Below are 144,179 nucleotides of genomic sequence, written 5' to 3' on the forward strand. Positions count from 1 at the left end.
CAGCTACCCACCTGCGCAGCTCGGCGTCTTTCAACCCGAACTCTTTCCTTAACTCAGTTAACTCTTCTAGCGTGCTTATCGTTTCCTTATACCCATATCAAACGGGCATTTCAAAGGCCCTCGAACCGATAGTCTATGGACTGAAAGGCGATCGAGCGCTTCTACACGGGCAGTTTCAATGGCCATCGAGTAAGTAGTCTATCGATTCAACGGAGCAGTGCGGAACTACAGTGGACTAGAATATTGGTTAGTGTGCTCATTGCGCCGCGTCGCCATAGGCCGTGGTGAAGCCGCCGGTGTCGACATTTTTTACTTTCCTGCTTGTCCGCTAGGTGCCGCCGCCGTTCCGAACACTGTAGTCGCCGTGGCACAAGTAGGTGCGGTCATGTGCTGGAGAGTCTTTTTTTTAGTTGTTTGTTGTGCTCATTTTGTGCTTGCTTTGGAGGATTCAGTGGCGTCCTTAGAAAATTATTTGGTTTTCCAGAAACCTGCAACGCAAGGTTTTATTTGGTTTGGTTTATGAGGGTTTAACGTCCCAAAGCGACTCAAGCGATGAGCGACGCCGTAGTGAAGGGCTCCAGAAATTTCGACCACCTGGGGTTCTTTAACGTGTACTGATATCGCATAGTATACGGGCTTCTAGAACTTCGCCTCCATCGAAATTCGACAGCCGCAGCCGGGATCGAACCCGCGTCTTTCGGGTCAGCAGCCGAGCGCCATAACCACTGAGCCACCGCGGCGGTGGCGGTGGTAATGCAAGAATGAAGCATCCTGGATAGATTGACAGAGTGTTCCGTAAAAGGAAAAAAATGCCGGGTCGCCTGCAGAACCATTGCTTCGCGCCGGGTTTCGACACCGGCTATGCCTACAGGAAAGATGGCCCGAAGGTAGCCCTCACAGCGTGCTGAGTTTCTAATTATAGTTTTTATAATCGTAATCACAGTTTTGAATCATAGTAAACTGCTTTTCATTTTTGGCTTGGTGAAATGCATTTCTCAGGGAAACTGCATGCGGAGATTTGGCCTCCTTGCTTGATGCGGAAGATAAAGACGCTGCTGAGATATCTGAACGTCGCATGCCAACAGGAATAATAGTTAAGTTGCCGGTTGATCAGGCTGGAGCGTGTCGTGATCATAGTTAGCATGTAGCCAAAAGTGACTCACGACTAGACTTTCACATCACAGGCTATGTAGCACAAAAATGTGTCGTAAAGGCAAAGTGTGAAAGCGGCATTGCCCTCCTAACTATGCCAGCCACTGATGACAGTTTTCAACTTCCAAGGCATGCAAAATACTGCGAGAAGGTATACGCCTCATCTACCCTTCCGCACTGCTCTATGATTCTGTGCTGAAGCTTGACAACCTTTGTACAGAATTATTCACCCAAAGCCAACTCCATTCAGAGAGCATATCTGATGTGCTGGATGTGGTCAGGGCAAGGCTGTGTAAAGAGGTTGGTTGCCATCTTCACGCAGAATTAAATTCTTTCCAAAGTAGTTTTAAAATTTTACATCGTAGCCAGGCTTCTCTTTTTTGTGAAAGGAGTGGACAATGAGAGGCCTGGCGGAGGTAAACGGGCCAAGCACTTGAAGTTGAGCCGTAGCTGAACCACTGCGACACTTTTGTTCTCTGTGCGCTGATCTCAAAAAACATAAATAAATTTGTCTTTGCACCATTTGAAGATGAAGTGCTTCGTGTAATGTTTAATTTCGAAATTTCAAAAAAAACGCGGGTTCGATTCTGGCCGTGGCGGTCGAATTTCGATAGAGGCGAAATTATAGAGGCCCGTGTGCTGTGCGATGTCAGTGCACGTTAGAACCCCAGGTGGTCGAAATTTCCGGAGCCCTTCACTAAGGCGCCCCTCATAGCCTGAGTCGCTGTGGGACGTTAAACCCCGATAAACCATAAACCATCATTTGAAATCTGCTGAGCAACTGCTGATGCTATGGCAGATGAGTTACAGCATGCAAGTTCAAAGGGATGGGTGGGTACAGGCAATTCGAAAAGAGCGAACGAGTCGCGAAATGAACTCCATGGTAATGGAACGCCAGAGTGAAATCGGCGAGCATGTGTGAAGTTTCACAGTCGTCATTAGCATTGATCAGAAGCGATATTTGTAAGTTGGGAATAAAGCTACACGCCGTGGCAGAACTGGTGCGCTCAAAGCATATGCTTTTAAGTCGCGTACGTCGGACGGTGCGGAGCGTCGAGTCCGCAATTTCAGCTGATGAGTTCTTGGAATCGCAAAGTGGCGGCTGCTGTACGCCTGCGCTCCACGCGCTTGACTCTGCCCTGCCTTCGCACGAATGAAGATATTATTAAACCTTCCTCCGCTAATGTCGAACAACACACATGATGCAAACTAGTTTAGTCCGCACAGGAACGATCTTTTGGCAGTAACCCGGCATTTTATCCCGTATACGCTTTGACCGTTTTCCCTGCCTTCCTACATTGAACACGACAGCAGCGCCGCCACGGCACCTCCGCCGTTTTGCGACAGCGGTGGCTTCACTCCAGCCCGGCCAGTGAGCACACTACCCCCCTTCTAGTTCACTGTAGCGGAACTTCATCTTGAAGGGTGCGTTCCAACACCATCAAGTTGACGGCTACTTAGACCATAGAGTTCCTTACTATTAAATAGAGGGAAAGCTGGCGCACCGCCTATGGGAGTTTGCATGGAGCTTTGTCGAGACCACCTGTACCACCATGGGCGCTCTAAGCATCATGGGGCGGAGAGCTACCGACTGCAGAACTACAACTTTTGGCCAATAATGAAAAAACAAACATTGTTCGATAATCAAGAATGTCCTATAATTCAATATTCTGTCTATAAATCGCAACAAACGACCAGAAAGACATGTAACTGCAAAGTTTGCTCAAAAATAAGCGATGGCTTGCTCTCCTACTGGCTAAGCATTGCAGACCACAAAAGCCAATATTTCGTGCTTAACAGGCGCACTTTTAAAAAGAGATACGTTTTTGAAAAAAAAATGTCGTATCAACATTTTAAAAAGTTTTTCCACAGCATTTCGGAAAACAAAAACTTTTTATTGGCGTCGTGTGCTGTTGCGTATTCGCTACTATGGCTTTTGCACACTACTTTTAAGTCGAAGTCTGCGCGCGAGTCTGCGCGCGGAGCGGGCCGTGGATACGGAATGCGACATCTCTGTAAAGCCACTCTGTGCTCCTGAAAAAAACCTACATTCCCGCACCAAGTAGCTCATCACCCCATGATGCTTTGCGCGCCCATGGAGCTTCAGGTGCAGTGCCGTCAGCTTTCCCTCTAGTTAATAGTAAGAAACTCTGCGACTTAGACGTCTAGCCGGACAGCCGCCATCTTTGGACGTGTTCCATTTCTCACGAAGCAGTCCAAGAAGAAGACTGCTTCGCGGACGTCGGACTGCAGTCGGAGTATGGATAGGCACCGTCCTTCAAGTGTGAGTCATTCCTTTAAGTTAATTGGTACGCAAACTAGTGGCTAATTAAACATTCTTCGTGGACGTGCGGTTCCTAGCGGTGATTCACGCAGGAGAGAATCGTGTGGTTGAAAGATTCGCTACAGCAGCTTACGCTGTAGGTCTGTTTACATGGTCTTGTTAAAATCGGACTATGCCGGCTCTCAGCGCCTTGATTTTTTTAATTAAAACTCGTCGCTGTCGTTGGGTTCTTCTCCGGCGTTAAGACGGCTGGCGTAACGGATTACAAATGTGTTGTTCTGTTGCTATATATATTAGCTGCATCAACACTTTCGTGCACATTCTTTTTATCTGTACAGTCTAAGACCAAACACACCGGCATGTTGCGAATTGATTTTAGTCTGTGCAAGATTAAAGCTCGCTGCTGTATTTAGGTTTTTGGCCGCCGCCGAGTACCACGTACGGCAGACCGCAGACTTAATGGCACGCATGTGTTTTTCTGTTGCAGTATCACCTTTCGCGCATATTAATATTGTGTTTACACTCTTTTGTATTCTTTTTTATGTGTACAGGGTCGTCTGGACTAGCACGTTCGAGGAGCATTATGCTCTAGAGGACAACAACAACAATAGTGTCAAAAATAAAAGAATAATGACACATGTCTTTAGCGTCGTCTTCAGAGAGCGGGCACTACCGTCTGCTACATGTAGATTGACCGATAGAAGCTGCCACCAGTCTTATTCACGCGTAAAATGATTGCAGAAGAATGATCGTCATTGCGAAGTTTAAGAAAAATCAGTATAACTGTCCATAAGCTTTAGTTACATTTTTATGCCGCGAGGCAGCATGAGCAGTTGACAAGTTCCAATATGTGGACATGTAGACGGTTTCCTAGACGTCACACTAGACGCCTTGTCGGACGTCTACAGAACTGGAACGCACCCTCACCAGGTACTGAGCGTCCCAGGTGAAGCGGGGATGTCTTGCAGACAGGGCGGACGCGGATGGTTGTAGTGCGACGCGCCGCTAGTATTGCGTCGAAGAAAGCGGCAGAAGGGAGCCAGGTGGTGGTAGCAGCGGAGATGAACACAGAGAGACGCCAGTGGACTCTTGTCGGCAGCCTGAAGAACTTAGCAGCAGCAGAAAGAACAAGCGTAGCCGAGACCCGTCGACGGCGGCCCGAAACGCCAGAGGCTGAAAGCAGGCTATCCAAGGGTGCCTTTAGGCAGCATGGACCCTCAATCCATCGGCTGCCACCTCGACGCTGGCAAGGAAAGCTGGAGGCTTGCGTCGGTGATCCAAGGGATGTCCACGGCAGCACGGACCAAACATCCTACGGCTGCCACCTCCACGCTTGAATGACACGACCTCCGCAGCCCTATCTCCCTTTACACCTCGGTTTTCTGACACGTCAGCTCTCCGCTCCTCGTGCTCGCCACGCTCCTTGTCGCCGTCGCCTCGCACACACCATTCGCGCGTGCACACGCGCAACGCAAGGCTAGCACGCGCAGCGCTCCGCTGTCCGACGCACCACTGTCGCCGCACCCAAAAATCCCCTGAAAATTGGTTGTGCACCTCACAGGGATAGAGTTAATGGAGAATACCTAAATAATCTGCCATTTGGTGATGACGTTGCCTTGTTGAGTCACTCAGGAGATGAACTGAAAATCTTGGTCAATGAGTTAGACAGACAGAGCAGAACGGTGGGTCTAAAAATTAACATGCAGAAAACCAAAATAATGTTCAACACTCTAGCAAGGGAACAGCAGTTCACAATTGGCAGCGACGTGCTGGAAGTAGTAATGAGATACGTCTGTTTAGGGCAGGTAGTGACAGCTGATCCGAATCATGAGAGAGAAATAACTAGAGGGATAACAATGGGGTGGAGCGCATATGACAGGTTCTTTCAGATCATATATAGCAGGTTACCAATATTCCTCAAGAGAAAAGTGTACAACAGCTGTATCTAATTACCGGTGCTCACCTAGAGGACACACCTGTCCATCGGTTTACTCCTTTTTCTTGTTTTATTTTTGTTGTGATTATAATCCCACATTTTCATGGGGCATTTCTCTATTTCTTCCTCCATGCCGACCGCTATTAGCGCTATTTGTTCGTCATTTAATTTTGCGTTTTCTTTTTGACTTCACTACATTTCTCTTTTGATCAGGGCTCCCAACTGTAGATTAATACGCTTATGATCACTTCCCAAGCTATGTTTCCCTCTTCCTCTATTTCTATTATTGTGAGCTTGCTATAATCCCCTGCAACATTAAGCAGTAGTGAATGGACGTCTGCATGATACAGGATTCCCACGTGATTTGTCCCTCACACTTAGTTCCTTTATTTACATTAAGTATATTGTGTCGCTCACAGAAGTCTAGCATTAACTTCCCGTTACAATCTGTGTATCCATCCAGATCCTCGATGTGGCCATTCATGTCACCCAGCAGAATAATATCGGCACTGTCTCCAAACTGCTTTATATCGTCATTGAGACAGTTAACTAGGTCCTTGTTTTCTTGCCTGCATTTGCCCCCTGTCCCTAAATAAACTACCCCTACCCATGTCCTTTTATCGGCAATTGTACCTGATACCCAGGCATGTCCTTTGCAAGTTGACTTTATTCATTGCCATTTTGTTCCTTGGTGTATCAGGGGCGCGATTACGGATCAGTCTCAATCGAAACTATCTCAAAAAGTGTCTCATATTGCCTCTCTCCTATTGGTCGGCGGCCATTTTGATTTTTTTCGTCACTGACTGACGTCGTAAATGGCGCAGAAGTGGTGACGTTGGCCATCTAATTATGCGGGCAGATTGAGATTTTGATTTTTTTCGTCACTGACTGACGTCGTAAATGGCGCAGAAGTGGTGACGTTGGCCATCTAATTATGCGGGCAGATTGAGACGATTTTTTGAGACTGGAAAAAGTAGTATCAACACGTTTGAGACAGAAAATGGCGGCTGTTTACATCGTCGTATACGCGGGTGACCGCGCGAGCAACGGTGTCGGAGGGTGCATGAAGACGACTTTGACGCGCGGGAGAGTTATTTCGAGGAGACTGCGCAGTGTCTGTGCGACGAACTCGCCGTTGAACTGGGAAGTGCGCGGGTGAGTGCGCTGTCAGTGGAGCGGCAGGTGCTGTGCGCGATGCGCTTCTTCGCCTCCGGTGGGTTTCAAGGCGTCGTTGGAAATGAAGAAAACGTCGGCGCAGCCCAACCGACTGTGAACAAGCCTTTGCGGCGGGCAGCGGAGACCAATGTCAACGTTGGGTAACAGAAGGGGGGTGTTCGCTTTCCGAGGAGACCCGAGGAGAAGGCGGCGGCGAAGGAGGGCGTCCTTTGCCTAAACGTTCGCCGCGGCAGCATCTCCGGCGTCGTCGGGTGTGTCGATTGGGCACTCATCACTATCAAGGAGTCTGGGGGCAGTGCTGCGAAGGAGCCGCAAGCGGTTCTACGCTGCGGACGTAATAGTGAGTATACCTCGGCCACTGTTTTTGACCGCATGAGTTCAAGTGCTACAAGTGCATGAGCTACAAGTGCGGGCCTCGGCAGCGAGAGTGAGTACGGGCTGTGCTTGTTTTTTCTCAGATCTGTGGCGCGAACATGTGCATCCTGGCCGTGGACTCGCGCTGACCCGGATCCTTCCGCGACGCGTTTGTCTGGCGGCATTCCGAGGCGGAGGAAGGCCTGCTGGACGACGGTGATTTTTTTTCTGGGTAAGCAGTAAAATAGCCGTGTCACCCGTCGGGCGAACTCAGTCACATCTATTGAGCTCCAGCACTATGCATTTGGCCGGATCTGCTAAAGCTACAAGAATCAGTCTGGACAGTTACACAAATGCAGACACTTTACAGTATGATACAGTGTATTGCCACCCTTTCCTTTTGTTAAATATAATTGTAGCAGAAACACAGGACACATATTACATTGTTGAAATGCATAGCCTTTCCTGTTGAAGAAACCAAAGCAAAATGCACCTGACAGCGCTTGTGTTTTGTAGGCAATCATAGCGCATCATTTATATGAATATGGTGGTAAAAGACTGACCTTACAGTAGTGCTCACTTATACATCTAAATCCTGCATGTATGTATGCTCTTGAATGTCATATTCAGCAAAGCCTGGATGTGGGCTACTTGGCGTGAGTTTTCTACTGTATAGCAGAGTGTCCTGTAATGCTGTTGAGATCACTGAGAAAGGACATGCTTAGCTGCATCATTTTTTGTTATGCAGGAGACTATGTCTACCCACTGGAGCCATGGCTGCCTGCACCAGTTGCATGACATTACAGACCTGACTCAGCAGAAGGCCTGTACAACACGCCACATGCTTTCACACAATTTGTTGCTGAGCGCTGTATTGGTGTGCCGAAGAGCTGCTTCCGTTGCTTTCAAGGGCACCGGATGCACCAGTGCCAGTGGAAGTGGACAGTGCGCATCATCACCGCACGTGCTGCACTTCACAGCCTCTGTTTGGATGTGCCCATATCAGCAGAGGGTGCAGGCGACACTACCTCTGACCCAGATAACAACGGGCCACCTCTAAATGGTGGCTGCCTCGTACAGACAGGATCCCTCCTCACCTGCCTCCTGAGAAGAGCATGCGGTGCTGTACTTTTGGCCTCTCTAGGACGACCCGTCTCCAGAGGAAGGCGTACCGAGGGATGGTGCAGCGGCAGTTGCGATGGAAAATCTAGCGTCCAGAGACGACTCACCATGCTGGCATAAAGAATCATATCAGGCACTCTTCCCCTGTTGCCACTGTCATTTCCTTGTGTCATTGCACAACACACATTTGCAAGTGTGTGAGCAATTGTGTGATGTGGTTGTGCCCTTGGCTAACCTGTGTGCAGCGAGAAGCCAGCAGTGACAAACAAGTGCCCCCCACCGGCTGCCACTTCATTTTCAGTGTGTTTGCTAGCATATCTTCCAGTCCCTCAGCAGCGTGTTGCACAGTCTCTTCCTGAAGACGGAAAAGGTGTTGAAGCAGCTCGCCCAATTTCTGAAAAGCATCATTTTGAACTCTCTTTTGTCAATGCTTATGTCAGCCCACCTGCCCCTTCTCTGCTGTCTCCTTCCAGCTTGGTGGAGTGCCTGTGGTCATTACCTGTGTGACGAACATGCATGAACCAAACGTGTAGTGCTGGAATAAGGCATGAAATATTTGTGATGCTTGTTGGAATCAAAAAGCTGTTTTTTATTGCAACATACATTCAGTAAGCGCGTTTATTTTTTTAGGCACAGCATTTGACACGAGTGTTTCTATTGCAGAAAAGGCAGTGTACATACAAGCATACTTTACCTTGATGTACAATTACCGTATGGCATTTCTGAGTGCAGTTAAGAAAAAAAATCTGAAAAATTGAGTTCAAAGTGCATGTTTTCTTTCATACAGAGGCTACCTCTACAATAAATATGGCATAGTACAGTGTACATGATGCATTTTCCGGACTACAAAACATTTTGGCACATAAGTAGTGTAAATACCAAAGCTAAGCTTTTAGCGTAATGGTGTGTGGCTAGGGGTTTCGCTCTGTGCTAAAAGCTGTACCTACTGCAAGGAAACCGCTGTACAACAATGCATAATAAAGATTGTAAGGTGCAGTGGCTACAATGACTGCTGAATGACTAGAACATCTTCACTGATAGACAAAGATGTGTAAACATCACAGACACATCATCAAGGAGATGGTGTGTGATTAGAGGTTAGTTTACAATCACAAATCATGCAACACCGTTACTGGAAATGCTCTACAGCTCTAAGAATATACAGGCAGCTCCATTGTGGGAAATTTTGAGCACTCGGTTATTGCCCTATAACTGACACCTAGCTTGGTTTGCGTAACGCAGGGCTATGAAGTCTTGTCCATGATGACACGAGACGGTGACAATGCCGAATGGCCGGACAAGCTCCTTGTGCTATCATATAATATGTGTGATAAGTGCAACTGCTGTCAAGCTACTTTTCGCCTAGGTATTTAATGTCCTAGTCATTTTCAACTGGCTGTTCCCTTTCAAACTGGAGTGGCCTGTATACAGGGTGTCTCAGATATGATGGACCATAATTTAAAAAAAAAAACAAGTGGTCTTCCGACCTGAAAGGAAGTGCATGTTAGAAGCTATGCAAAGTATTTAAAGCCCTTCAAACACTGCCCTCACCAAACCCAGTTATACCAACATCACTCCGCCTGCTGAGCAAAATACAATATTACACATCACTGCCCTGTCCTACCTACCTCACTGCCCTGGATCATATGCAATTCAAGCGCTGTGTACCAGCAAACATGAACAAACTTGCTCAACTTTCTGCCCAGTTGCAATTAGCCTCTATACAAGCAAACTACTTCTTTCCAGGTTGGCCCTGGATCTACTACATGATCAGTAAATAACGTTAATGGAACAAGCTCGTTCTCTCCTCGGTGACAATAGCAAAGTTATCAAGTCAAGTGCTTCCTTTCTCTCTAAACAAAGTGGAGCATAAACATCACAATTTCTGCATCTTGCACAGGAAAAAAAAGTAACTACGGCAACAACTGAACATAAACCGAACGGAGCTACAAAAATACAAACGGAACATCAAGTGCTTAGCCCGATGTGGGCGGCAACACTTGGTTACGAGGCAGAAGAGTGCTGCCACAGAGGCAGGCCGTGTCGGCTCTCATTTCCCGCACCGAGATTGCAAGCTATCAGCAGCTGCACCTGTCTGTCGGCAGTTGCTTCTATGTGATGATTCATGGTTTTCTGGTATTTTCTAAAGAAAATAAACAGAACCACACGTCACTCGGCGATCGATAGGCGCCGACCGAGAACACAGACTAAAGTTGTCTTCGTCGATTTTCGAGCCGAGCGCTGCTTGTAAGTTGATCTCGGCAGGCCCGTAGCATTCACTGCCTTCAATCAGATTTTTCTGCGCACCTAAGACATCCGCAAAGTACCTTGATTTTAGACGACACGCGAAAAAACAGGAACTAGCCATGGAATCAGCTGTTTTCTTGCAGGCCGCCATGTTCACGTTATGCCACTGCCAGCGCGTCCTCATGGCAAGAGAAGTTAGCCTGCAGCAAATTTAATTGCAAAACTGAGAATGCTTCTAATTTTCCCTCGTGTTGTTGAGATTGCAACACAGTTTACTACCAAAATAAAACATTACTTGTTTTCATTGCGTTTTTGATCATTTTCAGACTAACATGTTCACGCTATACCGCTGACAGCACACCTTCGCGGCAAAAAAAGTGACTGAACAGCAAACTTAATTGCAAAAATGAAAACACTGCTTCGTTTGCTTGGTGCTGTTGGGTTTTAAATACAGTTTCTTAGCAAAATAAAACATTACTCGTTTTTATTCACTGCGTCTTTACTGCAAAACATTAGTCTACGGTCCCTTGTCGTGCGAATAGTGGTTTCGGGGCGGAGCCCACCGCCTCCTTGCTCCGCATTGGCCGATTCGGCGGTCGGCATTACTCGGTGTCGTCATTTTGACGTCACTGTCTCAATATTGAGACAGGTTTTTGAGACCGATCCGTAATCGCGGACCCAGCATACCTACCCTCCTCGCTTCCTCTCCGTTGTTGTTCTGTTGCTTCCTTCTCAGACGTAGCCATCAATAAACGGTGGATATTCTAGATCCCTGAGGTGTGTCTCGCATAGTGCGTATACACCCACTTCTTCATCCTTTAACTGCTGCTCTATGTCTAACCATTTCACTGGGATGGTGTCGCCATCTGTAGATAGCCTGTGAAAAACACAAGAGCATCACCCACAAGGAACATAAGCTCAATACATATCCGCAGAACGCACTTTTGCTTCCACTTAAATACTTCATTAATGGGACCCTCCTGCTGGAGCCAGTGACGCTTGTCCGTTGAGCAAAAATATTTCATTTACTCACGCCCGCGGTGGTGGTGGAAATGATGAAAAGAATTCAGCAGGTAATGCTGCTAATATCTTTTTAACCGAAACCTCTTCAGTTCACTGCCCTCTGTCCTCTTTCTCAATAATTAGAAATAAGTAGCTTAGACACCGACCACCTAAAACCTTTGTAACCCATTGCAATGTCCAATTAGAATCGAAAGAAGCAATCCAGTTGGACAAGCTGCAGCTAATTGGAACCCAGTGACTCCAACTGGTTCCAGTTAACATCATTGGGCAACACCAGCAGGACAATCTGCTGCCAATTCGAACCCAGTAACTCCGATTGGTTCCAGTTAATGCCATTTGGCAATATCATGGAGTTGGACAAGCTGCTGCCAATTATAACCCAGTAACTCCATCTGGTTACTTAATACCAGTTGGAATTCGAATTGAAACCAACTGACTTTTTTAGCTTGGAGGCCTTTCACCCTGGCAGTTACATTAATGGTTGATCGCGAGAGGTTGGTCACCCAATGAACGCTGCAGCCTGCCGCGTGTCTGCCCCAACGTTGTCAGCGCTAATGCATTTAATCTCTCTCTCACCACCACCACGCATATCAAAACGCGAATAAGGCGTCCACTGACCAAGGCAGCAGTTATGCGCTCTTCCCTTCCTTAAAATCATTATAGAATGTTGTCAACACCAGCGCCAATTAACGAACACAATGAACGCCAATGGCCTATAGCTTCAATGGCGCGTTTCTGCCACAACGTTGCCAATAAAATGCCAACGCATGCAGATCGCGTGTCACTCGTAGCCTAAAGAAACTGTGGGGCAGATTACACTCCCGTATAAGACTGATGACACAGCGACGCTGTTTTAGTTTGGTTCGACAGCGTTAATCGTGATTATACGCGTCATTTCTGTCTGTTGTCCTCTATAGCACGCCCTGGGCCACTGCGCGGTCAGCTGGGTCTAAAACTCACTTGCTCAATAAAGTTTTTTCTGTCTGTCTGTCTGTCTGTATAGCACGCCCCCATCCCTTAAGATTACGACATCCTGATGTCGACGCATCTAGTTGCGTACACGGCGCGTTTTCTCGACGCGTCTGGTTGCGCACAGGACCGTGCTCGAGCTCATAACTCGAGATCTTCTGCAACTCGATGACGTTTTGACGCGCTTCACTTGCAAGACATTCGGGATGTGACCGAAGTCGTCGCATCTGTTCTTGAGTAGCGGCGCGCCGGCTTTCGCGCCGGGCTTCCTCTTGTTCGGGAGCGGTCGGGCCCGGATCGTTTGTCGACGCATCTGCATGGTTGCACACACGCTTCGCTCGGTAACACGGGCTCGGAACTCGGCCCCATCTATCTTCGTCGGAGACACGGTCGCTTTGTCGTCGGACGCCGGAGCGCAGCTCCTTTCATTATAACCTCCCCCCCCCCCCCCCAACGCCCCAGAGGGCGTCTGGGTTTAAAGAGACACTGAGGAGAACTCTATCGAATTTTTTTAGTTAGCAAAATGTGATAGTTCGGCATTTCATGGCTTTGTTGCCGCTTGTCCGGGAGCGAATTAAAGATGCATTTATTTGAAAGAAATTTGGATTGGAAGTTCGAAAAGTTTTTCCCGCCGTTCCGATTCAAACTCGATAACTCTTATGACGTCACGGAGAACTCTATGACGTCATGGGACCGAGTGACGTGGAACGTGACTTAAACGCAGACTCCGTGATTTCTGTTACCTAGCGGTGCGGCCTAGCAGCTGCCGAAATGAAGGCTACCTTCGCCGCACATTGAAAGCACCTATCGGGGGTCGCTACCGTCGCTTCGTTTACGTTTGCACCGGCGTCTTGCCAGCGTTACGATGGATCCCGTTCGCGAACCTGACGACGTAGTCCTCGCAAAAACTCCGGCTTGCATTTCAGCGACCTCGGCCCCACAGCGCGTGCGATGCTTTTGAAGGAGCAAGGTTAGGTTAGGCGCCGGCGGGTCGTTTCCCCCTTCCGCCGTGAGCAGCCGTTGCAAACAAAATATCATAACCCCAGTGCGGGGAGTCGCGAGCGGACAGGACAAGGTCGGCGCGTTGCACCCATCGGAGGTTGGCCGGGGCTTTGGGGCCAACGGATTGGGATTCCTTGAACAGCGCGGTTGCACGGTGCAGCAGACGGAGTCGAGGTCTTCCACGGTTGCAAGGGCTAAGTTATTTATTTATTTTTTCTGCCACAAAAAATGGATGGGTTCTCAAGGGCGATCGGGTTAAAATTGGCGGCTTGAAACTAAAGCCGACGCACGACGCTTCAACGGCTTCCGCAAGATCCAACGGGTCCACTGGATCGGGCTCTCTCGCCCGCTTGCATGTACCCTCATATTTGTACTGTGAATGGATTAAATTAGCCGAGAGCTCGAAAAGAACAACTCCGTCCAACTGCCAAAGCTATTGAATTACGTCACAACACGCACCTCGCCGCGGAGCCGAATCAGTCTGGCGGGCTGTCGACGGCTGGCGCACTCGGCGCGAAATAGAGACATGCTCCAAGTCTCCGCCAGTGCGGTCAGAGTGCGCCGAAGCCGCCGAACGCGTCGGCGGTCAAGCGCAGTTGGTGTATAGAGGGTCTCGCTTTGGCCGACGTGACGTCGCCGTGCAGCGCGGCGCGCGTTACGCCGTTGCAAACTCGTGCGCGCGTTACGCCGGAGCATAAACGCGCCTTAACAAAGCCTGCGCTTAACCGCTAACCAACGTATTCGGTGGCGGCATCTATGGGAGCCACTGAAAGCTCCCGCCCTTTCACTGAATAAAAAAAAAATTCTGTGTCGAGGCTCGGAAACGAACCAGGGCGTTTGGAGCTTGAGGCGGCTTTTCTTTTCTTTATTGCCAGTTTTTACAACAGTCACATCCCTCCACTAAGACACGCTGACCGCACTCAGATCAACGAAGCAATTTAAAACTTCTTCAGAGCAGCAAGTTCATCCAACACGGGCAGCCACTCAGGTGGCTCAGTTGGGCACGCTAAGCTTCCCGCACGTACATAACACTTTCTATAAAATTTTCTCTCACTGGCCGAACATTTACATCAGCATTTATAAATGCCATCCTTGTTGTCCATAAACTATATGCAGGCCGAGTAGCATGATGAAGTCATAAGGAAAACCCCCCTCGTCACCTACAGGCAAAAACCGGATCCCATACGGTGTGATTGGCAGGTCTTTCTTTAACGTTCTTTGAAGAATGTCCCAATAAAATACAGGGTCCCAACAGTCGATGAATGAATGTTCGATCGTTTCTGGCTTTTTGCACAGGAAACAATTTACTGTCCATGGCACAAAAATTCCCTTATTATCTAGCCATGTTTTGACTGGAAGTGTGTTGCCATGGAGTTGAAAGAAAAAGCTTTTAACGCAGGGTTTTACTGGCATTCTTTTCACCCTTTTGAAAACATCCTTCCCTGAGCCTGCAAAGCTTAGCTGTCGGTACATTGGTATGGGTAGACTCCGCCACGATGGCTCAAGGTATAGCCATCAATAAAGGCGAATGCACTCTTCCGATGCAGAAATCTCCGCGCTTTCGCAACGTATATCCTGGCCTTACAGAGCTAGGTCATCAGCAATTTTTCTTAACTGCCTTGTACCTTGTCTCCCGTCCCTAATAAACGATTTCCGTTGAGTAGTTTGAAGTTGACTGGTACAGCCGGGAACGTTTCGCTGGGCGAGCGTGCGAACACACAAGTGCTCTTTATACTGCGAACTGCCTTGTACGATCATCTACCATCGTGCCATCAGTTTTTCATCGACCGTGGCGATCATCTGACCAGCCTAAACAGGCTCCTTCGAAGGTTAACTGGCACTTGAAGCGGCACTTGGAGTTCCTCTGCTGTTCGGCGCTTGTATATGGAGGCACGTCAAAAACGAAACCACGGGGCACGCAATGCTCATAGGTGTGAAGCGCGATAAAAAATCGAAACTCTCCTGGCCGACTGTGGCGCCGCCAAGCATCGGTTTTCTTTGCTTCCAACATGCAGGTTGTCTTTTGTCTGCCTTTCTTCTGTGATAAAAGTGCACTATCGGTTTTAAAACAAAACTTACTACAATATTGAACTGCGCAACCTTCCTTTGTCAGCCTCAGAGATTCGCTATAGATTGTAGGAAGCAAAATTCCTCCAAGGTGGCGTCTCTTGTCCTATGATGTCAAAACGCATGTACTTGCGAGATTGGCTGGTGGCGGCGATACCTGTATTTTAGTTCTTGCTATTTTCTATTTTAAAGAGCTTTGTTTTCAGAAAGAGCGGCGATTTTGTAATCAGGAGCTGGTATTCTATCGATACAAGCCAACTTCAGTTTCTCCTCAGTGTCCCTTTAAAGCGAAAGCTTTATTAGCCGCAAACTCGCGATTTCGCCGTGGCGGTACTCCATCGAGGCACGTGACGTCACAACGCGCGCCTCGCCGCGGAAGGTTACTGTGCTTCGCGCATAGAGTTCCTTATGGTGTCTTCGACTGGTCGCTTTAGATCGCTCTAGAGCGCTCTGAGAGGCGACCGCACATTCAGCTGGTCGAAACCGGGCGCTCTGACTACATTCGGCTGGTTCTTTCCGAGCGCTCGCCTCCAGCTCAGAGCGCTCCGAGAAAAAAGTCGGAGCTGCTCCGATATGAGTCCACGTGACAGAGCCACTTCCGCCATTTCGCGAAAGCGATGCGAGGCCTCGGCGTCCCCTACGCGTGGACAGAAGCAAGTGTAGGCTTTTGACGCAGTCACGCTTGCTGCGTTGTGTTTTGCGGGTGCCGCGCTGTGTGAGGCAAAATGTTCAAGACACGCCGGATAAGCATATACGCTAGGAACGCGGTCTGTGTTGCTGTCGCATGTCAACAGCGATTGCAGCAGCAGCTCAGGCGAGGACGACAGTGCTATCCACAAGGCGATGTTCGAAAAATGAGCGTCCCGTGGGACGGAAAGCCGGGGCAGCGATCGATACAGGCTAAGCGGTGACCGCGATGCAAACCGTGTGCGACCACGTGCGGCTAAAGGTAATCAAGGGACCTTACGTCCGGCTACTGTTGACGTATCAGCAGCGATGCCGCGTCATTGTTCCGGAAGTTACGTCCCCCTTCTGCCTCCTGCGCTTCCGTCCTAAATGCTCGCTGACCATTCGGCTTGACTCGTCTCGCTATGCGCTCAGAGCAAGAGCGGCTCCCACTCTGGCCGATCCTAACCGGATCGCGGGAGCGACCAGTCGAAGACACCATTAGTATTAACTAGAGGGAAAGCTAGTGCCCCGCCTATGGAACTTTGCATAGAGCTTTCTCGAGACCACCTGTACCACCATGGGCGCTCTAAGCATCATGGGGCGGAGACCTACCGTGTGCAGAACTACAACTTTTGCCCAAAAAATAATGAAAAACAAACGTTGTTCGATAATCAAGAATTCCTATCATTAAATCCTATCATTAAATCGATAATCCTATTATTAAATATTCTGTCTATAAATTGTAACAAACGAGCCGAAAAGCATGTAAATGCAAAATTCGCTAAAAATAAGCGATGGCTTGCTCTCCTATTGGCCATGCGTTGCAGTCCACAAAAGCCAATATTTCGTGCTTAACAGATGCACTTAAAAAAAGGTTTTTGAAACCAATTTTGTCGCTTCAACATTTTAAAAGGTTTTTCCACAGCATTTCGCGGAACAAAAACCTTTTATTCGCGTCGAGCGCTGTTGCGTTTTCGCTACTATGGTTTTTGCACACTACTTTTACGCCGAAGTCGTCTGCGCGGAGCGCGCCGTGGATACGGAATGGGACATCTAGTTAACGCCACTCTGCGTTCCTGAAAAAACACCTGTTCCGCACCAAGTAGCTCATCGCCCCATGATGCTTTGCGCGCCCATGGAGGTACAGGTGCAGCGCCGCCAGCTTTCCCTTTAGTTAATAGTAAGAAACTCTACGGCTTCGCGCGCTCGCCGCGCCTTCTGGCATGACGTCACACCGCGCCGCTCGCCGCCGCCGCCGTTTGGTAGGGCGCATGTAGGACGTGACACCGCGTTCTTCATCGTTGCGCTCGCCTCCGCTCGCTTCGACAGCTGCGTCGCATGCGTTATAAGATGTCTTAGGATTGAAAAGGAGAGCTGGCGTGCGCCGCAACCACAGTTGAGGCGACAGTATGGACGGCGACAATTCTGATAAGCTGGAGGAGGCCTGGAATCGACAGCGGAACGAGATGAAAATGAAACGAATCGCCCATGAAACAGACGAACAGCGCGCCGAACGACTAGCTAAACGCCGCCGTGAATATGGCGCCGCGAGACAGGAACGTGTAACGTCCGGTGTCTCGACCGCTAGAAGCAGCGACAGCAGCCGGAGGAGAGACCTGAGTCCTGCTTCACTGAAGACGGCCCGTGATGAACGATGGAATGCGACCAAGAGACTTCAGCGGAGGGCTGAAGAAACCGAAGAACAACGTGCCGTTAGTCTGGAGAATAGAAGTAAGAATGACGCGACCCCTTCAGTCCTTGGATAGCCTCGGTGCTGAAATCAAACATGGGCCTACAGGTCATACTGGACGTTTATGCCTGGGCTTCATACGTTGTGGAGTATGTGAACAAGGCCAACCGGGGAGTTTCACACTTGCTTTTGCTACATATATCGTGGCATAGCCGAGCTAAGCCACTGCCATTTTTTGTATTAGTTGCCGTCCTCTCCGACAGGGGTCGTCAGGCGTCTGGAGCTAGAGCTAGCTAAGCTAAGAAGGGACGATGGAACCATAGGAGAAGAAATAGACACACGCGCCAGGGCCAAGTTAATTCAGATCAGGTTTCATTAACATGCAAGGTGGCAGGAATAGACTGAAATGGGAGGAAATAGAAGGACAGTTAAGGCAGGAGGAATCAATGATGTATGGTTTAATGGAAACGCATCTTAGAGACATGGTGCAACCACCCTGTAACCCAGACTACGCATGGGAATATTCCAATAGAACAGAGGGCAGCAGAAAGGGGGGTTGAATTGGGGCATTCATTCATAAAAGTATGAATTTTCAAAGGGTTAAACTGGGATGCAAGGAACATTTATGACTAAAAGGAAGAGTGGCAGGCAAGCAACCACTTCTTGGCTTTGTATACCTGTGGACAGGAGCTAATGCCAAAGATGAAAACAGGAAAATGTTAGAATGTATTGCACGCGACTTTGATGAGCTAGGAGGACAGGGCGAAATAATTATATTAGGCGACATGAACGCACATACAGAAGACCTGGATGGGTACACGGATTCGACAGGAAGCATGCTGCAGGACATGTGTGCCAGGCACGATTTAGTTGTATGCAACAGTACCGAGAGGTGTTAAGGGCTCATAACATGGGAGGCAGGGAGTCTGCACTCGGCGATAAAATATGCACTAATATCACAGAGGATGTATAATAGATTAGGGGTAATGAGCACAGATGAACATAGTTCCAGAAGTCTAGGTAGTGACCACAAGAGTATCAAGTTGAGTTTCAGAAGAGAAACCAATGTAGGACTGAAACGGGATGAACAATCAGAGGGGAATTTTTACTCAGAAAAGCAACTGGAAGCAGCAGCCAAACAAATTGAGAAAGTAATTTTTGAGGATAGTGAAACAGAATGGACTTATACCAAATTAACTCGATTACTGGGGCTAGAGCTAGCTAAGGTGCGAGTAATGCTAAAAGGGAAAAGACGCAAACCCAAGAGTTGGTGAGATGAGGAGGTCAAGAGGGCGATAGAGAAACGTCAGGAAGCGTCCAGGGAATACAGATATTCCAAGAAGAGAGGGGAACCAAAATTTGAAGTAGACAGAAAATGGGATACCTTCGGAAGGAAAGCATCCTATTTGATTAATGAGAAAATTAGAAGAAATGGTGCCCAATGAATGTCAAAAGTAAATAAAAAGGATAAAAAAGCAGCTCAAAAATTCTGGAAACATCTAAATGCAATGAGTAATAAGTCTAGGCTAGAACAAAGGTTTATTGTTACAGATGAGGGTATTCAAGTAGAAGGGGATGAAGCAATAAAACACATAGGAACAAAGATGACAGAAAATTTTAAAGAAAGGAAAGTTGTACATAATTTATCGAAGGAGGATAGACCGGTTACTGCAGTAGCTTCACTTGAGCAAGGAGAGTGGGAAAGGGCAGAGAAGAAGGTTCCTAGTGGCACATCAACAGGACCAGATGGTATCCCGATTATATTGATAAAGAAGCTAGGACCAAAATCCAAGCAAACATTAATACAGGTAGTAAAACAAAATAATAGTGGGTGAGAAAGTCCCTGATGAATGGCGATTAAGTAGAATGAACATGATATATAAGGGAAAGGGGGACAAAGCAGACGTAAGTAACTATCGTCCCATAACAGTGACATCTGTGGTTCACAGGGTGGTGATGCAGGTTATAAATGATAGACTGCAGGATTGGGTGGAGAACGAGGGGGTGTTAGGGGAACTACAAAATGGGTTCCGGAAACAAAGGAGGTTGGAGGACAATCTATTTTCATTGACGCACTGTATATAGATTGCTGAAAAGGAACACAGGCCCCTATGGCTAGCATTTCTGGATATTAGGGGAGCCTATGACAACGTTATTCAGGAGTATTTGTGGGACATACTGGGCACATTGGATGTGGAAGATGGAGTAATTAATTTAATATATATATATATATATATATATATATATATATATATATATATATATATATATATATATATATATATATTTATGAAGGGAGCCAACAGTCACCGAAACCAAGGTGCATAGGGGAACGTTAATTAAATTTTTTTTTAATGTGTTATGCTTATCAGTGGGATAATAATACTTAGTTTAATAAATCGATTAAAGAAAATTACTTATAAAGCAGCAGAAAAAACAACCATGCCGCCGGTGGGATCCGAACCCACGACCTCCGAATATCGCGTCCGGTGCTCTTACCAACTGAGCTACGGCGACGGCTGTCCAATCTGCTGCTCTCGTGGGTATTTATGTTTACTGATGGCATAGGTAGCATAAGAGGGCTCTCGCACAGTTTCCGCCCTCACCGTTAGATGACGTTCTACGTCACGCTCGCGGTATTACAGGACGTGCTACGTCCGCCGCTATGGTCGAGGGTGGCGCTGGTGAACACTCTCAAGGCTTGCGTACACCCAGTAAACATAAATACCCACGAGAGCAGCAGATTGGACAGCCGTCGCCGTAGCTCAGTTGGTAAGAGCACCGGACGCGATATTCGGAGGTCGTGGGTTCGGATCCCACCGGCGGCATGGTTGTTTTTTCTGCTGCTTTATAAGTAATTTTCTTTAATCGATTTATTAAACTAAGTATTATTATCCCACTGATAACCATAACACATTAAAAAAAAAATTTAATTAACGTTCCCCTATGCACCTTGGTTTCGGTGACTGTTGGCTCCCTTCATAAATTTGTCAAACGGGCCCCTCATTTCCTTTAACTTGTCTGCTAATAGCTTAAAGAGGGTCTCGGTTCTGGCAGTCTTGATGCCATAGGTAGCATAAGAGGGCTCTCGCACAGTTTCCGCCCTCACCGTTAGATGACGTTCTACGTCACGCTCGCGGTATTACAGGACGTGCTACGTCCGCCGCTATGGTCGAGGGTGGCGCTGGTGAACACTCTCAAGGCTTGCGTACACCCAGTAAACATAAATACCCATGAGAGCAGCAGATTGGACAGCCGTCGCCGTAGCTCAGTTGGTAAGAGCACCGGACGCGATATTCGGAGGTCGTGGGTTCGGATCCCACCGGCGGCATGGTTGTTTTTTCTGCTGCTTTATAAGTAATTTTCTTTAATCGATTTATTAAACTAAGTATTATTATCCCGCTGATAAGCATAACACATTAAAAAAAAATTTAATTAACGTTCCCCTATGCACCTTGGTTTCGGTGACTGTTGGCTCCCTTCATAAATTTGTCAAACGGGCCCCTCATTTCCTTTAACTTGTCTGCTAATAGCTTAAAGAGGGTCTCGGTTCTGGCAGTCTTGATGCCATAGGTAGCATAAGAGGGCTCTCGCACAGTTTCCGCCCTCACCGTTAGATGACGTTCTACGTCACGCTCGCGGTATTAAAGGACGTGCTACGTCCGCCGCTATGGTCGAGGGTGGCGCTGGTGAACACTCTCAAGGCTTGCGTACACCCAGTAAACATAAATACCCACGAGAGCAGCAGATTGGACAGCCGTCGCCGTAGCTCAGTTGGTAAGAGCACCGGACGCGATATTCGGAGGTCGTGGGTTCGGATCCCACCGGCGGCATGGTTGTTTTTTCTGCTGCTTTATAAGTAATTTTCTTTAATCGATTTATTAAACTAAGTATTATTATCCCACTGATAAGCATAACACATTAAAAAAAAAATTTAATTAACGTTCCCCTATGCACCTTGGTTTCGGTGACTGTTGGCTCCCTTCATAAATTTGTCAAACGGGCCCCTCATTTCCTTTAACTTGTCTGCTAATAGCTTAAAGAGGGTCTCGGTTCTGGCAGTCTTGATGCCATAGGTAGCATAAGAGGGCTCTCGCACAGTTTCCGCCCTCACCGTTAGATGACGTTCTACGTCACGCTCGCGGTATTACAGGACGTGCTACGTCCGCCGCTATGGTCGAGGGTGGCGCTGGTGAACACTCTCAAGGCTTGCGTACACCCAGTAAACATAAATACCCACGAGAGCAGCAGATTGGACAGCCGTCGCCGTAGCTCAGTTGGTAAGAGCACCGGACGCGATATTCGGAGGTCGTGGGTTCGGATCCCACCGGCGGCATGGTTGTTTTTTCTGCTGCTTTATAAGTAATTTTCTTTAATCGATTTATTAAACTAAGTATTATTATCCCACTGATAAGCATAACACATTAAAAAAAAAATTAATTAACGTTCCCCTATGCACCTTGGTTTCGGTGACTGTTGGCTCCCTTCATAAATTTGTCAAACGGGCTCCTCATTTCCTTTAACTTGTCTGCTAATATATATATATATATATATATATATATATATATATATATATATATATATATATATATATATATATATATATATATATATATATAAGGTAACAGAGTGCTCATAAAATGGGAAAAAATGTATCAGGGCCTGTAGAGATACAGCGGGGGCTTAGGCAAGGATGCCCTCTGTCCCATTTGTTGTTCGTGTTGTACCTGCAAGGGTTGGAGACCAAGCTAGAGGGGAGCGGGCTAGGCTTCAACCTTTCTTTCTTCAAGCAAGGGGAATGGATTAAACAGTCATTATCGGGACTAATATACGCGGATGATATAGTGCTAATGGCTGACAACAAGGAAGACTTGCAGAAGTTGACAGACATATGTGGTACAGAGGAAGATAGATTAGGTTTCAAGTATAATATGGAAAAATCTGCAGTCATGATATTTAATGAAGAGGGCGGCGAGCATAGAATACAGGAGTTCATGCTAGAAGTAGTGGTTGAGTACAAGTATCTTGTAGTGTGGATAAATAACAGTGCTAAATATCTTACAGAGCATGAAAAATGTGTAATGAATAAAGCCAGTAGGAATGCAGCTGTCATGAAAAACAGAGCACTGTGGAATTACAATAGGTATGAAATGGTAAGAGGGATCTGGAAAGGGGTGATGGTCCCTAGCCTGACTTTCGGTGATACGGTCCTGTGCATGAGACCAGATGTTCAAGCAAGGTTAGAAATTAAACAACGGGGAGTAGGAAGGTTAGCTATGGGAGCGCAAGGCAATACACCAAATCAGGGGGTACAGGGTGAGATGGGATGGGCGTCTTTCGAGAGCAGAGAGGCTAGCAGTAAGATAGCATTTTAGGAACGATTGAGAAAAATGGGGGAAAAGCAGTGGGCTAGGAAAGTTTTCAGATACCTGTATATAAAGAATGTTGACACGAAATGGAGAAAGCGAACTAGAAAATTGACAAGCAAATATCCGGACAGCAGTAAGGGGGCAAATCAGCAATTGTCGGTTAAGAAAAAGGTTAAAGAAACAGAGAGGGCTCTGTGGAAACAGGGATGCTGACGAAATCCGCACTGGGAACATACCGGAACTTTAAACAGGAAATTGCCAAAGAAAATATCTATGATAATTGTAGGGGAAGCTCTTTGTTGTTTGAGGCCAGGACTGGAGCTTTGCGGACTAAGACGTACAGAGTCACGCATGTGCCACAGGAATCGGAATTGCATGTCCGGGGCAATAAAATATTCCTGCCATATGCAGTCATGCATGCGTGTGCGTGTTGGCAAGATGTTAATTGAACTGTTTTCTGTTGTCATGTTTCTGATGGCCACGTGTCTCTCTAGGTGTTTCCTATTTAAACGTAAATATTGCACTGAAGCTATATATAAGCCAGGCCGTAAAACGCCTTGTGAGGAAGCCTCCAGGCTTCTGAAGCAGAATGCCTTGAAGACAACTTGCTTAAAGGGGCTCTGAAGCGCCTTCCGAGGAGAACACTTTGTCTGCACTGTGTTGCCATGAGAACCAGAGCCAAATACGCAGCTCTTCTACACGCAGCAGACGACCCACAATCACACGTCAAAGTTGGCGAGCCCTTCCCGGCGACTTTTTCATGCTCGCGCCCTCCTCCGTACCCCGCATCTGCGTAGACAAAGGTGAGAGGTGGCCATTGGTTAGATTCTTGCAGACGTCAGGCAGCTACCTTGTCTGCGGCCAATAAGCCGCTTCGGATCGGGAAGCTCCGCTCCCAGACGGGGGTCGGCGAAGGAGCGCCTACCTTCCAGCGTGCAAAAAGTGACGAGAGGAGAGGGAAAGGCGCGAAGACGCTGAAATTCAAATTTTAACTACAGGTAACTCAGCTTCTACAAAGCGCATTTAAAAAAATCCTTGCTGGATACTATTCGTCAAGCGGCATGCTTCAATATCCCAGCATGCCGCAACTTTATTAGAGCCCCCTTCACAGCCCCTTTAAGCGGATTAGTAAGCGTCTTGCGTAGCTGCTGAAGGGTAAAAACACTTCCTAAGACAGCTTCTCGACATCTTGGCTAAATATCTTCTAGAAAAGTATCAAACAGCGTCTTGTAGATATCTTTTGTAGTCCAAGATGTATATGACAATTACAGACATTTCAGGACATCTATAAGATATTCTGTGTTCTGTGGGCTGCAGCTGGTCATTTGGAGAAATCCGGTCAGTCAAGCCGGCTGTGTTGCTCCCAAAGTCACTGTTTGCGTGTGCATCACACAGGAAACCTATAGTTAGCTGTGTTTCTTGTGAAAAGAATAGAGAAGAGGGGCATGGTGGGCATGGGTTTATTTGAAATTTGTCAACGTTATTCAGGGAGGTACCGTTCGGCGAAGCTCGTCGGAAAGATGACCAGAAACAGCGCAGGCTGCTGGGCCTTCCAAGATCTACTTCACCTGATCGAAACATCTCTCGCAATGCTCCGCAGCAAGATTGTAACAGGCGCGCTGCGCAAAGTTCTAAGAACATTAGATATGAGGGATGTGCCCCCTGCGGGCTAACGACTGCCCAGGCAGGTTACCGCGGCGTCTCCGGCTTCCATCCATTGAGCGACATGCAGTCGGGTCACCTGGCTACGGTTGAGAACGCAGGTTATTCCGGACTTCCTCCTGTCCTTATTCAAGTTCATGGATTATATTCGCTTTTTGCTTGTCTGAAGTAGTTGATTTCTTGCCATTGGCAACAGTACAATACAACCATGCATCATGCAGTGTAAATACTATTTTGCGGCAGTTCTAGCAACTTCAAGCACTTGTTGCAATATGGATGCTTCGAACATGTTCATTTTGTTGTAAACTGTCCAAAAGTTACTGGTTATGCAGCAGACAAAAGGTCCTAACGGCATGATAGAACGGCTTGCACAGCACGCTTTTAGATTTCGAAATCGAAACTGATGATCCGCTTTCAATATTATGTGGAAGTCAGCTTAAACTTTTTAACCATTTGCTGCACTCTGAGACATACAAAAACATGTTTTTTGTCATTAAAAAAATAAAAGTTGTTGCTCAAAGCCCGAAAAAAGGATGAAACTGCATGATCGGGAGTCGCGCATGACAGTTTCCCAGCCATTGAAACCAAAATTGAGGGTCATCTTTTAGCGGCTCCTCGCGGCCAGTCTGCGCAACATTGTGACGATCTCGGGGCCCATTAAAATCGAGGAGACGCTGACGCTTCAGGCATGTTCTTCAGTCAGGAGGCATTGGTTTCGCCTCCATCGAAACGCGGTTCGCGTGCCCACCGAGATGTGTGTGACAGTTACTGCGCCATTGCCCTCAAAAACCAGTTTTCAATTTTACACGGCGCGAAAAAAAAACCCAAGTGAATCGTGATTGATACGCAATAGGGTCGCACCTCACACGGGCGCCTTTGCGTTGCGCGTCCATCAGAGGTTTTGGTTTTGGGACGGAAGTGGCTCGCGCTCCAACATTTGTGCGGAAAAAAGAACCTGGGTTCTTGCGTCTCGTACCTCCTGTTGCACGCTTACCTTAATTTATTTTTCTTTCCTTTTGCATAAAAAAAGCATTAGGCAAAACTAAACCGCAAAGTGGCGCTGCTTTCCGAACCACTCCCAAGAGAAAGAGAGGAATTGCATGGCTGCAAGTTGCGAACTGACAGGCATTTGGATTCGTAAGGGCCCTCAAAATGGCGCGGACCACAAATCTCGCTGGCATGCTCGCAGGTCTCGACGTGCCTACCCGAATATTGCTTGTTGCAGTTGAAGACATCCCGCGTCAGTTAACAAACTCTACCATATTTGAATGTGCTTTGTTCGACTGATCAGTATCGTCCTTCGAGGGAGCTGCCCCATGCTTACTTCGCACTAGCGGATCAACATAGTCCGCGGTTAGTGCGTAGAAGACCCGGCAAAGACCCCACCACAGACGCTACTGAAAAAATTAAGGTCGCCGTTGTAAAGACGCATCTACTGGCACGCTTCGAGATGGCTTCTTCGCAGAAGTGAAAATGTGTCTCATCTCCTGCGGGGTTTCTCCGAAAGCTAGGTGAATGTCGCCAACAGGTATGCTGTTCGTCCTTTGTTTGCCGCTGACATGAAGCTGGCGGTGTCGCATTCGCAGCCCTCATTTTTTTTTTTTTTGTCTGATGTCCACGGTGATCGTGTTAGGAGCTAAGCGAAATTGCTTAGCCTCTGATCATTCATTCGTGCAGGATACTTGGTTTGCTTATAGGTCTTTTCGATTTGGCTGCACTCGTTGCACTAGTTCCGTGAAGTTCCGTGGCGGTGACGCCAGCGTATAAATGCACTGTGCCTGTACAAAAGCGTTTTTCTTTTCCATTTTTAAGCCTTGTTTATTGCTAAAGCCTAGACATAGTTTTTCCTTTCGTCAGTAGTAATCACTACTGCACTCTTAATGGGTTGGTATTCAATAATTAAGCATCAGTTTTCATTAGTGGTGAGAAGTCTGTTTGGCAGCAAGTAATAGAAAAAGTCAATAATTTCATTATCTCATTGTTAGCCGTGCACAGCGTCTCATCTTTCTAGTAGTTTTTTTTTTCTTTTCAAAAAGGAATGAATGGTGAAAAGGGGGAGGTCATTTCATCTAATTTAAGCAAACACAGGGGTACCAGAACAAGGGGTACAGGTTATCCGACTTGATAAGGTTAGCAGACTTGATAAAGAAACCAAAGGCTTTTGATTGGTTTCAAAAGTCGCAGCAGGTCTGCATCAAATCAGTTGGCATCCTCAGTTGATGCTAATGACTGGTCTGATCTGGGAGTAGTGCTGCATATCCTGAATGAGTGCCACTGACGCAGTGGCAGTTCATAATTGCTCCCTATCCTGTGTTTCGAAAAAAAAAAAAATTCCGTTCCAGCCAGATGAGGATGTTTCTGTGCAAAGAATTTTTTTCCATTTCAGTCGTGTGTTGCTGTGTACCATGTGGAGCAGACAAGTGTTTTCAATTTTTGGAAAGTATTTTCTTTATCATACACCCAAGGTCATTTGTCTTCCTTTCTCAAAAAGGTATGCAGTGATGTGGTATTCTGAGCCAAATGGTTAGCGATGCCTAGTAAATGTCTGTGTTCAGCCAAATTGCTTGCTGCCTTTAGACGCTTTGCAGGTATTCCGAGTGTGGGGCTAAGTCTCGCTTCTGACACTGCTCCTTGTTTGTGCCACCATTCAGGCACCATTCACATGACGCAGCACACTGTCCTCAGCCTTGCTGCTACCACCTGCGTCGCTGGATAATGTTCATGCTGGAGGTGAGCGGATCCTGGTTCAGCAACAGAACGGAGTGATAGCCTGGTGACCTGAAACTGTGCTGCTCTTGGATTATTTTCTTCAGGTGGGCTTTCACTAAAGCTGTTGACTAGTTAAGTGTTAATCCTTTTGCAGAGCTTTAAATAACTTGGCATATTGGAGCCCAACAAGGAAATCTGTGCCATATCAGCGAAATTGCAGCCATCTGCCATCATGTGCAGCACAGTCATGAACTAGTCAGCTGTCTTTTCCAGCTTCTGTTGCTCTTGTGAAAGCATGTGCTTTTGTAGCCAATATATTGTTGCTTGGTGAAATGCACATCACACTTCTCGAATTTTGAATCATCTTTTATGAGGTCAAATGTTGTGGAGAGATTGTGAGCTTGTCGCTCTACAGTGTAATCCACTTAAAAGCGATACCAGATATAACGATATATCACTTATAACGATCAAATTCTTTACATTTATCAATTCTCCCATTGCCCCTATGTAAAAGTAAACCGTATACAACTATACAATTATCGGCGAAATAATGGATATAACTATAGTATTCTGGCTGCCCGGATGGTGTTTACCACGAAAATTTGTCTGAAAGGTTGATAGAAAATAAAATACTTTGACCTGAATGACGTAAAAACTCTGGGAATGAACCGGCGTGGCGAAATCCTTGAGGGAGCACTGCCTATGGCCTTGGGAACCAAGCACTATCATCGTCACAATCTCTGGAGGGAGGAGCTTGCTTGGCTGCTGCAGCGCAACACTGTCTCACAAAAAGGAAGTTTTTGCCCGAGGTGGTTGAGAATTTACTTTTTTTTAAAGCATTGATCCGTTTGGTGCTGTCTCCGGAGGGGGTGAGGGGTCTCCCTCTGCGAACTTGGCAGAGCGCCAAGATGCTGTGCGCCCTTGACAGGAGGAATGGTGGCAGTGGCTACATGCATGGAGCAATACGTGGGTGTGTTCTTTTTTTCTTTTATTTGCCGGCCCAGATCTAAGGGTACTTGGTTAAGGATCGGCTTTTCCCATTTTCTCAATATCGTTATAAGTGGGCTGCACTGTATGAAGTTTCTTGTGGAAGCTGTATAGGTTTCCTCTGTAGCCATACGGACGAGCTTGGGAGGATGCGAATCATTAATTTCTTCCGTTATTACAAATTAACTTCAACTCGGGAGATTCCCTAAACATTTCACCAACACTTCTTATGTCGAGTTATCGATCATTTCGATTTCGCTCTAACATATTTTAGCCGTACCGGTAACCTCAGCTGGTAGAGCTACTGCTCCGGTGAAAGAGTGATCGTGGGTTCGAAGCCCGGACAGGGAGAATATTTCTTCAACTACGAAGTTCCACTAGAAGCTGTGTACGTTTCTTTTGTAGCGTTGTGGCTGCACTTGGATGGATGTCAATCACAGGTTTCCTCCTTTATTATAGATGACATTACATTGACGTTCTTATTAAGGACGACACATCTCCAACACATTTCAGTTTTGTATTAAGGGGAGATGTGGGTCTTAAACTATTTTTGTTACTTTTGGGACGAACTAAATGAAACTTACCAGTCTTATTCAGATTTTTGTGCTGATTCCAAATATGTAATTAGATTTTGGGTAGCTGTGTTAGGTCACAACGCATAAAATCTTGAAAATCCTTATTTAGCTTAATTTTTACGGGGTTTTTCGATAGCTTTCCTTTGTCAAAAGCCACAACGAAGTGCATGGCTGGAACGTCGGAGAGTTGCTCTAGCCAATCATGCTATTTTTATTGTACTCAAAATGTTTCACATGCAAAAGAAATGAATACGAACATGACTGCAACATTTTTACTGACTTTTTAAAATATTAAATGGCAATTATAATTTGGCATAAGACGCTAGAGCAAAATGAATAGCATCACCGGCTAGATCTAGTCAATACGAGTACAGTGATACCAGTTTTGTGGTTGTGACTAAAAAAACATCCAAAAAGGCTCCTAAGGCCATGTGATACGTCTGAAAAAGTGAAACTGAGAAAAACGAATCTGAAGTTTTCAGTTTACCGTAACTTTTATTAGCACTGCACTATAGCAATATAAATAGCATCACTATGTAGCCCTATTCTTCAGCAACAAGATCATTTCATAAAGGTGGTCACTATAAAAATAGAAAAATGAGAAATTTGCTGTAACATTATGCATATTCATGAAAATGGTGTAAGAAAGCTACTACCACCCTCTTCAAATTGTTCTTTCAGCTTGTAGATGAATAGAAGTCACACAAGTGGCGTCTCCATGGTTTGTTCCCCTCCAGAAGTAAGGTTGCACAGAATACCTTACAACACATCCTCTGAATCTTTGCATTGCTGAGTTCTGACCTCACATCACACCTAAACCTATACCAGACCAGGGCTGTAGGCAGAGTCCGTTGCTGACCTATGTCGCTTTGTGAGCTTGCTCTTCACAGCGCTCCTGTCTGCGTGGTCTTTGCTTGACATGCGAAGCCTTTGGCGATCCTTTTCACGTCTTCGACGTACCAGGCAGCTGCCTACACTGTAGCCGAGTCTCTCGGCTATTGCTCTGTTGGTTTTTGTCATGCCCTGGTTGAATCAGCTGATGGCTTCAGCCACTGCCCTCTGGACGCTGTGCAGTGAGGCATGCTTATTTTTTTTAGACTTGATCCCGGATCATGGAATGTTGGCTCTCACTGGCATTTTGAGTCATGCCGTCACTGCACCGCTCCAAGAGGGCTTCAACACTTAGTCACTTGAAGACTGGCTCCAAAGCTCTGCAGACAGTCTGGCAAGCTGTTTTTGTGGGGCGCGAGCTCCTCACCTTTTGCCATAGCACGGTTGTAAGTGCACCAGGATTCTGGCCCTTCAAGGCACAGGGCATGCTTGGGGTCATTGTCAGTTGACGACATGTGTTGCAGTTTAGCTTCAACTGCTCTCTTCATGCCTGGTACATCATTCTGGTGACTCCTCAGGCTGTAGCCATAGTAATTTGTTATTTTTGTTATTCTGTCCTGCATCAGCCAGCCCTTTCCTTCCACTGGTTTACCTTGGGCCTTCTTTTTGTCAACCAGCCCATGCAAGGCTGCTCTCATGCGCTTATGCACATGATTTGTGCAGTCTTTTTTCTACACCTTCATAAAGCCATACACAGATCCTTCTGTCAAGGCGTCCCCTGCCATCCCCATCGGACAGCATCGTCGGTTATCGCAGCTTATGCTTGTCAAGTGACCCCTGGAACAAGCAGAGTGCAGCTTGAACCTCCATTTCCCCGGACTTGCAGTCAACATTCTTCTGACATTCAGGAGCATGTTCTGCATGCCAGGCTGCGTACCCCTGCTCAGCAGGTTTGGGACCTTTTGTACATACTAGGCAGAAATTGGATAACACGATGTGGTGTATGACGAGCCCGGTGAACATCTGAATAGTGCATCCAACCGTGACATGCAAACTGTGGCCACGCGTTTGCCAGGTTCCGTCAAAAATCCCATCAATGTTCCAAGGTGGGTTACCCAAGTCCTTGTAAAGCTCCTTGACCCGGGCCACACTTGCGACTGCGCTATCTGTTGCAGCAGCGCTGCATGCTTGTACCAGCCTGGTCATATGGCCGTGGTAGGTTTTGTGGTGAAGACCACGGTAAGAAATATTCATTGTCGAGAAGAAATCAGATAAGGTTGTCGCTCCCTTTCCAATGCTCTGAATTGCCTTCATTGCTCGAACGCTCACTTGAAATGGAGTTATTGAGGCGTCACTGGCCACCTTGGACGAAGAAAATCTTCGCGCATGCCGCACGTTGAGCACGCGAGCACAAGCTTGACACTGCGTCCATACTCCTTGCCTTGGTCCTTCGTCAGGGTCACCGATTTCTCGCCGCACTCGGGGCAGGGCATAATTCCTACAAACTGATTGATGACGTTTAAACACCCCACTTAGAGCTTTTTCCCTTATTTATGGGTGGATCTGGTTGAAAATTGCACCATTTGTGTAGTTTTGCATGCTGATTTCAAATATCTCGTTAGTTTTCTTGTAGGTGAAATAGTGTTCAAAATTTTACTCAATTCATGTTCTTTGTTTGGAGGTGAGCTAATTACTAAACACTCTATGGCATGATGAGTTGAGTTGAGTGGTTGTAAACTACCGGTGGGATTAGCCTTGCAGTTGCTGCCGGCAATTGCTCCACCGTAGCGACACTTAAATAGAAATCACAGAAACACTGTCCGCAAAAACCCAAATAGACACTCCTGAGGTCACCATGTGGAGGCCAAATCCGTGTCCTGCAGGTAAAGTAGAAGAAGGCGAGAAGCATCCCTTCTACTCGACTGGCTCCCGCGCGGGAAAACAATGTCTTGAGGAGAACTGTGAGGAACTCCTGCCTTCTTGAGGGATCCGAATAACACAGCCCGTTCCGCGTTGTACAAAGTACAGCACAAGAGGTAATGTTCTATGTCACCACACACACCACACGTTGAACACAATGGTGACAGCCAGTCTTATACATCCACGCCGGCGTACGAGCAGAATCCGTGCGAACGCGGTGCAGCAAAGTGGCTTGGTACCTTTTGAGACCCTTGGTCACACATGGCTGATGAGGAGAGCTCCACAAAGAACTGAAGTGGCACAACACCACATCTCTGAACATTTGCTTGACTTCATGAGGGACTCCATGTACTGGAATCCCGGAGAGAGCTGTATGGGCGAGGTTGTCTGCTATCTCGTTGCCTAAGACACCTATGTGCGAGGGCACCCATTGAAAACGTATAGAGAAGCCTTTGCTATGTAGATTCTGCACCAAACGTAGGGATCTAAGACTCAAGGCATCAGTGGGGAACCCGTACTCTAACCTTTGAAGGGCAGATTTTGAATCCGTAATTATGACAGTAGGTTGAGGCGTACAACACCGTAGCTTCTTTAGAGCTGCCTCAATGGCAACGCTTTCGGCCATTGTGGAGGACACGACTTTAGTAAAACGAACAGACGAATCATACTTCAAAGACGGAATATGAAAAGCAGCTGCACTAGATCCTCTGACCTTGTCCACAGAGCCGTCTGTAAAAATTTGAAGATGACTGGCATATTCGGTCTCAAGATGTTCCAGTACGAGCGAACGCATTGCCGCTAAAGGAGAATTCCGCTTAGTGCGAACGTGGGGAATTGTCAAGGAACAATCGAGGCTCGGAAAGGACCAAGGTGGCTTCAACGTCTTAGGTTGATCTCGAAGGTCGAGACCCAGAGAACGAAGAGTATTTAAAGCCAAGTACGCCCGGGACTCAGATCTCTTTCGAAGGCGCTGTAGAAGCGCTCTCCCGGCAACAGTCTCTCTGAGGCGGCCAATTTGCAGCAAAAGTCTTTGTGAAGCGGCTAGCCGAAGAGGTTTCGATTGAGACTCATACAGTACTGCATTGTTTGGAGCAGCCTGCGGAACGCCGAGAGCCCTCCTTAGTCCCATTCTGTGCAAAACCTCAAGGCGTTCCAGCTGCGATACCGAGGGGGAAATTAAAGGGAGCTGATACATTATGCGACTTGTCACCAGGGCATCGTGAAGCCTGATCATTGAAGCAGGATGGTTTCCCCATTGCTCACTAGCAACTCTACGAAGCACATTGAGACGCGAAGATAGTGAAGCCACAATCGAGTCCACAGCTCGTCGCCACTATAGACGTGAGTCAATAGTGACGCCCAAAAAACGTATGTGGTTAACCTGACGAAGGCAAGACTGATCAAGGTCTATGCTCAGCCGCGCATACCGTCGTCCCCTACCTGGAAACAGGACGAAGCCAGATTTTTCCACCGAGAGAGTCAACCCAACACCTTGAAGGTAACTTTTAACTGAAAGCACGGCCTGTCGCGCTAATAGAGCTAAGCGTTTGTGTTGATATCCGGTTAACCAAAGACAAATGTCGTCTGCATATATCGACATATGGACATGCCTGCAATGTTTTTGCACTTTTGCGGGAAGACCAGCCATGACAACATTAAAGAGCGTTGGGGACAGGACACTACCCTGAGGTACCCCTCGCGATACCGCCCTTTCGGAGCTCATTGTACTGTCTAACCGCACTCGAAATTTACGATCACTGAGAAATGAGTGAATGAATCGCAGAAGATAGCCCTGTACGCCTATGACCTGCAGACTATTCAGTATTGAGCTCTGGAGGACGCTATCATAAGCCTTTGATACGTCTAGGAAAATAGCTAGTGTTGAAAGTCCAAAAGCACTCTGATGTTCAATGTGGCTAATCAAGTCCAGGACACTATCTTGCGCGCTTAAACCTATGCGGAATCCAGTCATGCATGTTGGTAGTGCCCTTCTGTCCTCAAGCCACCAAGACAAACGCTTACTTGCCATCTTCTCCATGAGCTTAGCCACACACGACGTCAGCGATACAGGACGATACGAGGCCGCGTCTGTCATCTCTTTGCTGGCCTTCAGCACTGGGACTACACAAGCCACCTTCCATGAAGGGGGAACGTCACCAGACTCCCACACCCGATTGAGATAGGTTAGGAGCATCTTCCGGTGTTCCAGAGGCAGGTTCTGTAACATTTGATTGGTAATGCCGTCAGGACCTGGTGCACAGCGACGCCGCAGGCTGCGGAGCGCTGTCTGTAGTTCTCGAAGTGTGAACGGGGCGTCCATAACAGACGGAGACGTAGCAGGCAGAGCGCAGGGATGAATGCCTGGTCTGGAATTTACAAATGCATCCGCAAATTCCTCTGCCAAGCACACGAGATGTTTCTGCGTGCGCAATGCAAGCGCCTCGAAAGGTTTACTCGGACGAGAGCCACCAGCAAGACTGCCAACGACACGCCAAATTTTCGTAATCGGTGAGAAAACAGTCAAACTAGCGCAAAACGATGCCCACTGGGACTTACAGAGCTTGTTCGCATGACGTCTAATGGCAGAGTTGAGCCTGTTGAAAGTTGTCTTCAAGGCTCTGTCGTCCTTCTTCCGCAACAGTTGTCGCTCCGCCCTTCTGCGCGCTGTGCAGAGGTTCCTGAGTTTTAAATCCGGAGTCGGAAAATCATCAGGTAGCTTGAGCGCCGTGGTAGCAGCCATCTTAGCATAAATCATTTTGTCTGTCACATCACCGGAAACACAGGCTAAGTGCTCCCTGTATTTGTCCCAATTAACAACATGGCAAATTTTAGGACCACGCAGATGGAAGTCGGCAGTAAACACAAATATCGGGTAGTGATCACTTCCCATTCGGTCAGCTCTAGTTGACCACTGCACACGGACGTCAGGTGAATGTAAGGTGAGGTCTATAGATGTGGGTGAGGTTGGAGGCCGAAAGAAAGTGGGACTTCCGTCATTGGCCACGCACAGGTCCAAACTGTCGATGACTTCTACAAGTTGGCGTCCACGAGGATCTGTGTTCCTGTCACCCCAGGCAGGGTGGTGGGCGTTGAAGTCACCGCAGATGATTCTGGGTGCTGGGCAGCGGTCACAAAGTTGCTGGAGGAACAAAGCCATATCGACCTTCTTCCGCGGGGACACGTATACTGATGCAATGGACAGAGTTCGGAAGGCGAGCCGAATCCTCACAGCCACTACCTCAATACTGTTGGTGCAAAGATCGGTGACGTTCAAAGCCACATGAGGAATCTCCCTTCGTATGTAAAGGGCGGCACTTCCTGCGGGAAAAGACTTTATGCTACAATTCTTGTGGGCGACGTATCCCTGCAAAGACCTCCCGCTTGGCAAGCCAGCCTCCGAGAGAGCCAGTACTGGAACACAGTTCTCTTTCAAGAACAATTTTAGTTCTGCTAATCGACTTATAATCCCAGCGCAGTTCCATTGCATGATAAACGGCACTTTTCCAGGGTTTTTAGTTGCAACAGGTTGAAGAAAACTAGCCGTCTAGGAGTTGTTCTCTGCGAACGCGGTGATCAAGGTCTCGAAAGAAAGCACCAGCTGTATAAAGTTCTTCAAAGTGCCAGGCTGCATCGCTTGGCTGTATGAACGCAGGACATCAAACAAAACGCGTAGAAGGTCGGAGAGATTCCGGCTTTTGAGCTCCTTATTTTGCTGCACGCACTGGCGCACCACTTCGACAAAAGACGGGGACTGGGACCCACTCTTGGCCACGGTAGCTGGTGTCTGCATCTCTTTTAAGGCAAGGGGATGTCCTCCATGTTGTCGAGTCTTGCTGTGATCTGGTTGCTGAGGAACATGGACACTTTTTGCAGAAGCAGATCGAACAGCCAGCTCACCCTCGGAGGCCGTTGCCGACTTGCTCGGATCAGGTCGTGTAGCGACGTCGCTTGCTACCACGTCCCGAGCTTCCGACTCGAGCGCAGGGAACTCATCACTTCCATGTATCGGCTTCTCAGTAGGTTGTGGTCTGGGTCCACTAATGAAGGACTTGCGACGGTGTAAGGCGCTTACACGGAATGTGCAGCCACTGAAACTCGCTGGATGGTCACCTCTACAATTAGCGCAAGCAAAATCTGCCTTGCACTTTTTGTAGTCATGGTCACCACCACACCGCTTGCAACGTTGATCTTTGTTGCAAACTCTCGCTACATGTCCAAAGCGTTGGCACCTGAAGCACCGGGGAGGAGTTTCAACGAACTCGTGGACTGCATGTTTGGTGAAACCAAGGTCAATTATTCCAGGGCGCTCGGTGTTGGGAGCAAACGTTAGCACAATAGAGTTTGTAGGCTTCGCTGCCCATTGTTGTTCTCTGGGCTCCACCCGGCGCATTAACCGTCGCACGTGCAGAACTCCTTGCGGTTTCAAGTAGTCAAGAAGGGCACTTTCCGAATACCACACTGGTACTCCCCTTATAACACATGTAATAGTCATGTAGGAGTGTGGCAACCGGGCTTGAACTCGTATGCCACCGATCTGAGAGCACCGCAGAAGAATGTCTACTTGCTCTTCCGTTGAGATATCTAGATGAAGAGCCCCTTGCATTGTGAAGCGACTGCGAATCGGAGCAGATCCCAGTAGTACTTTAATATCATCGAACAGCCTGATAGGGTTCCACTCTCTGAAGTCAACACCTTTCTCTTTTGGCTGAACTATCACTGGGATGCCGACTGTCCGGTGCTTCCGATGACTCACCACTTTGAAGCCATCGTTGTCCATTTCCGCCATGTCAGCCACTTCCTCGTCAGAGGCGACGATAGTTGAGTCGTCCCCACTGAGCGATGATGACGCACTGCACTGCTGGACGTCCCTGATGACTGGCAGATCCCCGTCATGTGATGCCATGGCCGCCTCCGCCCCACTGGGCTCCTTCGGATGGCGCTGTCCCTTTAAGGATACCGGCGCCGGAGCTGCCGTACCCTTCCCGTAGGGACAGTACCGCCTTAAAGACGCGGCCGTCTTCCAAGGATGGAAATAACCTAGTTAATAACTAGAAAACAAGGCAAAATTACTGAGCTGAGGTGACAACAGATTGAGCAGCGTCGTCTTCCTCTTCTTCCTATGGCATGATGAGAATAGACCTCATTATTATCATTATGGCATGATGAGAATAGACTTGCCAGAGGGATCTAGAAAGATCAGAGTGAAACAAGCCAAGAATTGATGTGCTAGAAGAATTTGAACCAAAGTTACACCAAGTCAGACTTTTGTGACTAAAAACCCAAGTTAGCACCTAAGATTGATAATTAAATCTGTAAATGTTGCCGTGTAATAACTGAACATATTTTATTCTTATTGCACTCTTCGAGAGTATTTCTTTCTATCAAAACACGAATGAGAGCTATACCACAAATAGTTTGAGATATCGCTCTTCCAAAATTACAGAACCTTCAAAATTGCAGTTTTGAGAAAACGAGGAAAAACATCTCACAGTATGTAGGTGTAAATTGTGTCAATGATAAGTCAACATGATCAGAAACGAGTGGAAAGTGAACTAAAGCAAGAATTAATGGCCTATGCCAATTTGAGCTAAAGTTATGCAATAGGAAATGCTTGAAAGGAAAGGTTCATTTGGGTGCCCAAGACGGGTAACCTTCTCAGTTAATTTTCTCTTGTGGTCATTGCATTTACTTTGGTGTCATGAGACTCACAGGGTTCTCTTTCTAGCAAAAAAAAAAAAAGAATTTATGGCAATAGCAAGAACAGGACCCGAGATATTAAGGCGGGGACATGGGTCTTAGAGCTTCTTTTTTTATTTACAGACCAAATTTGATGGAACTGTACAGAGTTATTCAGTTTTTTCCACTGATTTCAAATATGCAATTCGTTTATTTCTAGGCCAATTAGTTCCTGAGATATTAATATATATCATGCCATTGTCTGCTCAAACAATAGAAAAAGGTGGGCCGTCAGAAATTTAATTTTAATACGTGGGTAGATACTACAATGTGTGAGGAATGCAATGCTAGAAGCAGTTTTCAAATTAAGCTAATGATATAGATTTAGCAGCCTAATGAACTTGGTGCTCAAAACATGGTCATTGGAGTGAAAAAAAACAAGAAATAAAAAAAATTGGAAGGTAAAAATTAAAAATCTATTCCCAGCGTTGCATGTCTTATGCTTCCAGCTGCACAATGCAAAAAGAATTGTAGCTCTAGCTGCTCTAAGTGCTGAGATACACCTTGAGCAAACTTCCAACTTGACACAAAACACAGTTTTGAGAAAATGGCAAAAAACAAGCAGAGCAATATTTAATGAGGAAAAGCTAAAAATATTTACATATTTACATTCAAAAAGGGCTAATAGGCACCAGGCATATAGTCTTATTGGCTTTTGCCACCATCATGGCGCTTTCTTAGGGCCCGTTGTATGTTCGCGTTCTCTGCACGCTTGCGTGCTGATGCCTTCCTTCTGCGCAGATCCTTCTCCAGCATGTGCTTTTTACTTTCATTGCTTGGATTCAAGCCCAGCTCGCTGAGGATTGCTCTTGATGCTGTCACATTTCCAACATTGAATTTGAGAACGGCTTCAGCTACAGCAGCCTCCACCGCAAACAGTGAGGCATGGGAGTGCTTTGGAGCAAGTGCCCATACCATAGAATCTAGGCTTTCATTATTCTGCGTTTTGCCACGCAGGCATCGCTCCAGCAGCTTCTTGTCTGAGAGGCGCTGATATATGGGAGGCAGGGCCTCACAAACATGGGGGGGCAGGCTCCTGGGATGCTTTGGGGCTGGCTTACCCCTGGCCTTTGCCGCATTTTGCTTGCACCAGGAGTTCGGCCCCGTTGGGCAAAATGTATGATTGCTTTTTGCATCATTGGATGTGATGTGATGAAATGTGGCCATCACCACCCTCTGCATAGAATCTACATCTTTGTGGGTCTTCAGAGCCCATCCATAATAGGAGCTCATTTTGTTTATCAGATCTCCCGTTAGGTTGCCCCTTCCACTGAGGCTTTTGGAGCCACAGCCTTTGTTCTTCGCTACTGCATTCCGCAAAGCAGTACCCATGTGTTTCTCCACATGGTTGACGCAGTCCTCTTTGTTTATGGGTATATACCCATACACCTTCTCTTCTTCCAACGCAAGGTAGGTCCTGCTGTCACCGTCGCAAAGTTCAGTAGTGTACCGCAGGTTGTAGCGCTCGAGGGACCTCTTGAACAGGATCAGGGCAGCCTCCACTTCCATCTCTCCTGCCTTTTTCGTCGTGTTCTTTTGGCACACATGGCTGGCTGTCCGCGATTCTTATGAGAGGTCATCCTCATTTGGGCCTGACTCGCATCCGGCGCAGAAATTGCTCAGCACGACATAGTCAAGCACCAAGTCATTGAACAGTTCAATTACCGCCCCGACGCCAATGTGGGAAGTGTGCCCGCGCATCATCCATGACCCGTCGTATGAAACGGCGATGTTGCCAGGATTACTCGCATTCAGTTCTGCGTAAAGTTCGCGAACGGACTGCGCGCGCACTTACTGGTCAGATTTCGTGCCGCGCGACTAGCAGCAGGCATCAGCTTGCGTTTCAGATGCGACTGCCACGTTTTTGTGTGCAGACCCCGAGGGCTAATATTCCTTGCCGAAAAAATATCATTTTATGACGTTTGGCGATTGCCAGTGGCCAGCATCGCACGCGTGGCGAGGACGTTCACGTTGAAAGGATTCACTTTTTGCGTACATTCGACGTGCGGCGAACTCCATGTCGACGACGTGTCACCGCAATCTTCGCACACAATGTGCAGCTTGACCGCAAGGCCATATTCACGTTCATCTCTCAATATTTTCAAAACTCCAGGGCAGGATCTGCACTCCGCGAACTCGAGCAGAGCGTTCACTGAATCCAAACGCACAATCGTGAACGAAGTTCCATTGTGCAGTTGAACCGCGACGGTGTCGCCGTCAGCAAGAAGCTCCTTCTTCCGATCTGTTGCTGCCGTTGCTGAAAGGTTCTCTACCAAGTCCGCTGCTTTTTTTTCGTGTTCATCTGCTTCAGAAGCCTGTAAAAATATCGTGTCGTGGCGTACGCGGCCGCTGTTGGTACCGCTTTCGGGTGTCGGGTCCGTTAGGCCTGGCGCGGCAGTGTCGGCGGCCCCGTCACTGGGCGCGTGAAGCTCTTCTCCTTGGGCACACTGCGGTGAGGCGGTGCGCGGTTTGAAGTTATCGCTCAACGAATGCTTCACTTTCTTCCCGAACTGGTGCCTGGCACGAAATTTTACCGACCTGCGATTCATTGCGTACTGCACCGGAGTCAAGGCACAACAAAATGGCACTTGGTCTGCCGCGGCAACAACGGCCGGCGCGTCTTGCAGACGATGGAGACAAATTCAGCCAATCCGCTAGTACACACGTGTCACGTGCCCTGAGTAACGAATGAGGTTGCGCATAGGACCTTATTTTGGCATTTTTTTTTCTGCAACCAATGGGTGGACGGAGACATCGGTGGCGGGAAATTGAAGAGGAAAGGTTGCTCTCTCAAACGAGACCAAGATGGCTCCGATAGCATGCATAGAATAGGAGCTGCGCGCCGCGCAAGAAGTGCCGTTTTGATGTCAATTTTGGATCAGATTCAGTCGAAATCGACGGTATAAATTGGTACTGCGCGAAAACTACTGATCCTAGATGCATGAAACTTCGCAAACTGGTGAAGAATAGGCAACAGATTTCGAAAATAGCATTTTCAAAAAATCGATTTTTTGGCGATTTTTTTATCTCTAAGACCCGTGTCCCCCCTTAATTTAATCTTTCAAAAATGTAACGCAACCGAAATTGGGGGATTGTGAAAAGCACTCAAGCCTCACAGCATATTTAATCGGGAAAGAAAACCCCAAACACTTTCGCATGCTTTCAAAATGCACCAGGAGCGTAGTCGGGGTGCATGCTGTTGTGGTGCTTATTTATTTTTTTTTTGCTGCTTTAGCAAAGCCAAGCAAAGCCGCCCGCTTCTGCGCAGAACGTGTGTTATGGTGCAAGTCCTTTTCTTAAGCTCTCCTGGAGCCAGTTGCTGGCACGTTTGCGTTGCATTCTTGCAGAATTGCTGTTACTGTATGCTGTTGCTATAAGCGCAGCGGGGCTACTGCTGTAGCTGCTTCCACAGCAAACAGTGACGAGTGCCGCTCATTGTGGATCAAGGCCCCGATGATCAAGTGGAAGCTCTCGTTTGAGTTGAGGGTCTTCCCCCGAATGCACCTCTGCAGCATGCTCTTCTCTTATAAGCTACTATAAACAGGCAAAAGAGCTTCAGCTACATCGCTTGGCAGACTGTACTTGTGCTTGGGTTCAGGCTCCTCTTTTGCAGCGTTGTGGAGACACCAAGACTGCGCACGAGTGGGACACAAAGTGTGATTGGGGCAGTCATCAGCAGACGTGATGTAATAATATGTTGCCATCATGGCTCGCTGCATGGCATCCACATCACCTACATTTGAACTCGGCGCTTGGCCATAATGTATAGCCTTCCTCTGCCACCGAGACTTTGTTGTCCTGCACCCTTGTGCGTCTTCAAGAGGCTGCGCAAAGCTGCTCCCATACGCTTGTGCACATGATTTATGCAATCCTCCTTGACTACTTCAATGTAGCCATAGATTTGAGCATCATGAAGGGCATTGAACGTGCGACTGTCCGCATTGCATAATATGGTTGTGTAGCGCATGTTGTGGCGCTGTAGAGACCTCTCAAATAGAATTTTGCCTGCCTCGGCCTCTATTTGGCCAGCCTTGTAGCTGGTGTTTTTTTAGCACTGGTGGAGCGATTTCCAGAGTTCATAGGCGTCAGTGTTCGGCTTTGGGCCAGTTTCGCAGCCCAGACAAAAGTTAGACAGCACCACATAATCGAGCACATAACCAGTGAAGAGTTCCACTACAGCACCAACACCTATATGTGATAAGTGCCCGCGTGTCATCCATTTGCCGTCGTAGCACACGGCAATGTTCCCCCTGTGCCCAAAACACAAGTCATCGTATACCTTTGCCACTGCCTGCGCGGCCTGTGCCATAGCTGCCGCGGCTGCTCGGGTAGCAGCAGGTTGTAGAGTGCCATTGAAACGTCTTGTTAAGCATCCCACGCCGTAACAATCCCATCGCTGAAAAGATATCGTTCATTGTTGTCTGGCCATTGCCGGTCGACAGCATTGCTCGACTAGCGAGAATATTGAGCTCGAAAGGATTGCACTTTTTCTCGCCGTCAACCCTCCATGAATTCCACCCGGCCACAATCTCGCCACAGTTGTCACACAGCACGATCAGTTTCATGGCGAGGCCTTAGCTCTGGTTGCTGGTAATTAACCTCATGCATCCACGACACGTTTTGCACTGCACAGCATCGAGAAGGGCGTTCGCAATGCTGAGGTCAATTACTGCATAGGAGGCTGTTCCATCTGTGTCTGATTCTGCGGACGCACCACTTACATCGGCGAACAGCGTGGTCTTTCGTGCCGGCGCCGGCGTCAATTCCAGTCGATCAATTGTAGCCTGCTCACGGGCACTCACTTGAGTTCATCATCATCATCATCATAATCAGCCTTACTACACCCACTGCAGGGCAAAGGCCTCTCCCATGTCTCTCCAATTAACCCTGTCCTTTGCCAGCTGCATCCACCCTTTGCCTGCAAACTTCTTAAACTCATCCGCCCACCTAACCTTCTGCCGCCCCCTGCTACGCTTACTTTCTTTTGAAATCCACTACGTTACCCTTAAACGGAGACTGAAGCACTTTTTGCAAAAATTGGGCTTGCGGTGGCCCCTTAGAGTTTTTGACGCTGCAAACTCGAATATCGAACTAAAATTGGGCAAAAACAAGCCCCAATTTTCGTTTTTAGCAGAAATACGCAGCCGGCGCCTCGGGGCACATCGCGGGTCGCGCCGCCGCCTCTGATTGGCCAAGAAGACGTGACGACATTTCGAGGACCAGCGAAAATGCCGATACGGCTCCAGTGCTGCGTAGGCTGCGTTGCGTGCTGATTGCAGCTCTTCGCGGTGTTGTAAAAGCGATTATAGGACACTTTTGACACTCACGTGAACATCGGGGTGTCACTGTACCAGTTTCGCACACAAACGACGCAGTATCTCTGTTGCGGGGAGCGAAGAGCAGCCGGGATCGTCTACCGACGTTGGAAACTTGCTCTGGTACGTAGTACGTCATTTTTCGAAATTGCATGTTGTTATTGGCAGAAGCTTGACGACTGTCCGATAACTTTCTCGCGATAAGCCACTTCGCACAATGCCTTTCGGAGTTCGAGGAAGATTCGGAAGATCGTGACGGTGCGCCTATAGTCCACAGAAACGACTAAACCGGAATGTGTTTGCTTTCGCTTGCCCTACAATGTGTTTTTGATCGTGCCGTGGCGTGGTGTGTGAAAAGACCCGCGACCACATTTTTCTCGCCTGGCAATAGCACAACGTACAAAGCGTTGTATGGAGTAGAAAGTATTATGTTGCTGCACAATTAATTGATTGTGTGTGATCTGAGTGTGTTCGTCTACTGCGATGTGATTCGCAATATTGCTTTGGTTACGCTGGAGAGCGGCAGTTATACCCGAAGCTTGATGCAACGGAAAGGCGACTTCGCTAGCTCACATGAACTGTGCCAAGACTTGCTGCCGTCGGTAGGGGCCTCCCTTTCGAAAGGAGCCGTCCACAGTGCTCTCGTAGTTGTGCATGCGCCGGCCGGCACCATTCGCGAAAAAATTTCCGGTACGTGTCTGATGCCGGTATGCGATTTTTTCGCATGTAGGGTGGCACCCATTTGTGCATAACTGTATTTTCGCTGTGGCTGCAATATTACTCGTTCATAACAGGTGTTTGTATGCATGCACAGAATGGAAGATGAGTACTTCTGCTGCATTTATTATCAAGTGCCAGAAATCGCTAGGAGAGACCTGCTCTGTGCGGCTACTGCGAAATTTATGATAGCCTGTGGTTTAACACTACAATTCTTGAAAAAAAAAATGAACAGCAAATGCTTCACTAATGAGTGAGAAATTTGAATCAACCCTGGGGGAAATTTTGGCACTTTTCATTCACAGGTTATAGCGAAATGCAGCGTACTTGCTGTTTGGCTCATCTGAAAACAAATGAGAAACAGTCTACGCTTTCTGCCAAGTTGTCTCCTGGATACAGTCTGAGAAAACCACCTTTTTTATGTGTTCCTGCAGAGAGAGGTTTCTACAGATGTGTGTGTTGTTTTCAGTGCTTGAGGTTATTGCAAAGTGAGAGCAAGAAAAAGTGCTTTTTGGAGTGAGGACTAATTTAAATTAGCTGGGTCTGCTGAGTTCTGGCAGGTTTTCTTGCAATCACTGTGCAGGAACCTTGCACTAGTGTGATTGACATGAAGAAACCACATGGCAAAAACCCAGAATTTTATTCCGCTTTGAAGCCAGGAAAAAGTATTTGTGGTTCTCTAAAAATGTTAATAAGGTGCATTAATTTGTGAAGATTGGCAGAACATCTCTTACTATTCAGCGAGGTCACACAAGATAATTGTGTTCCAATACCAACCTGCAAGATAAGACAGCAGGGATTACACGGGTTGTAACTTCAGTCAATGACCATTGCCATTGAGCAGTCATGTACAAGCTGGCCGAGCGTTGTTCTGCTATAGGTAGGAGGCGACAGCCTCCTGGCATCGAGCATTTCAGTGACTGCTTGTGATGATCCACTACGCCAGCAGCAACAAAACAGTTAGGCACATGTTGAACCAATATCAAGTTGCATTTTACTACACTGAATAGCTGTATTGTGGCATTTATTGCCGCCGGTGCCAAGCAAGTATGTCCGAGTTAGCAAAACTTCATTCCTTTATTGGGAGTTGATGACGCTGCCCTAAAATTCTCGATCATATGAGGCTCTTCAGTATGACAGAAAAAATAAGGCAGTTAGGCTGAACTAACACCAACTTGAAAGATGCAGCTGCAGGGATTAAACAAATCGTAGCTTCTACAGCTGAGTGAGTTTGCAAGTCCACTTCAAATAAGATTTTACGTCAGTTAAATTATTTTTTTAAATCTTGGGTATAAATGCAAATATCAGGGCTCCGTGCAGTAATTATACGCTAGCAGCATATGGATGCATGCACAGTAGACACTTGTTCAGGGAACTGAAATAAGAAAGAAGGTCTGTTTGGCTTATCGAACGCTTAGAAGGGCAAGCTAAAGCAATAAACTCTAGTCATGTCAGAATTGCTACTGCGAGTTATAAAATAAATTAAACACTGTTACAGAAAAAATAAAAACCATGTTGGAAGCCTGTTGGCAATGCAAAACCTACTTGTGTCAAGGACAAAAAATCACCTCTGAAGATCTTTGATTGGGGTGAAACTTTCCTTTGTAGTCTGCCCTGGCATCTAGCTGTCTCCCTAGTGTGGCTTTGGATTGAGGTAGTTGGTCTGTTTGCAGTTCATGCATGGTTAAATGGTTAGACATAGACATCCAACACTTAATACAATGATGGATGCAATATCGTTCAACTAAATTTTGTGAAAAATTGAGCTACGTATATAGTCTGGTGGAAAGTGCCGTAGTCGAGGGCCAACACACTGAACTCCTAGCTATAAATGTGCCTTGTGTCCATTTCTTCACCATCATTGCCCTTCCAATCAATAAGGCCCAAAAAATTGCAACATGTTTACCATAAAAATGCAGAGCAGAAAGGTGGCAAGAAAAAAAAGTTTTTTTTTTCTGCTTACCAAATGACTATTCCATGAAGCACACTAAGTAAAATGATTAAGTCTTCTTTCGTGCTAGCCTGCAAATTGTCGAGAAATGCTGAAGCATAACGCTTTTAAGATCACGCAGATACTGTCGTATAGCGTATGGTGTGTTCACCACAGTCTGTCGCTAGTAATATTTTCTAGAAGACAGCAATGGTTGCTAAATAAGTGGTAGTAGTGCATTGGTTCTTTCGTAATGGCAGATAACAAGTATGGGAGATTTCAATCTTAAAAAAATAAAATGAAGGGAGAGCCTCAGTCTAGTGACCAACGTTCCAACAAGAGGACTTGTCTTTGTCAGGTCAAGTGCGGTCATCATTGGCGGGGGTTATATAGGCCCTTCACTCTAAGGAGGATGGACTGGGGTTATGGTGGGGAGTGGAGTGAGGAGGGTTGGAAGATGGCACACTTGGTCTTCAAACAGCTGTTGTCTGGCCACGGAGGCTGTCACCTACAGGTAGGGGAGAAGCAGGTTAATAGCCATACTGACATGAAAAGAATGCAAAAACAGACCCCCCCTTTTCAAAAAATATGCAACAGAATCAAAATGAACGATGGCAATAAAACAGAAAGAGGTAAAAAAAAGCTAAAGGAAAAAAAATGCCATAAAGGAAAGGATAGAGGCGATAAAGTGGCTATCAAGGTTGAGTTTTTTTCCTTCATAATCTACGCAATCCCCAGCGTATAGTGCACAGTGGTCTACATACTTTCTAGTGGCTGCATGATTTTTCCTACTCTGCCTTCTTATGTTTAGTAATATCTGTTTTTATTTTTTTGACGAACCAAACATTTTGGTAACTAGTTTTCTCTAATTAAAGTATACGGTGCATGTCATCACATCCTTCGCTGTACATTTTTACCTGTCACAATGGCTATCAAGCCACATTCAGATTTGGGACATGCGGTAAACCCCGTACTACTTACCGGTATTTTCTCTGCAGATGGTAAGAAACTGATCATTGTCTGTTGAACCTTGACTTTCTTTTCTCGACCAGGTTCTCTTTTGGGGCCTTTGGAAAACTGCTGCTGAGTGGTGGACGAGATTCTGGAGCAGTTTTCCTCTCCTGAGGCTGCATGCTCTCAGCCATGGCCACAACCTTGTCAAGGAGGCGTTTGACGTAGCCTGTGTGAGCATTTCATCTTGTAGCTTGTGCAATATTCACTTTCTTCGTGACCAAATAAACTAGGTGGTGCAAGCTTACCATGAGTAGGTGACTCCTTTACTGGACAAGCTGTTGGGTCACCACCTGCTGCCTTTGGGTAACGCACACACCATCGAAGTGTGCCATCCTTTGTGCGTGCCTGACCACGTCCACTGTTCTCGTTGTAGTGAAGTACAGCAAGTTGGGTCCTGAAAAAGTTGCACAGGACAGTGTGAAAACGTGTTACCTTGTAACATATGTAAACAGTCCAACTGTAAAGATCATGTGACAAAAGAAGGTCACTGATGGGAGTTGAGCACAACACCATGTTAGCAATTAGTGCATGAAAGCACCATGAGCACGCGTGATGAAAATTCTGAAGGAGCAAAGTACTACTTTTGAAGAGCTATGAGAACAAAGCATCGCCTCAGTTGCCGGGCGGATTGAAAATGAAAATGCAGTGCTTGCATGGTGAACACAGCCGAAACTCTAAATTTCCACAAAGTGTCGGCATGTAAAACCCCTTCTGATTCGGTCGACTGTGTTTTTGATTTCTGTTTATACGACATAAGAAATGATGCAGCTATTGACAATTTCAGTAAGTGTAATTTAAGATGGGCACCTGTTCATATAGTTGCGGCACGTGCCTACATGCCTTTCACTTTTTCTACAGATGCATGTCTAACATTTGTTTTGTTTAACACAATTGTTTTGTGATATGGATGGCTTCTGACTGTAAAAGTAGAGAATAGAAGACAACAGCTTACCTGGCCCTCATTCCCAAATACGAATAATGGTAGGTCTTTGGTGCAAAATGCACTAGAAGGCTATGAAAAGCCTCTAATCCATAGGTTTGATGTCTAGTAGATAGCCGCGGCATGTCTTGCAGAAGGGCCTTAGAATTTGCAATGTCTTGAAGCTTCTGGAAAGCCTTTGATTCTAAAAAGAAATGGCCATTATCATCTCTTTGTAAAGCTCTAAGTGTGCGGCTTGCTGTATGCTCTGCATCAACCAGTTAAAAAGTGTTTCAGTGCACCTGTAAATAAACTTGTGTTCAGTAATGCACATCTTATAAGTTTCGATAGTTTTAATAAACATTGGTATTTGAGGTGCACTGTAATAAATGGTATGAAATAAACTGAAACAGCCATTATTTGCTTAGCTCATGAAGCTTTTCATTGAAATTCTGCTGCACTGCACAGGTAGCTGAAATCTTGGAATCCAGAGGAACCCTCTTGGAAAATCTTGGAACCCTCAACAACCATAGGTTGTCCAGCCTCTCCATTGCATTGCCTGCCATTTCCTCTTGATTTCTACTAAGATATCATTAACTCGTTTGTTCACTTACCCACTCTGCTCTCTTCATATCATAATGTTACACTTTTCACTTTCACAGCTTGCAACATTGTTCAACCTTTTTTGCTAATTCTGTTTCTGCACCATAAGTGAGTACTGGTAAGATACAGCTGTTGTATAATTGCCTCTTGAGCGATACTGGTAAATTACCATTCAGTTTTCAGTATAATTGTTAAATGCACTGGTCCCTATTCTTATTATCCTGTTTCTTTCACTCACATGGTCTGGATCTGCGGTCATTACCTACACTAATTAGACCTCTTCCCTTCCCACTATTAATGCTTCGCTGCCTATCATAAACCACTGCTCGCTTCAGAGACTGTTGGACGTTGCTTAAGTTCTATGCATAAAGTTTTTAGACCCACTGTTCTGCTTTGCCTGTCGAGGTCATCGATAATGCTTTGCAGTTTGTTCCGAGTTCATTCTTCGAAAGCACTAAAACAAAACGGACAAAGAAGGAACAGACATGGACAAGTGCTCATCCCTGTCTGTCCCTTCTTTGTCCGTGTTGTTTCAGCGCTTTCGAAAAATGACAAACATGCACCAACTAGCCCCATTTTCTACTCTTCTGGAGTTCCGAGTTCTTTAGCAAGGCAACGTGATCACCAAATTTCATTAACTCTTATTGCCAGTTCTCATTTGAGGTCTGTGAATACCTCCTGTAAACACGCAGTGAATAGTACTCTAGAGATTATGTCTTCGTACCTGAAACCCTCTCTTATTGGAATTTTGTTACTTTATGTATCATACCTAGATGTGCCTAATTCGCTAGGGCCTTTCACATATTTTCATTACAAAATTTAACATACCTTCTCTGAGCCACTGCTTGGGTTCGATGTCACCGTGCAAGCACGTGGGGAACGATGCCTGGTCGTGTGTGTGGATGTCCCTTATGTGGTTAAGAAGTGACAGCCATTTGGGCACAATGAGTTCTGCTTTGCCTTCGCTAGATGCTGCCGCCCAATACAGATGGTTGCACACAGACTTAATCCAGGGTGCAAGTTCCTTGCAGTTATTTTGTTTTGCAGCTGTGTGCACTTTCTTGGTGATACCTAAAATGCATATTTAAAAAATAGGACTAATGTAATATATTCCATTAATATGCTGAAAATAACACTATCAGCCACCATAAAGCCACAGCTGCTAGATACATTTTGCCATGTGCCACACGTCGAACTCATGGGCGATTGCAGCTTTGTTGTTGCGGAGAAAGCACTTGATCTGTGTATGACGGTCGGTCACCAGCACTGCTACCTTGATGCTCTCACTCTCCAGAAAAGCAAGGCCTTGTTTCAGGCCTTCTAACTCCATGCGACAGCTGCCGCCAGCATCATTGGACTGTGGTATGATAATGGCAAAGGATATTGAGTGATGTGTAGCGTGCCTACCAATTAAAAAAAAGACTGCATGCATTGAGGTCTCTCCTCCCAGCTGTAACTATTTTTAAGAAAATAAATCTTTGTATTTCTAACAATGGTAGTGCTGTGCTGATGCTTCATCTACCAGCACGGGGATTCAAGGCTAAGCCAATGATAATGCATGTGCTGTAGAAAGAAGTCATGATATTTAAATGTTGCGTTACAGTTCATTTGGCGACATTAGTGAGCTATAGAAATTTACAGAACGTTGTTGTTGCAAAGTGGAAACGCACCTGCACGACTTCAAAATGCAAGACTTTATGGCGTTCAACGTCCATCAGAGTATACGTGCCATATTTAGCACTAAATCCTGGTGAATCAGCCCGTCCATCTCCAGCAAGGTTCACCTGTTGGCCTTGCAAGCAGACTTTTCTGCTCTTCTTTCCAAACCTGAAAACAAAACAGTGCGCATTGAACCTTGACCATGCAAAGAAAGCTGGAAACTTCTTCGCAATGACTCCTTACCCTGTCAATTGCAGGCCACAGATATGAACGCTGGATTGCAAAAAATGTCCTCTTGCTCGCAACTGGCACACCAATTGAAGCCAGCATTCTCAGTGTAGCTGTTGGGTTGCATCCAGAGAAGAGAACTGCTGCGCAAAGCTGCAGGTTGAGCATCGGCTGCTGTTTTTCGACGTCCTGATTACACCAGTAAACGAAATGGCCAGATGCACACTCCCCATAGACTTCTATAAGTGTGCCTTCACACTCGAATCTGACTGTACGAGGTGCGAGGCACTCTGTGCACAGCTGGAAAAGCTTCCAAAGGTACTTCTCCTGCACCAAAAAAATTTTATTGCCGGGTTCATCTGGGGAGTTTCCGACACATCCGTGCCTGGAAGAGAATGGGCAAATTTTCAATCGCACTGGACAGCCTAAACACGCTACCTTGCATGAAAAACATGAGTGAATGTTTATGGCACCAGAGTAAAAGTAGGGCAAACAGGTTTTCACAATTTAAATAGCACTGGGTGTGGTATTGCATTTTTTAATCGCTATAACTTCTTAGTTACAATGATAAAATGGTATAATAAAGAAATTTTGCATACTGATGCGGAATAGTGCGAGGAACACGAAAATGAAAAGATTGAAAATCTGACTTTTGGGCCGATTTTCGGTGTCAGAGAGCTGTGTCTCCCCTTAAATTCCATACCGCTGTCGTTGATGGTCTCTTCCAAGTCGATGACGTCGAGCAGCTTGAACTTCCGCTCTGTTGCAGACTGCGACGCCAAGTGCGCCTTTCTTTTGTCGTTGGTCGCTGTGCGCTCGCTGTTTTCGTCAGCTGTGAAAAATGCATTGTTGATGCGGTTCATTGCGGCACTCGAAGCCTGGGCCGACGATGCCTCCACGCCAGACATGCTGTGTTGAGGCTCGGAAGTTGATCCAGCAGAATCCTCCGGCAAGGATACAGCCGGAAATCCTGGCAGAGTGTCATGCCTTGTTGCCTTCTGTCGTGCATTCCACGCCCGCTTCCGTTTCTTGTCGAATGCTTGGCGCGTAGTTAGCTTGAGACATTGATCAGGCATTTGGGCAGCGAAAAAACACCGGCCTGACAAGTGCGATCATGATACAAGCGGCTGAACGAGAGAAAACTAACGAAGCAATTCAGCAAACGATGCACGCACAGAGAAAAGGAGAAAGAGTAGACCCAGCGACAGGCCAATCGGAAGCGAGTGCATGCTTTGTCCAATTAGTGATGTTCATGGGTCTTTCGGGAGACGCGCGATAGTGGCGGCTCCGTCCAACCGACGCCATTTTGAAGCATCGCAAAATACGCTCAAAGAAAGCAGCTTCAAAACAAGCCAAAGATGGCGGCCGATGGTAGATGCTTTTTACCATCGCGAGCGCACGAACTTTGAACATATTTGGCCAATTTTTGAGCATTTCGCATCCACCCTGACACGTATAAAGTAATTTCTTTTTATATTTCCCGATTGAATTGTACGTCGGTGAAGCATGCATTCAGTAAGTAGGCTTCACTACACACATGTACGCTGCAGCCAATGGCAATCCTCGATTCATACCACGTGATTTGAAAGCCAGTCGCTGTGCTCGGAAAACATGCGCTTCTTTATTATTTCTTGCGCTGCTGCAGCCCAGACAACCATGGTTATTGCGAGAATGTGGCTTGGCTAAGCTCCTCACACACTCCGCAGTGGTGAGTGGCCTCGCTGCATAAAGCGTGTTCTGCAATTAAACGCACGCTATAGACTGCACCTCACAGCTATACTGTAAAATTGTTTGAGCTCAAATTTTGCACAGAACCTCATTTGGTCGGCAGAATTGTTTTATACCACATTTGTACGAGGTACTTGCCTGAATCAGTAAGAAAAAGTCGGATATTCGCATCATTGCGGCTACGACGAAATGAAACACACCTCTTTTTCAGCATTTGCACCTTTTTTTTTGGCATTGGCTTTAACCCCGGTAAAGCGTTGCTGGTCCTTGCTCCCTCTCTCATTTGTTTTTTTTTCTATTTTCTGAGAGGACCATTAAAAGGGTAAAAGGGTAGAGAGTAGTAGTAGAAAACTTTATTGACAAGGAAGATAAAAGACTCTAGAAAAAATATGCAATGGGTGGTGTCTTCATTTCAAGACTCCACTGGCCTTGGCCGCCGCTCTAGCCTGTGCAACGAGTGTGCGCTGCTGATCAAGCTCCGAGCTGAGTAGAGAGGCCTCCCATTGCTTGTTCGTTCCATGTGTTGCGATGTCCGAGGGTTTCAGGCCATTACATCCCCATGTTATGTGGTATGCATCGGGGTAGAAGTAGAAGGAAGACGTCTTGAGTGGATAGCCCGGATCGGAAGCCGATCATGGAGGGACGGAAGAGGTTGTTGTCTTCGATGTAGTTCTGCAGACGAGTTTGGATCACCCTCTCGTATAGCTTGCCCAGACACGACGTGAGCGAGATGGGGCGCAGCCCCTCAAGTGGGGGCAGCTTCCCCGTCTTTGGGATGACGATGATTTCGGAGTGTTTCCACTCTTGAGGGATTATATTGTTTTCCCAGAGCTCATCGGTAATGTACTGAGTTAGATCCTGAATTATGTCCTTGCCGAGGTTGCGTATATGGTGGTGATTATGTCTGCACCTGCCGCCGTGTTACGAACGCAGTATCGTGCCGCAGCGTATACTTCTGCCGTCGCTATGGGGGCATCCAAAGCTCGATTTGGGGTGCCCTGGTAGGTAATCGTGCTAGGTGTAGTCGCAGTTCCTATGTATCTGTCACGGAGCGCTGCGAGAAGAGCTGCATCGTCACCCAGGAACAGACGGGAAATCCGCTGTAGTGTACGGGTCGCTTCGGACTTGGACTTGGTTGGGTCTATCAAGTTTCTGAGAATTGCCCATGTCCGAGACGTGCCCAAAGTGCCTCGCAGAGACTCGCAGAACTGTTGCCAATTCTGATGCGAGAGTTGCGTGGTGTATGTTTGTGCCTCTTCCGTGAGCTCGACTATACGGGTTCGAAGTTGTCGGTTCAACTTTTGGGTTTGCCAACGGCGAACGAGCTTCGCGCGCTGATCCCATAATTTGAGTAGGTGCCTGTCTGCCTCAGGTGTCTCGTTCGTGCGCTGTACGACTTCGGTGGCGGTGCTGGGAGCCTGGCGAAGGGCCGCGCTCCAATCCTAAATAGATTCTATATGCCCCGTGGGGAATTCCGAGTTGCGAAATTTTGGCCAGTCCGTTATTTTGGCCGGCCATATGCTTCTCCAGATTTTGGATGAAGTGATAGAGGTGCTTAGGATGCAGTGGTCGCTCCCCAATGTTTCGATTAGGTTGATCCACTTTGAGTGGCTTATGTTCTTGACCAGGGTGAGGTTAGGACAGGAGTCTATCTAGTCACACTGTTTCCCTCTTTTGTGGGAAAGGCAGGGTTAGTTAGGAGTTCCAGTCCTATTGTGTGTATAGCTTTCACTGCAGGCTGACCTCTTGGTGTGTTATCACAATACCCCCACACTCTGTGGGGCACGTTGAAATCTCCTGATTACACTGCGCTTTGTGAGAGGCAGCCAGTAGCAGATCTGTGAGGTCCCCTTTCCTAGGCTTGGGGGGCTTGTAGACGTTTATGATGAAGGTGCTTGCTCGGCCGCGCTTGTTGGGCACAACCTGGACCGTCAAGTGTTCGGCGTCCGGTACTGGCAGGGCATGATCGACCACATTTATATCTTTTGCCACTAAAATAGCAACCGATGGCATCAGGGGCTGACTGATCATGTAGTATCCCGCCAGCGTCGGGGCCTTATCGGCTCCCACTTCCTGCAGGCAGATAAGATCTGGACGAATCGGAGTGGCGGCAATGAATCCCACCTTGCGCTTGTAACCTCTACAATTCCACTGCCAAATTTCTGTGTTCTGCATTTTGGCTGCCTTTAGGATGCCTGGCCATCTTGGGCGCATCGGAATGAGGTGCGACCCGCATCGCTGCTGACTGAGCTGGTGCGACTGCGTAACTGCGAGGGGCCCTGGCCGTGCTTGTCCGACGAGGCTCGTTTACGGTACTGAGTTTGAAGTGCCTGAATGGCAGTTGCATGCTGATTGAGAAAAGTCTCATGTCGCGCGAGTGTATTGTGAATAGTTTCTATTTTCTCCGTTAGTGTTTGGAGAAGTGTGGACATTGAGACTTGCAGAGAGTTCATTATCCGTTTTTCGGTGTCGCGGATCATTTGGACGGTTACGCATTCTGTCGGCTTTGCAAGGGGTGGCTCTGCGTCTTTACGTGGGTGCGGGGGTGCTTGGTTCTGTTTGAGGACCTGTTCTAATTTGGCTGTTAGGGCCTTAATTTTCGTGTTTTGGTCGGCTATCTTGGCGCTTTGGGACGCAGTGGTATTCTGCAGCTGTTGGAAACAGGGGTCGTTCGAAGGAGCGGGGAGTCCCTGTACTCTCTCTGCCCAGCTCACCTGTTTCGGCGGCGGCGGTGGTGACGCTTGTATTTCCTCGGCGCCAGTTTCGGTGGGGTCAGGGGCGGCACCGGGGTCCTGGTCTTTGATCGGGAACGACTCCCGGACTGGCTCGCCCGCCTGCTGCCGTGGCTGGTCATGCTCTCGTCGTCTGAAGAGAACCAGCGGCCTTTGTGGACTCCCGGCATCCCGTCCTTGCGGGACTTCCGGCACTGGTTTGTGTTGACTGTGGTGGAGGAGGCGGGAGGTTGGCGCACAGCTTTCAGATGTCGCGGGCATCCTCTCGCGCCGGTTTCGTGCTGGTCCCCGCAGAGGCCGCGCTTGGGTTAGCATTTGTGGGTCACAGGTTGGTCGCTGGCTCCACAGAAACGACACACCTATACTTTTGGGTTGGGGCATACGTTGGGCCGGTGGCCCGGTTGCATGCACGTCGAGCAGAACTGCTGCGCCGGACGATACGGATGGCACAGAAACTCCGCTCCTCCTTGGTAGACCGTTCGAGCTAGACATGGTCCAGTGAAACCGAGAAGGGCCGTTGTGGAGGAGCCGAGAATCCGGGTGTGTAGGATTTGGATTCTTGTGTCTCTCACCCACAGAGATGCCATGAGCGATTCTTGGGTTTAGGTGGACCAGAGTCCGTGGATGACTCCTCTGAGTGTGTTTGTGGGGAGCGGGGTATAGTCCCGTACCGGGTAGACTTTGCCATCCAACTTGAGCCCTTCGAGGTTACTGAACTCTGCCGCAGTTTTCACACGGCGTGCTGATGACGAGGATATTAGAGCCTCGGTGAGGGCGGACAATGTACCCTCTCTGGATCCGTTGTGGGTTTTGACATGAACGAACCATGGCTTCTGAGAGTGCGGGCGTTGGTATTTTACGGAGGGTGAGACCTGCAGTCGGGCGAACCACGATCTTGATGTCATCTTTGGGCAGAGGCGGTAGATGAGGTCGACCCAGGCGGCGCCTTCGATCGTTGTGGGGAGTGTCTTGACGAGCACTCAAGTTGGATTCCGTGTCGATGCTGGTGGTTTTAGCCAATATTCTAGCTGCCCTCCGGAGCTTCTTCGCCCGGCTTCTTTTAACGGCCAACTCCCATCCTGGCCCTTTGCCGGGTAGGTGGAGGGGGCTCGTCAGCGCCGGTTGAAGTGAGGGGGTAGATTCTTGGGAAAAATCCTCGTCTTGTGAGTCCACATCGAAGTCTTGCTTGAAGATGTTGAAATGCTGGGGTGGCCCCAGGTCCGTAGAAGTCGATGGGTCCGTGGATGGGCCCGCCATAGCGGGCTGCCTGGCGTTAGGGATAGTGGGAGTCAGACGCGGTTGTGGCAGTGCGGAGCCATGTGGTGTGGGCAGTGAAGGGGCGAAAGGTCTCCGGCGGCCGGGAGTGCAGCCGGTTTCTTCAGGGCAGGCAACTCACAGCTTGTCGGAGTCGGGCGGGGAGCCCTTTCCGTGTACGTCTGCTCCGGTCGGTGGGGTGCGGGGCGAGTTTCCAAAGGGTAGAGAGGGCCAGCGGCAGCAGTGGGCACCCTCTTCCCTTCTTGAGACCAGTTTCGAAGTTCATATCGTCCCGAAATTCACATCAGCCTTGATTGTATTATCGAGATTTCAATGTAGCTGTCACCATTGCCGAGCTTGTTAGGCCTACTTCGACCTCCACTGACAACTCCTTCACGTGCCACTGGCTCTTGCACGTTCTCGCAGTGTTCTGATGACGCAGGACGTGTAAGAAGGTTGTTAATGTGCATGTTTCTTTTGTTTCAGCCGAATTTGTGACGCAAGCGAAATTTACTGGGCGGCATCATTGCTTATCAGTCTCTTGCCTTTCAACAAAGTGGTGCTGGGAATCTGTCCGCCGGCCCGCTGCTGCAAGCCTAGTAGACGATGTGTGTGAGAATCCACCAATGGAACAGCTTGTGTCAGTCACGTGCGTGCATTAGTGAATCGGACCTTGCGTTTTTTTCATTGTTTATGGTTCTTTTTCTTGGTGGACATTCCGGGCAAGCCAGTAAAAGTGGCAGAACTTGAAGCCTCGAGAGGCCTCTTTCAAACGAGCCCAAGATGGCTGTTCTTGGCATGGTGAAACGCGAGCTCAGTGGAGTAGAATATGTGCCATTTTTATTGTGTGCTCGCACAAAATCAGGTGACGTAATGATTTAAATTCTATAGTGTGGTAAAAACATTGCTTGCCGGAAGGCAAAAATTGGTAGACTTGGAGAGTAATACCTGTAAACTCCAAAAATGCAATTTTCAAAAATTTTTCAGGTCATTTTTTGTTCCCAATAGCCAGTGTCCCCCCTTGAATATCACATAAGAGCACAGCTTAGTACCATCAGCCGAAGCATATATCACTGTGCAGCGCGGCTTGGTACAGTTAAACCTGAATATAATGAAGTTGGAAAAAGTTCGCAATTTTTCGTTACATGCAGGTTTCGCGTGAAGGCCTCTGCATGATGCAGAAACAAAACCAAAAGGCTTTAGATATCAGTGAAGATGAACTTGCCTTTCAAGCATTTATTTTACAGTGAAGAAGTGTGTAACTTCTGCTTGCTTGTTCCCCACGGGTGAAGGCACTACACAGTGCTCTAAAGAAAGTTTATCATGTAAGGCTCCTTCATCTTCATCATTGCACAAGCCGATGAAAAGTCACAACACGTCCATTGCATTGATCACCTCCTTCGCGGTAGGCACACCACATGAATCTGCCACACAGAAACAATCATCACCATCATTGGAATTTTGCACGGTTTCAGCTAGTGCCACATAATCATTTCTTACATAGCTATGGTGGCATTGTCACTCAGGTTGATGTCGTCAGGTGCACCACCGTTAGTACGTAGCTCGTTCCACGCTTTGGCCACATTGGATGGAGTTGAAAGGTCTTCTTCCTCGTCACCGGCACCAGCTTGTGTGTTTTTGGTTATTTCGGCCATTATAAAACAATTCTCGATTACTTGTCCACTGACCTCTTGCCTAGAAGCAGCAAGCATCTCGACTGCTTGATCAATCTTCATCTCCCATTCTAGTGGGATGTCGTGAATCTTTTGGATTAGTCAGTGCTGCTAACAGCCTATAAAACTGTTAATGACCCCTTTTCTAGGGGTTGTACTAGGGACATGCAGTTGGCTGGGAAGTAGGTAGTGCAGTTTGATGTTCAACAGCTGCAGGCCTTCTACGTGGCGCACCGAGCAATTGTCCAGCAGTAGGTGAGGTTGACGGCCTTGCCGCTTGACGTCCTGATTAAACTCCTTCAGCCACTCAGAAAATATTGACCAAGACATCCACTCTTTGGAGTTCGCCATATACTTTACGGGTGCATACGTTTTGACCTCTTAAAGCACTTGGGACGGGCATTTTTTCCGACAATTAGTGGCACTCTCGTTGGTGTTGTTGAGGTTGGCGCTCTGGTCGATTCCTCTGCGAAAGGAGACGTACAGACAGGGAGACTTGTGCCAGGTAGTAGGGACAAAGATTTATTCTCACACGGAGGCAGGGATTGTCGTGGCGGGGGACCAGGCGTCGTCGCAGCAGAAGGTCAGCAGTCTTCGTGGCTGGGATCAAGAGACTACTTCGACGGTCGGGCCTCCTTTAAATGACCCCTCACCGTGTAGCCCGGTTCCCCAGCCCCACTTGGGAGAGGAAGGGTGATCGAGGGTACTCGCGGAAAGAGGCGCGGGATTTGAGTGGGCAGCCCGTGAGTGGGCCCTACATCTCCCCTCCTCAAATGTCCGTCCCGGGCTCCGCTAGGAGGCGCTCGGCGTGCTCTGGGTTCGGGTTGGCGTCCATGATGTCATCTATGGGGTTAGGGGAGCCCACCTGGGGGCCGCTCACTGCTGGCGGGAACGCTTGGCCCACTCGCCCCTGCTGTGGGAGCGAGGCACTCAGCTCCTAAAGGAGCCCTGCCGGCAGCTTCCTGACAAGCTTCTTGGTTGCCAGGGACAGCAGCTCTGGCCGGCTGGTCTGGAGGATGTAGAGGGCTGCCTCCTCCGGGCTGTCCCTGTGGAGGTGCAGCGGGGTAGGCCGCTGCCGCCGCCATACGCTTTTCTGCTGCCTCCTTGCGCTCTTTATGGAGCGCACCTGGCTCATGGCTGACCCGGTGGACCATGAGGGTGCCACAGAGCACAGGCCGGCCCGCTCCTCGCTGTAGTGAGCCGGTGGCTCCTGGTCCCGCTCCTCCAGGGTCAGGCCGCTGAAAGGCAGCGGCACTGCCTGCAGGTTGTCGCCGCGAAGGGGCTGAGGGAGGCCATGCGCTGGTGGGTTATGTAACCCCTCGCGGTAACCCACACCACTTGGAGGTGCTCTCCAGTGGCTGGCCATGCATTTAGGCGAACGGTGGTGGCCACTGTGGCCATGGGACCTGCGCCACTCACACGACTCCTGCCACCAGCTGGGTGGCGCGCCTTGTTGGCGACATATTTCCCAACATTCAATTAAGTATGTGTAATACCCACTGACCTGTTCACGGTTGTCCTTGTAGTGAACACCAATTGGGACAGATGTGCATCTCAATCTCTGTGCTGCTTGGTCGTCGCGACCAGCCTGCTCTTCAGATTTCGATCCACCCGCTCGTTTATGTTACTCTGAGTGTAATAGGGACTCATTCTCCTGGGGCGGATTTGATGCGCCTGACATGAGTTTACAGAGAATTCGCTTGTGAAATAAGAAGCATTGTCTGTAATCAGGTTGGAAGGGAAACTGAAACAAGTGAACGTCTCCAACAGTTTCTCCCAAATTCGTTCAGACACAAGCTTCCTAAGGGGGAACAGCTCAACTCGCTTGGAATAGTGGTCCATTATTACCAGGATGAATTGGCTTCCACGTGCGGACCAAGGAAGGGGTTCCATGATATTGTCACGTAGTGGTGACAGCAATCAGGAGGGATGAAGACGGACAAAAGTTCTTTTAAAAAGAAAACTGTTTATTGGGCTGGCTTGCGCCCACAATGGACTGAATCACTCGGCGGCGGCGTAGCAACAAGCATAGAAAAGGAACCAGCGAAAATAGACGCAAGACAAGAACAAAGGAGGCACACACCACAACGCTTTCTATGCAATATGAACCAACTAGCCCAGCAGTTTGCACTCCTGAACTAGCAACAAGCGTGCTTGGCGGTCATCGAACAGAATGCTCGCCGCTGCCGCCTGTGCTCAATTTAAAGCTGATAGTGAATTTTGGAGATAAAGCGTGCAAGTTACAAGAGCATTCTGGAACAACGTAGAATCAGATCTGCTTGGTTGCGATCAATCGAGATAAATCTAGTCGTGTCTTGCATCGCGAACAAAGCGATAAAGCAGCTTACCGGCAGCTTTGAAGAATGAACAAACACCGCAAAGATTCGCGGCAATATCGTTAGCGACCAAATGCGATGGGTAGTTGCTAACCACCGGCTTCATCATGCCAGCAGGCTTGCACGCCGAAGCTTGGCTGCCTGGCACACCAAGGAGGTACGGGCATATCCCAGCACATCCTTTCTCATGCCTGGCTAGGTCGCAACATGGCACAACTTGTTGTCTTACTGCCGCTGCCATGGCCTGCCAGTGCTGAGTGATGGAAGTACTGCAGGAATCGAGTCCGCAAGCTTTTCGGGGCCATGACTTGGAAAGGGATGTTACCGCCTCTTCCTCGTCAAGTTGGGGGATATAACAGAGCAGCAAGTTATCATCGCCCTGCAGATACGCATCGTACTTGCTCTCAGTGTCTGTATTTTCCTCTCTCTGTATATTTCTCTTAGCATCTGTATATATATCTACCTGTATATTAATATACAGGTAGATATTATAAATTGTAAAGAGTGCTACAGTGGAAGCAGTTTTTAGACTGAGCTAATATTAGAGATTTGGCAGCCCACTGAACTTGGTGCTCACAGCCATGGTGACTAAGAATTTCAAGATAAAACAAAAACATTTTGCACTTGAAAATATAAATCTGCTTCCAACATTGAATCTACAGCATAGACCGTTTATAACGTAGGCCGCGGGAGTCGGGAAAATCCGCATTATAAGCAGCACTGCACTATATCAAATACACCATTTTTAGACTCTTATTCACATGCAAATATGGTCAACCCACCTTTCATTATGTATTTTACAACTTAACGCGAAATAAAGCACCAGAATTGGACACTAAACAAGACGTTTTTTTTTCTTCATCAATGAAAAAATGCCGTTATCTTCGTCTGGCGCTGAGCCTTCACTGCATTATGCACCATCTCATCTTCAACAGCGATCAGATGCTGGGAAGCTTTCTCGCTCAAGCCCTTCTGCGCGCAGTACATCCTGAGCTTGCTTATGTAAGCCTTCGAACGTGTCATCCTGTCCAACAATGTTCATTTTCACCAGATCCGACCACACATCATTCGCGTTGAGGCCTTCGTCGACATCGTCGACGCAGTGGCTATCGTCGCTCCTCACATCAGGATCGCTGACCACGGCGTTGCGCACAAACCCCGCCTTTGCGAAACACTTGGCGATGGTTGATGCTTTTATCTGCCACCAAGATGCCGTGATCATGTCGATAGCACTCCGCAGGTTTACCTTCATTGCTTCGTTTCGCTGAAGGTTAATTAGCACTCTTTCGCATATGCGCCTTTTATAATGCACTTTCACTGCAGCGATTACGCCTTGGTCCATCGGCTGGCTCTTGGCTGTTGTATTTGCGGGCAAGAACTTGAGGCTCACTGCACTGAGCTTTAAACTTACATGATGGGCACTGCAGTTGTCAAGAACTAGGACAACTTGTCGCTTTTCTGACACCATGTCCTCGTCAAATTTTTGAAGCCAAGTTGCAAATAGCTCCCGAGTCATCCATGACTTCCTGTTGGCCTTATATGTAATCGGCAGGCACTCTCTTTTTTTGAAACAGCGCGGCCTCGCCGACCTTCCGATTACAAATAAGCGCCTCTCGTCGCTACCATCCATATTGGCGCAGAAGAGAACGGTAAACCGCTCCTTCGAAGCCTTTCTACCGGAGCAGCGTTCGTGGGACAGTGCGAGTGTGCGGTTTGGGAGCAAATTGTAAAACACGCCAGCCTCATCCGCATTGTAATTGTCCCGCTCCGCGTACTTCGCCAGCATGGTCTCCATGTTTATACTGAGCCAGGCCTGAACAGTAGAATCATCAACTTGTGCGCTCTCCCCAGAGATAACACGGCAGCTTATTCCGTGCCGGTCCTTAAACCGCTGAATCCACCCATTTAATGGGTTGAAACTATCGTGGCCCAACAAGTTTGCAAATGACCTGGCCTTTGCTTGCAGAATCGGACCACTCACGGGCACATTCTGGGCTCGCACCTTGCAGAACCACTTGAATAAAGCGGCGTCGACATTTTCATACATTGATGAACGTATCCGCTTCCTTGTTAGTGATCCACAATTTTCTTGCAGTTGCTGTTTCACCTTGTCCCTGTTTTTCCAAATCGCAGACACTGTTGTGTCGGCGATGCCGTACTTCTGCGCGACGGAAAATTTCTTTAGGCCACTTTCCACGTCTTTAATAATGCTTTGCTTCGTCTCCAGGGATAAAGCTTGCCGTTTTCTTGAGTTGGAAGGATCAGGCGGCATGGCAACTTAGCCCAGCGCGACAAAAGTAGCGCGACACAAACGCAAGACAAGGAAACACGTTTTCCGGTAGCTAGGCCTACGACGCTGACAGCGCACTTCGGTATCACAAGACGACGACGACTCGTGCGCACCCACACAGGAAAAAAGGCAGAAGAGTGTCGCATGTGCAAAGCCAGCCTGTCAAACGGCCACCCCCAGCAAATGGGCCTCCCCAACGTTTCCCCTTCTCGCCCTCTGAATGGGACCCACCCCGTTACGACGGCGGCGCGGGTGCTCGGTCTGGCCAAAGCCACCTAGAATTTTTTCAAGGCCTGTGCGCTCCTTCCGTGACGTCATATACCTTGCCCGACCCCGACGGAGTGCGCCTACTTACTTCCGCCCATTCACCTTAGAACCGAAGTGAAATGGGAGCGTCCAAGAATTTTAATGCACGCCCAGTGTTTAGTGGCAATTTCTCATAGCAACATGAAGTTCCATTCAAAGGCATGCGGTTGAAACCATTATTTAACGGTGCCATACTGTCGTGCAAGCAACAAGAGAGTGGGCAACAGTAGCATTAAGGAAAAAGGTTTATTTTCCAAAACTAGCACTGATTTAAAAAAAAAAAACACTGAACAATACAATGACAGATTTGCTTCAAATGCACACTGAAGAACGAAAAGGGGGTCCCCACAAACACTGTAAACACACACTACAATACACTGAATACAAACAACAAAAACAAACCCTTCAACCAACCAACCTGTCTGCGTCACGAAAGTGTTTTGAGCTTTCTTTGCTGCTTCTTTTTCGACAGTTCAGTGTTTAAGAGGTCTGTCTTCATTTGGACATAATTTTTAAGCAATGTGTTTGCTGCTGCCCACAGTATATTGTGATAGACAACATCAGGATGATGACCTTGAGAACAGATATCGAATCCTTCATCGTCTATTACTTCTTGTGTCAAACTAATCAGCAATTCCCTCTGATGTCTGGAAGCATGAAACTGCACAACATTTTCTTGTGTAGTAAATTTCTCAAGAACTAGTTGCATTCGCAGCACGGCATCTATGACTACAGGCCTCGGGAACTTCAAGCCACCCCTGGACAGGTTCTCAATTATTATGTTGCGATCCAGCTCAATTTCTCTTTCCTGGGCAGTAAGATTTTCTGCAAAAGCTGTGCAAGGAATCTTTTTTAGAGCTGCATGTGCACAAAATCCTGCTATGTATGTAATAGCTGGCAAGCTCGACTCCTTGCTTTTAATGTCTTCTTCTGTTATTTTCATCTTGTAGTCTTTTATGAGGCGACTGGCATCTAATGTTTTGCTGCTAGATTTCCACATGTCTCTCATTTCAGGGAAGATAAGCGGGTCTTGCAGCCTTAGCTTTGCTTCCGCCTCATATTTGCTGTATGGAGACATGATAGTTTGTTCCACAAAGGCGACGGTATCTTCCAAACCTTTCTTCGAGGCTGTCAGTTTGGAATTTGCCGAGCAAGACATACTCCAAGTGAAGCTCGTCAAAGCAATAGCGGCAGATCTCAATCAGCGAATAAGTTGTGAGCCTGAGTGCAGCATGCGTATCAGTTGTCAGCGCACCGGTGTCCATTCTCACCTCTTTCCACACATCTAACCAGCTGACAAAAGAACTTAAGAACTGCACTTGCACACCAGACAAGCTCGTCACTGGTTCTTGATTGGGGTCTCTTAGCCGACGGCCTTTCTTAGACGTTTTTACGTTCACAATGTGCCGCCACTTGAGTATCACACTGATAAAGTCTGCCGTTCCTTCAGCATAGGACAGGCAGAGTTTTGCTCCAAGTGACTTAAGGGCTTCAATAACGAATGGATTGAAAACTTAAAGTGCTAGTTTTACGTTCTGCCTCTCTATGTTGGATGGGTGGAGAGCTTTGTATGCGAGCCCATAGCCAAACTTTGATAGACTTTTTCTTTCAAATTCATATATGTCGCGCAGTGCCTTAAAAGAAGCTCCATTAATGCGAACTAATGATGATGCACTTGAAAACTCCGGATAGAAAATGCAAGTCCCAGGATTTTTCTCATTAAGCCAATTGTTCCTCACACATTTTAATAAATGAACAGGATCCACTACATAAAATAGGGGCCTAGATTGGTCAGCAGGGTGAGGGTATACAATATCAGGGTGTCTACCGACCGGGAATACCGGGAATTGTCAGGGATTTTTAAGACGCCGGGAAAAGTCAGGGAATTGTCAGGGATATTACTAAAAAGATTGCAGAGTCAGGGAAAATAACATATGCTGGCGCGCTCGTACCAGTAGCGGCAGTCGCGGTCAGGTGCGGATTTGAGTACAGTGAAGGGCGGCCGCGGCGCATGATACGTACGCCGTGGCCTCCGTGATCCGCCACAAGCGCTTGCAGGTACGTGTCACTGATACAAGGTGGCGCGCGCTACCACTCATAACGCCGAACTAGCTCAGAATCGTACAGCCGTTGTTCATCTATACTTCCAGAGGCGCGTGTATAGCGCAAATAGCACTCCATTCGTTCGTTAGTTTTCGCGTCTCCCCGTGATCGCAACTAGTCACGCGCACCTGTCTCTACCGCGTGCATTTCGGTCTTCAGGTTGAAATTTCCTTTGTGTTGTGCTCCTGAACTGAAGATATTTGTGGAAGTGCTCATGTCACTGTCGAAGAAATGCTCCTTCAACCCTGATTGGACAAACCCGGAAACCTCCGCACATGCAACATGGATTAGACCCGTGCCAAATGACCCAAATAGTGCTCGCTGCACCATGTGCTGCAAGAAATTCTCCCTGAGCAACATGGGTAAGAGGGCGATTACTAGTGATGTTGAGAGTAAGAAGCATCAAGCTGCTATGAAATCTCTGCAAAGCGTTTCCCAGACCCGAGTCGTCTCATTTTTAGAGACTGCGACAAATGCGGGCTCGCCTTCCGCGGTACCAGCGGGCATTTCGTCCGGAGGTTGCAATAGTGGTCGTAGTGCTGCGGCGATGCTTCCAACTACCGCCACAGAAGCACTTAGCCCTTCTCTGATGACGTCAGTGCGTAGCTTTCAATTGAAGAACGAAGTTACAAAGGCCGAGATCATGTGGTGCTTGAACACTATAATGACCCATGGATCTTTTCGATCAGCGGCAGCCTCTGCCTCGCTCTTTCCTTTGATGTTCCCCACTTGTGAGATCGCTACCAAAATGCAACTTGGAAAAGACAAAGTGGGATACACCATTTGTCATGGTATTGGACCATACTTTCAAGAGAAGTTGCTGTCAAGCCTGTCTAGCGTTCCTTATCTGGTGATTGCGTTTGATGAGTCACTCAACAAAGTCACTCAGAAAGAACAGATGGATGTACTGATCAGGTACTGGGACCAAACTGATGCCACTGTGAAGACGCGCTACCTAACTTCGTGTTTCTTGGGGCACACCTGCGCAGAAGATTTGAGTGTTGCTTTTAGGAAAGCCACAGAAGGCATTAAGCAAATGAAGATTTTACAAGTGTCGATGGACGGGCCAAACGTCAACTTAAAGTTTTTGAGGTCCCTCAAGGAAGAACTTAGAGAAGCTGACAACAGTCACAAGATCCTGGACATTGGGAGCTGTGGACTCCACATTGTCAATGGCGCATTTAAAACAGGCCACTCTGCGACGCACTGGGATCTGGTAGCATTTCTTCGTGGGAGCTATAATCTCTTCAAGTGTGCGCCAGCACGTCGCGCAGACTACACTCGCTACACGGGCAGTGTTGTGTTCCCGTTGAAGTTCTGCCCAGTAAGGTGGCTCGAGAATAGGAAGGTGATCTCGAGAGCGCTTGACATTATTCCGAACTTACTGAAATATGTGGAATGCTCCAAGGAAGCAAAAAAGCCGCCAGCATGCGCTAGCTTCAGCACTGTTGAAAAGGCAGTAGGTGACAGGATGCTGCCTGTGAAATTGGCTTTTATGCTGTCAATTGCTGAAGAACTCGAGCCATTTCTGGCTGAATTTCAGACGGACAAGCCCATGCTGCCGTTCGTTGCTCCTGCTCTGGATCGCCTGTTACGGTCATTGCTTGGTAGAATCATCCGAAAAGAGTTCCTCCAAGCTACCAACACGTCCTCCAAGCTGCTTAGGATTGACTTGGAGAACCCAGATAACATGGTTTCTGCTGCTGCATTCGACATTGGGTTTGCTGCGAAAAATGAGTTTCGCAAGATCCCAAAACCGTCGCAACTGACTGTGCTTAGCTTCAAAAAAGACTGTATTTCCTTCGTGAAGAGGTGTTCACAAAAGGTGATGGAAAGGTCACCTTTGCAGTACAAGTTGACCAGAGGTGCAAGCTGCTTGGACCCTGCTAGTGCGTTGTCCCCAGAGGCTGGTGCTAAAAAACTGTGCATGGCACTGGAGGTGCTAACGGAGCACCAGTGGATGACTGGCTTGGAAGCTGAGCGTACCCACCGTTCCTATGTCGAGGTATGCTCATTGAGCTCAGTACAGGTGGCATTGAGGAGCTTTGACAGAAAGGAACAGAGGCTGGATGCGCTCTGGTTTGAGTTGTGTTCACGGGACCATAAAGAGCTATTTTTGTTCGTCAAGCTAATTCTTTGCATGTCTCATGGCAATGCAGCTGTGGAACGAGGATTTTCTGTAAACAAAGAATGCCTTGTCGAAAACCTCAAAGAAGAGTCGCTGATTGCACAGAGAGTGGTGTATGATGCAGTTTCAGCTGTTGGAGGTGTTGCCAAAATTGATGTTACGAACACAATGATGCAAATGGTTCGTGGTGCCAACGCCCGATGGAAGGAGGAGTTGCAAAGAAAGAGGCAAGAGAGATTGGATGCATCAGATGCTGAAAGGAAGAAGAAGAGAGTGGCTGCTCTTGTCAAGGAGCTTCAACACAAGAAGCAAAAGCTCATCAGCGATGCACAGTTGCAGGCTTCTCGTCTTGAGGAAGAAATTATCTCCCTGAAACATGCCTGAAACAACTAGTCAATGATATTTTACCTTCTTCAATAGTGGATAAGTGGTTTTATGTACCTGAATAAAATATTTTGCTTTGAGTGCAATGCCTACCTGTGCAATATATTGCGTTTTATAGCAGTGGTCTAAATTATTTTCCAGGACGTGGGTCAGGGAATTTTATGGAAATGGTCAGGGAAAACCTGGAAAAGTCAGGGAATTTGAAAATAACAATTTGGTAGACACCATGAATATCCAACCTGTTATGCGGCGAAAACATGGACATCACTTTTCTGTTTATTGCATTGTTGTCTGTTATGACAGCAATAACGGTGAGTCCTGCCTTCTCAAGCTCCAAGATCACTTTTTTGAGGACATCGTGCAACTGTCTTGCTTCGATACTAAAAACAGGCAAGATATGTGCTACATCCTTGTGCCCTGACAGCAAACTCTGGGTCATGAAAACATGAGCAGTTTTTGCTGCATCAGAACAGTTTGCTGCTGTGCCAGTCAATGAGCCGCCTTTGTACTCAAAGTACTGCGTCAAGTGAATTTCGTCCATCATGAGAATGACGACTTTTTCATGTTGCTTTAGATGATTCGTCCTTCTTTTGATGTATGTTAAGAAATGTTCATCTGTTCGTGCGCAGGACTAGCACGATACTCGCCACAAATCCTCATCACTGTAGAAGGGTGTGGCAAAGTTATTTTGCTGGTACTGCGGACGAACCTATAGGCATGCGGGGAAATGGTATAAAGGATGCTTGAAAATATCATAAGCTCTGCTGGATACGTCAAAGCACTTTTATCCTTAAGGAGCAAGCGCAACTGTTCCGTTAAAAATTTAGCTGTTTAACTTTTCTTGTGGCAATAGATCCTCATTCGCAATGTCATCGAGAAGTGAGCATGCTAGCTGAAAAGACGCCTGCACTTTTTCATCTGCATGACTTACAGATGGTGCTTTGAACATTTTTACACTTTCTAGCACAGACTCAAGAGTACGCAGATCATCTAGCTTGCTAGGCATAGTTACAACATCAGAAGAGAGTTTTGCCCTTCTCCAGAAGGCTGTAACCTCCATAAGGTCACTCACTATAACAGAGCGTTCCACCTCTGGTTCTCCTGAATCACCTGCAATGTGCACGAAAAAGACAGCGGTTTGAACAGTCTTCACCATCCAGAAATCGCACACTTGAATATCTGGAAGCCGTGAAAGCAGATCATCATATGACACCAGCTTGTTCCTGCTCTCTTCTTCAGCACGTGCTGCCAGTGATAACTGCACCGCTTCATCCAGATGGGATGCTTCAAGCCGCCTTCGTTTTTCTTCCGGTGCATCACGCACTGGAGCAAAGTGTGATAAATAGGCAGGGCTATTGGGGAAAATGGTTGGCACAGCCTCTTGTGTCAGACGTGTAAGTCCCATCCATGCTTCCACTGTCCTCCCATCAGAAGCTGTATAGCTAGACGTGGTCTTGAGAAACTCTGGCTTGAAATGTAGCTCGCAAACCTTCACACCAAAGAAAAGATCAATTATTAAGATTTGGGTTCGTTCACCATCTCCAACGGTATTTTTGTTTTCATATATAATGTGCCGTATAGATTCGTCAGCAAATAGTAATCAAGCAGAGCCATGTCAAGTGTAAGATCAGAAGTGCAGCATCACGAAACACAATCGACACAGCACTCCAGACGAGTACAGAAGGCACAAGTGGCTAAACAAAACTTTAAATTCTAAATTCCAATAATTCTACCAGAAATGCAAACAGAAGCCAACTGTATTTCATTAATATGCGACTAGCTCAACTTGATTTCAGGACGAAGCTAGCAGGCAGCACAGGAGCCAAAGGAAATCTTTTTCATCATTTTTACACAGTAAACAAAATGTCCCTGTAAAAAAGAAACACGCAATGATTCACAGAACGATAGACATTGTTTTAAAACTTGACGCCTTCGGAAGAGAACATGTGGACGTACTACATACCTTGGGATCGCGTAAGGTGCCGATGTCGACGTCGTCACGACGGATGGCTCTCACCCACCGCTTTCTGCGGGCAGCGTCACGCGGTAATGAAAACAGTCTAACTTTAGGACCGTTATCATAATTTCCGCGGCAGTTGGGTACGCAGCAGCGACCCATCGCTGCTCTCGACGCACACAGAAACCTTGCAGATCGCAGTCCCACACCGCAAGCATAGGCCTAATGCACTGAATCCTGTCTGGTCGTCGGCTTTACCACCAGTGTCAACGTTGTCTGGACACTTCCCGACACCACCACTCCACTTGAAAGACTATTCGTGCAGTGTGCACGCCTTGTGCTGTACTATAATCACAAAACAGTTCAAGAAATACGACATCCAAGCGTAAGCGCGTGCATCTGCCGGTCAACAAAGGTAGAATAAATAACACGCTGTTGACCATCAGTGGCATCTATCGGAAAGCCGAGAAAGCTAGGCCCGCTTCTGCTAGGGCCAAGTGTAGTGACGTCACACCCGCGAAAGACGGGAGTGCGGAGGCCTTGAAAAATTCTAGATGGCGCTGGTCTGGCTCCGCCCCGCCATGGCCCCGCCCTCGCGGCGCTGCACAAAGAAAAGCAAAAGATAAGGCCGGTAGCTGCACTTCTTTCTTCGCACGCTGTACAGTCTCTCTCTCCTCTATTTTTCTCCCCTTTTGCGATGGGTTTCGTGGCTTTCTTCTCCCTTTTTGTAGAGGGTGCCGGCATCGCGGTGCCGGGGGGTGCGCTCCCTTCTCTTCGGGGAAACCGCACTATACCCGGTTTTCCGTCGTGCGCGACCGCGCACTAAGCGGTACGCTGACACATTAAACTCTATGGGAACCATACTGGTGGTCACATAAAGCCGCATTATATGCGGTCCCGCACTATAGGCGGTTATGTTATAAATGGTCTATGCTGTATTACACTTTCAGTTTCACAGTGCAAAAAAGAATTATAGCTCTAGTTACTCTAGGGGCTGATATATTCTTTGAGCAAACTTGTAATTCAGCACAAAACACAGTTTTGAGAGAAGGCCAAAAACACAAGTTAATGAGTGAAAGCAAGAAATATTTGCACAATTACATTGCATATGTAGTCCGAATGACCTTTGCCACCAACGTGCACTTTCTCAGGGATTGCCGCAGGTGCTCACTGGATTCATGCTTGTGTGCCAATGCTCTGCTTCTACACAGGCCTTTCTCTTGCGTACATTCTTCACTTCCTGCACTATGGTTCAGGCTGAGCTTGCCGAGGATGGCTGCCGATGTTTTTGCGTTACTGGCGTTGAACCTCATTTTATCATCAACTACAGTCGCCTCTGCCGTAAGCAATCAGGTGTGGGACTCTTTAGGAGCAAGCGCCCATGTCATGGAGTATAGGCTTTTACTGTAGTTTTGAATCTTACCACGCAAGCACTGCTCAAGGAGGTTCTTTTCTGAGAGGCACTCGTATATAGAGAGCAGGGTCATAGACCTTGATGTTCCTCACCCCTTGCCTTTGCTGCATTCTGCTTGCACCACGACCTAGGTCCTGGTAGGCAAAATGTATGATTGGCCGTTGTATCATTGGAAGTGATGTGGTAAAGTACAGCCACCACTGCCTTGTGCATGGCATCCACATCTTTACAGTTCTTTAGTGCCTGTCCATAGTAGGAGGTCATTTTGTTAACGAGGTCCTCATTCGATTTCTCTCTTCCACTGAGGTCTTTGTGCTTGGCCATTGTGTAGAGCTGTACCCTTGAGTTTTTGCAAATGGTTGATGCAGTCTTCTTTTTCTTTCAATGGGTGTGTATGCATAAACCTGCTTTTCCTCCAATGCAAGATACGTCGTGCTGTCCCCTTCAGAAAGTACTGTTGTGTATTGCAGGTTGTGGCACTCAAGTGACCTCCATTTCTCCTTCCTTTTTGAAGTATTTTTTGGCAGACATGGGCTGCCTTCTATCCTCTTCAGTCCTGAGACATTAATTCTTGAACAATTTTTATAAACTTTTTACTCAATACAAAATACAGCAAAACAACTAAAAAATTGTTGCAGGTGAAAAATCTTAACAAAAGGCAATTTGTTTGCTGGTACCCAAGTGGGTACTCTGGGACTTGGGCCATATGGAACTCCAGGAAACAGTTCCTATTTTGCAGGCAATGAAACACGTTACATTTTCGGCACTTTACTCGCGATTTCCCTTTTCACTGCAGGTTGCAACACTACATATGGAACTTTAGCTTTTCATGTTCAGGAAAGTGTCCAGTCCTGTCGTAGCGCACCTCGTCTGGCGGTAGAGGAATCACCTTGGCTCTCTTGGGAGCGGTCGACTCTTCATCGCTTTCTGCGTTGAAATTAGGCTGACGTGAATGGCGAAGGTCTGCATTTATTAGCACATGAGCAATGTTTGTTTTGAAGCTCAGCAAATCTAGCCGATCCCTCTTTGGAATCATGGGCCTTTTGGCAGTTCATCATGTACTGCACCCAGCTGTTGCAGCAGGCCATGTCCAAAAAAATGGGTGAAAACGTGCACAGTCCACTTCTTACTGCGCACCATGATCCTATAATAAGCTACATACCTGTCAATCAGGTCTACACCACCCATGCGCTCATATTTCGCTACAATGGCGGGTTGAGCGACATCGATTCTTTTCTTTTCATCTTTTGACCATCTTTGGCACTTGCCTTCTGGCGCAGTCCCAAAGGCAGATGGCAACAAAATGACTGATTTGTTGTCTTTCCATTTCACAATGCACAGCTTGTCGTCACTGCATACTCTGAAGTGGGATTCTCCATGTTCCATGCTTTTGTCATTCGGCATTCATGCTGCCTGGCCAGTGGTGCGGTTTGCCATGGTGGTCCCAGTAAGATAGATGTTCTTCCTGAGCAAGAAGTCAGCAAGCTTCATTCCTGTGACATATCTATCAGTGAAGAGAAATGTTCTATCGTCTCGATTCACTGTACTAGTAAGTTTCTTTACAATGGCTCCCACAAGGCCCAGTTCCTTTCCTGACGTAAATGGCAAAATCTAAAACCAAGCCGCCTGATGCCGCCAACACAAAATTCTTTAGCCCGACAGGGTTTGGTTTGCTTGGGACACACTGTCGCATTGGACACCTTCCTGTGAACGGGATCATTTGTTCGTCCACGCAGAGCTGTCCTGAACGGGGAAGCTCTATACATGCTTTTCTAAAACTCAGTAACTGGCTTCACGAGGAAAAGCTTGTTTTCAGATTTTTCTTGATCAGTTACAGGCAGCCTGTCAGCAAAGTGTAGGTGGCTTCGAAGTTCAAAGAACCTATCTCGCTGCATTGAATTGCTGATTGCCTGTGCACTTAGTTGGTGCGACCAGTACATGCGTACTCGGGGTATCTTCAGGACGCCCATTAAAATATGTGTCGGGCCCATTAGGGCCCGACTTACATCCAGTGCAGTAATTGCTCAAAAAACATAATCAAGCACCAAGCCACTGAACACATTAGTCACCGGGCTGATAGGGAAAAGAGTGCGTGCATCATCTACGATCCATCATAGGAAACTGCAATGGATTGCTCATGTTCAGTTTGGCATACAGCTTGCGAACTGACTGCGCGCACTTGTTCGTGAGTTTTCTGGCCACGTGTCTAGCAGCAGACGTCAGCGTTTTTTTTTTTTTCACAAAAGCCTTCCACGTTTTTGTGTGCAGACCTCAATGGCTAACATTATTACTGAAAATACATCATTCAAAGCCATTTGGCGATTGCCAATAGCCTGCATTGCGCGTGCCATGAGAACGTTCACAATGAAAAGGTTCTGTTTTTGAGTGCCCTTGATGCACAGCAAACCCAGTGCAGATGAAGTCTCGCCGCAGGCTTCGCACACAAGATGCAACTTAACACGACTTCTTATTTCTGCTCATCTCTAATTAGTTCCAGAGCTCAGCAGCACATTTTCCACTCTGAAAGTGTCACAAGTAAGTTGTTTACCAAATTTAAACTCACAATAGAGAACAAAGCTCATCTGAGTGGTTGTGTCGAAGTGTCAGCACTGTCATAACTGTCAGCGACAAGTTCGCTCTTTCTATCAGTTGCTGCATTTGTCGTCAGCTGTTCTATCTTTTGCCGTAGTTCTGCCTCTGAAGGCTGCAGGAAAGCTATGTCGTGGCATATGCGGCTGCTGCTGGAGCTGCTTTCGGCCATCTGGCATGTTAGTCCTACCGCGGTGGCTTGCCACCGTCACTGGAAGCAAGTTCATCATCATGTGTATCCTGTGGTGTCCTTTTTGTGAGGTTTTCGCTTTGCTTTCTTACCAAACTTGTTTCTGGAGTGAAATTTCACTGTTGGTCGATGCATTGCATACTGCTTTGATCCCAACACAGAAACAAAATGATGCTGCCTTGTGCGCTGTGGCTACGACTGAGCGTGTCATGCAGATGAGGGAGACTGATTCAGCCAATCAGGTAGTGCCCTTGCATCACATGCTCCAAGTAGCGAATAGCATTATGCATTGGGACGTTTTTCCGGAGGGTTTTTTCTGATACGGATATTATTTTTTAAATATTTCTTTCAAGAAAACAGGGTGCGGACCTTACATGGGCTCGACCCTTACATGCGTTTATACGGTATATAAGGCATGTGCAGTCGCTGGGTACAGAAGAGGCAGTGTACTTCAAAAGTATTTGTCTGCCTTCAATGAAGACCGGACATTACAAGCAGCTGGTTGGGCTGAGCTGAGAGCCAGTGCAAGTCGTGCAAGCTTTTTGCGAGCTACTGTAACATAGTGTACACGATGACACCTGTGCTAGGCCACCACGTTGCACTCTGAGTCGTTGGGAAAAACTATCAAATACAGGAGCAAGTGAGCACCTTCTTACATTGAAGCTGTTCTGCCCGCGCGGATGTGAATGTGTTTGCAAGGGGTAACCTGCCGCATGAAGACCGGTGAGCAGCTGGGTCATACTAGCTGCTGATTTTTGTATCATAGCGAGGCAACAAACTCACGCTGCTCCTGAAACAAAAACCTATCTAATGCATCACACGGGCTTATAACAGTTGCTTTGCTTTCTACCTTGTGTATGCCATGCATTTGTGTTCTTTGCAGTTTGATGGATTTGAATAAGTTGAGCTCTATGAATATTATTGATTTAGTGCATATGTGTAACATATCAGGAAAAAAAATCAGTGAACGAGTTTAGTACACACATGCACATTCCTCAGTATGGACACTAAAAATGAACCTGTAGCATGCCCATGAAGGTAGGGGAAGCTTTAATACAAAAATGTGACCTCCAAGTTTGGACCTCAAGAATTGTGACTTGAAAACTGCTATCCTATAAAACCTTTTTTTGCAGTTGTCAATTAACTTCATAAGAAAACCCTCAGTGCAGTTGAGTGGCTGAGAACTGTAATTACACTTTTTGCAGCTACTGTTTACTGTAAATTCTGCAGAACATAACTGCAGTGAGAACATAAATTGTCTCACAATGTTCTACGACTAGAGCGCAATTGACGGGACAAGTGAAGCGGTATTCTTGGTGTTCAGGAAACAGCTCTCCCAACAATTTTTCTTATCGAACCTTTTAATATTCTTCATGCGGGCAGCAATTAAAAGGTGAGGTCTGCATTTCTGCACACGGGTACGTCAGTTGCACAATTCATCGTGAAGATTGCCTTTGTGGTGAATTACATACATATACAAACATATTGTTACGTGGCGGCCAGCCGAAGAAAGAGACACGATGATCGATGGAGATGAGATGATTTAATGGCTGCCGGCCTAGCGCGAGCGCTCCTGCCCGCGCCACTGCGCAGTTCGTCGTCTTCTTCGTCACACTACTCGGGGCCACCGAGCGATCGTCCCAATCGCGAACGAGAAGATCGGCACTGAAGATGAAATGCTGCAGATGACGATGGGCTTGTAAAATGGTTGGATACAGAAGAAGGAGGTGAAGGGCTTGCCGCCACGGTGAATGAGACGATCGGCGAATGAGTCCCGGTCCACGAAGCATCCGGGCCGCAGGTTGCCAGGAGCCGACGGCCGAGGTCCCTGGACGCACCGAACGGCAGAGGCAGGGGGGGCGGTGTCCTCACGTGTGGGCAGCGTCTCGGGTCGGTCGGGTCATTCCGGTCGCAGCAACGTGGTCAGTTCGTCGTGTCTTGTGGTCGGGGCGGTGGACGGGGCTGGGGTACGCGGCGAGGTCGGTTCAGGTCTGGCGGGCTGGGCACAGCCGGGCGGTGCGGTCCGGGCACACACGGCCGACGACCACGGCAGGCGCAGGACGCCGAAGCTCCGGGACCAGGATGGCGATGAAGGGACCCCAACACCTCACACCAAATGTTACGTGGCGGCCAGCCGAAGAAAGAGACACGATGATCGATGGAGATGAGATGATTTAATGGCTGCCGGCCTAGCGCGAGCGCTCCTGCCCGCGCCACTGCGCAGTTCATCGTCTTCTTCGTCACACTTGTTGCAGTAACCAGCGAAAATGGGACAGGCGTTCGTTGCCTGTGTTGTGGTGGCTGCTCCCTTGAAGAGGGTTGCTCCTGCGAGTTTACTGTAAACAGACATCTTGACCGGAATCACTGCTTTGTAGTCCTGGAGCAGGGCATGAGTAGCTTTTATGGTAGTGAATGCTCCAGCCAACTCACTGCGCTTAGCCCAGTTTCGCATCTCGGTGATGCTTCCAAGGACGCCAAAATCCTCTACGTAAGTTCCGAACATTGCGTGGTAGAGGATTTGCTGGGTATACATTGAATTATTGCAATTCATGTGGTAGGTGGTGGAGTCAGTCTGAACTGCGTAGTACATTGAGAAAGCTCCTTTCCCTGAGAAGTCCAGCCCACGGGCTTTGGCTTCATGGAAACCCCATGTTCCATCTTCCTTTTGGAAGCAGAGGTACTTCACAAGCATAGACAGTGGTGGCGTCATTCTCCTCTGTTCGCGGCCGCCAGCGATCATTGCAATGTTGCCGAGGTGGTTCACAATGGCTTTGTTCTGGGCCGGCCCATTAGTCTTCAGCACTCTTGCTACTGACTCAATCTCGGGCACATATGCGAATGATCGGGTGACTGCGGCGACCCATTTGTTTGCAAACTTGTCGTCAGGTGCCATGGATAGCATGCACACTTGGGTCATACATCCAAGGGACTGCGCGAGTCCACTCTTGACATAGGGTTTGAAGCCGGCTCCAGCACACAGCTGCCTAAGTGGAGGTCGAACACCTAGGCGCTTGAAGTCCATGACATTCACGACATTTTCGGGTTGTCCGGGCTTGCGCTGCTTCACGATGCCAACAGGCATAATCCTGCATTCTTTGAGCCTTTCACCGAAACACACTAGGATGGTGAGAATGGTCTGAATGTTTCCGGCCCACTCCTGGTAAGTTGCTGGGGTGAGTCCTGCTTCGCTTAATGCAGTGTCATACATCGTTCTGAGGGCAGCTGGGGTCACTGAGACATTTGTTCCGTGTGCAGCAAAGGGGATTCCTGCGTTTGCGTTGAACTTTTCTTTTGCACTCCCTTTTCCGGAGTTGGCTTCTTGCCTCCTCACTTGGTGAATGTTGTAAATGATGTTGCAGATGCCTGCGTCAAACACGACGTCTTTTGGGGAGTTATCAAAGATCTTTACCCGGGCTTTGTCGTAAAGCTGTTTAGCGAGGGCGCAAACAAATTTCAAAGATTTTACTTTGTACGTTGGGTCGACATTCTGCATCCTGCTTCTGCCTGGAGCTCCTATCTCATGGTCATCTTCGTCGACTCTCACTCGTTTAGCCGGTGTTGCCATTTGGACGGATGGGTTTCTGTTCAATCAATTGATTGGAGAATGAACGAGCTGCCTCGGCTTGCACGTTCTGGATGCTAGCACCTCCAGCTTCCTCGTTTTTCAGGGTCTCCTTCATTTCGTTGGTAAACTTCCTGTTGCGGTAACCAGCGAAAATGGGACAGGCGTTCGTTGCCTGTGTTGTGGTGGCTGCTCCCTTGAAGAGGGTTGCTCCTGCGAGTTTACTGTAAACAGACATCTTGACCGGAATCACTGCTTTGTAGTCCTGGAGCAGGGCATGAGTTGCTTTTATGGTAGTGAATGCTCCAGCCAACTCACTGCGCTTAGCCCAGTTTCGCATCTCGGTGATGCTTCCAAGGACGCCAAAATCCTCTACGTAAGTTCCGAACATTGCGTGGTAGAGGGTTTGCTGGGTATACATTGAATTATTGCAATTCATGTGGTAGGTGGTGGAGTCAGTCTGAACTGCGTAGTACATTGAGAAAGCTCCTTTCCCTGAGAAGTCCAGCCCACGGGCTTTGGCATCATGGCCCCGAGTAGTGTGACGAAGAAGACGACGAACTGCGCAGTGGCGCGGGCAGGAGCGCTCGCGCTAGGCTGGCAGCCATTAAGTCATCTCATTGCCATCGATCATCGTGTCTCCTTCTTCGGCTGGCCGTCACGTAACAATATATTCTCTATTTTTCTAAAAGAGAAAAAGGCCCAATTGGCAAAAAGCTATTACAAAGTAGCTTGACTAGGCCCGGGGCCCAGTGCAAGGCAGCAGAGAGCATACAGAAATTCATAAACATAATAAAGTGCAGGGTGAATTTGGATAAGCCATGTACTTTCGAAGCGCAATAGAGACGAAACATGTAAATTTTTTTTTACCAATTAAATCAAAGTGAACATGACACAATACGACAGGCAAGAAGAACAATCCATGAAATCATGGTCAGACATTTAGAACACAACGCTACTAGGTAAGTAGTTTTAAGTAATAGACATGAGTACAAAACAAGATGTTCACTATGAGATAACAGAGAGAGAGAGGTGAAATTTCCTGTTTATAAGAAGACACAGTGAGAATGTACAAGCGTATACAACAAACAATATTTAAGAGAAAAAACTCATTATCCTCCATACGTCTGAGAAAATTTCTCATAAAAACATTTCTTTTATTGCCGGCACTTTCGCACCACCATTCATTTGAATTAGGTGTGTTGGGAACTAAGAATTGCATCATTTGCCTCCCATAGTTGGTGCGAACCTGAGGTACCGTCCATTTTTTTCTTTGACGTGTATATCTGGGTGGGTCCATTTTTTTTGTAAGGATGCAAGTTTGAGGAGAAATTTACTACGGTGGGAGGTCATGGATTTCATTGGAAGCAGGACGTTGTACTCTAACATTTTGTTTACTGGTGGAATATTGTGGAGTATAAATAAGGATGGTGTATGTGCCACGTAATCGGTGGAGGAAATAATACGGATGACCTTTTTCTGCATGATGAGAATGTGGTTAATATGTGTACGGGCTGCGGTCCCCCAGACTGTGGCAATAGTTAATTTGGGATTGAAATAATACATGGTATATCATTTTCTTAATTTCTACAGGTAGTATATCGCGACATCGACAGATGACACCTACAGTTTTTGATAATTTACGTGTAAGATGTTGAATATGGTCAGACAACATAAGATGGTCGTCAAAGATGACTCCTAGATTTTTGTTTGGCGACGATTTCAATGCTATTGTTGCCGAGAGTAAGCGACGTAAGTGCAGATACTGTGCGGTTTACTGGACGAAAAATTATTGCTTTAGATTTTGTGTTGTTAATTTTTAAGGAGTTCATATTGGACCAGTGTAGCACTTTTTTTAGAATTTCCTTTCACAAGTAATTCACTTGCCGGTAATCCCGAAAGGTACAAACTAGTGTCATCGACATAAATTATAAATTTTGCCATATCTGTAATCTGCGCCAGGTCATTAATACCGTATTTACTCGATTCTAAGCACCCCCTTTTTTTCACGATCGTGATGCCCAAAGTGAGAGGGGGTGCTTAGATTCGAAAAATCTAGACCCCCCCCCGGGCCCCTCTTTTCGCGGCGAAATCTCGATGAAACGGGCGCGAGAAAAAAACATTTTATTTAGGAAACATTCAAAAGAAAAATAGCTGCAGACAGTGAACGCACCGCTATCTGCTACTCGTCACTCTCACTGCCACTCGAGTCCGTCGCACCGCTCGAGCAGCCGCTCTCAGTATCCCAGAGCAGGTCGTCTTCTGTTCCCTCGAAGTTATTTGTAATGGAACACTTCTTAAATGATTTCACCACAACATCAACTTGCACCCGCTTCCACGCCTCCGAAATCCACCTTGCGATGGTTGACGGGGGTGCTTTCTGCAGCTTTCCCGTCGGCGTTTTCTTCCGGTCGGGGTTCCGCACCCATTCTTCATACTCCTGCCGAAGATTAGCTTTAAAGGGCTTGTTTACCGATACGTCGAGAGGTTGCAGCACTGGCGTCATGCTGCCTGGAATAACAACCAGGTCGCAATTGCTGTTTTGGAGCTTTGTTTTTACCTGGGGGGTGAGATGACCACGAAACGCGTCCAACAGAAGCATTGACCGTGTGCCTGCAGATGCGCCGAGCAATGCTCCCGGGCGCTGCTGCCACCCTTTCTCTTGGGTTCGTACGATGACATCTTTAGGAAAAAGCTCATTCTTCGGCAGGCTTTTTCTTTTCAAGATGATATACGGCGGCAGTTTGTGGCCGTCGGCTGTTACGCATAGCATCACAGTGACACGTTGCTTCTCGTAACCTGTCGTCTTCACTTTTACTTCTCGGGCTCCTACTTCATTAACTGTGCACGCCCTCGGCATGTCAAAGTACACCGGCGTCTCGTCAGCGTTGCCGATCTGGCCAGCGCCTCCTCTATTTTTAGATGCCGGTCAGATCGTGCGCCGAACAATGAGAGCTCGCGGGACGCCGCGCTTCGCACCGTTGCCGCAGTGCGGCGCCACCAGCTGACACTATCGCCGGCCAACCCCTCGATGACCGGCCCAGCACCCGCGCTGCACGGTTGCTGTGCAGGTTTCTGAATCAGCTGAATTCCCACGCTACGTTTTGGTTTATCGAATACAAAAACTTTGCATTACTCTTATATGTCGCAAGCAGGTGGATTTTACGATTCACTAGCTCTGCCGTTGTTTTTCACAAAAAGCTATGCAACGCGCTTTCGTTTAGTATATGCCACTTTATCCTGAGCAATAAATGCTTTTATGTTTCTCAGCTTCATGAATGACAAATGATGACGACACAAATACAAGGCAGGGAGATTATATTTTCGGCGCAGTTGACAAAATCACTTAACATTAGAAATGACAAAAGCAACACGACGTCCACTCCTTACAGTTTGAGCACCTTCCGCGACAATGGCTTTTTCGCGTACATTTTTGCCACAGAGTTCTTGTCTGTGATGTTCACGGCGTGATTGCTCAGCAGCGGCTTAATAAACTTGCGACATAAAAGCAGTAAAAACTGTTTCCTGTGAGCCATGTCTTCGTTCTTGCATTTCAAGATTGGAAGGTCCATCAGAATGTTGACAGCACGCTCCACACAAGTTTCCAGAGGTTTTTCAATTGCTTTCCTGTAATCAAGCACAATGTCCACAAACCTCTTGAGGCTTATCAAAACAGAAACTAGCTCTTTGGTCGGGTACTTCAGTCCTCCCCTGTCTTGGTAAGCAATGAGGCCATCCACAGGAGCATTTCCTTTAGGCTTCTCAACAATTTCATTGCAGCCTTCGCAGCACAGCTTCTCTGCCACAACACGGGCCAAATATCCTCCTATCAGAGCTAAGCTAGCAATCTCTGGATTGGGAAGCCATTGATTCTGCCTAACACACACCTCTCGCAGCCTATTTTCTGCTGCTACTGGAAAAAATTTCTTGTCTGGGTGGTTAGCGTTCAGGGTGCTGGGGCTTGAAATTGCTGTGGCAGCACAGAATGATGTTGAAGCATTCACATTGCTTTGCAATGATGAAGAAACGATGCCGGTCTTCAATATTTTTTCAAGGCCAGATAGTGCACTTCTTACGTCCATAGCATCGTTGCACCCTGCTGTTCTCCGCAGAAATCCAAATAGTGCCTCAATTGGGTCACTAGAGAATTTTCGTGTTAGCACAAAGATGAATTTTTTTTCATTGAGCAGGAACCTGATGCACATTACATTTGAAGTTGTGGTAAGCACCAGTGCGTTGTAAGTCTCTTTGCTCAAGAAGCTATCAGGGTGACTTTCATCCTTTAGCCTTTTCAGATAGTCCAGGAAGGTTTTCTCCAGCCATTCCAACCTAGAGTCATTTGGATCAGTGAAGTGCCGAGTGTCAGGATCATTCTTATGGATATGTTGCTGCGTGTTACTAACATCCATTAGAATAAACCACTTGTGCATCGCAACCATAAATTCCACAGTTGGGCCAACTGTTGCGAACTCAATGTCGCAAGTGTGGCCTGCCTGATCCTTCATGTACTGCAGTGCAGCTGTGACAGGGGGCGAAAAGATCTGTACGGCATGTCTGACGCTCATTTTTTCTATATTTGTGGGGTACAAATGTTTGCGGGTCAGAAACCTTATTGGTTTCACTGTTGAGCCCTTCTGCATCTTGTAGAGCTCCTTTAAGGGAGCTGATGAGATCTCTTTGTGTCCACCCATGCACTTCGCAAGAAACTGAGACCTCACATTTTTCAAGATGTGGCACTGATCAAATGCCATGAAAAGGCGTCTGGAAGAATTTGCTGGATGTGGTGCTGATGTGCTTTGCTGTCCCTTACACAAAATTTCCATTGCCGAGACATTTGTTTTGTGATTATCAGTCACAAGGCGGACAATTTCGAAACCCAATAGTTCAGTCTTCTTTACAACATGGATGATGGTTGCAGCAAGGTCAGGTCCTGTGCAGCACTTGGTGAAAAAATATCCAACCGGTATCTTAAAACGTGCAGCCAGGCCACAAATAAGAAAGCATAGCAGCGAGTTTGCGAGGTAATCATCTCGATCACTAGGCACCAGGTGTTCTAAATCAGGGCTCATATTAACATCACCTATAAAAGCGTCTCGCTGCTTATTATATTCCAGCTTTTGCTTTATGTGCATCTCGTCAACAATTAGGCTGCACACTTTTGATTGATCCGCAGGTAAGCTCTCAATCTCTGTTTTAAGTCGGAAGCGGACCAAAGGGCTGAAACCAACCTCACCAGTTGATGTTCCTATATACTTGTTCAAGGTATTTTGGCACGGCAAGCGTAGCAGCCCTTCAGAGCGAATATACTCGTACGCCTTGGTTGATAAGTTTCTGAGGACTACACAGTACCTGACAGTAGTTTCTCCCCACGTTGCCCTCTTCTTGGTGTAATTCTTTACTTGGTCTACTATGAACGCAGCCTTCACGCTCTTTTGCTCAGCGTCAGCTGCAACACCAAGGAAGGTACTAACGTTGCTATCTTCTTTCAGTTTCCGCAGTTCTTCTTTGTAGCTGTCTACCGTACGCTTCAGTCTGGCGACCTGAAGACGAAGTGCACGCTCCTTTTCTCTGCACTTCCTGTGGTGAAGGAAACTGCAAGAGCTGGTTCGAGATGTTTCTGTTTGCACTCCAAACGCTCTTCTTGCAAATGCAACCGATTCAGCATGAGCCGCCGTGGTATTCACCCGCTCTTCTTCGGAAATTGTACGACTTGTACTTTGCGCAGAAGCCGCAGGCGATGGACGGTTACCTGGAACCATGTCGCAGCGTGGTTCGGTAGCTGGTGCCACAACCGCAGTGCAACAGTCATCGTGCTCCGCAATGTCGTCAGTCGGTCCTGGGTCACCTGCCTCCGCTGAAATTGTTGCTTTTCGTCTCTTCTTTGCACTGCTGTCGTTGATGTCCAGCACCGGTGCGCGCTTGCGGCTGCTAGGATTGCTGCGTACATTAACAGCGGCAGGTTTCTTGTAAGACGGATTGCAGGGAAATACACTCGGCACTGCTCCTTTCTTCAGCTGGCGTATCTTCGAGTTCTCTTTGAAGTCCGATGCAACGAAATGTTTACTACACACAGCGGAATAATTTGATGTAGAATTCGGCTCCCAGTCCTTACGCGATATCACTTTGACCCACTGTCGACGGAGCTCGAGATCAGCAGGGATTTCGTGAAAGGAAACTCCTGGGTCTTTCTTCCTGGCACTTGACGTACATATAGGCACACAGCAGTAACGCATGATGAAAGCTGATCATCGGCAGAACCAAGGTGTAAAAGCAGGCGTTCAGCTGTCGCCGTAAACAAAGCGCGAACGCGAAGCCTTGGGCGAACCACGCTAACGTGCAGTGCGGTGGGACGGCAGCCGAGTCGCGGAGTAGTGTCAGCTGCCAGCGCCATGAGCGGCGAAAGCAGGCGAATGGGTGAGGGCGACAGGAGAGGGCTAGCGGCGTCAGGAGCAGCCTTTCTGCCGGGCATAAAAAAAAATAGAGGAGGCGCTGATCTGGCCGAGCTCGTAGCTGTGTTGCCTGCGGAGATTAATCACATACCGCTGAAAGGCAATAAGTTTTTCTTCGAAATCGGACGGCAGCTTCTGGCATATTGTTGTCCGACGCCTCAACGAAAATCCATTTCTTTTCATCATGCGCTCCACCCAGCCCCGGCTTGCACGAAACACCGTGCGGGGAATCTTCATTCGTGTTGCTATTTCCATCGCTCTGAGCTGAATTGCATCAGCAGTGACAGCGAAGCCTCTGCATCGCTCGCTGCGAACAAACTCGCAGACTACTTCTTCAATTTGCGGATGTCGGCCCTTGCGCGGTCCCGTGAACTTCTTGCGTGTCGCGGCGCCTTTGAAAATCTGGTCCCGCTGTTTTCTCCACCTGATGACGCACGCCCGGTCCACGCCGAATTCCGCAGCGGCACTGTGGTTGCCATTATCTTCGGCAAACTCGATCACAGTTCGCTTGAACTTCAAGCTGTAGGCAGCCCTCTTTGCACTCATATCGACTTGCGTTAGGCACGTTAGGCGCTAGGGCTATCAAGCAACTGACACTAGACAAAGCAAGGCGCGCCCGCGATGCCCGCGAAACCTGCCGAGCGCCGCCGATACCAGGCCCATGTGACAACAGGCTGACAGACCCGACACTACTCAAAAATAAATAAATAAATAAATAAAGAATTACTACTACTGACAGAATTATCGCGGTTGCTTTCGGCTGGTTTTTGGTTATTTTTTGCGTTCTGTGCCGCCTCTGTCCTCGCTTCGGCGAGCGCGGCCGCGGCCTCGCCCGCTTATCTGTTTTTTCAGCAGCGTCCGCTCCGGCGGACCCATGACGCGCGTCTTATCTTTTCTCTATCTTTCCTCTGATCTTTTAACTCTCCTCTATCTGCACGTGGCCGCGGTGGTGGCTTGGCTCGAGCCAGTAGGCAGGCCCGTGCAATTTCCTTTTCATCCTTCTCTCAGTCACAACAACAACAACAACGCGCAGGCCGCGCCTCCTCGGGACTGCACAGGCTCGACGAAAGAGAGAGCAAGTTGGCAGCCTCGGCAACGCTCTCTTCCGCGCAAAAAGGGGGGTGCTTAGATTCGCATGCAAAGTTTTTCAGAAATTTTTTTCCGAAAATAGGGGGGGGTGCTTAGATTCGGGGGGTGCTTAGAATCGCGAAAATACGGTATATAAAATGAAAAAAAAAGGACCCAATAAACTTCCCTGAGGTACACCGCACTTAGTATATTCAAAGGAGGAACAGAAGCCGTTAATGCTAACAGACTGCTGACGTTACCAAGATATGATGTCATCAGCTGCAATGCACTTCCACTTCCCCTTAATTCATACTTTTGCAATTTGTCTTGTAGAATATGGTGATTAATGCAGTCAAAGGATTTGCTGAAGTCAATAAATATGCCTAAAGTTAGTAGTTTTTCTTCTATATTTCGTAAAATGAGTTCTTTTTGTGTCAGCAGAGCAGATTCAGTTGATAGGCCTGGTCAAAAACCGAACTGAGAATCATCTATGAGGGATTGTTGATTGGAGAAGTGTTCTAAGCGCCTTAGTAAAATCTTTTTCAGTGGCTTTGAATATACGGGTAGAATCAACACCGGGCGGTAATTGCTCATTTCATTCCTTGATCCACCTTTATGAAGAATAATAACGTTCGCCTGCTTCATTTTAGTTGGAAATACACTGGACGCGATGGATAGGTTAAAAATATGCGATAGACATGGTGCAAGAAGGTCGGCAATAAATTTAATTGGTTTAATAGTGAAACCCTCAGTGTCCGAGCTAGCCCTGTTTTAAGTGCCATAAGCGTAGAAAAAACTTCAGATGGGTCAGTAGGCAGAAGAAACAAGGGATTTCTTACTTGTTTTGCAATACAGTGAGCCGCATCTTTATTGTAAGTAGTGTTTGGCAGGTTAATGAAGTGACTATTGAAGTGGTCCGCTAAGGCAGCACCTGTTACTGGTGATCCATCAATGAAAAGTTCACCGATGTTCTCATTGCTATTTGGGCTATTGATTACCTCATTCACAGCCCGCCACGTTAGTTTCGGATTGTCGCGCCGATTTTCCTGGAACAGTTGGGGATAATAGCCTCTTCGTGCCCTACGTAGCTCTGCATTGGAAAACTTCTTTTAAAAACAACTAAATTATCTTTGTTCCTGCCTAATGCAAACTTTTGATAAAGTTTATCTTTTGTTTTAATCTTTTGGTAAGTTCAAGGGTAATCCAAGATTTCCTTAATTTTTTATGTTTCCGCTTTGTTACCGATGGAAAATGAGAACAGTAGATGCTCCTTAAGCTTTTCAATGAATGAATTGTATGCTTCATTCATGCAAATTTATTTATAAATATCTGATCAATCCATGTTCTGTATGGCTTGTCGGAACGAGATTAGGTTTTCATTACTGAATGATCGGAACTTTATAAAGGGATATGAATTACTCACACAAAGGCCCTTCTTAACCAATACAAAAATCGGACAGTGGTCACTAATATCACATGACAAAGTGCCAGCACAATGAATAGCTGTGTCAACATTAACTATGAAAAGATCAATGATGCTCAGGCTAGACAGCGCAGTTCTTGTTGGAGAAGAGATAACGTTAGCAAATCCATTCGATTCAATTGTACTAGGACATGTTAATGGCGCTGTGCTCTTCTCATTCATATTAACATTGAAATCTCCACCCATAACTAAGCTGTATTGGTTTAAAGAGCAGAATTCTAGAAGATGGTTTAGATTCTGGCAAAAGAGATGGTAGTTTCCGCTCGTAGGCTGGTAGACTGCAGATATTATGGATTTGTTATGACGTAATGTTAGTATTTTATAGTTTTCTGTCGAGGCTGAAAGTTCCTCAATGAGTTCACATTTATAAGATTTTACATAAATGGCCACGCCCACTGCTCCTGACAGCCTGTTTAAATAGAAAAGTGAAAAGGGGTCTAAATGAATAAAGTCGCTTTCTTGTTGACACCAAGTCTCAGTGAACATATAGCAATCAAAACATTCCAGGAGGTCATTCAGGAGGCTATCAATCATCTCATGTTTGTATTTCATTGAACGGATGTCAAGGTGTAGCGCTGTGAAAGAATCCTTTTCATGTACACAGGCTCTTAACTTATGAGGCAGGATGGGATCGAGATAGGTTTTTGCTTGCGTAATGCATTGCACTGTGTTATCATGCATCTTGTTATCAAGTTCCTTCATGTCAGCGCAAACAGCTCAGTTTCCTGGTGAATTCGTCATTCTTAGAATGTCCTCATTGCATGCAATCTTGATGACCAAAGAAGTGTCAGCTTGTCGGGCAAAAATTTTTCCATTGCGTACCCTGAGGTACTTTCATTTCACTTCGCGTTTGCGTGCAGAGGCATTACCAAAAAGGTGTTTTAGTTCTGGGCATAAGTGCTCGTTCACGAACACTGATTCCTCTGTATCAAACCAAATGTCTTTCCCGACTAGTCGTATTTGGCGAGCTTTGTCAAGAAAGCCGTCACGAGTCTGCCTGTGGGTAAACTGCACAAGTATGTTTTTTACAGAGGAATCCTTTGCCAATGGGACACAGTGAACAACCTCGATACCAGAAGGATCGAAAGGAACATTCAGCTTGCTGGCAATTTTGGTCACAATGTTAGAAATGTTTTCAGATTAACTGTATGGGACGCCTTTGATTTCTATATTTGCATTACAGGAATACTGTTCCATGTTCACTATTCGATTTTCATGGGCTTTCACTTGGTGTTCATGGTCACTACATCGTGCTTCAAGTTTCTGGTTAGCTTCTTTCAGGGCCTTGTTAGCAGCCCGCATTTCCTCATATCCGTTGCTTATATAGCTCAGGCTTGTTTCGATCTCTCTCATTTTCTTTCTGAAGTCCCTGTCAAAAGTGTCCTTGAATGCCTTCAGTTCAGACCGAATCTCCTGTTTTAATTCTTCCCTAAGTGCGGCAACTCCTTAGGCATCGCTGAGGACAGGAAGCAGTACAATACAGGAAACACTGGCAGCAGCAGCAACAGCTAGAACTTAGTGATCAAAATATAAAAGGCTGAGATTTAGCACCAACCTGCATAGAAGATTCGCAGAAAAAAAACTGTGAGCAGTTGATCTGGCATGCTGTCGCTGCTGCTGCCAAGTGATCGTCGGCTCGTTTTTCCGGTAATATTATAGCGTTGCTGTTTGTGGCTCAGCCAATCCCGTCGGTGATTGGTTGACATCGTAGGCCCGCAGCGGCACTTCTGTAGGGGGCGGCTGGAGTAACACTGGAGATGATCAAGCATAGCACAGCTTCAGTTTCCCAGGTTGATCTGAAGAGGGTGAACACGCCTCATGAAATAAGCATGTTGCAACTGTGTGTCACTGCCTCTAATCGTTGGTCTAATGAGAAGATAGGGCTTGAGCACATCGATGAAAAACTGACTGAATTTATCTACAGATTAAACACAAACGATCAATAGCAAACAACTGCACATCTCTGGGAATATTCGAGCAGTCAGCGGAGCTAGCTGCTCGTCGTACGGTGTCTGCAGTGCTACTCTTTCCTTCTCTCCTTTTTGGTGCAACATCTTGTTCAGCGTTTTATGTAGGAATACTGTAAGGGAAGACTTCAAGGGAGACGTTTATTCCAGCCCGCTGGCAAAGACGTGCTCCCAGCAAACAGCACCAAGTGATGATGATGGGAACGTACAGTGCATGAAAAGAGGATGAAGTCGCAACCAGAGAGGCGACGGCGACGAAAGCGCATAAAGTGCTCACACTAACTACCCGCGCGGTCAGAAGCGGCCAGCCTGGCCGTGATTAGTCCGATGCAAAGCGCCGAATGAAAGGCTTCAGGCGGGAAACGTGGACAATTTCAGTCCCGCGGTAATGGCAGTCCGGGGGAGGATCAACAGGGGTGACGCGGTAGTTCACTGGTGAAGTTTGGTTGAGCACCAAGTAGGGACCAATGAAACGAGGCTGAAACTTGTCACAAAGACCAGGCATCCGCAGAGGGGTAGAAAGCAAGACTTCGTCTCCAAGGTTGAACGACACAACGCGGTGCGTCATGTTGTAGTGACTCTTGCGATCCTCCTGGCAGGCGTGAGTGTTCAGGCGAGCAAGGTGGCGGCATCGGGCCACGCGGGAGAGAAATTGTTTGGGGAGAGACAGTGAGGAGCTCGCAGGCGTCGAGAAGAAGGAGGCGTCGAGAAGGGTAGTGGGAGAACGGCCGTACACGAGGAAGAACGGGGAGTAACCAGTGGTTCGTTGCAACGCGGAATTGTAGGCAAAAGTGACGAAAGGAAGGACTGTGTCCCAATTCCGGTGGTCAGGTTCGACGTACATAGCAATCATATCCGAGAGGGTGCGATGGAACCGCTCTGTAAGACCATTGGTCTGGGGATGATAGCTGGACGTCATCTTGTGAAATGTAGATGAAGCTTGCAGAACTTCGGCAACAACGGTCGAAAGGAAGCTTGCAGAACTTTGGCAACAACGGTCGAAAGGAACGTCCGGCCGCGGTCACTGAGAAGCACCTGAGGGGCGACCGTAAAGGTAGGGGCGAAATTTATGCACTGTCTAAACAACGGCAAGACATTCCTGCTCAGTGATAGCGTAGTTACGTTCAGCAGGTGTCAGAGTGTGGCTAACGAACGCATTAACCCTTTCGCGAGAAGTAGTATCACGCTGCAGATGAACAGCACCAAGGCCGTGGCCGCTAGCGTCAGTGTGTAGAATGGTTGGAGCAGCATCGTCAAAATGGCCAAGGACAGGGTCGGAGGTGAGAGCTTGCTTTAAGGCTTGAAAAGCACTTTCGCATTGCTCAGTCCAAACGAAAGCACTGTGAGCAGTGAGGAGCTGATGCAGTGGCGCGGCAATGGTTGCAAAATTTCGTATAAAGCGCCGAAAATAAGAGGACAGACCGAGGAAACTACGCAGTTCTTTAGTGTTCTGGGGACGGGCAAAGTTCAGGACAGCGGCAAGCTTGTTAGGGTCGGGTCGAATGCCGTCCCGGCTGACGAGGTGGCCTAAAATTGTGATTTCCTTCCTGGCGAAATGGCACTTTTTCGTATTTAGTTGAAGGCCAGCAGAAGCGAGGCAAGTAAGCACTTCATCGAGGAGGCCTAAGTGTTCACGCAAAGTTGAAGAGAAGATAATATCGTCCAGATAGCATAATCAGGCTTTCCATTTCAGGCTGCGAAGGACTGTATCAATCATGCGTTCAAAAGTAGCAGGAGCGTTACACAGTCCAAAAGGCATAACATTAAATTCGTAAAGGCCGTCAGGAGTAGCGAACGCGGTTTTTTCCTTGTCGGCTTCATGCATGGGGATCTGCCAATAACCAGAACAGAGATCTAGGGTCGAAAAGTATTCAGCTCCTTGAAGAGCGTCGAGGGAGTCATCAATCCGGGGCATAGGGTAAACGTCTTTACGAGTGATTTTGTTGAGGGCACGGTAATCAACACAAAAGCGCACTGACCCATCCTTCTTCTTCACCAAAACCACCGGGGAAGACCAGGGACTGGCGGAAGGGTGAATAATGTCTCGGCGGAGCATATCACTCACATTGTCCTCGATGACTTTGCGTTCAGATAAGGAAACACGGTACGGTCGGCGGCGAACAATCGAGGTACCCTCAGTCACGATGCGGTGCTCAGCCACAGAAGTCTTGCCCAGGGTAGAGGAAGCCACATCAAAAGATCCCTGGTGCTTGAGAAGCAAGTCTAGTAACTCTTGCCGTTGCGACGCTGGGAGATCTGGATTGATGGTGGCAGAGAGGACGGAGAGAGAAACATTCGTGGAGGGAGGCGACGAGGAGGAGGGTGCGGTAAGCACGACGAGGGAAACCGGGTGCATGTCCAATGTGCAGGAATAAGAAGTGCCTTTGGGTAATACTAGAGGTTCACGAGAAGTGTTCAAGGCAGCGACGACGGCTGACCTATTTTCAAACCGGAGCAGGCTAGGCGGCAAGGCAAGGCCCCTGATCAGATGTCGAGCAGCAGGCGCGATGAAGACATCCCCATGGACGATGGTATCAGAAGTAAGTCGTACAAGATCTTGACCCCCAGCAGGCAAAACCGTATCAGCAGCGGCAATGAGGCGATGACAGGGCTCGAGGACTTCAGATGATGGGTCGCTCTCGGTCATGTGCACGATGCGGTCACGGCATGAAATAAAAGCACTGACAGAAGACAAGAAATCCCAACCAAAAATCTTATGGTAAGTGCACGGAGAAAGCACAGCAAATTGTACGTGGTGACGGACACCGTCAATATAAACCCGAACAGTGCACTTAGCGGATGGGCGAATGATGACGTCGTTAGCGCCACGCAGGGAAGGCCCATCGTACGGCGTTTTCACCTTCTTTAAGCGAGAACACAAGTCTACGTGAATAACAGAAACTGCAGCACCCGTGTCAATCAATGCCTCTATCTGTAAACCTTCAACCCACACTGAAAGCATATTAGACGGGCGCTTCGTAGGTATTTGTCTGTGTCCGAAGCATGCAGCTTTCCCTCCAAAAACTGCAGCAGCTAATTTTCCGAGCGCAGGTCATGCGCCGCAGAAGCCGGCCGAAGCGAAGAGCGGCGGAACGGCGAAGGGGATCGAGCTCTGGTGGGCCGATAACCACGAGGGCGAGCAGAGGTGGGGCTTCCGTAAGGCTTCCGTAAGGAAGCCGAAACGTCATTTATTGACACAAGCCTTTGGTCGGCGATTCATGTATTTTTGTTTTCCTATGACGCTACTACCCGACCAGACGAGATTTCGTCCAACCTTAGACTTCGTGAAGAAGAACGTCCCAAAGAGTGAGGGAAGGCATGGCGTTGAGGAGAGGGCGCACGAGTGGAGTAGCCGCGTTCGAAGCCCGCATGCCCGCGACGTTCGTCTTGAAGGCGCCGGCGGCAGAAGCGGAAAATATGGCCCCGGAAGCCGCAATAACAAATCGGGCGGCTGGGGCGCCAGGGCGAGGAGAACGCTGGCATTGAGGCTTGATGTGCTAAAGCGGTGACATGGTCGCGGGGCAGCGCTGGCGTTGGAGGCGGACCAAAGAGAGGTGGCATGGCAGCGACCTGAGCGTACGTGGGTGGAGGGCGAATAGCAGGGGTGTCCAGTGCTAGAGAGCAGGCTACTGAGGCCAACTCTTTGATGATGCTGCAAAGGCCAGCACCAGTAGAGGATGGAGCAGAAGGCGCAGGTACGGTGAGACACGGAGAACCGTGAGCGAGAAGCTCCTCACGAATGAGGGCACGTAGGTCGGAGTCGGCCGGCAAAAAGGAGGCAGCCGGGTCAGGTTGTAAACGGATAGATTGCAGCTGATCGAGGCGTTGACAGGTCGCGATGATATCGACGGTAGTAGGGTTTTGGACGGCAAGGGCATTGAACGCCAGAGAGCCGATACCCTTCAGGACGTGGCGGACACGGTCAGCCTCGGTCATGGTGTCATTGACACGGCGGCAGAGAGCAAGTACATCCTCAATATAGGAAGTGTACGACTCGGCAGGGCGCTGGATGCAGTCAGCAAGCTTCTTCTTAGCGACTTCAGATCGAACAGCCGGAGAGCCAAAAATTTGTTGCAACTGCTGCTTGAAACTTGTCCAGTCAGGAATATCCGTCTCATGATTTAAGAACCATGTCTATGCAACGTCAATTAAATAAAAGGACACATTCAGGAGTTTAAGAGAATCGTCCCAGCGGTTGAACGAACTCACGTGGTCGTAGTGGTCAAGCCAGTCATCCACGTCGTCGCCGCGGAGGCCGGCAAACATCTGGGGGTCGCGTTGACGGCTGCTCACAGTCCAAGTTGCGGGGGCAGCTGAGGGCGAGCGGGAGGAACGCGGGCCGTCGGCGTTCTCTTCTTGAGGCATGACGGCGAGAGTACACAAGCGACGACCGGAACGCAGCTCCAGCGAGAAGCGGGGAAAGAGGATATGGGGGATCCAAGGAGCACCTCCACCACGTGTAAGGGAAGACTTCAAGGGAGACGTTTATTCCAGCCCGCTGGCAAAGACGTGCTCCCAGCGAACAGCACCAAGTGATGACGATGGGAATGTACAGTGCATGAAAAGAGGATGAAGCCACAGCCAGAGAGGGGACGACGACGAAAGCGCATAAAGTGCTCACAATACTTTCAGTTAGGTAAAATATATCTGCTTATATTAAGATAGTGAATGTTCTTATCGCTGGTGTGTGCAAACAGCAAAAAAACCTAACTTTATTTGTGCATAAATATATGGATGTACAGAATGCATACCTTGAGGTACAGAGGTTGCAAAGTGCTCCAGAGGAGTCGGCATGTTGAATGCACTATGGAGGACATATTGGATGTTCCTACTCTAAACTCCATTGCAACATCTTGCATTTACATGCTGCAAACCAAATACCTAGAAAAAATTATTTGGCAACTGTGAGGCTTCCACTGCAGCTTATTCACTTGAGTGTATATTTCATTTGCACTATTTCCACGGTGTAAATTTAAGAAGATAAGACAAAAACAAAAAGCACGTTTTTTCGACACCTAGCCTAGATTAAATTTAAATGATTTAATCAAAATACAGCCCCCCCAAAAAAACGACTTATTACAGTGCTAACATTGGGTGTGTTCACGTAACGCTAGCATACATACTTGAGTGTAATGGCAAGCCTTGCTTGTGATGGTACTGGTTCCCGTACAGCATGCAGTTTAGTAAGAGGCTCTTCGATGAGCGAGTGGTTCTTCAAACTTCTCGGCATGTGATACAACTTTTTAAAGTATGCAGGGTCGCTAGCCATAAGCAAGGGCATCTGCACACAGCAACCGCAATATGAGAACACAAGCAAACGAGGAATACATGCGAAATGATTTGTACAGCATGAGCTCACTGCAGTGTAAAACTCCGATTCTTGCTTCTGATTCTGCCAAATTGGCCGCGTCCACTGCTGCCTTGTTCTGGGCGCATTCATCATGTCCTTCCTTTCCTTAAGAAGGTAATAATGCTCCTGTAGAAGGAGAAGGTGTTGGTGGCAGCCGTGTGTCCGCTTGGCCGGCCGCTTCACCGTCTGCCTGGCTGTTCACCTCATCGAACACTGCACCATTCGCTGCTTCGAGCAAACTGTCTTTTTCTCTAAAAGAGCTCGAAGAGCAAGAGCGTAGAGGCAGTATATGCATCTATTTCAAATGAGGTGCTGAGGCATTGAGGTGAGCTCGCGCGCCAGAACAAAACAGGAAGCAAAACACTACTGATTGTAGTTGTGTGCAAAAACAATAACTTAAAAATGTTCTTTCTCAGATGGAAGCGCATTATATTTTATTTTAAAAAAAGGCATGGAAATAAAATGAAACTATTAGAATACGTTTGAATTTCACTTTGGTAAATTATTGCTTGGGATCCCAATCAAAGGCTGCTGGCAACGACACTGCGACTGGGACGTATTTTTTCGTATGGTGCGAATTCACCTTTACACCACCTTACATGGCGGAAGCACTAAGAAGGCCTTCAGTGAGAGCGTGCAATGAGGGTCATCAGTGAGGTAACGATGGTCCAACTCTGCTTGCGGAAACATCGCATCTTATACTGCCTTATACAGAGGAAGCACTAAGAAGGCCTTCAATGAGAGCCCTGCAGTAAGAAAACTTTCAAACTGACCTGAGGTGTCCTCACCACAATGAGGTTTCATAGTTTGGGCCTAAGGCTCTTTGATGGGTATGTTACCCGCTCCACTATGGTTGTGATGACAGTCTGCCCTCAGGACTCTTCGGGAAATTTGCAAGCCTCCAGTGAACTCTCCACTCGTACAAAATAAATGGGTAGTTGTTGAATAAAACGTACACTCGTCAAAACATGGTATTAAAATATCACGTTTTGAGGCCCCTACGGGTCCCTAGTTCACAATGAAGATGGACGGAATGGGCCGATTCTTATATGCGCACTTGACAGCGCAGTGAATGGGCGTAGTTATCTGGGAGATTACCCTTCATCCTGTTAATAACGTTATCCGTAGTCTGTATGTAAAAAGATTCTAAAAGCAGTCGTGACAATAAAGGTTTCATTGTATCTAAAATTGTGGCGTTTTCCCAATCAATGGTGTGCTTCATTTCTTGCACATGCTCTGCCAGTGGGTACTTCCCCTTTACCGGGAATTTCAGAATAGGAGTTGCCTCAACTCTTTGAGGCTGCCTCGATTTTTTACCTTGCTTTTCTCATTGTGTATCTGGCTTGGAGTGCCACTTCAGATCCTAGACAACTTCAGTTCAAGCTCCTAAGCATTTTGCAAATGTTCAGTGTTTTTAAAGGTTTTACTGCTTGTTCTGTTGGACCAACGTATGTTGGACCCATAACTATTGCACTTGGCAGGTTATGGACATTCATGTTTTATTTGAGTTTAAGGGGGAGAATCTATAAATTCCTCAGCTCAAGTAAAACTGCCCTCATTGCTTCCTGAATTGACTTTGAACTTTTTGTTTTGCGGTCAAACTGAAATATGAACTCGGATAGAGCAAATTTGCTTTATATTTAACTCTCCAAAGTTATTTTAGCATTAAGCATGTAAATGTATTTTTGTTACGAACTATACATTGGATACATCGAACTCAGCGCCTGTAATCGGTCACCAAATGCCTGTGATCAGTCATCAAATGCCTGCCAACGCCTGCTGCGCTGGCCCTGTGCAGCCTCCGGGAAGCCACGCTGTCCAGCTGTGCTTCAGTGAATCCCATGAAACGCAGGAGCGGGAGCAGCTTTTTAAAATCCGTGGCGTTGGCCAGCCTCGCTTTGCAGTGTTTCTACAGCACCAACGGTACAAGATGCTGTCCTCCATGCTTTCTTAGTTTGCATTTGTGAGTTGTGCTGCTGTTATCTTCCGTCTACTCCGGCTGTGCCTGCATTGCTGCACACTTGCTTCCTGGTGCTTCATCCTGCAATATGAAACAGTGGCAAGCCGTTCTGTGGAGTTTGCAATGAGCAGGCACAAGGGATAACTGTTCAGCATACCATTGTGGCGTCTTGTTCGGCTCTGCTTCCTGCCAGCAAATGCAATGGTGGTTTTACAGCCACTTGATGAAGGTAACATCTGTGCGTTCAAGATAGGCTACCAGAAGCGCGTAATTGAGCGGCTCTTAGTGAAACTGCAGGTTAATGATGAGCTGAAGATCAATTTGGTGGCCACAGTTGAAATGATCAGTTGTGCCTGGCAAGACAAGACTCGAGGCAATATCCGGAAGTGCTTCCATCATGCTAGGCTGCGTCATGAGGGTGTGGAAGCTAAGTGTGCGATGTGCGTAGTCCATCATGACAGTGATTTTGCCAAGCTGTGGAAAGAACTTGTTGATGTTCCAGATGCTGTGCCAACAGCAGTTGCCTTGAGAATTTTGCCTTTGAGAAGTTTGTGACATTTTACTACGACCTAGCTGTGACAACGAGCCCATTAGACTGATTTTGTTTGCAGTGTACTGGTGCCTATAGTCCATTTTATGCATAGCAGGCCCTCGCGGATGATTTCGCGGATAACTTCCCGCAAGTTGACGCTGGTGGTGGTTGTCGTGTCCGGACAGATTGCACAAAGGAAAGGCAATTGTAAGTCCGGGCGGATAACTTCCCGCAAGTTGACCCTGGTGGTGGTCGTCGTGTCCAGACGGATTGCACAAAGGAAAGGCAATTGTAAGTCCGGACGTTGAAGGCCTTCTCGATCGTGCAGGATTCTTGCATGAATTCGTCGACTGTTTTTGGTGGCTGCAGGACGAGGCTGCCAAAGAGCTGTTCTTTTACGCCGCGCATTAAAAACAATTTTCTTTTCCTCGGTCATCTCTGGGTCAGCGTGGTGAAAGAGGCGCTTCGTCTCTTCGACGTCACCGCGGACGGGCTCATTCGGAAGCTTGATCCTGGGCTCGAGGATTCGTTTGGCTCTTTCTTTCCTCACGGCACTGGTGAATACCTTCAAACGTTCCTTCTTGAATAGCTCCCATGTCGTTAGGGACGCCTAATAGTTTTCGTACCACATACGTGCTGAGCCCTCCAGTGAGAAAAATCGTGTCCAATTTTTTTCAGTGTCATCCCACTTGTTGAATGATGCCACGCGATCAGATTGGTGCAACCATTCTTCGGGATCTTCGCGAAGGAATCCATTAAAAGTTGGTGGCACCAGCTGCTGTTGTAGTATGATTGGTGTCGACATCTTTGGTGAGGTTGCGGTGCTCGTAGCAGCTTCTTTTCGTTGTCGGGTGCGGTCTGGCAGGGTCCTGAACTCAGGCTCCTCTCCCTGGAGACGTTGGCTGGCTCGGTGAGCTACTGGCTCGTCGTCCGGTCACGACTTGAAGGGGGCGTCCAGAACATAGAAGGCTACCCTGCACCTCCACCACATGTCATGTAGTGGTGACTGCAATCCAGGGAGCAGAACAACAGCGAAAATGGTGTCTAAACAAAACTCTTTATTTGGGCTGAACCACTCGGCGGCGACGTAGCAACAAGCGTGCTCGGCGGACGTCGAACAGAATGCCCGCCGCTCTTGCCTGTGCTCAATTTACAGCTGATAGCGAACATTCGAGATAAAGCGTGCAAAGTTACTAGAACATGCTGGAACAACGTAGAATCAATTTCGCCTGGATGCGATCGATCGAGATATTTCTGGTCGTGTCTTTCATCGCAAACAAAGCGCTTTGCAGGCAGCTTTGAATAATGAACAAACACTGCAAGGATTCGCGGCAATACTGCCACTCAGAGAAGCATTTTTGGCTCACTTTTCGATGAACCAGGCATAGACGGCCTTGTGTGGAGCTCTTCATAAGTTGGCTGCATCACCTTTTTATACTGCCCCAAAGTGCTCGATGAAAGAGCCTTCCCTATGCTGTCTTCATTCTTCAAAATCATCGATAGCGAACTCAGCGCGATGCCACTCTCTGCGGCAGCAATTGCCTTTTTCTTTCCGCTTTTCACTTAGGCAGTAATCCGTGCTTTTTTGTGCACCGAAAGAAACTTCAGCTTCTTCGTTGGCGGTGGCATACCTTGCGACTGGCGGAAAGACTATCCACACGCACGACACATAGCGAGAAAATGGCGTCGAGGCTACGGCTCCCATGCGGATAGATGCTTCGGCGTGGAAGGTGGAGGCAGCGAGCGACTGTGGATTTGGATTTGTCTTTGGTCTTATGTGCTACACCAACAAGCCTCCTCATGCCCTCGTCGCTTCTCTCTGACAAATTAAATCGCTCCGAATCAAATTTATTTTGTAAACATTATGTAAAAAAAGTAATTAAAATATATCCCATGAATTATTTAGCTGCTGCAAGTCACTGCTTAGCAGATGCAAATAGAGAATAGTCACCAGTACAGTATCGAACTTATGAAATGGGCGAGTCACTGAGCGGTGAATGCTTGCGAAAAATTCATAGAAGCAAATTATTTCGGTGTTGAGAGAATTTTAATACATTGAGTCTTATGGGGGTTTCACAGGGAACATAAGATACTTCTTTGTGATGAAAATTTCGTTGAAGTGGCATACATTGGGTCGAGATCACACATTTTGGCTTCCTCTTTCACACACCAAAGCACCAGGAACCAGGCCAGCATGAGTGAGAGGATGCTGTGCTAAAAAGAACAACCTTTAGGGCATTGACAGACATAGCCTTGTGCACAGAATGATAGCTAAGGGGCTGTTTTCTTCATATTTTGAATCTTTTTGACAAAGGCTGGGCAGAGCCTAATTGTAAGAGTTCTTGTTCCTTCTACTGTTTTTTTGAGCCATGAATCTGGTCACCTGAAGGGTATTCAGATTTTTGCAGCTCTTCTGCTCAGAGGTGCTTATGCTGCCATTCAAGTTATGGGAACATTGACCTGACAGCTGAAAACAGCAAACCATATATTTCTTTTGCTCACGAGCACTGAAATGGTGCCATATAATTCCAATCTAGGATGGGAGTACCCATGGTGCTCTTTCGTGCTCGTGTGTGATGTTTCATGCACATGATGGAATATCATGTGGCTGTTTTTGTCAAGTAGTAGTCAGTCACCATAGAAGCCTTCCTCGGGAAAAGAAAAGCCAGTTCATTTCAGAGCCTACCCATGGGAAGAAACATTGTGGAATAGGCCTGGTTGCACTTGAATGGTTGCTGGTTGTACTGGGAGCTCACTGGATCACATCGCATTTCTTTTTATTGCAAAACTCGGTTTTGCAAGGTCGTGATGGCTGATACTCTGCAGGGTTCGTAGCGGTCCTTGAAACCCTTGAAAACCCTGGAATTTAAAAATAGCATTTTCAAGGCCTTGAAAACCCTTAATTATTTTGAAGTCCTTAAATATCCTTGAATTTCTCCAATAGGCTTTCGTTCAGCCGGTTTTTAGCGGATGCCTCTTGAATGCCTGGCAACTATGTACTACTCAAGCCAACCAAAGCATCCAATCCAATCCGTTTCTGTAGCCACAACGCAGTAGCGTCGTTACAGTTGGTTACAGTGGCGTGCAACGACCGCAGCTAAGCCTACCTTCGTTGTGGGAAAGCGTGGTGCGCGAATAATCACTGTCGCGTCTTTTGTAGCTGCAATATGCCGGGAAGGTGCAATTTCCAGCAGTCGTGGTTAAATAGTGCTGCTTATAGGGAGTGGATTTCTCCGGATACGTCAAACACTCATCGGGCAAAGTGCAAGACATGCGGGAAAACCTTTGATGTATCATCAATGGGTGAGTCGGCCCTCAAAAGTCATATGAAGAGCGCAAAACACATTGTGAACATGAAAGCGACTACGGCACATAGTACGATGCGGAACTACTTGACAGCAGTTGCTTTTGAGCAACGCATCGAGCCGGCTCCATCGTCGTCGTCGGATGTGAGCAGCCTGTGCAAAGCGCACGAGTGTGTGACTGACGCGGAGATACTGTGGACCCTGAAAATGGTAGCATCACACTATTCCTACAACTCGTCAGCACACACAGGGGAATTGTTCAAGAAAATGTTCCCGGATAGCGAAATCGCTAAGTCATTTTCCTGTGGTGAAAGAAAATCTGCATACGTAGTGTGCCATGGTCTGAGACCATTTTTTCTCTCGTGCCTGCAACGTGAATTAGAGCAATCTGATGGCTACACCGTTCTGTTTGACGAGTCTTTGAACGACTGCCTGCAGAAAAAACAGATGGACATCCATTTGCGGTACTGGAGTACTATGCCCGAGCGTGTAACCACGAGATATTATACGTCGGTGTTCATGGGACATTCGACTGCCGAAGACCTTAAGCAGAAGCTTCTGGCTGCCTTGGCAGATTTGCCACTGGCGAAAGCTGTCCAGCTGTCTATGGATGGCCCCAATGTGAACCTAAAGTGTTTTAGGGAAATGCACAAATACTTGCAGCAGAACCATCAAGTTCAGTGTTTGGACCTGGGCACTTGCGGACTGCATACAATACATAACGCTTACAGGGCGGGTGCTGTTGCCAGCAAGTGGGGCATAGAGAATCTTCTTTCAAGCCTCAGTGCCATTTTTCATGATGCGCCAGCGCGGAGGGAAGACTTCACTACTGTGACAGGCCAAATGTCATTTCCTCTCAACTTTGTTGCTCATCGCTGGGTAGAAAATGTTGTTGTGATCGAACGTGCCATTGCGCTGTGGGGTGATGTGAAAAGGTACGTGGAATGTGCAAAAAAGAAAGAGGTGAACTTACCAAAGTGTGCGTCATTCACACAGCTCTGCGAATTTTGCCAGGACCCACTGCTGTTGGCCAAACTGAACTTTGCTCTCGGCATCGCGATGGTTCTTAAACCATTCCTCACGGAATACCAAATGGACAAACCACTGATGTTCTTTTTAAAAAGAGATGTGGAGTGTCTCGTGAGGAAACTTCTTGCAAGATTCATGAAGTGCTCAGTGCTGTCAGCTTCCACAGGAATTGTCAGTTTGCTCAAAATGGATCTCGTAAACCCAAATAACCATGTATCTTCAGAGAATGTTGACATTGGGCATGCAGCTGAAGAAATGGTCAAAGCTGCAAAGGTGAGCGCCAAGGACGTATTTGCCTTCAGGATGGAATGCAAACAGTTCCTTATCAGTACTACCAAGAAAATTCTGCAAAAGAGCCCGCTCACATACCATCTAGTTAGGAGCCTGTCTTCGCTAGACCCTCGCCAAATGACCTCAAAGCCAGACGAGTGCCTCGGAGGCCTCAGGAAAGTATTAGACGCGCTCATTGCAGTTAGGCGATTGGGTGAGCATGAGCGCGATTCGGTCCTAGGCGAATACACAGAACTTCTGCAAGAGAAGAAACACAACCTGCGGCAGTTTGACAAACACTCTTTTAGCCTAGACGAGTTCTACCTTGAGCTCTTGAAGGTTGACTATAAGCACTTGTGGAAAGTAGTGCGACTTCTCGTCTTGAGCCACGGGCAGACAACTGTTGAAAGAGGATTCAGTGTGAACCGTCAGGTCTCTGTCAAAAACCTGAAGGAGATCTCGTATGTGTCGCAGCGAATCGTTTACGATGCAGTAAGCAAGGCTGGTGGGATCCTGAACATTGTAATAACGAAGGAGTTGCGTAGATCTGTCTTGGCCGCACACAACCGCTATCGAACCTACTTGGAGGGTAAAAAAAAAGAAGCGATCGAGCAGTCAAAGGCATCAAAGCGAGGCCACATTGAAGAAGAAATACACGGCATGAAGATGAAGAGGAGGAGGCTGGAGGCAACAATTGCCGATTTAACAGCTTCTGCTGACAACTACGCTGAGCGGGCAGAAGCTACAAGCGACATCACCTTCATTTTGAAGTCCAACAGTTTGAGAAAAACGGCAAAAGAAAAGACTCTGGAGCTTGCAGAAATTGATGACAAGTTGAAGGGAAAGCTTCAGGAACTTAATCACGAGCCCACTGTTTGAGAGTGGGCCTCTTTTTGTGGGTGTGTGCAATACGTATGTAAAAAGAAACTAGTTGGCTATTGATTGTGGAAAATGTGCCTACTTTGACTTATGTGCAGTAAAAGATGTGCTTTCTTGCCGTAAAGCATGTTGTGGTCTTTTTCTATGATCTCAAAAAGTCTTCTTGTAAGTCCTTGAAAATTCTTTGTTAGAGCCTTGAAAGTCCTTAAAAACCCTTGAATTTTTTCCTTCACGGTGGCTATGAACCCTGCTCTGTCACATTGCTACTTCAGGGGTTCTTATACAAAACAAAAACCCAGACACATTCCAGAATGAAAACTTGTTCTTCTCACTAGTGCTTTTTAAATATGTCGCCACACCAACTGGTCCAACGCTCTACCCTATTAACCTTCCAGAGGCGGTATGTTTTGCTGGGATTATTATCGTCAACAATATGCAGGTTGTTCTGGAGCTTTTCAGAGCGGTTGTATGAAAGGCCGACTGACGCTACAAGACCAGATTTGATGCTAGGCTTCCAGTAGAGTCTCAACCTCGGATAACGCAAGACACCCATTCTGAGATGTAGTGCAAGAAGACACCTTATCTCTTCTTCATTGGTCTTGACTGAGGTTCCCTCCTGAAGCACCGAGCTTTGGTTGGTTTTATCCACAAATTCTTGAAAGACACTTTTCGGAACATATCTTCGGAAATAGTAATATGCTGATTGCATTTCTCCATGCAATTCAGGCACGTCGTCAAAGTCCCCTTGATATGTCGCATCTGGTTGCTGAAATGGTGTTCTTTTCCACCCAGTAGACATTCCCAGACTGCACTCGTCATCAGAACTCTCACTCTCATCGTCCGTTGGCGCAGTATCGTTCACATGAAGCTCGACAGCATCGTCATTGTCCTCGCATTCGTCCTCAACATCCGACAAATTTCCATCATCAAGCTCCTCAAACAGTGCATCTGCAGCAGCTTGGAGACTTCTGGAGTGACTTTGATGACAGGAGTAAAACAACGCCGTCGGGATCGACGAATCCGCGAGAATACAGAAGGAGCAAACCTGAAACACCACGCCCGTCGTAACTCAACGGGTGCCATTTGCAACCGCTCAGGCCTGATGGCGGCAAAATCGCACATCGAAAAAAAATGGCCATTTGCAACTGTTGAGCCCTGATGGCATCAAAATCGCACTGGAGAAAAAATTTCGCCAAGAAAAAACAACGCACTCAATTAATTCAGTTCAAGCACTCATGCACAAACCTAACCAATTAAAACTACAATTAAAAATCGGAATTCGAATAATTATTTTGTTGCAATATTTCAAAGTACGGGGTTACCTGCCTGACATGTTTTTGCCGGAGCTTCTCGTTCTTTGTGGCTGTCAGCGTGAAAACAGGATGTGATCACTCATGTCAATAGCTGTAGGGATTCCTGAAGGTCATTTCGGGAAAAAATGGCAGGTTTTGGTTTCGGTTTCGAAGCACCAAGGAGGAGTTTTACTTGTGGCAGGGCTGAAAAGGTTAAAGGCTTGAAAAGTCGCCTTGGCTAGCTTCGGTTGCCGTTGACCATAACTTTGAATAATGCAGCAGGTGGCAGGGACAGCACTACCTCGCTGGCATGGGCCTCGTCGCTGTCAAAAGGATTTGGCAGTCTTGTCGCCATGTGGCCAGCAACTGCACCAGCCAGTGCCGTTGCCAGCTCATTGGCCAGAATTTTACATATTCTACAGCATCATCCGCGCAGTAAAACACACTGAAGTGAAGCATTCTGTGCGCAACATGCAATGCTTAAAAAGAAAAGCAAGCAAAAATATTTTCACATTTTGCTAACCAGAACAGCACACACAATTAGTGTTTTGCTGAAAAGTGCGTACCGAGAAATTATACCTTGAGCTTGGCGCATGATAGCCTTAGTCGCTTATGCGCCATTAAACTCAACTCAACTCATACCGAGAAGATTTGTCACAATCACGTAAAATTGTTAGGATTAAAATGATGTCAGAATATGATATGTGTGAACATGCAAATAATGTATGGGACAGTTTTTGAATGAACTGTTTCGCTCACCTGTCCGAAAGATTTCTCTCGTTTGTTCAGATATCTGCTTTTTCAAGCAAGACTTCATATTATCCCAGTTTCCTTAACTGCACTACACATACAGTACGTGTGCCAGCCAAGCTATTATATTCGCTGCAAAGCTTAGCCCAGGATTCGTCTTTTGCCTTTTCTGAGGTATTCTTCGTTCTCTTGTTTTCGATGACATCACGGTACTTAACCGTAATGTTTCTGAAAACGTGGCGTTCATCTTCGGTAAAGATGACCCGTGCGCTGGGACGTATCCGAAGCAGATGCCGACGGTATCGTGCTGAAGTCTGGAAGGTCGTCGTGGTCGGACATTTGGCACGCAAAAAAAAGGGCAGATACGAAAACACATACACACGCACAAACGGTCGAACATGCGGAAGCACAAGCAGAAGACATTCTGCAGCTGGGAACAAAGCCATACGAAGTGAGCCAAGAACACTAGCAAATGGACAAGAAACATGCGGCGAGCGAGCAGAAAAAGGAAGGAGGGACCATAACAAAAACGCCGCATCGGCCAACTGCTACTGCTTCGGTTGCCAGAAAGAAAACTGGTTATTTCCTCTAAAAGTACATGTTTTTTTGCGGAGAAAACTAGAAATAAGCATTTTAATTGTTTTTACCTTGCAGTTTACTGCTGAAATACAAAAATGTCTTCCATATTGTTAAATTGGTGGTGTTTTAATTGCATGAATTAACTGTACTCTCATCATCACCAGTTCCTTTTTTCCTCCTCGAAAGCACTGAATTTGAGGAGGGCTACTCGGCCAGCTCCTCGATAAAGGAATTTCCGAGGTGTGTTCATGAAGCGCAATTGGTCCTTGGGCTGATGATGATCGCTCTCCTCCACTCCTAAGACTGAAGGCGCCGCATCGAGCGGAGGGTTGTTTGTCGGTACGGTGGTGAGGCTCCAATCGCTCTCATCACTCTGCCTTCCTTAAGCGCCAACATTTAATAAAAACTTCAGGTCACTGTCAGCCATAGCCATAAGTACTATAGTGTATTTTCCCTGTAATAAACCGTTCGTATATGCAAAAGAATAAGTGTGATTAAAGAAAAGAAAGGTCGGTGTGTACATTACTTTATAGTTGAAGTATAGGCTGCCTGAATTCGGTGGGGCCTTGATCTTTACGTGTTTACCATTTATGGCACCTACGCAGGGCGGAATTTGCATTTAAAAACGTCCTTCAGCCACCTGCTGCTCATCAGCAGTAGCTGGTGCAGTGGCAAAGATGTGGGCTTATAAAAGCATTTTTACTCTTGTGGAGTTTAAATAATGGGAATAGGTTCATCCAAATGACGACGTTGCGTCTTTCTTACAACACGCCGAAGCTGCCCGCCAACTCGCACGGGTTTGAATTCAGGACCAACAGGGCCAGGATGCATAACGCTACAACCTACGGAGGCGGCATGTGGAATACCATCCAGGTGACCTTGTCTGGGTTTGGTCTCCAATCCGACGACGCGGACTGAGTGAAAAGCTCTTGCGCCGCTACTTCGGTCCTTACCAAATTGTGCGACGCCTTGGAGCCCTCAATTATGAAGTCGTCCCTCATGAGACTCAACAATCTCGATACCACCACCGGCTTGAGGTGGTCCACGTGGTTCGCCTAAAGCCCTACTACGCAAGGACACCACCCTAGCTCTTCTCGATACCCCCTGCTCTCTTTTCAGCATTGGGTCGATGCTTTCGGAGGAGGGGGCTAATGACGCCAGCGCTCGGGAAGACGAACGTGCCGATCAAGAAGAGAACGAAGTGTTGGGGAAGTGCTCTCGTCCAGGGCTACGCCGCTACTGACTCTCGGTCGCTTAACGCCATTGCGGACTACGCCAATGCCAACGTGACAATATATACACTTTCCACTGTTTCTCTTTTTTAGTCAATTGTTCCTAATAGACTTCAAAAGGTGCAGAGGGTCCAAAATGAAAAACAGCGGACGAGAGGAATCAGCTGGGTGTGTGTAAACTATACTGGCTTTAGGGGGGCTGGCAAAAAATGTCATGGCTTTTCGATTGATAGCATTGTTGTCTGAAACAACAGCTAGTACCTTAAATCTAAGTGACTCAAGGTCAATAATTAGCTTGTGCAAAAATAGATGCAGTGCTTTTGCATCGATCTGTGCAACTGGCAAAATGTGAACAACATTCTTGTTGCTTGACAAAAGGCTTTGTAACATGAACGCATATGCTGTTTTAGCCGGATTGGAACTATTGGCTGCGGCACCTGTAATGAAGCCTGCTTTGTACTCAAAATAGGTTTGAAGATGGATCTCATCCATCATTAAGCCGCCGCGGTGGCTGAGTGGTTACGGCGCTCGGCTGCTGGCCCGAAAGACGCGGGTTCAATCCCGGCCGCGGCGGTCGAATTTCGATGGAGGCGAAATTCTAGAGGCCCGTGTACTATGCGATTTCAGTGCACGTTAAAGAACCCCAGGTGGTCGAAATTTCGGAGCCCTTCACTACTGCGTCTCTCATAGCCTGAGTCGCTTTGGGACGTTAAGCCCCCCATAAACCATACACCATCATCCATCATTAATGTCACAGTGCGCTCATGCTCGGCCATTGCTTGCAATACAGTTTTAGCATAGTTCAAGAAACAAGGATCTTGCTGTTCAAGGGCTGGATTCATGTAATATGACGAATACAGTCGTCGAATAGTGTCTGGATGCGGCAGCTTAATTTTAAGCTAACTTCTGATGAACCTGTATGCATGCGGAGAAATGGTATACAGCAGACCTGAAAACACGAGTACATCTGGTTAATATCATGGCACATTTCTCGAAACAAGCTCGACTTGGGTTCGCACAAATTTCAGTACCTGTAGTTCCATCCCTGCGGTTCTTGGAGCTCATAATCCTTGTTCACCTCATCCAGGAGCATTAGCGTAGTTGCGAGTAGCTGGTGTTCCTTTTCGCCGCGACTAGCACAACTCGGCAGCTTTTCAACAGACTGCAGCACTTTAGCAAGCTCCCTTAAATCCTTCATTTGTGACGGCACGCATTCGTCTCAAAGATTGTGGAGACAGGACCCTCCGAGAAACACCTGAATAGACAGGTCGTCTAAAATCACCACTCATGAACGCACTGCTGGAGCACGGTCGAGGGAGAGTTCCAAGAACAAAGCCTTTGCCTGCCTAGTGACCACAATCAAAAAGTCAGAAGTCTTAAGCTTCGGAAGGGCAGAACACAGCTCCCCAAAACTGCAAATTTTGTTCCTGCGATCTTCTTCCTCTTGAGCAACAGCAGAAAGTGACGCTGCCTCGAGTAGGGCCTTCTTTTCTGCAAGAGCTTCCCGCAATGGTGGTGGCTGAGAGATATATTTCGGGCAGCCGGGAAACACACTCAGGACAGCAGCTGGCTTCAGGCGGACACTCTGCAGCGGAACTTTGATAACTTTGCCAGTGTTCTCGTCCGTGTATGTTGCAACCCTGACGAAGTCACTCGTTTGAAGGTGTTTTTCACACACCTAAAAACAAAGTAAAACGACAAGTCCTTTAGGTTTGCATGACAGAGAATAGAGCAGACTGTGAACATAGATATATATTATATAGATATAATTACAGCAGACGAGGTGAACATAACATCAAATAACGCGACTACAGCCCGGAAGGTACAACGGCAGAAACTTAATGTACCCACATCACATTTTCTTAGGTTGCTTTGTCAGTTTGCATTGATGGTATATGCCACATCTACTACAATGCACAAGATGACTTGTTTTTCAAGCTCTTCTAGAAACTCTCATAGCTCAGTACTCAAAATTGTGAAAGAAATAGGAGAAAGGAAGTGAGAGAGGCACCGAAGTGCAAAAATCTCAGCGGCCCTATACTCCGTCTCACAAGATGTTTGCAGCACTACGAAAGGTACAGCTCTCTCGTCCAATCAGGATGGCGCGCACTACATTAGTGTGTTCCTACGCGCCTGTGGCTCGATCCACCTGATGTCCAGGTGGCTTCTTTCTACCTCTATTTATAGTAGCACCTAGCCACAGGTGTTCCACCGGCGCCTTTCCTCAAAATCCAACTTTCAATTTTCAGTTTTCTCTCGCTTCTTTCCCTCCTTTATCTCTTCCTTTACGATGCGGTTCGGGTGTCCACCGAGATATTGTCTTTGTTCTTTCCCTCCCTCCTTTATCCCTTCCTTTACTGCGCGGTTTGGGTGTCCACCGATATATGTGAGACAACCAGGGTACTGTTCTCATCAGTTCCTCTGTTGTCGCGTCGCAGTAAATTTCAGTAATCGTGTCATGTGCATATAAATTTATTTACTCCAGCGTGCCGAGGCAGCCGAGTGTCGATGGTGGCGAAATGCAAAACAAGCCCATGTGCTGCGCGAGAGGCAACGCACGTTAAACGGGTTCGATCATCTCATCGTCCTCATAACAACTGAATTCAGCACTGCTGGTTGTGTCGTCCTCCAGGTTGACAACAATGGCCGGTCCCTGGTCAACAACATCGTCGATGATGTGGTCCAGTTTTCTCATCACATCTTCCTCACTGATAATATGCTGCACGTAATTCTTCCATTTCTCAACAGTCACTTGTGTGATGCCTTGCCAAACCAGAGGCTCGACGTCTTGGAGCTTAAACGTCTTGTTTTGGCTGGCCACGAAACCCTTGACGTCGCTCCAGACAAGCTCTATCGGGTTCAGTTGGCAGTGGTACGGTGGCAGGCGCACAACGAGATGGCCAGCAGCTTTAGCAATGCAGTCGACACGGTATTGCTCCCCACCTGTGTTCACATTACTGACAAGCTGCATGAGCTCGGCCTTCACCATGCCGCTGCTCCACGCGACACCTTTTCCGGACAGCCAAGCCTGTATGTCCTTTTTGAGGCTACTCATCCGCGGCACTTTATCCTGCTTCACAGAATGATATGGCGCGTTGTCCATCACTATAACGCTGCCGGGTGGTAGTAGTGGGAGAAGTCTCCTGGAGAACCAGTTTTCGTAGTGTTCCCCGTTCATTTCCTCGTGGTAATCGCCCGAGTTTTTCTTCGCTCGGAAAACTTCCGCTGCGCCTTCGACAAAACCTTGCTCACTACCGCAATGCGTCACAATAAGGCTGCCACCTTTGCCACTGGGGTTTTGTAGACCAGTCGACAGTCCGGATCGATGCGCTTGGTGTGCAGATTGGATGGTGCAGTCAGTCCACACTCGACTTCGCGTGTGGCCGGCGTTAACCCACGTTTCGTCGGTGAAGAAAATAGGCCTACCCTGGCGTCGCAGCTCCGCTATCTGGCGCAGGTACCGGCGGCGACTGCACAATGTGCGTCGCTTCGATTAACATCGCATTCCGAAAGCGCTTCTTATATCGGAAGCCAAGTTTCTTCAACATCCTTTGCATTGTCGCTGCGGACACGGTCGGTAGCGTTTCGTCCTCTTCGAAATGCGCAACCACCTTCGCGATAGTTGGAATTTCCCCTCTCTGGAAAAAGGTGTGTACCACCCTTCGCAACACGCTCAGGTCAAAATCGTCCAGCTTCTTCGTCCGCTCGCGGCCTCTTCCGCCAGCACGCTTCTTCGGTGACAACACTCGGCCCGCGTTCAACGTCTCCGTTGTCCACTTGTAAAGCGTTCGCTCGCTCACCTGCGTGAGTTTTGCCGTCCTCTTGATGAGCGCATTTGTACTCCAACTGCCCCCGCACTCGACGCGAAGCGCTTCAAGAACATTTAAAGCCACCTGCTTCGCCTGCTTGGGGAAACAGCGCACTGTCGGTGTAGAGCACACAGGAGACACAACAGACTCGTCCGACGCCATGTTGGAAAGTGGCGACGCATCACTACCTCGCAGCAGGCCTCCGCAGAGCTGTGTCCGTACGGGCTTTGTCTGGTAATTTCACCAGTGATTGAAACACTCCCTACCATTTAAATATACCTGTCCAAATCATGTTTTTAGTTGCAATGCTTAATGTTTTGATTAATAGTCATACACTCCTCAAATATTCGAGGGACTATTTTCTGCGTTTCTGCAGCCCTGATTGGACGAGAGAGCTCTACCTTCCGTAGTGCTGCAAACATCTTGTGAGACGAAGTATAATCTACAGCGTCTTACAAATGCACGTATTGATTATATCATTACAAAAACTTTTTTTGGCATAACAGGCACAGAGAAGCAATGTTGCTATTTCTAAGGCTCTCAAAAGGTCTGAGAAAGATTTGCAGCTGTTTTAGGTCTCGAACTTGGCATTATTTTACATTGTTGGTTGCCACCTGTTTACCAACACTCCTGCTACCACATTTGGCAGTGGATCTGGCCTCAGCCATGTGCTGGTTTTTCTTGTTCAAATATATATGAAGCCTTGTTTTCAGGTATACTTTGAGAAGTTTGTTTGCAATCTTATAACAGTCTGGAAAACAGTTCACCTGGGTTATACTTTTCAGCACACAGGCCCCAAGCTGAGAAAGTGTAAGCTCATTCTGCAGAACTTTTGCACTGTTCACACAGAAAAGGTTTTCAGCACTATCCAAAAATTGAATTACAGGTGTTGATGGCAAAACAAGTCTTATTTTCTCTGTATACGACTGAAGCTGAGTAAGTGTGTTGGCCTCCTTGCATGTTATAGCTATCTGACATTCGTCGCAAGTAGACACGTTTTTTTGGACACTGCTCACAATGTAACCAGCAACGTTGGTGATGTCAACATTTTCTTTTTGTTTTGTTTGTAGGCTGCTTAGACCTATTGGCGAGTGCCCTGAGTTGTGGTCATAGTTACCAGATTTGCTTGGCCTAAAGAACTGAGCCATCGTTGCCGCACGAATTGAGCAGGAAAACTCGAGTGGCCTGGGGACGGGATTTTGTGACCGGAGAGTTGAAAACAGGTTTTCTCGTGGGTCTTGACCGAATAGACTTTACAGAACACCAACAAAACCTTTCTTGTTAAGATAATAGTCTTGGAGTTCCAGGGCAACAGTACTAACCAAAATAATGCCAGTTTGGATTGGCTTCACAGAAATGTTTTCCGTCGCCTATTTTAGTGTTTGAGAACAAACAAATGACATTATTTAGGAACGCAACTGCCTTGTCATACTTCACCTCATGAACTTTGCTGATGGCGTTAGCTCGCTTCGACCCTACTGGCGTTGCATAATTAAATGCGCAAGTGCGCTTCAACTAATCGTCTTGATACTGCTTCTCGAGGTTCAAAAGACCCCTGCGATGACAAAACGCCGGCTGTAAGACGCCCTAGGGCCGATATGCTTTTGACTCCAGCGCGCTTATAGCTCGGCGCTACGCGAGCTCGCTTCGGCCTTGCTGGTGTTGCCACACAACTCTGTAAAAAGTGGAAACATGCCGAGCATTTAGGTGTGTAGATCACATTTTTCAGAATTACTGTAAATTTGTTCAGTGATGTTTTCTTTGTGAAGTTATAATTGTTGAAGTGTCATATTGTGTTTACTTTCACATTCAGAAAATGGCTCCACCATGTGCCACAGAGTTAAAAGCCATCACATGTAACTCTACAGGCAACTTTAGACCACTATAAAATTGCTAAGCTCCTGCACATTAGTGCAAGTTATTCTTGTTATATCAGGATTTCTCGTAAAACAGTTGTGGAGCTAGGCGTTTTATGTGAAATATGAGCTTTTGTAAAATTCTTACCGTGAGTTCTTAAGGCGAATACGCACCAATTAAAATTTATGGCCATCAAGTAATGGCAAAGTAACGAGCGTTGATTTTTTTTTTTCGGTAGCGGTAATGGTAATGTGTTACCCATTTTTTTTGTAGGTAACGTAGGGCGATAACGCGTTACTTTTTTTAGCCTAACGAGTAACGTATTTTCATCCTTTTTTTAGTAACACCTACAACACTGTTTATACCTCATTATCACAATTGCTTTTATGACGTCACACGTCACGACTTTTGGTACTATGATCTGAAGACGCTTCCTGCAGACGTGCTTTCCGCTGCTGAGCCATACAGTGCTTTCGCATTAATAAAGTATGTACAGGGTTGTCCATTTCCACCATGAATGCGGGTCGGTAGATGATCCTCAGCATGTTTGAAAAAAAAAACAATGTGGAATTGGGCTTTTCTTATGTCGCCGCACACGTGGAAGTGTGTGGCGGGAAACGACTGCGTCAGGTGTCTGCGGGTGAGTACCAGCAAGATAAAGCTGTTGTACACTTTTATCTTGAGGCATATTACAGATATAAGTCCCTGATAGTGGATTGCGTTCCTCTTTGCATGTTGTGCAGGCAGCTAGCTAGATTGATTAGAATATACCTATGGTTTTGTAGCAAGAATTCAGACAGTTCCTCTTAAACGAAGAGCTAATTTGATTTTCACCGTTGCGAATATTTTCTTGCATAAATTGGTCGTCAGGCAAAAATATAACCATGCAGAGCTGTATGCTTCGTGCTGTATCATTATGGCCCAGAGATGGTGCATTCTACGCCGTCCCTTCAAAGCAAAAGAAGAAAACACCCATTACATAATCTTGGCGTGCCTCACATTGCACAAGTTCTTAAAGAATCTTCCCGCTCCAGTTCTACATACTGTCCTCCTGGAACAGCTGACCACATTGACTGGGAAGACAGGATTGTTGATGGAAGTTGGAGAGCAGAAGACAACGGAAGCTCTGCACTCTGTGCCCTGCCAAACACAGGCGGCAACTCAACCAGGCATTGGGAGCCTGCAGCTGGTTGTAGGTCTTCTGCAAGCTTGTGCTTAGCAATTTTTCAGCCCTATGTTGTTTACATGTTGTACATCGTATAGATGTGGTGGACATACAAAGTGGGCTTTTTGCTTTTAGTATACCTTTGTATTACATTTCTGTTCCTGACTTGCCTATGACATGAGGGATAGGCTGTGCAGATACCTGATCAGCAATGGCAATGTACCATGGCAAGTGAACATGATAAAAGGGAACAGAGATTGAACAGGCAAGATATTGCAGTTTTATTTGAACATGAAAATCATCATTAGCTGCTATGATCTGCCAATGCTTGTTTCATTTTTGGATACATTAAAACATCAATTTCATGCATAGCATCTAACTGGTGTTCTCGGCTCAGCAATTGCAGCTTGTTGGCAAGTGTCGCACAGAAGTGGTGAGCCATATATATATATATATATATATATATATATATATATATATATATATATATATATATATATACACATAGTGATTATTTATTTAAAATAACAAACGGAAGGTAAAAGATGTTTGCTCACCCCGGCATCTGCCATCACTAATCGGCGGCAACTGAGCAGGGGTAGCGGAAATAAAGGATAGCAGGCAGTTTGAAGAAGTGAAACGAAAGAGGTGAGGGGATAGCAAGAAAGAGATAGGGGTGAGGGCATATATACACTATTTACAAATTATAGTTCAATTGTTCAGGCTGCGCGCATTCCGCCGGGGCGGGAGAGGGGGTGGCGCTGGTGAGGAGGCGGCGGGAGAGGATATGGCCCGGTGCACTCAGCCGGTCCGGGCTGCGCTGGGTCGCCGCTTCGTCTCCAAGGAGGGGGGGCAGCAGGGGGAGCGCCGCGGTGCCCGTGACCACGGTGTAAGAAATATTTCAGGTGTTGTAACAGCGCCTCCGCGGCCGCGGAAATCGCGTACCAACTTCGACGCTTCACCATGAGATGGTGCTACCGTACAGGAGGCTTTCAAATGTGCGCCATGACGCGTGCTATGAACAATTATAGCGTTGTCGTTGATGCGTCACCTGTGCGAAATGAACTTAATTTATTTTAATGGTACTTTTCAGCGAAATTAGTCAGCTAGATTTCCAGGTTATGACCTGATGTTACTTTAAAGAAGCGATGGCGTCTGACACCGCGATAATTTTGGGCGTGTGGTCCGCTTTTCCTCAGGCAACGAACGCCTAACATTGCCTGTTATTGTGTTGATAAAAAAGCACAATCGAGCTGCAACAATTATACCACGGCTAGCCATGTCTACCAACGTCCGCTATTTCGCATCGCCACTTTTGCTTTCGATGTGTGTGTAGAACAGCAAGACACTGATGTAAATAGCTCAGTAACAGGTCAGCATTCTTACGGAATTTAGAACCAGAGGTATTGGATGTAATACTGACACCTACAAAAGTACTGACAAGGAGTATGCGTGTATATTTTTGTCTCGTGGCACACAAACGGCTTTTCACTACAGGTAGGTGTTTGTTGAGCTCGGGTTAAAAAGCGGGAAGCAGCTGCAAGAATTTCAAAGCCATACAGAATGCACTTCAATTTATTCTCTGAAAACACAAGCAATGAAATGCACCAATTCATTACGTAGTTATGACAACAAACTGGCCCCGCGGGCGATACTTCACTCTGTGACAATGCAACAAAAAGAGAGTACTTCAAAGTTTCAACGAGGATAAAACAGTTTTAAACTAGCTTCGATAGCTTTCGCAGCTTTTGTGTTTTGTTTTCAGCATTCTTTTTCAGCTGCATGCAATACTGACGCATGCGTAGTGCTACGTAATAATGCACGACTTATGCCATTATGCCGACTTTATGCTCACTGCATGAAAATGACATCTTATGATTGTCTAGAATGTAGTCGACAGTTATGTCGTAGACATTTTTATCAGAAGCATGCTTCTGAAACTGTTCTTCTATTTCGCTTAAGAGAGAAAATATGGCAACATTTGCATGTAGCAGCCCGCCTCGCGTTTTCTGCAAAACTAAGGCTGCTTCGGGCCTCGTCACATTTGCAGAAGCCGTTAGCCCAGTTTTGCACGCTGAGCAATCGGTGCATTTCAGCAGTTTCCTGCATAGAAACCCGGTCACATAATAAATTATACAATCGGTTACACTAGCTGAGCCGGGTTCGTTGTGAATCAAGTCCTCACATTCACTCTCATTCTCTACAAGACCATCAAGTTTGGCCTTCAGCTCATTGATTCGTGGCTCGTAAGGTTCTTTGAAGGCTATAATCATGTCGGACAGATTTATCAGACGCGAATCTTCATTGTCATGCACCTGGCAGTTACCATATCTTGGAGGTTTCAACATGCTGTACACAGAAAGCATGCTGTATAGCTGCAAGAAAGTTGGTAGACACGGGTGCTCATTTTGCCCACCTGCTTGGCGGATAATACCGAAGAATTTTTCGAGCACATCTTGGTTAAACTTCGCAGTTAAAACATACTTAAAATTACATTTCTCCAACAGGTACTTGGAAAGTTGCATGCTTGAGAGAATAGTCACTCTTAAGCCCTCGGCAGTTGAATTTGACAGAAAATTTTTGGGGTCAATACGTCCTGCCTTCACGTTTTTTTCCCATTCATTGAGCCAATTCAGAAAAGATTCCAGAACAACAAAATCTTGACTGTGCAGTTTTAATCCTTCCTTTGGATGTTTCCGATTCAATGCATCGAACAAATTGTTCATTTTCACAGTAAAATCAACAGTGCCCTTGACATTCTCTAGACCTGGCGTACCTCTTTTGGAATAGAACTCTAGCCCATTGGCAACGCTGAGGCTGAACAGCTGTGTTGCTAGTTTCACCCGCATCTTTTCAGTGTTTGTTGGGTTTAGATGTGAGTATGAGAGTTTAGGACAAACCCTCAATTTGCCTTCATGCTTAGTGTCTGCAACGTATAGCTTGTCATAGTGTGACCAGAAAGCACGGGTACTGTTAACACAAAGCACTTTTTGCTGCAAAAGTCGATTTCGCACGCACTTGACAAGATGTGGTACATCTGAAAAAACATAAACATTCCGCGTCTCACAAGCTGGATTGAGGAAGAAGTTCTTTGTTGCCTCTAGTTCTCCGCTAACACCAAACTGTTTCCACATGGAGCGGTTTGTTGCGGCACCATCGCAAACAATTCCATCAACAAACGCGCCTGCGTCCTCGAGGAGGAGGATAGCCTTTACAATGAGCTCTGCCAACACAGTTCCTTTTGTGGGTCCAGAGCTGGCAAAAACTGCAACGGGTTGGGAGTAGTTTTCCCCGAAGGAACGAAATAAAAACACCAGTCCGTAGTCCGCTAGCTTCTCTGGTGCTGCCACACCATCCCCGAAGTCTGCAAATCCAGTGTAGGTCATCGTTCTTGCGTTTACTCGCATCTCTTTCCGGACGTGAATCTCATCGAAAATAAGAATACCATGCCGCTGGAAAGTGTCTTTTTTTGCGAGCTTCTTCTCAAAAGCAGCAAAAAAGCGTGGATCAAAACCACAGTTCACACGTACCATTGACAAGTACTTCTTTATAGTTGAGACACACGGCAGCGGCAATATGTCATTATCCCTCAAGAATGAGTACGCTGATGGGCTGCGAATGTGAAGAAGCAGGCAGAGTAGTAGCCAATGTTCTGTGTAACGTCGGCCACTTTTGTTCTTGCATTTTGCAGTTGCAATGCACTCTTTTATGGCCATTGCTTGGCCTTCAGGAATATTTAAGCCACTTATTTTCTCACTTAGGGTTTCGTCAGAAATTGAGGAGAGTTTATTCTTCGCCTGCTTTAGCTGTATCGTGATTGTTCGGAACCTTTTTCGTAGAGAGTCAACTGACCTCTTCAGCGCATATCGGGCTCTCCTGAAAGCAGCTATGTTACTGGCTCCGGGCACAGTCATGCGGAAATAGCGAGGACGTTTTTTCTCTTTGTTTTTCTCGACCATTCATTTCTTGTGAATTCGAAGTGTCGTTGGAACACGCTCACAGTATAAGCACACGCTTCCATTGTGTTTGAGAATCAATGCACATTTTTTGTGCCGCCACTGGCCTGTGATGTCAACAAACGCTCTTTCAGGCCGGACTTCAGGATAGGCTCTAACGTTCGGTCCACCAGAACACAAACGTGTTTTGTTGACGCGGGCGATCAAGGACTCAATATCTTGAACACAGCTCACCTCGGAAGGAAACCCACAGGAGCGAGGGGCTTCTTTTCCGAGCAGCGCAACAGTAACTTTCAGCTCGCTGTCAATAGAAACTGCTTTTTTTGTAATGACACGGCTTGGAGGAGCAGTGAAGTACTCGCTGTCATCGTTACCTGACGCGGTGTTTGAAAGCAGAGTTGCTGACTTAAGAAAATGCAATTCTGCATACACAACTGTTCGCACGCCGTCCAGGTCAATTTTATGACAGGCCCACGCAGTGTTCGGGAGTGCTAGGCTATCTGCCGCTTCGAAAATCGCAGAGAACGCATTTGAAGAAAGCATCGTTGGAAGTGCTACATGAACAACAGCCTCCCTCAATGGATCTGGCAGTTCCGACGGACGGCATGTCACCGGCAGCGTCAGTAGCAGTTGCAGATACAGGGCAGTCAGACGTTACACGCAGTTTTTTCCTAGCTACAGGCGGTTGGCGGGTTCCTTCCTTTTCCTTTCCTCCTTCGACATGTAGCTAGGACAACCGGGGAATTTCGTAGGGACTGCGTCCTTCGCCAGGCTAGCTCTTCGCGGCGCACTAACCAGCACATGCCCTTTGTAAACAGCATCCCAAGTCTTTGTAATATATTTTGGGTCAAAATGTTTTTCGCAGACGTAGTCTGTTGCCTGCAACACACGGTCTTTACGCGGAATAGCGTGGCGCCATACCTTCAAGCGTTCCTCTTCTTTCGGAGCCGCAAAGAGCGATACTTTGTCAGCACAGCTCTGGTACCCGGAGTTGCACCGGGGCACAAAGCACTTTTTCCCCATTTCTCTTGCCTTCAAAGAGACTACTTGACTACACGCATGAAGAAGATAATCCTTGGCAACCAAAACGCCACCACACAAGTGAAATCATCACGAACAAAGCAAGACACAAACGTGAAAAGCAAGCGCAAAAGCAGCACGCTACGAACACAGCGCAAGGCGCGAAGCCCCCTCGGCCCTACTGCCATCTGGTGGCGTGGGAGAGAAATAGGTACTGGTTTTCCTCTCTGGCCGCCGTGTGGACGGCGCGGTGAGCTGTATCACCTGAAATATTTCTTACACCGTGCCCGTGACGTCGGTGGTGTCGTCGCCGCTAGGCGCCGCCTGGAGTGCGGGTGGCGAGGGGGGCGGCAGGTAGTGCTGCGGGCCGCCTGGAACGCGGATGGCTGCGCGCGTGCTCCAACGAACATAGAAACCACCGCGACACACGCGCACAGCACTTGCACACAACAGCTGGTGTGGGGCGGCCAGCTGTTTTAAGCGTCCGAGGTAGCACAAGCGGAGCGTTCGGTCACTGCATAACACTACCTGGCGCAGAACAGACGGGACGTCAGGAGGAAAAACACACAAGCTCACCATTGTTCGCTCGCGGGCGCGCGCACTGCCCTGCGGCCACAACAGCGTCTTCAGCGAGTCTGGTAGGATGCCCAGCGCCCTGTAGGCCGCGAGCATATCACGACGAGCGTCAGCGAACGCGGTGCAGCGAAGTAGCAGATGTTCCAGTGTCTCCACTGCACCGCATCCAACACACACTTCGCTCGTCGCTAGTCCGTGGCGCACCCGTCGTTCCCCAGGCCAGACGCAGCCGATGCGCGCGCGGAGGATCATCGCGCGTTGCGCCCGCGAGAGGGCGCGGCAGCCGTTGATGCTTGGAATGCGCTCACCTCCCGCGATGCGTGGGTCGGGGTGCTGCCGTCGGAGATGATCGTGTATGACCGCTCGCACGTCCTCCAGCGCTAGCGGGGATCGCTCGGAGGTAGTTGGTGTGCGGCGGTCGCAAGTTCGTCGGCCTCCTCGTTTCCCGCGATGCCGCAGTGACCGGGCACCAACTGCACGCGCACAACACATCCTTGCTGTGCAAGGCGCTCGATGTTTGCGCGAATGCCGCGCACTAGGGGGTACCGCGGCCGATGCACTGTAGGCGGGTGAGGGCGGTGCGGGAGTCGCAGAGCAGAGCACTCCTGGGTGGCGGAGGTGCGATGGAGAGCAGCAGGTCCAGGCCCAGGTTTATCCCCATCAGCTCCGCCGTGGTAGAGGAACCCAGGAAGTTGGCGTGAGTCTGGCTGTGCAGTCGCAGGGCTGGGATGGTAGCCGCCGCTGCGATGGAGCGGCTGTCGCGGACCACTGAGCCGTCTGTGTACACGAGGACATGGCCCTGAAGATCCTCGTGGATGACGGCTCTGGTCAGCTGCTGCACAGCGCAGAGGGGTGTGCTCCGCTTTCCCGCGATGCCGACGATCTCGCGCTGTATCTCCGAGGCAGCAGGCCAGGGCGGGCAAGGGCCGTAGGGGGGGGGGGGGGGGGTGGCTTCTGTGAGGCGCTCGTAGTCCAATAGCGCCGCACCCATTTGCGAGCGTGGGTGCGTGCGTATTCGTTGCAATAGCGGGCCGCCGTCCGGTGCGCGATGCAGACGATCAATGTGGTGCAGTGCCCTGCGCGCCGCTTGGAGCTGGAGCGGCCACGCTCCTGCCTCGGCCAGTGTTGCGGCGCACTGCGAGTCCTTCGGCAGGCCGAGACACACGCGCAGGGACTTGCGGTGCTGGAATTCAAGCTTCCTCCAGCACGGTTCGCGCACCGAGACGAGCGGCAACGCGTAGTGCCGCCCCCAATGCTGCGGCGTTGTATAGTCGCAGCGCGGCTTGCTGGCTGATGCCCTGGCCTCGAGCGGTGAGCTTGTGTACGGCGGCGGTGATCCTCTTCATCTGCAAACAGGCCTTTGTCGCCGCGGGGCGGAAGGAAAGCCGCCAGTCGATGTCCAAGCCAAGGTACCGCACCGATTTGCGCCAAGGAATCGGAGCCCCGCCCAGCGACAGTGGCGCAGGGCGCGCGCGCGAGCGCGAAACGCAAGCCATGGCTACCGATTTGCTCGCGCTCAGCGACAGACCTATGCCGTCCAAGCGGGCGTCGATTGCTGTCAGCGCTCCCTGAAGACACTCCCGCACGCGGAGCGCCTCGCCCGGTGGCCCCCGGCACCACAGAGCTATGTCGTCCGCGTATACGGACATGTACACATGGTGTCGGCCGCTCGCGGGGAGGCAGGCCGGCACCACCGACATGGCCACATTGAACAGAAACGGTGACAAGACAGAGCCCTGCGGCACGCCCAGTTCCACCGGGCGAGGCTCGGAGAACTTGCCCCCTACTCGCATGCGCATAGTGCGCCCCGTCAGGAAGCCGCGAACATAATGCAACAAGCGCCCGCTCACACCGGCTCCTTCGAGCGCCGCGAGAATTGGTGCGTGGTGGACGTTGTCAAAAGCGCTCGAGACGTCCAGCAGCAGCAGCAGCGCGACCTGTTTTGCCGCCCTGGCGTGCTCCAGCGCTGTGACAACGTCCGAAATCGAATCTGCCGTGCACCGCATCCCACGGAAACCCGTCTGCCGCTCGTCAAACAAATCAGCATCCGCGGCTCGCTCGTTCAAACGCTGCAACGCCATATGCTCCATGAGCTTACCCGCTGCCGATGTTAACGCCACTGGACGGTATCCGTTCAGCTCCGTGGTTGGGCGCCCTGGCTTGCGAATGGGACAGACGACCGCTGTGCGCCAGTCCTCCGGTAGTTCCCCGCGTTCCCACACCAGGTTGATCTGCTGCAGGAGGATCTGTCGTTGCTTCGCATCCAGGTTTCGTAGCATTTGGTAGGTCACCCCGTCCGGTCCGGGCGCCGACCGACGGCGGCAGCGCTGCAGCGCATTAAGGTACGGACACACTGGCGGCAAGACGCGCGCGGCACGCCGCGTGCCGCGAAACCTGCCGCGGAGGCGGTTTGGTCTGCCGCGCAGAGGATGGGTCGAGGAGCCATTTTCGGCGGCTTGCCGCGTGCCGCGAACCAATGAGAAACGTCCAGGCTTTTTCCTAGCGCCACCTCTTGGCTACTGCCAAAGTTAACTTCCAGCGGCGGCGGCAGAACCACGATCGACGACCGAGCGCTCCGAGCCAGCCGCGACAAACAGCGCTAGTGCTTTCTTCTCGTGTACATCCACGTGGCAAAATGAATTTCAGCTGGGAGAACGTGATGGAACAATTTCTGGAGACTGTTCGCGTGTTCCCCTTTTTGTACTACAAAACTCACCCGGAGTACAAAGATAAGGACGCCAAAATGAACCGGTGGGCGATCATTGGCAGAACATTCGATCTGACTGGTGAGTTGTTTTCATTCTTTATCTGAGTTTCCGCTGAATGTTCATCTCGGCAGGAATGTGCGGGGGTGAGCGCACTTGTTTAGAGTGCTCTAGCGGTGTGCTGCGGAGCAAATGATGTGGAATCTCGGTTTCCTACGGGCATGGTGATTTTGCCTGAGCGGTTCGCATGTCGTATCAGGCTGCGTGCTTCGTACAGCGCCGCTTGAGCACTCGAACAAGTTGCTCATCTTTTCATTTTTCAACCTTTCTTGGTGATATACAGTGGCATTTATGTAGGATCGCAAGCAGCCGCAAAATTTAAAAACGTGAAGGATCGTTGGCTGAAAATTGTGTCGGCGTCGGATTTTTTTATGAAAGCAAGCAATTTCGGCTTTCTTTTGACATGATAGTGTTTGTGCATGCTGACAAGTAGTTGCCTGTTATCGGAAATTACCTGCCGTCCTGCACGGGTCACGACACTTTCCTGCCATGGCACCTGGCCGTCACTCATGAAGTAGGATGCCAGCCTATCCCTTATTTCCAATGCAGCCCTGTAACACAGAAATGCACGAGATGTTCAACCTTTTCCTTCAGCTTATTCTGCCTGTCTGTCTGAGGTCACAGTTCTAATGGGCGTGTTTTACTCCTCGTCGTTAGCTGTACCCACTGACTTTGTTGAAAACATGAAATACGCATGTATTTTCGCACTGCTACAATTCTTAACGCAAACTCTAGTGAACAAGATCTTATGTCGTGTTAAATGATCAAGTTAAATCAAATGTTTTGAATGTTTCGCTGTTTGTTATCGATGTGCTTCAATTGCTTTAATGTAAATAAAGCAGGAAATGCAAACTATTATTGATTTCATGCCATCATGGAAATAATAGTTACCGAGCAGAGTGGTACCCCTGGTCTGTTCATCCAGGAAGGGCACTACTGTCGTTCCTCCATGCCCCATTTGTGACATTTCCCTGCCAGTCTTCATGGTCAACAAATCCAGGAGGGTTGTACGTTGTTCTTGAAAACATCGAGTCTTTCATTAGAAAATTGTGGAGCGCCACACATGCCTTTACAATGTTCTCGGTGGTTTCTTCTGACGCTCGAAAGGGTCTCTTCAGTATTCGCCACCTACTAGCCAGGATACCAAAACTGTTTTCTATGAGCCTCCTTGCACGACTCAGCCGGTAATTAAACACTGCCCTCTTCAAGTACTCGCTGTACTGGCTGACCCTGTAGGCATGAAGAGCTAGAAAAAACAAAAGGTCAGGGCATTAAAATTGCAGCAAACATGTACATACTTAGATGAAGAAGGCAATGGCACTAATTTCAAATCATTGAAATAATTGGCAGCTCTGCGCACCCACTGAATACAACTTGAAAAGAAAAAAACTGTTCCTACATCTTATGTCCTCTGGGTGCCTGTTTCTGGTGCGGACAATTTGAAATGCTACATAAACTGATATTATAAGGGTTTTTATTCATTTTTTGCATGCTTAAGTTGTGCTAAAGAAATGCTACATAGGGCCCCCTTTGGCTGCATTGCACAACTTGAGATTTTCATATATTATCCAGTCAGTAAAACAGGTTAAATAGTGCTCATGCATTTGCTTGCAATCATTCAACTAAACCATGTATGTCAACATTACATTTTATTACTGCATCATGTTATTGCTTTCACACAAAATGCAACATAACATGTAAATTATCAGTAATAAAACAATTATAATACACTCATATTGCACTGCATACACGAAATTTAGTCCCCTGAACCATTTTTTTTCCATGCAGAAACTAAACCTTTCCTTGTAAGACTTGCTACATACATGCATGCAGGCTAGACTGGATTTGTAAATTTTTTGTAGAAATTGTTTGATTATTTTTGCCGTATGTATGCATTGCACGAAACTGTATCTGCTATGGCAAACAGCGGCAGCAGTAACACAGTACAGCTGCATTGATATTTCATCTCGGCAATCAGAGGAAGATGTCAGCATTAAAAGTAATTGAAGCAACTTGCCACGTCGAGGATAAGGCCGCATGAGGTAAGGCTTCAATGGAAAGGCCTCGTCGCCCACCATCAAGTATGGTATCAGTCCCGCTGAGCCCACTGTTGCTGCTGGGGGGATCCCATATCTGCGCTCGCCCAATATATGCATCAGCTTCGTTCTTAACAAAACTCCTCCATCGCTTTCTCCCCCGTTGTGGCCAACGACCACATACACAAATCTGAAATAAAGCAAGAAGTTTCAGTGTAGCCCATTTAGCATCTGATTTAGCACATGACTTTCTCCTTGCTCCTTCTGAAGTCACTACTGCATTCAAGTCTTGTAAAGTCATTTCTGTGCTGCATTATAGTTTGTCTAAATATACATGCCACACACAATCACAATTCAGAGATTGCCATTTTAACATCTGCTGCTATTTGTGCAGAATCAAATATGTTTACTGTCAACCTACATGAGCAAACCATTGCAATCATACACCTGTCTACGCTATGCTCCTTAATTCGTCATGTAACTTACACCACTGAACTGTCCTCTTTTCTTTCAGTGCATACAATAGCACTCTCTTTCAATGAATATAATACACTGTTTTCATGATTCACAAGAAAAATGCACCATACCTATAATGTGCATCGCATGTTGCTATGAGGACTGTGCTGAATGACTTTTTGTAATTAAAGTTTCGTGACCCTGAATTTGCAGGACATTCAATGCTCACATGCTTGCCATCAATACATCCAATGCAGTTGGGAAAATTCCACTCGACAAGCATGTCTGTGGCAATCTGAAAGAGTGATCGGGAGGCAATATAATATGAGACTGTGACAAAACAATAGCGTAGTAATGCATAAGGCAACCTTTAGTTGTCTTATGCATTATGAGATGCAGGAGTTCAACACATTTGAAAAGTCGGTACGCAGGCGGCATTGGGAAAGTCAGTAGCATAACAAATGAGGTAAAGAAAGGCAAGCTGGACGCTTGTCAACACTATAAACCCTCTCCGCAGTAACAAAACGGACTGCAGTGCACTTACTTTTTTCCATTCTGTTGTATCCCGTACCGTTGGGGAACTGCCCGGTCCGACTGCCCGGAGCAGCCGGAGCACCACCACGTCAAGCACCCGCCACGTACATACTTCGACCAACTCCCCCTTTATTCCAGTTCAATGATGAATATATATACAGATGTGCGAGTCAGCTGACCACATAGGGCGCATGCCTAGCGCCACCTAGTTTATACAAACATAACTACAGAATACAATACCACATTATTCCCCCTCAAAAGAGTTAGCAACTAACACTGGAAAAACACAATAAACACTCAATGTCTTTCATAGTCTTTAAACCACACTGGCGGTCTTTGTCTCGTCGAATGCCTCAGTCCTGGAACGTCCCTTTCAACTGGCGTCTGAACAGATGGCTGCTGGGGTGGGTCGTGGTTCTCCTGCTGTGGTTCGCCAAGTGGTTTTGCTGATTCAGGCGAACAACTTTTCGGAACTGTAGGTGGTGGAACTGGTTGGGGGCAAGGTACCAGCCGACTCCGATTCCATGTGCGGCCATCATTGAGCTTGTAGGTATCTTGACCACATTGGTCCACAATGGTGAATGGACTCGAGTAGCTCAGAGCGCCCTTAGGCACGTGACCAGGCAACTTGACTCTCACCGGTTGACCTGTTGTTAATGGAGAGTACTTTGCAGCTCGTCGACGGTCAGTGTAAGTCTTACTTGCTTGTTGCCTTTGTGCTACTCTGCTGTGGATGGACTTCATCGCTGCCTGCGGATCTTGAAAAAACTCTTTACCTGGCGCTCCTACAAGATCAAGTTTTGTTCTGGGATGACGGCCGTGAAGAAGGACGGAAGGCTTCACTCCTGTGGTCGCATGCGGTGTGAAACGGTAGACTCCCAGGTATTCGGTGATAGCTTCCTTCAAAGGCCGATGTTCTTGTGCGCAGACTTGAACGTACTCTTTGAGTACTCGATTAAACCTCTCTACCTGCCCGTTAGCTTGCGGATGATAGACTGCCGAATACGTATGAGCGATGCCACGTTCTTTGAGGAAACTGTCAAACTCCAAGGCTGTAAACTGAGCACCATGATCACTCACAATCTCGTCTGGATATCCTTCCCTGCTGAAGATGCTTCGCAGAAAGGAGATGACTGTTGCAGTTGTCACCCTTGCTGAGAAACAAACCTCAGGCCACTTGCTGTAGTAATCGATGGCTGTAATGGCAAAACGGCAATCTGCCGGCACTTCGGACAAAGGGCCCACAATATCGATGCCTAGCTTCTGCCATGGTGCAGATGGGAATGCAACTGGCTGCAGAGGTGGTGTCACGGGTTTTGCAGACTTGTCAACAGATTGGCATACCGCGCAGGATGCAATGAATTGTTCTACTTGCTTGCACATAGCAGGCCACCAGTATTGCTCACGTAGTCGCTGCTTTGTCCTCGTTATTCCCGGATGAGACTCGTGGGCTGCGTCAAGAAGCCGTGCTACGAGGGACGAAGGTACTACAAATTTGTCACCACGACGCAGGAGGTCTCCAACGACTGAGAGCTCAGTTTGCACCCGGTAGAACGGAACTGCTTCGGCAGGCAACATCTTCACTGCGGGCCATGCCGATGTCACCCACTTTATAACCTGCTGCAGCAACGGGTCCTGCATCGTTTCAATGACAAACTCTTCATGAGTAATGCATGTTGAGACAACACAAACAGTCTCTTCTTCCTCTTCCTCCACACGACCTGGAAGGGGCATCCTTGAAAGAGCATCAGCAACAGTATTCTTGTCACCCTTGTGAAATTCAATCGTGAAGTTGTATGCCAACAGCCTGGCGTGCCACCTCGCAATCCGGAACGGTCGGCGACCTACTCCCTTTGTACTAAGGAGTGTGACCAGAGCCTGGTGATCGGTGCGTAATATGAATGAACGACCCCAAAGGTACCCTCTCCAATATTCGCATGCCCACAAGCAAGCAAGGGCTTCCAATTCCCCTACAGAATACTTCTGTTCCTGTGAAGTAAGCCTGCGAGAAGCAAAAGCAATCGTCACCAGTTCATCATTCCTTGTCTGTTGCAACACTGCTCCCAAGCCAATGGATGAGGCATCCGTAGTGACAATAATGTCACCCGCAGGATCAAATAGCTGTAAACATCTTGTGGCCAGGGAACATTTCAGTTGCTCGAAACAAGCTTGTCTTGCAGGGTTCCATGTGAATGTGGCATTCTTACGTAGCAACTCTCGAAGAGGCTCGACAACCACCGCATAGTCAGGTATAAATTTGGCGTAGTAGCCTACCATGCCCAAGAATGAGCGCAGAGTACCGACATTTGTTGGGGCTGGCACAGCCTTGATGGCGTCAGTGTTACTTTGTAAAGGGCGTATTCCCTTGTGACTGATCCTGTGACCAAGGAAGTCGACTTCTTGCACATTAAAAATGCATTTGTCATTCAACTTCAATCCAGCCTTTGCAATCAAGTGCAAAACTTGTTTCAAATTCTTGAAGTGCTCTTCACGTGTGCTTCCGTACACAATGACATCATCTATGTAGCACAAAGTGTTTTTGCAGTTCTGCAAAATAGTGGCCATCATTTTCTGAAACGCAGACGGTGCTGATGCAAGACCGAAACAGACGCGCTTGAATCTGTACAGTCCACTATCGGTTATGAAGGTAGTCAGTTCCCTGCTTTCAGGGCTTAGCAGAACTTGGTGATATGCAGCTGCTAAATCAATCTTTGAAAAGTAATTTGCGCCATGAAGTTTGTGCAATATTTCTTCCGTGTGCGGCAGTGGAAATTTGTCAACGACAATCGCTTTGTTTGGTTCGCGCAGATCGACACAAATTCTTATCTTGCCGTTTTTCTTTGCTACTACTACGATTGGAGACACCCATTCAGACGTGTCAATCTTTTCTATGACATCTTCTTGCTCAAGGCGCTGCAGCTCTTCGCGTACTCGGTCTCGCATTGAAAATGGCAAACGCCGCAACTTAGCAACAACAGGTGTGATTCCTTCTCTTATCTTGACCTTATGGACAAAATTTGTTGCAAGCCCTAACTTGCCATCAAACAAGTGCGGAAACTGGCAAAACAGTTCACGGTCAAGGCCTTCTGGCGCTTGCGTAATATGGGTGCATTGCAATGACGTACCGTTGATTTGCAGACGCAGCGTTTCGACAGCGTCGATGCCGAGAATGTCAGTACCGTCCTTGACGACGTAGAAGAGAATGTCGGCCTGCCGATCCTGGAAGATGACTGGCGCCGTGAAACACCCCTCGATGGTTATTCTGCGGCGAGAGAAATCGTAGAGTGACGCTGATGTTGGCTGCAAAGGGAAGCGTTTCAACCTTGAATACGTGGCGTTCGACAGAATGGAGACAGCAGAACCCGTGTCTACGAGGAAACGTATAGGAACATCTTGTACGAAGACTTCTGTGTGTATCCCTCCTTTGCACTGCCGGTCGAGAAGCAACACGTTGAGATCGCCGGATGCACTGCAGGTGTCGACTTCTCGGACAGCAAGGGCCCTTTCGTCAGGCATGCCGCTTCTACAGACACGCTGAAAATGTCCTCGTTTGCCACATTTGCTGCAAGTTTTACCCCGCGCCTTGCATGTCTTGGAATCTGCAAGATGCCCTGAAGACCCGCAACGGAAACAGGACTTCGGCTGCTGCGAACGCGGTAACTGCGTTTCTGAGCGGCATGGCATCCGATGTTTTTCGACCTTTTGAACGCTCGCAGCCGATGACTGCAGCTCAAGTGAGTATTTCGTGGCTTCTTCGATACTGTTTGCAATAGCCAGTGCGCGTTCAAGAGTGAGCGAAGTGCCTTCAAGCAGTAAGCGTTCCCGAAGAACAGGGTTGCACGTTTTCGCTACAAGTTGGTCACGAATAAAATCGTCAGCCTGCTTACCGAAGTCGCAACTTAATGCCAGCTCACGCAACGCCGTGACGAACGCTGTTGCAGTCTCCCCGGGCAGTTGGGTGCGTTGTCCGAACCGATGCCGCTCCACGACGACGTTCGTTTTAGAAGTGAAGTAAGCGTCCAACGTAGCCACCGCTGCATCGTACTCGTCGCTCGTACCGCTTCCTTCCTTTCCTTCTGTAGGCGGCGTCGACGATTTCTCCTCCGGCAACGCGTAGTACAAGCGTTGGCCTTCCACACCCAAACAGTGTAGCAGCAAAGCTTTACGGCGCGCAGGTGGGTGAGCGTCGCTCCCGGACGCCAGGAGATAGTTCTTGAAAAGGCGGTGCCACTGCGTCCAAGGAATGGCGGGCTTCCCGGGCGTCGGCAGGAACTCGGGCGGTTGATGCAGGCTCATTGCTTCCGCGTTCGGTTACTTCACCACTCGTCGCCAACTGTTGTATCCCGTACCGTTGGGGAACTGCCCGGTCCGACTGCCCGGAGCAGCCGGAGCACCACCACGTCAAGCACCCGCCACGTACATACTTCGACCAACTCCCCCTTTATTCCAGTTCAATGATGAATATATATACAGATGTGCGAGTCAGCTGACCACATAGGGCGCATGCCTAGCGCCACCTAGTTTATACAAACATAACTACAGAATACAATACCACACATTCTTCTGCTGTTTGTGGAAATCTTACATAGGTTGGCTGAAGTATTTCCCATAATGCAGCACAAGTTTCCCTTACGATCATTCCAGCCGTTGATCGTCCTGTCAGGAAGTTGAACGACAAACTTCTCATTGTGTCGCCGTTTGCGAGAAATCTGAAAAGTGTATTCTCATCACATACGTCTCAAAGGATAAATGAGGAGGGGGGGGGGGATGAGTTTCATCACAGTGCTCATGCGGTATGTTTTACACAATATTTTCCGAGGGACCGCTGATCAGGCACTGTGACGGGACAGTACTGGGTCACGGACTTTCGGACTTACCTTACTGTCATGGCAAGTCGATCGTGTGCGGATATCGACCGCCTAAACGGAGTGTCCTGCCGCTCAATCACAGGCCGAACTAGGTGGAGCAATGTGTCGAACGAGCTCGGCGGGATCCGAAGGAAGCTATAATCAAGAATCAGACATCACTATCACGTCACACACACACGGCACACTACGCGTTTGAAAAGGTTGTAATCACTCACTCTCGGAAGAAGCCTTCATCTCGGGCGCGCAGCCGGGGAAGCAAAGCATTCGCTTGCCCTTCAACGTCTCGGTAGCGCCAGCAGGGGTGCACCCAAAACCTTCGTCTGCGTGCCTTTTGCGCGCGCCGCCGTCGCAACAGCAGGGAACACACAATGACCAAAACGCTCATCGTCGTCAGAACATCGTCGTCTGCACCTGCCACTGCAGAAGTCAACGCGATCAGCGCGGTTGATGAGGGACGAGGAGCTGGTATGTGGTCTGTTTACCGAGCAAGGAAAAAGCGCGCGAGAACCGCGAAATCGCGCCTATGCTCGCGCAGTTCGAGACAAGGCGAGATCAGCGCTGTCACGTGACTCCGCGGCGGCCGCCGCGCGCACAACCAATGTGGCCTCTCTGCCGCGCGGCGTTCTTGCCACCGGCGGCGTGCCGCGCGCGTCTTGCCGCCAGTGTGTGCGTACCATTAGACACTTTTAGTTGGCCGTACGTAACGGGCTTACGTACGCAACGCTCACTACGTTGCGTACGGTACGAATGGCGCGTCCATGACATTTTTAGTTAGCCGTACGTTAGCGTCCTTCCGAGTGGACGTACCAAGCGCATCCTAAAATGCTCCGCTGTGCTTCTCCGCGCCATCTGGCGCAAGAAATGACAACTGATGTTTGAAAAGTTCCTGACATCAGCCAAGCCAAGCCTCTCGCCAATCCTCCTCCAGCCGTTCTCGCTGTCTTGTTTACTCGTGGTTGTGATCACGTTGTGATTCTCGTGTGCTCCGCGACTACCGCAGCAGCTTTCGAAATGCCGAGAAGCATTCTTTCGAATCCTTTGGTGATTTCTACGCTGCGGTGGGATGACATTGACGCCTTAATAATGCGCAATGTGGAGCGACGGCTCTTAGGGAGCAGTTTAATATCAGAAGAGATAGGCCATGGAATGCGTCAAGAATATTTTAGGTACCGTTCGCGGCACGGGCTGTTTGACATAAACAAGTGTGACCCAACGGTATTCAAGCAGATGTGCCGATTTGAGAAGAGCGACTTCGGTGAACTCTGCAACGCCCTGCTGGTGCCGCAAACGCTCACTACTGCCCAAGGGGTAATTGTACCAGGGCAAGAAGCATTGTGCCTGACGTTGCGCAGGTTGGCATACCCCAACAGGTGGTGCGATCTTGAAGAGATTTTTGGCCGGCACTCGTCGGTTATGTCAAGTGCGGCAAACATAATGCTCAGTCACATTTTGCACAACTTCGACCACCTTCTGAGTGATTGCAATAATCACTTGTGGCTTTCGCCTCCTTCGCTGCGGAGCTTTGCAAGGGTAAGTGAAATGTCAACATGCAACAGGCACGTAGCCAGGAATTTTTTTCTGGAGGGGCCCACGGTAATTTCTTCTAGGTGGAGGAGGAGGGGGGGGGGTTTCTTCAGGCCCTCTCTTGGATACGTGTCTTACATGTAACCGTATCCGAAGTTTCAAAATAAGCTTTTATTCGTGTTCTGCATTTTTGTGTTTACTGTGTATGCCTGCTGATAACCTTTTAGGAGCCAATATTAGCCTAATAAATTTCTATTTCCTTCGTAGGCCAATAACAGTCTGTGGTAGATGTTTGTATTGAGATAGCAATATTTATTAGGCCCATATTGCTTTACAAAAAGTTCAAGCTGTATTAGACTCCACCGTGAAATGGAAATCTCTATCAGTAGCAATATTAGTCATAGCTGTTACTTTCTTGTGTTGTAATAGCAGCCATCTGCATTTGGTATATTTGTTTTGGAACTCTCTCACTTGTCTAGTGGGAAGGGTAATAGGCATATGTTGTCAATTACTCTAAAACAAACTGTCACCTTTTTGATGAACAAGTCTTTTACAACTAAATGTTTGCAATGTGCCCATTAGTTCATTCAGGCTGATTCGCTGACCGACAGCTTTCCAGAAACACACAGGGCCGGTCTGATTGCAGTACAAATAGGCACTTTTATGCTCTAGTTTTCATTGCAGTGTTGTGGGTTTTCTGACACGTTAGCGTCCACACATTCGAAATGGAGAACCCTGCCAGTGTTTGCCCGCCAAGGGTACTCCACTGCACCACTACATGAATTGCTCATCAGATTTTCTATTGAAATAATTTGTTACACTTACAGCAAATAGGCTTTCAATCCTATTACAGTTTTGATTACAGTAGTCGTATACCTCAACTCGTGCCTTTTTTTCTCACAGGCTGTTCAGAGCAAAGGTGCTCCGCTGCCAAACTGCTGGGCTTTTGTCGATGGGACAGCTCGTGCAATATGCCGGCCTAAAAGAAATCAAAAGCTGTATTTTTCAGGCCATAAAAGGATGCATATGGTCAAATATCAATCCCTGATGTGCCCAAACGGCATTGTTTGCCAACTTGACGGGCACTACCCTGGAAGTTACCATGACGCAAGTGAGTCAATATTTGCTACAAAGCTTCAACTTGCAACTCTCTGAAGCATAAACCATGTGTAACTAAGACAGAAGCTAGCAGACAGGACAACGTGTAGTGGGGCTCCTGTAGCAATCGTTGGAAGTCCTACCGATTGTAGGGGTTAAGACGAGAAATCTTACTTTCAGTAGGCTTGGAACACTGGGGCTGTGTTACGCTTGAGCTCTAAACTTTTGACAATGGCTCTACAAATATTTGCACTGTTTATCTTAACCCAGAAATTACACACAGAGTTCAAATTTCCATGCCTTTTGACAGAAAGCGTAGTGTTGCATTGTGAGATGCTTCTTTATGTATATTCTTGCTTTGAATACAACACGCCCATTGAAATAAAAAGGGGGTGGTTATTGCATTGCTTAAACGTTGGTGCGTTTGTGGCTGTACTTTATGCAGGAATATTCCGAGAGAGCGGCTTGTACTCAAAACTGAAGAGAATCGTTGCAAATGAACGCCTGGTGATTTACGGTGACCCAGCCTACCCGCTCCGGCCTCTGCTAATGAAGCCTTATGGTGGCTGTCGTCGGACCCCAACCCAAGATGCTTTCAACGGCGGGATGAGCAAAGTCCGCCAGGCAGTTGAGTGGGGTTTTGGAAAAGTTGTGGCAGAATTCGCCTTTCTTGACTTCAAAAAAAATCAGAAACTTTTGTGGCAGCAAATAGAAAAGATGTACAAAGTAGCAACAATTTTTGCCAACTGCCACACTGCTATGTACGGCAGTCAGGTGTCGGACTACTTTCACCTGGCACCACCCAGCCTACGGGAATACCTAAAGCCGCAGCAAGTGTAATGAACTCTTTGTGCACAATTTTTCCTTCATGTTTTAATCGTGTTTGTCTGAAATTGATTTCTTTTCCTTCATGTTTTCTTGCATTTATCATGCGTCTGTATTTACTTTCTTATTATCTTGTTTATCATGTTTGTATTTTGTTCCTTATTCCCTTGTATTTTTTGTGCTTTCACTGTACATGTGCCCCTTTACGCAGTGCTCCACCTTGGGAGCCTGTATGTTACACTGAATAAATAAATAAGAAAATCATTTTCCACGCAGAGCTAATGATTTATTTTTGACAGCAGTCCCTCAATGAGAGCTGTGAATGCCTGCCTCTCCTGTGCACGGGCTTTGCGCTCGTCTTCTCTATCCTGTTCACGAGCTTTGCGCTCGTCCTCTCGTTCCCTTGCGCGTGCCTGTCGCTCGTCTTCTCTTTCCCTTGCGCGTGCGTGTCTCTCTTCCTCTCTCTCACGGAGTTCCATGAGCGTTCGTTCCTTCTCCCAAGCCAGCTGGCTTTCCTCCAGAGCAAGCCGGCGCAAATCAACCTGAGAAGTTTTTTCTTTCATAATCATTTCGTGCCTCATTCTCTTCAGCATGAACTCATAATCAGCTTGCTCCTGTTTCCGTTTCCCTGCAAAATGGCAACAAGATTCCCAACATGAGCAAAGCATGCAAAATATGGCATTATTTAGGTAGAGTAAAAGATAGCTGTGCCATTTCCAATCATGGCTTACATGATGTTTGATGTGCACTGCAAAAAAAGATATGAGAGGACAGAAAACGTGGGACACAGTGCCAACAACTAGTCTTCATTGTAATAAATGCATGTACAAAAGAACAACGCCAAGCCGCAATTTCTGCAATACAGCCCAGGATGACCTAAGTGAATTGGTGGTGTTGGAATTGTAGTCCACAAGCCCAGCGTTCAGGCATGGCGAATATGACCCACAAAGCATGTGTCGCACGTCGAAGTATAAAATGAACCAGATTTGACTAACATAATGCAAAGCTCTGCAAGCACAAACTCCAAGGGATAGAGAGATACACCTGAGTCAGCTACACAACGTCAACTAGAGGGCTTTTGTCTGTCCCATTCTTGAAACTTTTGGTCAGTAGGCTGATGCTGTCCTTCATCCTTTGAGTCGGTACTTTGAGAACCATGAACTTGCCACTTTTGTGCATTGAACCGTTTTAAGTTATTCTTGGTGCACTGTTTTCACATTTCAGGAAACATGCCAACAGAATGGCACATCCCCAGCAAGTGACACAGCTTTACACTAGGAGTACTCATAATCTTGTTTTGGTGATGATTTATACTTATGGTTGTACTCATTAGCCAACATTGCATCTAATCTGTGTTCTGTGCACTTGTCCCTGTTTTGTTTGTGTGCTGTATGCACAAACAAGATACCAAACCAAGCAGCATGATAAAACGGTTCCTCTTGATTTTTTTTTGTTGTTACAATTAAAATTGTAGAGGCAGCAGCAAGTAGTGCAGGGCTGATGTTTAATTATAATTCAGAACTAAATTTTATGACACTGTTCACATGTACCGTACTGCACAAGTACAAGGGCTAGGTATTGAGGCTCTTAATACAACCCGTGAGTATTGGATTTGCAAACCTACCTCGCACTGGATGCCTTTGAGCTTCTCCACTGCTTGATTCGTCCCCTCTCGACTGCGCTGTGGGTGTGCTGTCTTGTGATATCGAATGCACAGGCTGGTCTTCATCAGGTGTGCTGCATGGCGTTCTTGAACACTGGTCCGACGTAACGGCTGCCCCCGACAGTATTGAAGCGAACAGTTGTTCAGTAATGGGCGTCATACTAGTGCCTGGAAAGAGGTTATGCAACTGTAATCAGGATGGAAAAAAAGTGCCAAGGTTTTAACTTGGTTAAACTGATTATAGTGCAAAAAGCATGGACACGTCTTCGACTTTATCATAGTCAACAGATTTTGCCCAGGTCCAAAAGAGTACAATGACCGACACATAGGCAAAACAACTTCAGTAACATCTCTGCAAAGCTGTTTTTTTTGTAACACTATTTTCCATTAAGAATCAGGCATGTAAGAAACTGGATGTTTGGTCAATTTCACGGAAATAACCATATGTTCCACCAGTGATACGAGAAACAGTCGGTGCAACAAACAGCAAACCTCTTGCCAAGCATACCTGACAAAGAGTGCGTAGAAACTGATCCTGCACATCTCGCAAGATGATGAACCAGTTAACTACTTCATGCGAGAATGAGTGCAATACAGAAAGGCCACCAGAGAGTTGTGTATCTGACTGGATGAATATGCTGGAGAAAATGACAAATTTGAATTGTTTTAGTGTGATCAGTTGTCTGTAAACCACATCACCTGTCTGATTCGACCAGGATGTATTTGTTTAGTGAAGTAAAGACATTGAATTAAAAAACTGCGGCGATAGCCTAGTGCTTCCGCGCAGCGTCTTGCGAAGCTGCTCGGTTCGCGTCGCCGCGGGTTCCGCTTCCATACGTGGATATTTTTTTTTCGCTGCTGCTAGTCAACAACACCAGATCCAAAGATAAGATTCTTGGCGTCGCTGTTGCTAGGCAACAGCACAAGATGCAGAAGTGACAAACTTCGGCGATGGTGTTGGCGTCACTGTTAAAAGGCACAAGATCCAAAGATGACATGATTCTTGGTAGCTTTTGGTGAGCCTATGAGTGCTTTTGCACTAAAACACTTATGTGTTGCATAACGGCCATACGTCGCAAGTACGGCGTACTTACACTGATCTCCGAGGTCCGCACCAGCGCTGTCACCACTTGGCTCTGTCGGAGCGTAGTGTGCAGCATGACCATCTCTCTCAGAGTTGGCGTCTCTGCGCTCTGCTGCGGCACCATTTGGCGCAGGGCACGTAGCCGGGCCGTTCAAATTTTCCTTGCGCCCATTCAGACCACGTATTTTGTATGCCGTGCCCTGCACCAAGCCGATTATATCCTGCAAAAGCTGGTCCCGTTCAGTGTACCCTTCCTCAGTGCCCGACCTATAAGGAAGCATTTCAGCGAGTTAGCTTTTCCACGACAATGCAGGGAACAAAACAAACTTACTTTTGCAGGTTCTTGCGGTCGTTCGCCGCATATCGCGACACCAGCAAATCGAGGCGTTCGCGCACCCCGCGCGAGCTGCAATTGATGCCCAGCGTTTCCCTCAGCCGCAGGGCTATCAAATCCCACTGCTCCGGGTTGCGGAACGGGTCACTCGCCTGAACTTCGAGCAAGAGCGCGATGTCCATTTGCAGTGTGTAAAACACACGGCCGCTGTTTCCGCCGGCACCAGCATCTTTTTTCTTGCGGCTAGCCATGTTAGCGGCCATATTGAAAGACGCTCTGGCTACAGTGGCTAGAATTGGGAAGTGTGACGACCGCGCCCGTTCGCGCGTGGTGCCTTGAGAGGAAACCACCAGATGGCACTGACGCTCGTTCACACGTCAGCTCCAGCAGCCGCCGCCGCAGCCGCCAGCCCTGCATGCGCAGTCTAAAACGCGATAACGCTAAAAGAATGCTTCGTAACATATATTTTCTTTGGAACATGGCGGGAAACAGCAATAGAGTAGTCACGCTAACCCACTGGCAATTCCAAGGTGCGAAGTTAATCCAACTGAGCGCGCTTTGAAGGTTGGCGGAAGCTTGCTTTGCCCGATTTTCTCCCGCTCACGCGTTACAGAACGCAAAACAGAAAATTCCTCGGTGTTCTCTGAAGTAAGCATTTTATTTATTGAGCGCTTATCAGAAATACAAGTTAACTTTGAAAAGTTTCTCACAAACAGTTCAAAATACAATTCTCAGGCTTCGATGCTCGCTAAGTGACGCGCCTAAGCTTCAAGTGCTTTTTCTTTTCACGAGAAGACGCTCTCTCCTTGTTGAGGGCTTTCGTGTAGAAGTGCAGACGAGTGACTAGAAAGAACTTTTTGATCTGGTTGCTAAGGCTGGGGCCGTGTTGTGCACAGCCCAGTGTGACATTGTTGTTTTGGAGGCAGGAAACGAGCTCGTCCAAGCTGTCACTGCGGAGCTCGTTATAACTGAACCACATCGTAAAAGTGGTCTCGAGGGCATCGACAAATGCGAATAGCTCTTCCGAAGGGTAAATGAGGCCCCCATTGTCACAGAACTTGGTGAACATGGCCAGCTGTTCATTGGCGTCATCAGCGGAAACAAGCAGCTTATCACTGCATTCCTTGCACCCAGTTTTCAGAATTGTCTTGCGGGCAACATACCCTGCCATGAAAAATACCAGCCGTGAGTCGCTCATCTTCTCAGGGTACTCATGGTCAGAAAGCTTTAAGGACTTCTTTACAATCTGAGAAGCTTCTTCAATCTTCCCACCTTCCAGCAATGCATCCAGTTCTTGATTTGAATCTTCACTACTAAGGAGAAACTTCAGATCTCCCCCTTCACAGTTTCCGCTGCTCGGCGCTTTAACCAAATCGTAGAAACTTAGACAGTTCACGGTGAGCAAGAACTGCGCAGCAGTGGGATGGTCGTTGCAGCCAGAAAATTGTCTTATTATTCCAAACAATTTCTCTAGGCAGTCTTGGCTCAGTCGGCACGTCAGCAGGTACTTAAAGCCAAGTTTCTCATGAAGATACCTCATTAGATCAAGCGTACCTTGAAGGGTGACTCTTAGCCCCTCGGCAGTGCTTGCTGAAAGGAATCCTGCTGGTGAAGTTTTTGCATGAACCTCCCACCTGTTTAGATAGTTTAGTACATCCTTGATGTGCTTCTCAGCTGTAGAGTCGGGTTTTAATCCTTCAGATGGTATGCGTGCTGTCATGGCCTTTATAAGCTTCCACATCAGCAAAACAAACGCTTCCGTTGGTGCGGGATCACCCCATTGCTCCTTAATTTGCTTCTGGTAGAAGAACAGGCCACGAAGCACTTGCGGACTGAAAAGATGAAAAGCAAAGTTCACTTTCATCTTCTCAAAGTTGTTCGGGTTCACGTGAGCAGCAGTGATTTTTGGCATCACTTTGAGAGTAAGCGCACACTTATCCTCGTTGTGTGCTGCTCTGATATGTTCAATATATACGGAACCTTCAGGTGTTTTATACCTTGCTTTGAGAAGGCCGTTTCGAACGCATTTTACCAAATGCGGAAAATCAGAAATGAAGAAGAGGCGTCTTGCTGCGTCAACAGGGTGTGGTGTAGATGGCCTGATGAACGTCGAGGAGCCGGAAATCCCAAAAAGACGCCACATTGAACGGTTCCATGATGCTCCATCCGCCGTGATATAATCCACCTTCAACCCAGCCTTTTCAGCAAGTAAAACCGCTTCTATCAAAATTTTTGACAAAAGCGGAGCCTTTACGTTGCCCCGGGAAGCAAAGACTCCTAGTATCTGGTGCCAGGAACCAGTGAGAGGCTGAAACATAATAATGAGACCGTGATCGCAGAGAAGATGTCTGTCGTTTTCCAAAGTGAATTTTCCCAAGTCAACCAGACCTTCCACTTTCCCTCCTGTGCAAACGTTCAAGCATTCCGTCAGCTTCATTTCGTCCACGATGAGGCCGCCGTGACACTTGAATGCATCCATAGATTTAGTTCTCTTTGCGATCCCCGTGATTATAGCAGGGTTAAATCCGAACCCACTTCTGTACTTGCGCATGTGGACCTTTAAGCAGCTTCTGCTTGGGAGAATGAGTATGCCTTCCCGCCTGATATGCTCATAGAGCCTCGGGCTTTTCATTCTCATTATTATACATTCTAGCAACCAGTCCTGGTTGTAGTGCATGCCTTTTGTTGATTTGCGGCGAGCGGCTTGATAACATTGCATAACAGCAAGTCTTTGCTTTGGTGGAAGCGTTTTCAACCGGTCTGCGAGGACGCCCTCTTCGAGTTCTGCACTTTGACTCTTCAGCTTCTCAATAGTTTGAGTGCAAAGTGCTACCTTGACTTTTAATCGACGGGTGGCTTGGGCTTGTGCTCTTCTACGCTTTGAAGTTCGGGCTACTCCAGTCGGACTGCACCGTTTTCTTGATCTTTGGTTAAGAAGAGCTTTCCGTAAATGCTTGCACTGAATACATGGTTTGCCTTCAGTGGTGATGCCCTGGCATTTCTGGCTCGATATGGCCGTATCTGAAAGAACAATCTTCTTATTGCCAAGCACGAATGGAAATTCGTGTATAGTGCCTGCACCCGGACAAATGCTCATGGCGTCCACTCTTTCGAGGAGCGATGCAGGGTCTTCACACGCGACATTCTTTTGCTGCACTCCTTTGACAAAAACATCGTGCGTCACACTGCCCCCTTGTCCTGAAAACAAAACTAGCTTTTCTGCGAACAAGATGCGCTTATCCACTGCAGTCCGACACACGCTGTAAGCCACAGTCAGAGGCGAAACACTTAACGTATGCTTTCGTCCCCGAGAAAGGATCGGACGCGTTGCACATCGGCTCCGTCGATTTTCGACTGGAACCGCGGCAATCTGGTGTAACTACTATCAAACCTGTGCGACTGCATCTGTGAAGTCAGCAGGATCCTGGAGACACCGATCTGACCCAGGTACGCCCAATTTTCGGCCATTTCGAGCAACCCTCCGCATCACCACGTAGCGGTCGAGCTAAGCCTAACGGCTTCGGCTCCCCCGCCGCTGGCTGCGGAGACGCCCGCCGGTCAACCGCTCAACATGGCTCTGCCTGAACAACGCGGATACGACCCCACGACTCTGTCGTGGTCGTCTGTCCCTGCAAGCCAACCAGAGGATGGCCCATCCACCATTTCGGCGCAGCAAGCTGCCCTTTTTCAAGTCGTTGAAAGCCGGCGCCGCCGCCGGCAGAACGCACGAGGAGCTGCAACGCCCAAGACTCCTCTCGACAAATCAGCAACGGGAGACGCTCGCGCTCCGTCTTCTAAAGGTCCACAAAAGTCATTTTCACCAGTCTCCAAGTGGACGCCGAAACCGACGGTCAGGATGAACCCTGACGATTACGTGATCGTGCTGCGGCCACGCAGTACGGTCGCCCTCAAGACAGCATTCCAGCAAGGTGAGCTCGGCGCTGCCATTTCGGAACTCATCGGCAGACAGCATATGAATGCGATTACAATTTCTCCCAATTGGGAGCAAAACATTATCGTCTGCGGCACGCAGAACCCCGAGGTAGCTCAAAAGCTTCTGACGGACATCCAAATTACAACCAGCAAAGGATCGCTCCCGCTTCACGGACACCTCAAGCTCACCGGTGATGTGTGTCGTGGTGTGATTTCTGTGCATAACCTTGAAACCAGCGAATCCTTGAAACATAGTGTGCAGTGGCGCGGTGGTGATTTAGTCCATGTGCGCAAGCTGGGAAAATCGAATGTAGCTGTGTTGACTTTCGAGGGACGCAGCGTTCCGCGTTACGTCCATTATAATGCAGAACTGACTCCCGTCAAGGAGTATAAAAAAACGGTGCCAGCGTGCTACCGTTGCGGCACACTGGGGCACCGGGTGGACAACTGTCCCACCCCGGTCAAGGAAAGATGCGGCCTTTGTGGTCAAAACGTGGGGCTTGGTACTGAGGGGATGGCCCCCCACGTCTGCAACCCTATGTGCTTAATCTGCGGGGGCCCGCACTTCACCAGCTCCCGCGAATGCACCGCCAAATTCATCAAGCTGCCGCAGCCAGGGCCCAGGACGCCATCCAAGGGAGCCAATTCCGGCGCTACACGGGGAGGGCGGCAGCAAAACAACCAGAAGACGCCACGACGTGGCGTGATGCCTCCCCCAGGCAAGACAGCAACGGTAACGCCACCACCCGGAGCAGCGGAGTTCCCAGCTCTCGGCGCTTCACCTGGCGGAGCCGCCTGCAACCAACCCAAGGTAGGCAGCTGGGCGAGGGTCGCCTCCTCTTCTTCCCCTCCTCCCTCCTCCCCCACCAGCACCGCCGAGACGCAAGAACTCAAGCGCGAGCTCGCCCTCTTGCGAGCTCAAAGCGAAAAACTAGCCAGCGAGCTTAACTCGCTCAAAGCCAAATTCCCTACTCAGCCCGCGTCGAGCGAAGAGGAAGAAAATATCACAGACAGGGAGATTCCTACTAATGTGGAGAGTCGCGCCGCGGCCCTGGTGAGCCGGGTGACCGCAATTGAAACACAATTGGCTGACCTCCCCCAAATTATCCACGATACCATTGCGCGTCAGGTGGAGAGTGTCATCGCACAGGTGACCCAAGCAGTAACTCACATTATCCAAAAATGGATAAAAGACAATCCGCGCGTCCTTAAACGCGTAGGGCCCATCAGGGACGATAACCGCCCCTCCAAATTCAACAGAGTTATTCCCGATGAATTTGACTTCTCGGAAGACTCCTCCACGTCTGCGCCGGGCACTAGCGGACTGGGGAGTCTTAACAACGTAACCCCACCCTCTGCCTCCGACCATGGCCCCCAACCCTAAGTCGCGAGCAAGAGCAACTCAGCCGCTTACAATAACGCAGTGGAACTGCCGAGGTCTCAAGAACCGCACGAAGCGGACTCATCTGCGCATCTATCTTGAGACCTTTGAGTTTCTCGTCGCCGTGGTTGCCCTTCAGGAACCCGGCGCCGGTGCCAAACTCACAAACTACACTACATTTCAACACAACCCGCAGACATGTATACTTGTTCACAAGCAGTATACTGCGCAGGAAGTCACGCTCCCCACAACACCGCCTTTCCCATACACGATGGTGTCCGTGCTGCCCCTAAAGCGGTCTGACCCACCTGTACACATTCTAAACATTTACTGCCCACCTAAACTTAAGAACGTCACGTTCAATGAAATTTTCACCCAAGCAATGCAGGTGGCGGGAAGGGAACCCCTTCTGATCGTCGGCGACTTCAACGCCCCGAGCAGGCTATGGGGGTACCCCCGGGAGGACAGACGTGGGCGGAAGCTTGCGGAACTTCTTTCCACACTTGGACTTACTTTACACACTGATCCCGCCAACCCAACACGAGTCGGAAATTCGATTCAACGAGATACTTGCCCGGACCTCACATTTACACGCAACATACGCCATGCCGACTGGCTGAATACAGAGGACACTCTGGGTAGTGATCACTGTATAATCAACACCACCATTTACATGCGTCCCCTGAAACGCCCACTAACACAAGCTCGTGTACCGGACTGGACGACTTTCCGCACATCTCTACCTATCGTAGATCCCCTCCAGTCGGGATACGACGCATGGTCCAAATCGCTCACGTCTACACTCACGCAACACGAGAAGCAGATACAGCTCACAGAAACACAAACGGACGTGGACAACCACTTGCTCCACCTTTGGGAGGCCCGCCGCAGCCTCACCAAACGATGGAAGAAACAGAAACATAACAGACGCCTAAAGAAACGCATCCTCGAACTCACACAACAAGCAGCGGAATATGCTACTCAGCTAGCCGACACTAACTGGGTGGACCGGTGCAACGCGGCTGCGCGCCAGATGTCTGGCCGCAACACGTGGCGCCTATTCCGCGCTCTCATCGATCCAATACAAACACGCACGGAAACCCAACGCCACTTACATAGGGCATTGCACAACTTTACAGGAACGACAACACAGCTAGCGCACACGCTCAGGGATCGATACCTTTGTACCACTAAGGACCCCCGGCAGGCGGCGTACTCGTATGCAGGCGAAGAGAACGCGGAGCTGGACAAGCCGTTCCAGCTCCACGACCTCCGGGCGGCCTTAAGCAAGATGAAGCGGGGCACTGCACCTGGGCGCGACAAGGTTACGGTCAAGCTTTTGGCCAACCTTCCCGACGCAGCCTACACCGCGCTCCTCAAATACATCAATAGCATTTGGGACGGAGAGACTCCTCTCCCTCTCGATTGGAAATCGGCTCTCGTGACCTTCATTCCGAAGGCCGGCAAACCTATCGATGTGGAGAACCTTCGCCCCATCTCTCTGACGTCTTGTGTCGGCAAGCTGATGGAGACGATGGTGCGCGACAGACTCTCCGATTATCTCGAAACACAGCACATTTTCGCGGACACCATGTTCGGTTTTCGTCCTCACAAGTCAGCACAGGATATACTTCTGCAGCTCCACCACGACATCTTAGATCCTGTCGAATGTCCCCAAAACGACAAGGTGGTCCTGGCCTTGGATCTTAAAGGCGCATTCGACAACGTCAAACATGCAGTAATCCTGGACCACCTCAGTAACACCAACTGTGGCCACAAAACATTCCATTACATAAGTCAATTTCTTACAGACCGTCAAGCCTATATACGCATACAAGATGCGGAACACGGGCCATACACCATCGGCTCGAGGGGAACACCTCAAGGCGCGGTCCTGTCTCCCCTGCTCTTCAATTTGGCAATGCTTCGCCTTCCCTCCAAATTGTGTTCTCTGCCCGGGATACATCACGCTCTTTATGCGGATGACATTACAATCTGGGCCACGCAAGGCAACCTGGGCCACATGGAGTCCTGCCTGCAAGCAGCAGCGACCCTAGTCGACGACTACGCGGCCTACTGCGGACTCCAGTGCGCCCCAGCTAAATCAGAATTTGTGCACTTACGTCCCTCCCCCCGGGACACAACTCCGCTTCGCATCAGTCTCCCCTCGGGACCGATCCGGGAGGCCAAGGAGATCCGCGTCCTTGGCCTCTTCATACACCACCAACGCAGAGTCGACACCACCATAGCCAAACTTCGCACGGTGGGAGACCAGGTGGGCCGAATGGTCCGCCGGGTCTCAAACAAGCGGGGCGGATTACGAAGCAAGGATGCACTGCGGCTTGCCCATGCTTTCGTAACGAGTAGAATCCTCTACTCAACTCCCTACTTGCACCTGCGCAAACATGATGATGACCAACTGGAGGTCATCCTGCGGAAAGTCATCAAGCGGGCTCTCGATCTTCCGATCGCCACGTCCAACCAGAGGCTTCTGGCCTTGGGCGTGGTGAACACATTTCGAGAGCTTCGAGAGGCCCACTTATGCAACCAATACACGCGTCTTGCACAGACCACGTCCGGTCGCCGCCTCTTGGACCGGCTACACATCAAACACGACTACCACATTGAGGAAAGGGAGAGAGTGCCAGAACCCTGGAGACGCGCCCTCCGGGTCCGACCCCTTCCCCGCAACATGTCCAGTGAAGACCATAGCGGTCGTCGCCAGGCGCGCGCGGAAGCGTTGGCGCGATACTATGGTAACCAAGAACATGTGTATTACGTAGACGTTGCCGGCCCACACCACGGGGGGTGGTACACGGCCGCAGTCGTACACAACACAAACACAGTTAACGGGCTCACTTTCAAAGCCTACAGCGCAACACACGCGGAGGAGATTGCCATTGCTCTGGCTCTCACGAATCCCAAGTCAAAACACATCATCACCGACTCGCGAGGGGCCTGTCGGAACTACGAGTTGGGCTGGGCTCCCCCGCTTGCCTGGCGCATACTGGAATATCGCTGTCGATCTGAAGATCCAACTCCACGCAACCTGATTTGGGCCCCCGGTCACCAGGGCCTCCAGGGAAACGAACAGGCCGATCAGGCCGCCCGCGCACTCTCTCCCCGGGCTATCTCCCTGTCCTTGGAAGGGTACTCCCAATCAGACAATCTGGCCATTACATTCAAACAAATCACCGATTACTACAAGGAGGAGCACCGGCGCTACCCGGCCCCTTGTAAGGGTCTGGATCGCGCTGACGAGCGCCTCCTCATCAAAATTCTCACTAACACTGTACTGTGCCCGGCGGTGCTTAAACACTTCAATACATCCTTTGATGGCACGTGCCAGTTCTGTGGGGAGGTGTCTGACACCTTCCACATGGTTTGGGCGTGTCAATCTAACCCATCTATCCCCCCCAACCCCAACCCCACCAGAGAGGACTGGGAGGCGGCCCTGCTCGGCTGTCAAGACCTGAAGAGCCAAAAGGCCTTGGTTCAACGGACGCGGGCGGCTTTGCTTGCCAATGGGGCCCCGGAATAGGGGCTCAACCTAGTACTGTGAGGGGAAAGGGCCAATAGGGTCCTACCCCAATCACCTTTCTGTAAAAAAATTTATTGCTTATAAATGTTTTTCACCACCACCACCCCATGCAGCTGACGGCAGGGCCAAGTCCTCAAATAAAACTGAGCTGGAGAGGCTTTCGGTCTCAACACTCACTGGTGAAAGCTCGTCTCCTGCACTCTTCTTGCTAGGTGGAGCTGAAAGTGGAGTCCTCGCTGGGCGTTTCCTGCTTGTAGGCAACTTCTTTGACAGGTAATGCGGGAGATTAGGAAACTGTGTAGGCACAGCTCCCGGGAGCAAGAGAGGCCTACCCCTGTCAATCCGGACAATTTCACCGTTCACGATGTGTTCAAAGTGGCGGGATATATACCTCTCGTCGAAGTGTAGCTCGCACACGGCGGAGTTTTCTTCGAGTTCCTTGTCAGCACGTGGAATAGCTCGCCGCCACTGCGCCAACACAGCCTGGTCCTTCGGAACCCCGAACAAAGACAGTTTCTTTTTACACGACTTGTAGCCTGTAGTACATCCTGGCACAAAACAATGACTCTGTTTACGAGGCATGAGTACGCATAGAGACTTCTCTGTTGCTGTAACACAAAAAGAAACGAGCGCGACTTCCGACAGCGGTCAGCGGCGGACGGCGTGCAGAAGAGACGGCGCGACTCGGATCGGCCAACGTATAAGCGACAGCGCGCGCCCCCTCGCGGCTCCTCTCCGAAGGCTTCAACGCGCCCCGTAGGCGCTGCATGCCGCTCATCACACTTCCCAATTCTAGCCACTGTACTCTGGCCTGACACGAGATCTGCGAGATCTCGCGAGACCCTCCCACAAGCGGTCAAAGTACATCAACGCTGGATTGCAGAAATTTTCATCCGTAATTACTGGTAACAAAGCTGGCTGCATCGAGAGTCTTTTTTTTTGTTCCAAGAAAAATTATGCAAGCAGAAGAAAATGAAATAATTGACTAATAGCCAGAGAAGTGCTCCGCCAGGTGTCGTTGCTACGAGGTAAACACGGTTAGGTTTACAGCTTGAAAATCGCCAAATTATCTGAAAAACAGGGGCTAGTTATCGCTTA

The 144,179-nt window shown here is 48.0% G+C and overlaps 3 protein-coding genes, 1 long non-coding RNA gene and 2 pseudogenes across 5 annotated transcripts; 4 read left to right on the plus strand and 2 right to left on the minus strand.

The window, feature by feature from the left end:
* Positions 1-6,284: 6,284 nt before the first annotated feature.
* On the plus strand, positions 6,285-7,779 carry LOC144119040 (uncharacterized). The gene is made up of 3 exons (XR_013312241.1): positions 6,285-6,888; positions 7,007-7,134; positions 7,651-7,779. It is a non-coding gene; the product is annotated as an uncharacterized LOC144119040 (long non-coding RNA).
* Positions 7,780-43,569: 35,790 nt separating this feature from the next.
* On the minus strand, positions 43,570-50,773 carry LOC144120042 (uncharacterized; annotated as a pseudogene). The gene is made up of 8 exons (XR_013312423.1): positions 50,569-50,773; positions 49,881-50,134; positions 49,649-49,805; positions 49,149-49,434; positions 48,807-49,049; positions 47,409-47,580; positions 46,702-46,850; positions 43,570-46,622 (listed from the first exon to the last, which is right to left on the minus strand). The product of XR_013312423.1 is annotated as an uncharacterized LOC144120042 (transcript).
* An 11,814-nt stretch (positions 50,774-62,587) lies between these two features.
* Positions 62,588-69,227, minus strand: LOC144121785 (uncharacterized; annotated as a pseudogene).
* On the plus strand, positions 64,007-66,879 carry LOC144121784 (uncharacterized). Its single transcript, XM_077655182.1, has one exon. The coding sequence runs from the start codon at positions 64,502-64,504 to the stop codon at positions 66,797-66,799; it is 2,298 nt and encodes a 765-aa protein (XP_077511308.1). The 5' UTR covers positions 64,007-64,501; the 3' UTR covers positions 66,800-66,879.
* A 28,916-nt stretch (positions 69,228-98,143) lies between the features above and the next one.
* LOC144121786 (uncharacterized) lies at positions 98,144-101,047 on the plus strand. Its single transcript, XM_077655183.1, has one exon. The coding sequence runs from the start codon at positions 98,488-98,490 to the stop codon at positions 100,801-100,803; it is 2,316 nt and encodes a 771-aa protein (XP_077511309.1). The 5' UTR covers positions 98,144-98,487; the 3' UTR covers positions 100,804-101,047.
* Positions 101,048-128,481: 27,434 nt separating this feature from the next.
* Positions 128,482-131,218, plus strand: LOC144119041 (uncharacterized). The gene is made up of 3 exons (XM_077651776.1): positions 128,482-129,228; positions 130,126-130,333; positions 130,766-131,218. The coding sequence occupies exons 1-3, from the start codon at positions 128,710-128,712 to the stop codon at positions 131,158-131,160; spliced, it is 1,122 nt and encodes a 373-aa protein (XP_077507902.1). The 5' UTR covers positions 128,482-128,709; the 3' UTR covers positions 131,161-131,218.
* Positions 131,219-144,179: the final 12,961 nt, after the last annotated feature.

The sequence above is a fragment of the Amblyomma americanum genome, chromosome 2 (genome assembly GCF_052857255.1).
Source record: "Amblyomma americanum isolate KBUSLIRL-KWMA chromosome 2, ASM5285725v1, whole genome shotgun sequence".
Taxonomy (NCBI): Eukaryota; Metazoa; Arthropoda; class Arachnida; order Ixodida; family Ixodidae; genus Amblyomma; species Amblyomma americanum.

Coding starts and splice junctions, on each gene's coding strand:
- LOC144121784 (XM_077655182.1), top strand. CDS start 64,502: ATGTCACTGTCGAAGAAATGCTCCTTCAACCCTGATTGGACAAACCCG.
- LOC144121786 (XM_077655183.1), top strand. CDS start 98,488: ATGCCGGGAAGGTGCAATTTCCAGCAGTCGTGGTTAAATAGTGCTGCT.
- LOC144119041 (XM_077651776.1), top strand. CDS start 128,710: ATGCCGAGAAGCATTCTTTCGAATCCTTTGGTGATTTCTACGCTGCGG. Junction 129,229..130,125: donor CGCTGCGGAGCTTTGCAAGG/GTAAGTGAAATG, acceptor TTTTTCTCACAG/GCTGTTCAGAGCAAAGGTGC. Junction 130,334..130,765: donor TGGAAGTTACCATGACGCAA/GTGAGTCAATAT, acceptor TACTTTATGCAG/GAATATTCCGAGAGAGCGGC.